Source organism: Amblyomma maculatum, chromosome 10, assembly GCF_055883805.1.
Source record: "Amblyomma maculatum isolate TAMU_Amacu chromosome 10, ASM5588380v1, whole genome shotgun sequence".
In the NCBI taxonomy this organism is placed as follows: Eukaryota; Metazoa; Arthropoda; class Arachnida; order Ixodida; family Ixodidae; genus Amblyomma; species Amblyomma maculatum.
In genome coordinates, this window is record NC_139353.1 from 55029441 (window position 1) to 55173619 (window position 144179).

The window sequence follows — 144179 nt, forward strand, 5'->3', positions numbered from 1 at the left end:
TCCAAGTTTTAGCAATACGGACAGCATTGAAATGACAGCGTAGTTAAATGAGACGATGGTAGAAAGCAATGATTGGCTGGACAGATGACGGCATATGTCTAGAAGCTGCGTGTCAGCCTCAATATTTCCAGGAACGTGAAAAAGTTTGTTTATATGCTAGAAGGCAACACCCAGCTGCTTTTTGATAGCCTTCCACATTTCTCTGAGGGATTCTTAACAATTCTTATATTTTTGAAGCAACTGAAATTTTAGTCCAGGAAATTTTATTAAGCTTTCAGCATGAGTGGCGATTACAATGCATAGCTGTCCCGCCCACTTGCGACGCGGCACACAAACATCTGCTTCTCGCAATCTTATGCACGCCTCCTTAAGGCTCTTTGTCCGGGCGCATTTGAAAACGAAAGCCTTCAACTCATAAGGGTATCTCGTAGTCATTGTTGGTTTGTAGGGCGAACCAAATAACGCGAACAGCAGCTGCCGCCAGATATGTTCGGTGTGTCATTTTATGCATCCATTGTGAACAAATTTTGGATATCAGAGCTATTAATGTTACAAGTGAATGCAAATTGCTAGCCGTATGTATCCCACCAAAAACATTTAAGGCCGAGTTGCAGATGTAAAGCTGTTGCGCACTCTAATTAAATGTCACATTTTCGTAAAGGTAAATAGGTGATATTTACCAAATTTCAATTCTTTCTTCACAAACTTCGCAAATTCGCTAGTGTGAGGGGCGGTTATGAAACACCTTTTAACCTACTTCATGCCCACAGACATTCGTGGGCAGAGAGACAGGCAATGTTGCTGCCTTGTAAAAGCTTATTCCGAATCACATTTCACTGAGACACGAAAAGGAATAGGGCGAATAACAGGAATAAATGTGACAAAAACCTCCATTAATGCAGTGTCCGTTTTTGACGGTACGTAACAATTCACAAATGAAAAGGGTGTAAATGCGAAAAAGATGCAATTCTCCAGTGCTGTGCTCGGATATCCACCTAGTGGAAGTTCGTTTCGTTGTTGAGCTTGTTTACTTTTTTAATTCGGAAAATTGGTCTACATTCGTGCCGTTCATTTTTGGGTATGACCAGTATTGGCGTAAACTATGTTTTATAGGCAACACTGATATGACTGCTACCACATGGTTGCTTATTTACCTCTGCACAATAATGCATTGGCTACCTATTTTGCCTAACCCGTGGTCAGAAATCGTAAGCATATGGTATGTAAAAGTGATTTTACTGCAGGGGCCGTTCTTAAAATGTGCGCCTTGAGTGCATAGAAGTTATCTGGCGGCTTACTGCACCGAGAAGGCAGGGATTAGAGATGGACTGTACGAAAGAAATGAAAAATATAATCCTAGTCAGTGGCTCCGTATTTCGGCCATAGTGTGTCCTGAACATGCAGTGACATCGTAAAGTACACAGACCTAATTATAATTTCCTTCCAATAAAATCGGAACTCCTGATACAGAAATTAGCCTTTTGCGTGGAATTCGGTTGGTTACGTACCTGGGTTTTGCGCCTAGCTTGCTGCTGGTGAGGAGTTTTCGTTAGCACTTGCAACTCGGAAGAGGCAATGACATTGTGAAAGTTACAAAAAGTGAGTAGTTCGGACCACTTTTAATAGAGAGTCCTGTGGCGGGGTACCTGGGTGTTCTACGGCCTCAGAAGTAATGCTTTGAATACAGAAATTTCACGGTTGAGTCATTTTGTCGAATCTAGAAAGGGTAGATAGGGCGGGTAATATGTGCGTAAGACGCAATCCGTTGAAACTTTGAGTGCTCTGGATAAACCAATTTCACAGTTGAGTCATGCAGCCCAACCAAGAATGGGCACACTGGATGGTTAATTCGTGCGTGAGACGCCATCTGTTGAAGCATGGTCCCTCTGTGCTGCCGTATCTGAAAATTTAAGAATTTTGATGCCCTCTGGATGCTGGGCACGATTTCTAGAGGTAATGGCAAATGTAGGAATGCCAAAAAAAAACGTACTCAACTAATCCTGTGTGGCCTACTCTGCGAGAGACTCTCTCTTGGTAAGAATCAGTTTTGTTATGTGAAGTATAGAGCATTTGTTAGGTAGTTTTGTTATGTAAAGTATAGAAAACAATAATTAACAGATTCCTAGTCTGTTTCAGAACCCCTATTTGTATGCCGGTCTGCATCAAACACTACCTAATGGTGGAAACAACTGGGATAGCTATACTTATTGCATCCGTTCTCTCTTGCTCTTCCAGTAAGAGAACTTGTCTGCACGGTTGGACCCTCGGCCACTCTGAAGAACTTGTACCCACCTGATGGATTATGCAACTACATTTATTACACGGACGTTTACATCATGATAAGTAAGGTTATACCCACAGTTTCTGATACAAGCTTTGATGTATTCAACGAAACCATGCATTCTTATCTAACTACGAAAGGAGGCCTTTCATTCGACATCAGGTGAGTGGTAAAAAAAAGAGAATTGGGATAAAAACTGGGGTCATTATTCTCTCTAATGAAGGGAAGCACACAGAGGCAAGAAAAGTGCACCTCTGGACCTTTTTCCGGGCACTTAAAGGGTACTTTGTGTTTGAGATGAGTTCGGGCTCTCTTAGGGAGCCTCTCTATGGCAAACGACTTGCAATATTTCACAAACATAGCGATTATAACGATAAGGTATAATTTATTTTCCATCACATTCACGCGTCCACACTGTGAACTTCGTACACTTGCACATCACCCTCTATTTTTGACGCTGTGAACTTTGTTAGCCCATTTGTCAGAATACGCGTACATTAACGTCATGGTTTAACACTTATCAATGATGCACCTACCATAGAGCGAATTTAATGACCACATTCTCTCTCCCTGCTTTTATGTTTTTTATTTGTACACCTCTGTCATTTCGTCTTTTTCTACTCAATTCCCTTTCCTTGTGTCAACAATTTCTAAATGCCAACTAAATTGTCTGGTTTTCATTTTTTGGTTTTCTCTCAACCTCTCGCTCACACAAACGATGGCAGTGACTCACTGCAGCCTTGTTCGCTGCTTTAAGGTCAACCGTTTTGAGGCGCTTATTGTTCTTGTGAACTAGACTGAGGTTAAGATATTGAGCCAAATCCACCCGATACGTCGGTGACCAGGATCATACAAATGGAGTCTTCAATGTTTGCTTGAACATATTCAAGGCAGGTGTCACCCCCAGCTGTTAAATTTAATAGAGGATTACAGTAGCATGAAGATATATTTTTGGTGCGCAAGAAAAATTGTGAATGCAATTTAATATCTAATGACAGGGCGCCGTTCGCGGTGCTTCGTGAATAGGACATCGCACGTGACACGTTTGGCTCCCTGTCTTGCGGCAACTAACTTTTTCGAAACCTAATCGCTTGTCTTCTAACTGAATAGAATAGTAGAGAAGTGCAAAAACAAAGGCCCGTAGTAGAATATCTTCTGTGCTTTGTAGAAATTATAAAACCCTAATCGGATTCCTCGTGAAAACAAATGAGTTGCCAATTTGTTGTTCAAATATAATTTATTGAAGTTTCTTTTCGATAAACAAGCCTTTGAACTACTTGAACGAAATATCACGCAGCAGGATGATAGGGGAGATACAAATGCTATTCTTCTTGTGTCAGAAATTCCATCCGCCAGGATGTGCTCGAATAATTTGCAATATGATGCTTTTTTTTTGCGTGTCAGTAAAGCAAGAAAAACCCAATTTTTCTCATTGTATTGCAAGCTCGCGTACCTAACTTTTCATGCTGAGCCTAAATATGAAATACATAACTTCCAATGCAAAATTGAAAAATAATTTGTAGCTAGCCGTGCGTATTTAAATCTTCAGAAATGAGCACTCACAAAGAAAATAGAGACTGAAATACTGAGACTGATACAGACCTCGTTGCTGGTCTATGCTTAAAATACTGGAAATGTCGGAATTCAGGAGTTTGTGTTAAACTGCTTCTTGGTTTTAGCACAAAATATTCCAGGGTGTCTCTCTTTCATTCATCGCTAGTCCCGATTTGCTTGTAAACTATTTTTGTCTTTATTTGTTAATCAGAGCAACACAATTACATCGCGATTCTATGATGCATGCATGCAGAGGGGTAGTTTTAAATAGTTTTCTTGCATTAGTCCTTTCGAAAATTGCTCCAAGAATGGCAAATGAAAGAGTGAGTATTCATCTGACTGCCATTCTACCTCTGCGAAACAGGCGCTACATGCTTAACAATTAGAAACATCCAAATGAGAGTTGTGTTCAGGCTGGTGATAATTCAAAGTTCATAAGTGCTTCAAGCTGTCTTGAAGATTTGCGATCTACTAGGTGCCGTTTATATAGTAGCCTTTCCGCAAATAATACAAATATTGTATTAACATGCACTCAAGAAGGTATACCAGAGACAGCAGATTTCTTGATTCCGATAATTATCTGCGGTATTTAAAAGTGAAATACAGCCCGCAGAATATGTTTTGTTGGGGCAGTTTTCAGTCTTAAAAAAATGTTACAGTTAAAACATTGCAAGTCCTGGACCTGCAGTGTTGATAATGACGCTCATTATAGACACATCGAGTCCAGAAATATTCCCTGAAAAGTTACTGAGAGTTTTCCTCAGTTTTTGTGACTCCACTATTATTCCCATATGATACCGCATAAACCTCTCTGTAACGCAGCGGCAGGAGTATTCATTCCAACATGAGGTAATAGTTCATAACCCTCAGGTCTCATTTGATGTGGCGTATTAGGACCTTGTGTGAACAATGCTACATGATTATTGCTCAAATTTCTCCTATATTGGGCTCTTTCCTATCCTCTCCTGCCGCGTAAAAACTATTGCTTGCTTTCCAATAAATTCGAGCTGTGGTCGATGCAGACTGATATCGCACCATATTCGGAAGAGAAAACAATGCGCGGAAGAAAGGCTTCCAGAAGAAGTTTTTAAATCCTTCAAAAAGGCAGCGCACAAATCTCGCCGCCCGGTGACAAAAACGAACACTTTCTTCTGTTGGTCTTCTGACGATACCCTTCGACGTGGAACCTTCGCTCAGACTACAGCGAGCTACCGACACTGACTTTTTCTTTCCTTACACAGGTATGTACAGAACGGCAGCATTCAATCTAACAGGGCTGGTTTACATATCCTGTTAGGCAGCAATATCCTCCACTACGGGTTCTTAACAATGCGTGGACCTATCGCACAACTCGAGCAGTGGGTTAACAAAGCTAAAGACATTTTCGCGGTAAGTGCACCGGTACATCTGGATATCTTATTAGCAGCGCTGTATACGCTGTGGCATTAAATGTGGAAGCCGCAATGCAAACTCCAATTCTCGCAGTCTAGATACAGCCCAATGTCTATTAATGCCGACCCACATGGAGCGATTTTTCTACTTAAAACTTGCGAACCGGTGCCAGGCCCGCCGGTCAAGCCGGGCCTGATATTTTCGCCGGGCGGTTGGGCAGTCGGCCCTCTAACAGAGCCGACCAATGCAAGGAGCCAGCGAAGACCAATCAAGGCGAGGTCCCCGTCCGATGGCCGCACTTGCTGCAACACCGCAGCTCCGCGCCGGCTGCACCATCCTCAAGTCGCGCGCGCCGGCGATACGAAAAACGTCAGAAAATTGGGCTAAATTTTGTTCTGAATAACAAGCCGAATGTCAAAACTTAATCCTCTTGAGGATCCCTGACCCGTACCGGGTTCCTGGTGGAAGCGATAGCTTTGATTCAAGAAAGTTTGTGCTCACGGAGAGCTGCGCGGTGTGGTTGCACCGGTCAGCTTCAACGCCACCTCCGCATGAAAGTGCAGTGGAAATTGTTTTGCTTTTGTTATGAGAAAATGGGATTGAGAGTTAGGCAGTTTCATGATTGGACCATTTACTATAGCACTGAGGAATATCATAGCGTCGTATCATATGTGCCATCGAAGGAAGCAATATAGGCCTACCGATGACTACGCAGCAGCGCAAGGCCTGAGCGATGCCACCCACCGCGCTTTCAGGTGGCACCGCTTTGGTAAGGTCGCGTCATCCGGTGCTGTAAACGTTGAAATTTTGCTTACTTTGATGATGCAGAGGAAGCGAGGCCTTTTTCGGTGTTCTCATTCGGGCGTCGACGTGCCAGCCGCCTGTGTTTAAATGTGTGCGGTACGGTACCTGACGGTGCGTCGGAGTACCGTCGCCCCACATAAGTTCGCGGAGAACGTTAGCTCCTTTTTGGTGGCCCTTTATCTGTAGCAATATATTGAGGCGAAAGCCTTTATTGCCACATCGTTTCCTTAGCAAAAGTGTCACGCTTTTGTGGCGGCTCTGATTCGTCGAGACGGGATGAGGGTCGAAGGTCTCTTAGTGGTCTGAGGACGGCGAAAGACTACCCTTTCTCTCTTATCATTTGCCTCTTATCAGCGTTCGTTGCAGTGCTACATGTAATTATAATTGGTTTAGAGAAAACGAAAGGCGCTGTACTATCTAATATAATAATAATAATTGGTTCATAGAAAGGGAAAGGCGCAGCATCTGTCACACTTACTCTGTGGACACCTGAACCACGCCGTAAGGGAAGTGATGAAGGTAGGAGTCAAAGTGGAAAGAGTGAAAGGGGAGCCGTAGTGGGGGGCTACGGAGCAATTTCGACGCACCTGGGGATCTAACGTGCGCTGACATCGCACAGCACATGGACGCCTCTTCACACTATCTCCGACAAGTGTGAGTTTGGACGGTAGACCATCGCTCCTGTTGCGTGCCGCTCTTTGGCGCGCGTTCAAGGGAGTTCCCGGGTTCGAACCCGACCGCGGCTGCTGCGTTTCGATGGAGGCGAAACGAAGCGGTGTCCGTGTGCTGTGCGATGTCAGCGCACGTTAAAGATCCCCAGGTGGTCGAAATTACTCCGTAGCCCTCCACTACGGCTCCTCTTTCTCTTTCCACTTTCATCACCACCTTCCTCCCTTCCCTTACGGCGCGGTTCGGGTGTCCACAGAGCAAGTGTGACAGTTACTGCGCCTTTCCCTTCTTATGAACCAATTTAAGCATTGAAGATGGCAGAAATGTTAGACAAGAACTAATCTCGTGGATTCTCGCGGAATATGAGAGATCTCGCGCACAGATCTCGCACACAACGCTCGCCGGCGGGATTTTGTTCCATGAGCCTAAAAAAGGATTTCACCTTAAAAGTAGTCAGAGTGTATTTGGTTCGAATCCAAAAATTCCTCGTGAGCAGCAGTGACTACGGGACGCTGTAGGTAGCGCCACAGTCCAGAGTTACACCTATAGACTCCGACACACTGTCACGCTCTGCATTGCACGGCATGTACTCTTTGAGCATAAATGTGTGCAAAAATTTTTTACACATTATGTTCAGTTTAGGTACGCTAGAAAGCAGCCTTTTATTTTTTGGCGAGAATGAGGTCCGCAGTAGTAGTCGGGGATGCCAGTGGCGAATGTTTTTTATGGGCGATGTGTTTAGAAATAGAGTGGATAAAGTATGCATTTTAACTCATGTGAAATTAACTTTCGTGCGTCGATGTTTACAAAACGGTTTCGTTATAATTTTAGGCCCATAGAAACTTCACGCGTCTCGTTTAAGACGTAGAGGATTTAACTTGATTTGAGCACTATACCTCAGCCAGTGACAGCATTTAATCATCCAGAAAGACACTCAGTTGAACTATCGAAAGTCAATTCATGACAGAAAGAAGAGGTCATTGCCAGTCTGGTGAGAGAACCGACAGTTCAATGCTGTCTTACGAAGTTTAATTTGAACTGAGGGTTAGCGGACGACAGTATCTTATATACCGGGTGTCCCAGCTATCTAGAACCAAGGTGTAAAAAATAAAAACTTCGATATAGGCCAGGAAAACGAGCTGCATACAATTGTCAGCCGCCTTGCGCACCACAGGTAATTTTTCGTTTTGCAGCTACTTAAGTAGCTATAGTTATGTTAATTTGTCTAATTTACTAAATACTGACTTTCGATCATAAATATGAATTGGAAAATTGGTGAACGCGCACCAGTGTTTCGGCTGCGTTTCTTTGACGTTCGCTGAAAGTCACTGAGGAGCTAATACAGAGCAAACCATATCTGACCACTCTTAATAGAGCTTTCAGTACGCAAATTAGTTTTAGGTATATGCGTGGCTAACATGGCTTATATATACATAATTGCCAAGAACAAAAAATATATTTAGATTGCATGGCCGAGTTTAGCTGAGCTAAGCCGCAGTCATTTTTATCCCGTTCAGTGAAAAGAGTTGAACTGTGTACACTACGATCAAGGACGATTATAACCACACTCTAAATCTTACAGGAATTCAAAAGTGTACAAGGCTCAGACCCATCAAGAAAAACGATACTCGCTATCGGCACCTTCGGATACTCCAATAATGCAACTTTAATGAGATACAGAGCACTCTTCGATAACGCCATTACAAGAAGGTAAGTTTGAAGTGGTTTGTGTCTACAAACTAATATACACAGGACGTGCCCTTCATCGTTTGTAATCAAGTTGCTTATAACTTTGTAAGTGGTTGATTTGGTTTGTGGGGTTTAACGTCCCAGAGCAACTCAAGTTATGAGGGACGCTGTAGTGGAGGGCTCCGGATAATTCGACCACCTGGGGCTCTCTAACGTACACTGATGACTAGATTAAAAGGAATATTCAACGGTTGGCACCCATTCTACATTTATGGCGATCAACCCTTTCGTAAGTAATTCTACGTCGTTGATCTAGGCTGTAGTACGTTCAGTGAATCAAAGTAAAGATTTCGGGCCGAGGAGCTTTTATATTCATCCATTCTGTCTCAGAGCCGCACTTCTATTACGTCTGTTTATGGAACCAGGACGAACTACTATATTAACCATAGATGTGCTCATGGGAATAAAAGGATGGGTGCAACCTATGCTACTCATTACAATGTCAGCATGATACCGGCTTTTCTGAACATCAAAGGGCGTTCTAAGTGAAGGTTTTCGCAGCTTTGGTGCCCCTGCGGGCAAAAGCCGTACAGAGAGAAACCAATTTGCTCTTCAGCAGCGCACAGGTGAAGATGAGCCGAATGCCATAGAAAAGGGAAAAGTACAAAATATATCGAAAGAAAGCGGCAACAAAAATAGCTAGAAGCTGGAACCAGCTGGATTTACTCCACAGTTAGCTGTGGTCAGCAATGCATGCAGAAGCCTACGAAGTGTTAAGCCTGCTCTGCCATGATGGTTACGAAAATACAGCCGTTGCAAAGCAGGGCACCGCCGGTGATCATTAACGACATGCGCACTTGTACCAAGAAGAGAAAAAGAATGAATGGGACACCATGCATATTTGTAATCTGGGGTGTGGCATATGCGCTCTTGCGCAAGTGGTAATGCACAGTAGACTATGAGTGGCACATCTTTGCTACGACATTAAAGCATTTTGCTTTTGTTGCTGTGTTGTTGGTAATAAGGCACACTTTATTGCGAACTGATGTCATGTATGCATATTTACTATTCACTGTTAAACATTAAAACTCATATAAATATATCTTCGGTAAAAGAACGTCGCAAAAAGAAATACGTGCTGTTATTAATAACGTTGATCCTAAAGAGTCGAGTATTCGTCACCAGATTTTGCAGGTCTCTTTAATTCGTGTCAAAAATTGTTCACTTATGACCCTTCATATCTTAGAGCTCAGATGTCAGCTCTATGGCTTACCACCGATGAGAAATAAAAATAAAAAATGTGGTCGAGAGAGACTACAGAGGGATAAGGAATACGCGTCTGACAATTGAGCGAGAATGATTAAAGGCGATGCGGACTACCCATGCGCATATATAATGAATACGAATATTTGTTGGACTGAACAATACTGAAGTAAACATTTTTCATAGATCGTGATACCGCACAAAAAGATGAATATATACACTGATAGTTGTTCAGGACGCTTCTATTGTCGAATTGCAGCTGTGCCTGATGTTTGTTCGAACAACTCGAACGTACTTTTTTCACAGAGATGTAAACTAGCTTCAGCCATTTTTATTGCTAAACTGAACAAATAAACGCCCCTAAAATTAATTCTTTACTTATTAAATTGCCGCAAACAATGCAGTGCCAAAAGTTCGGAACGAAGGAATAGACAAACAATTGATTGGTTTTTATTTGAATATCTTCTGCTGACGAACTTGTATTAGATTTGGAAAACGACACACGACGCGTGGATAAAACTGCGTGTAACTGTGTGTCCGCGCTTCACTTCAGCAGAGCTCTCAAACCCCAATTTATCAGTTTCCACGCTCGAAAGTGTCCCTAAGATATCTGAGTTAGGCAACAACAGCAGCAAATGCTGCGCCCCAATATATTAGCGGCAGCATCGTAAGCAGCATAATGCATCCGCTAATTTACTGCTTGAGAAAGCTCCCGTAGTAACGCCAATGGGCATGTCCACCTTGGATTTTACCATATTTTGCGCGCTTTAGTTTCGAAGCGAAACAAATACTCACATATTGTACACATGTAAATAAATACAGCTGATAAGTTTTTGGGTGGCTCTAAAAGCATTCTTAGACGCTTATCCGGAACGCATCTGCAAAAAAAGCACGTTTTTCAATGTTATAAAAAATTCATGGAAACACTTAACGCTTACCTATATGAAGGAAAAAGTTGGCTTGCGCGGTGCGCTGCCGCTATGACCGCTTCCTACGCTTGCTCCTGTGATGTGCTTCCATGTAACTGGGCAAAAGATGTTCTTTGCATTCTTTATGCTTGTCTAAAGGCTGCGCCCCCTCCAGAACTCTCTCTCTGACGACGCCTGCTGTGTTATCTGAGTTGATGTGATGAGGTGATCGATTCATGCTTTTGAAGGCATAATAGTGTGCGGAAGTCTTTTGAAGACCTACACCGCCGGGTTGGCGCAGGGGTTGCAGCGCTCGTTTACTGCGACCAAGGACTAGAGATTGAATGCCGGCCTCGGTGGCCGCTTTTCGATGGAGGCGAAAAGCAGAGCGTCCGTGTGCTGTGTTATGTCAGTGCACGTTAAAGATCCTAGATGGTCGAAATTTCCGGAGTTCTCCACTACGGCATGTCCATAGCGTGAGTCGCTTTGGGACGTTAAACCCCCAAAACCAAACCAACCAAACCTTTAAAGACCATGGAAATTGGCACAACTAAGTGACAGCGGTTTATTGCGATGCAGTGGCTATTTACGGATTATGCATATATGTCGTCTGCTCGCACTAGCAGATTTATTAGCATGCCTTTTTGTATATAACACTGTAACCGAGACGGTCCGCCTGGTTTTTCTACTTCAGAACTCGAAGTTCTACTAGAAATAAATGGAGTGCGAGAAGCTGAGCGCGCGGCAAAGGTCCAGTTCAGGCAATTTACTTATCGTTCGTCGTCAGAGGTAGCCGCGCTTTACTGGTTTGCGACTATTTTGCTTGTTTTTTTTTAGTTTTTCTTCGTACCAGCGACGGTGACTTGCGCAACGCAGTTTCACGGCCGGCAACAGCTGCAGCCCGCCTGGGTAAAGCGAGCGTGATGAAGGAAACAAAATCTGCTGTAGGCCAGCGAGCTAAAAGCACTCGCTTCACCCACGCAAGAGAAAACGAGCATTTATGAAAACCGATGCACTGCAGTCACAAACCGGAATAACGTTCCTCTCATAAGACATGCACGCTGCTTGAGCTGAACCTGTTTTCTCGAGTTCGCATTTGATTTAAGGCCGATGTTACATCTTTCGTCTGTTCGAATCCCTTTTGCAAAGCATGGCCTTGAAGTTGACAATCGGATGCGTGCTAATTGAAAATCGAAATGGTGTGACACCACCATCAACGTTGCACAGAGGACGGTTACGTCAAACATTTCATACGAAAGAGCAGAAAGGTGATGACATTTGGAGGGCTGTTACTGACAGTGCACGCCGATGCAGACTTTATGAACACCGGTTATACCAGCAACTACAAATCCAGCCAGACGTGCTCTTAATGAAAGTAGTGAAGCTTTCGCCTTAATATTCGACTAAACAAAAAACACCGAATAAGAAGAGAAAATTGTCATGAACAACCATGAATCTACCTATAAATGTAGTGTCTTTTTGCTACAGGTTGCTTTAGGTGAAGTTGGTTGTGAAGACTGGTTTTATTGCAATACATCCACCATTTAGATTCTTAAAGAAGCTTCAACAGCTCAGTGCAAGTGCACTACAGACAATAAAGTTGATAGGGACGCTGAACGTTAGCCTTAGGAGTAAGCTCGATTGCGCGTTTATCAAAATTTTTTATTCAGGAAACGTATTGCGCATTTTAGGGTCCTACTGGTTTAAAAAAGCCTCATATTTTACATCGTTCCTCGGGCTAGATATATGCACTTAACGTTTAAGGCTTACATTTTTAGGTACGCATGTTGTCAGGTGGAATTCTGTTTAGAAACTAAACTTTGACTTAACCAGGAGATGGATACTGTTGGGAAGCAAATTGACATGAAATTAACCTGAACGCTGCGCAAAAAACTTTTGTGTCACAATTTTACTGCTAAATATAGGGTGTATTTTTTTAAATACATTTTAAAACATACTTACATATTTCATTTGAAGTTTACGTAAAAAAGCCACGGCGTTTAAGACTAACGAGCCCAATAAGATATCCCTGAATGTGAAAAATTTGCTCATCCCACAGCTTAGCTGTTTTCACATTATGATGTAGCCAGAAGCACTGTAGAGGAGTTTGTATCAGATAGTAAACAGAAAATGTGCTTTCAAAAATATTCGATGTCGACGATCATGCTATTACGATGGCAAAATAGCAATGTGATATTGTGTTCTTTTTTTTTGTTACGGACGTATTTGAACCTGATTTCTTCTATAAGTAGTCGTCAGAATACCCGAGGTGTTGAAAAGCATGAACGTAATCTGTTTACATAATAGTCAATCACCTTGTACACCCGGGGAAGCTTCGTTTGGTGCCGATATTACACCAGACTCTGTGCCGTAAAACGCATTGTTGGCTTTGGCGTTACTGATTTACGCCGAGTTCCTGGGTTGTGCTTCTTTCGCAGCTACATGGCAGACGTAGTGGTGGTGATATCATCTAACACCATTTATGACGATGTCAGCAGGTGCAAGACGGTCCCTCCAGGCGCTCGATCAGGTCCACCCTTGGACTATCCACAGTTTGTGAGTGCCTTTCTCTATGTCTCGGTGAACTATAAATAGAGAAGGTGCAGTTAAGTGAACTCTGGAATTCAGCCTATTGAGATAGTGCATTTCCTAAGCGTTAGTTCAAGTGCTTCTATGTCAACAAACCGAGCGCTGTAACTCTGCTTTCTGTAACTAGGGCCAGCATTTGCTCTGTGCGCGTCTCTATCATATATATTACACTGATGTAGGTACTGTAATATGACCAATGACAGACGACGGTCATCTAAGACGCTTATATTTTCAAAACCCCATATGGAAGCGTCCCTCGTTTCACCTCAGGCAGCACAAACCATCGGCCAAGTATTGAAGTGTATTGGCAATGCATTGGTCTTATATAGGGCCGGGAATCTCCAACACAGCTCCAAATGCACCAATGCTTTGTACCGCCTGATAAACAAGTAAATCAGTTTTGAGCTGCTGAGTTCGTACAATCCCGAGTGTTCGATGTCGCAGTTGCGCCTTGTGTGCAAGGGCTCTGTGTTTCCAACTCCGGTTTGTTCTCCACTTTATTTAAACAGACCCTGATATTCATAGAAGTGAGTGCCAGATGATGCCGGCGACCTCAACCCATGAAACGGCACCGAACTGGTACCAAAGCAGCACAAGATTTTCTTTTTTTTTTTGTGCAGCATGATGCCACCAGATCTTACATACAATTAACCTGCCTGCTAGTGCTCAGCGCAGTTGCAGCGCGATTATACCAGGCAGTGATGACGGCTCGGATGCATAGATGGCACTATGACGCAGTGTATGCTAACAGGCCGCCACCGAAAAGTTAATCAGGCACCATTTATCGCTTCTGCGAATCAAATTAGGATGACGTACGGTGTTTGTTTTTGCATTTTGGAAGTGACAGATACAGCTTTATTATGGCTAGTAAATCAGGTATGCGGTTAATGGGTTATGCGACTAATAATGGCAATAAAAATTAGGTATGCAGGCCGGGGAATTTAACAGAATTACGCGGATGGCAGCTGTCCCAATTACCTCACCACAAGAAAACAAATTATATGTAAGGTTACGCGCACTTACACCCGTCTCCGTGTTACCATAATGTTCAGAAAGAAAAAAATCTGTTACCATTGAATGAAACAGGAAAGTGTGGGGGGACGTTTATATTTCTGCTTTTCAGTGGTAATCAACCGTCCATTCAATATATTGGGTTCCACTTACGATGCCCGAATGCGAGCCTTTACTTTCAGTTCTTTTATTTACAGCAAGATACGAAAGGCCTCATTTTACCTTAAGTAATCGAATGTTGCCAAATGACTCAAGAGCCACATATCTGACAATAAGACCCAATGCCCCTGGGTTCTATTAATGGTTCAAGATTTCTGACACCTGTGGGGTGTGGACAGGGCCCATAATTCAATGCTTGGGCGATTAATATAACGGCTGAATAATAACATATACAAATGGCGGGAATAAAAATTGCTCATTGAAACTTTGAAATGATTGTTTAATTATTTCAAGTGAACGAATGTAGCTCTACACGACAGCTGTGGATAGTCCGTGCCAGCAGGTTTACAACTGTGTGTCTGCACAAAAACTGAAACCTGCTTCTACTGCTATTTGCTCGCACGCGCAGCAGCTTCTGGTTGTACTGGTCGCCGCCGCGCCACCAAGTGTGAAAAAAAAATGCAGTTCCTGGTGTTTTTCCGACGTCAGGCCGCTAGTGGACGCAGTCGTGCTAAAATCGTTAGTTTGACACGATGAAACGCTTCATGTACCCCAGCGCAAGTCGCTTTCGGATGTTAGGCTGCAAAACCAAACCAAACCAAGCAGCCAGCCTCCGAGTAGCTTCATAAATAACTACTAGAAGTAGTCGCGAAGACGCCATGTGTTTTCATGACTGTTTAAAAAGATCCAAACTCCCCGCTGTTAAGTATTTTTCCATTCCTGAATAGAAGAATGTGATTGCCAAAAATGCATCTCTTATAGATGTCTTCTCGTATATTAACTACGGCTCTTGTAAACTATGGAAGGAGAATAATTGCATGAATCTCAGATTTCAACTACGTCAAATCGTTTCTTTGAAGCTACAGAGGGGACATAGAAAAATGATTATCTTTGCGAATTCCTCTTTCACTTTCTTAGAGTTAGATTATCTTCCTAAATACCATGTGTTGTGCTGAATGCTGTGGCTGCTTTAGAGATTTGTGTAACACTAGTTTTCTACGTTATTTCTAAATTTGTCTTTAGTGGCGATGTTTATTTGTCAAGTGTTTAGTTGCGTGGCCACCGCGTTCAATCTACGTCCTCTGATCACAGCTAGATCAACATTTCGACATCATACTTTTTATGTTGTTTGCTTTATCTTTGCCCACTGACATTTATTGTATTTCTGCCCTTTCTCTTACATTTCTTGGTTTGGAGGCTTTCAGTTCATTTTCAGGTAGTTCGCCACCTCAGACTAGTTATCAGTAGGCTGTACAGCTATCATGCCACCTCCTCCCACTGCGGACGCAATGGCGGTATTTCTAAAATTATGGGTAATCGCATCTAAACAAAGCTCGTCTTCTTCCTTTAAAGCAAAATATCAGTACGCAGCAATATCCCCAATTATTCTTCTTACCTCTATACCTTCCTCTTGTCCTGTTTAACGACCGTACCCCCTTCCAACACCATTGACTCTATGGCGTTATCTATGATGTTTTGTTCATCGCTTCTAAAGGAAGCTAATCTTTAGTTAAAGCCGAGTCTCTTTAGCATTGATATCCTGAATTCCTGTGCTTCTCATTTATCCTTTCTTACCACGTCTTTTGTGAAAAGCTTCATTGTTAGTTCGTGCTTTTCTATCCCCCTTCCAGAATACCATCCACCTGGCGCACGATGCTGCTAGGGCATGTGCAAAATATCAACTCTAGTTTTGCTCTTGGCTTTCAGATTAAGTATTCCTTCGTTACTTTTCAACATAGAACTTTTCTGCCTCGGTACCCGCTCGACTTAATTTTCAGCATTATATTTTAATTTGCTACTGTCTGAACTCTAAGTATGACCGCTGAGGGGGGGGATGAATGCCGAAGTTCCTCGCGATTAAAGACTTTATATGGAGGATCGTATACTTGCGACATATATCTCTATTATTGGTTTACACTATGGATATCATCTATTTCTAGTAACTTTCATAGAAGTCGTACTGGGCAGTTGGTTGACTAATATAAATTGTTTCGCCATTATTATTACCTTCTTTGAAGCAACGGATGTATAGTTTTTGGATGTGCCATTTTTTATGTATCGGAGGCCTCCTATAATATGCAACAAGCTGAATAATCTTATTTCTGCTGTAATATTGCAATGCTGTCTCCATCGCAATTCATTTAGTTCGGGAATTAACTACCGATGGACCTCAAAAAGATCGCGGCGGCAGCTTTTCGGTTGAGGCGAAAAGCAAGGCGTCCGTGTGCTGCGCGACATCAGTCCAGGTTAAAAACCCCAGGTGGTCGAAGTCCTCCAGTACGGCGTCTCTCATATCCTCAGTCTCTTTGCGACGTTGAACCCAACCAACCAACCAACACACAACCAACCAAACCAAACCAAACCAAACAAAACAAAACAAAACAAAACAAAGCAAAAAACAAAAACAAAAAACAAAAAAGAAACAAAAACGAAAAAACAAACAAAAACAAAAAACAAAAGAAAAACAAAACCAAACAAAAACAAAAGCAAACAAAAATAAAACCAAACAAAAACAAAACCAAACAAAACAAAACCAAAAAAAACCAAACAAAACAAAGCCAGCCAACCAGCCAACCAACCAACATGTCTGCAGTTACCTGATTACCACTAGTGGCTTTCCATGTTTCTTGTAGACGGCCTGTCGTTCAATTGCTCCCCACTGCTGCCTTCTTTCTTATAGTTTCGATCACAGAGGGCTATACACGTGAAAACGGCTTCGTAACTGCCATAATCATATTTTAATAACAACACCCTTGTCACTTTGCACACACGCCTGATAGTTATCTATCGCGTGCATTTTCTCAGTTACTTTTAATTGGACACGCTACGGTGGCCTCGTTCACAAAGGCCTGTGTCCATTCGTGTCTCAGAATTCTGATTTAGTAGGAATACTAACGTCATAAGGTCATACGACACAGCCGAGCACTCACTGGTTTCAGTGCGCCTGATGTCACGAGATAATTTGACGCCACAGCCTTTTGAACAACCCGATAATGAGGCAGGATTCCAAGAAGGGGCAGTTAACAGGTCAAGAACATATTCATCGCTGGCGTGCGCAGCGTTATTCGGATAGGTGACATGACAGAGTTTCCACAGTCACTGCCATATGGCATGCGCTTTAGTTACGTGACATGGCAAAGAACGATGACGGTAGCTGGCATCCAGAGCCTCATTTAGCTTGTAAATGAGACTGTAGCTGTATTGGACTGTGGTGTCATTAGTCAATTATTTAGGTAAATTATTTGGTTAATATAAAACTGCATAAAGAAACTAGCACTCAGCAACATATTCGGCAGCTATAAGAGAAATGGTTTAGCATTAATGCATTTAAGCAGAGTTAAGTGCGACCCTATACTTTTTTTACTCACCTTACTGCCCATTCGGCGTGCTACTACACGCTGTTAAATATCTGTACGTAATCTCTGCATATTAGCGCATATATATTTTTATGTCTTCTATTGCTACATTTCTTCAACTTAGTCGAGATGACTAGTATGCCTTCGTAGTGTCATACGTTAGATTATGTTGTGAGCTAATGGCAAGGAACCGCGAACTTAGTTATATCTTGCACGCTTAAGTAGGATAGAATACCACATGCCCGACCATTACCGCTGTAACTTGTCGACGGTTCATTCTATCCTGAATAGGTTCTGGCTTGTCTTAAAGTACCAACAGTTTGTTGAATAGTAGTGCCACTTCATATTGTTTTAACGCAATAACTTTGCGGCGTTCGAAATTATAGACGTTTTACTGCGTCTGCTTTTATATGCTGTTTGTTGCGGCCTTCGAGGAAGCGCTAAACGTAAGGCCCCAGCACGGACGGCTTGTTCACACAACCTGCGGGTTCAGCTTCGTAAATGCGTGAATCGCCTGGTGAAGTCATCGTTCATCACCGGTCACGGTCGATGACGTCACCAAGGGATGATATCACAATCTCATGCTATCCCGCAGAATCTCGCGAAGGAGTGTGACACATATCGCGGACACATGCCATCATCTGTGCATCGTTTGTGCATGTCATCGTCTATTATACTTTTTATGTAGTTGCAGGCAGCCCTATGTGCCGTTTTGTCTTTTGAGACTCCTGCCGTATAATAAAAAGATGAATAAAAGCTACTTATTCAATAAACACGCACGCATAGACGGACAGTCATCAGCCTACAAATACTTTCGCCTTTAAATGCGTGGTTTACTCATTTTCATTCCTACACGATAATTAAAGGACTATAGACAAATTTTCAAAGCGTTAAAAGGAATGCGATTTTTTTTTGGGTTAAACAGAGATGCTTCCCAAAACATTCGAACCTTTCACGTTGCTGCGAAGATGGCTTAATTTGATTTTAAATATAAGCCATGCAAGCAACCCTGATGCTAAAATCTCAAAGAGAGACGCCACTGTCACCAAAAAGTGTGCATATGTAAGTAACATGACGTCCTCAAACAACTATCACTGAGCAAAAAGCATTGACGACACAGGGTAGCTCATCGTCGACTGTCACTCATTCGCCTTTCACACAGTCTGCGTTGATGCATGTTGCTATCACTTTCGTCTGGTATCTATTGCGCGGTCAAGGGTCTTGAAGCTCAACATCAGACACCACTGTGTTTTACACTTCTGCCATCATTAGACAGGACACGTGATTGTGGCCTGTCATTTGAACAGCTTCGGAAAAGGCCGACATTGTAAAGAACGTTGGGGGTTCGTCACTGCTTTCCTGCTTTCACTGCTTTATTATGGAAGCACTTTCATAATAGACACGTTCTTGGATGGCCCGTTGCCTTCAGCAGGGGAGCTATCAGACATAAGGCGAGTCGCGTCGAGCAGCCGCCGAATAGTTGCTGTGCAAAAAAAAAAAGAAAAGCTCGCTTGTATCGCGGTAATGACTTCTACACGGAAATCAACAACGGCTAACGGTCCTCATAATTAGTTAGGTTTAGTTTCTATGTCTTAGCCTCCCAATGCGACTCAGACTATGAGACACATACACTGGCGTGTATCTTATAGTACACGGGCATGGTCGTCTTTTCTCCACATGTGCTCGCAAGCAGATTAAAAACGTTATCTGTATGCATCCTATCAGATGCTGCCTGCTCGTGATTATCAGTGTGTCCAGTAGGGGGGCACTTGTGTGGCAGTTTCGCATCTTTGACGTCATTGGAGAGATCGAACCCCAAACTGTTCTGTATAAATACCCGAATTTATTTTGTTTTCACCCTTGCTAGCTCTTTTTGTGTGCAGTCCTTCTGTTTTGCACCATCGTCGACCAAATAAAGCAAAAGTCGTGAAACAGTATTACGCACGCACGAAAGAATAATGCTAATAAAGAGGACAGAGGAATACACGCGAACACAGGACAGACGCTGCGCGGAGTTAGCATGTATTCCTTCGTCCTGTTTTTTTTTCACTGTTCTTTCGTCACTTAGTTATGAACCAACTAACTCACATAAAAATATTCATTCAAAGTATACGCGCGCTTATTCCTTTAAGCTAAACGCTTTAATGGCTCATGCGTGGCGTAGAAAATGGTGTTCATAGGAAATGGCACAAAATGCACGTGATCCTCTGACATTACCATAACAAACAACATAAAAATGTTTGGCACGATAACACTACTCGCGACCCAGGTGGCGGTAGGACAACGGCATTGGCATCAGATGACACTTTGAAAGAGCTCGGGCCCCTTGTCGCCGCCTCTGGTGAGCAAGTTGTTCCTCCAGATAGCGGCAGATTTTAGCTGTTTCAAAATTTTTATGCAACCGTTTTAGTGGACCCTTCAGGGTATCGTCACACTATTTCGCATCCAAGCAGGTATTTGCTGCTAGTTTAGGTTCTTATGGACGCTCGAACCTACATTATATCTACTTATAAGTAGATATAATGTAGGATAGCTCCATCTACATACCTCCACCACCTTGTAGCATTAAGGGAGCTAGCGCAGCGGGCATTGTAAGAGGAGTAGAAGTGGAGAGGCCGCCGTCAAGGAAATCTAAAAAGTACATAGGGCACCTGGCTACCTCCCGCGTGGTGGCATATGCTTCACGATGAACGTGGGTATCGTGCACTGCGGCAGTGCATCGTTCTATCGAGGTACTTTTATACACGTATGCTGCCCTAAGGGTCTCTGCTGAATTTTACTTCATCCCGCTGAGAACTGCGAGTTCGCGAAATTATATTCGCGGCTCAACAGCTCACCAGACGAAACTGCTCCTAAATTTGTTAGAAATATCACTTGCCTAATACGCACACTGTATTGCAAAAGATTCCTTCTCTAGCTACTACAGTTACCCTCTCCTGTCAAAGGAGCGTTTTCCTTATCCTCGCAAACTTATCATCCTCATCGGCCCGAACTGATTTTTAGCAGGCCAAGCTATGCGCTTACTTTCCTTCGACCATTCTAAATCACTCTAAAGGCGGCGATTAGCTATCTTGTCTTCCCGGCTTTCGCATGTCAATTTCTCTTTTACGATGATTTTCATATAACACGGTCAATAAACAAAAGCATCTGTGTTCCACTCCTTTCTACTCAAAGAAGTCGTGTTTGATGTAGCAACTTGGCCAAGAGCTGCCTATTAAAGCAATTAGACATGAGAAGACGTTCATAGGAGAGCGCTACGCGAATAAACGTTTACAAAAACACTATTGTTTTTTACAGAACCATTTAACACATTTTGTGCGGGTCGGAAGAGTATCTCCGGATGCTAACAAAACCTTAGGATTGACTTTTGAATTGGGGGCCCTGGCTTACAAATATTTTCAAAACGTAGCCAACATCGACAGTATCGAGCTCTACAGGGACTGCACTGAACAATCGCTTGTACCAGTCGATCAGGTAAGCTCCATTTGGTCCTTTTTTTTCTGCTCAATAATTACTGACTTGTGTAATACTTGTAGCATTACATTTTTATGCATCAGTGGTAATGTGCACATATGAGTGTGAAAATTATTAGATGCGAAATGTGACTTGCAGAATACCCGCAAGTGCTCTATGGGCTGAATTTTAGATGTGATGTCTTTCCTCAGTTCTTGAGGGATAAAGGGCGCAAATTAAGAATTTGTAACTGAGTATTCCGCGCACATATTTTCGGCGGCATGAAGCACCTTAAACATTTATTACTGACATTGGTGCACCTTCTACTGCCCGCTTACCTTAAGCTGTGCTGAGTTTAACTCTCACAAGCCATAGATGTGCGATTCCATGTTACTTCAGACGGCATTCTTAGCGCAAAAAATACACACGCACACGAAAGAAAAGGAAGGACATGGGACAGGCGCTACTACATCTGGTTTATATTGCACTGAAAAGACCTACAATATATAGCAATGACGACACATGCGTAGAACCACCAAACACGCCCCCTTTCTTGAAACAGTTCCTTGATTATATCTTCTTTTTGATTGTTGGCTTCCTTGATATGTTTCTTGTTTGTTAAATGCAGCACCTAATTATCCATTCTTGCTTCCCCAGTGAAAAAAGGGTACGGGCTCCGTTTTTAAATCTGTCCTATATGTAATGATTATTAGAAAATTCATGAAATCTCCAAAATCAAACGATATATTTAGTACAGGGTATTTTGTATCTGAATCACTAGCAGTTTTTCATTAGGCTATAAAAGCAAACTTCCTCCAGTGACCTGTCTGTGAGAAGCCCATACTCTGCACATATTTTGAGAGAACAAACTGTACATGTCAGCAAAAAACAAAATGGCGCTATTTGACGTACAATACATATTCAGCTGCCACAGCGTTACATCGGGATTGGCTTTATTTGGTGTGAGTTGGACGCGTGTCCACAAGACGTGACTCAACATTAGATTTAAACGGTTGTCTTGCCAACCCATAACCACTGGCTGGTTTTAACATATATCTGTCCACTCGTCGATGTCGTAACGCTGACCCTTTCGTTTACGGAGGTTATATCCAGTGTTAAAATCGACAGATGTATTTTACCACAGGAGTCGAAGTATTCCCATGCTGAAATATATTCGGCGTATAATCGGCAGCATCACGATCGCCAGCGTTGACAGTTTAGAGCCTCATTGTTTTGCAAAATCAAAAGGATGCCTCCGCCAATCTTTCAGTAAGAGAACGCTGTAACACTATGTCGGCGTATATTCTCCAGCTACATTGACGTCAACCGAATGTGGCATCGGAGCTCAGAAAATCTACCACCTTGCCTGTGGCAGCAGGTAGTTCGCAATCTATAAACACCCGAATCCTTATACACTCCATTTGTCATCCCTGTCTCGAGGGATGAAGAACAAAAATCTGACGGGTGATAGTTGACAGTTGACAAAGAGCGGGACCCTTGCGCCTCAATTTGCAACTTCGGAACGTAAAATAATTGTGAGCGTGTCTCTGGAATGTGGCTGGTGGCAGACAACTTGTCCGGCAGTGATATGTCGGAGGTGCAATGACATGACGGCGCTGATTTCTCTTTGGCTCTTAGAGATCCCGAGAAGTGTAATTCATTTCAACTTCGCCAGTGCGATGACATTACACCATGTTGTATGCTCGAATTAAAAGCTGATGACAACTCCGGCGGCTACTGCCATATAGAAGGGCGATACACCAGTCGAAAACACGGGGCCCTTGCACGCCTCATTTGAGGCTTCGTCATCTCCACGAACGAGTGCATATACCACAGGGAGGTGGCATGAGGGGTTCAAGTTCTCCTACGGTTAGGCGACTGTGATCACATTGAACTGAAGATAGTCACCTGTTGGAAAAATCCACTTCTGCGTGACATCCCAAGTAGCAAGCGGCTACAGCCGAATAAATGTTTCAGCAGCCAGCTGTAACGCCTGCGATTCCTTCACATAGACGATAACGTAATCACTTAGAGTGATGTTGAAGAGCAATACTCTGAACTATATGCTATACGAATCGCCTTGGTCTTCAATCTGTCATTTCGTTCATTATAACACCTACACTTGTCTTTTCCTATGCATCTTGGAACGAAGTTACTATTCCTGCTAACTAGATTAGCGATTTTGTGGCGAAGAGTATTCGTTTAGTAGTCAAGTTCCGAAGCGCTCATATGTGTAGCGTGGCACAGAATGTTATTACCATTGGCGACAAACTTGAACGAGAGTTACCTTAGCCCACATGGCCGTGCAGCAGATGCCTATCTGATGTAAGCCACTTTGGCGTTTTCGTTCCTCTTTCAGGCCTGCGAGGCAGAACCGAGCAAAAGAGGGCCCAGGCTTTACACGAACATGGCCATCATGAAAGACTCTACGGATTACGTGATTTTTTGGGAAAACAACGAGACTGTGAGCGAGAAGGTAAAAGAAAGCTTCAAGCATATGTTTTAAAGTTTTTATTTTCTTATGCGTTGTATCGCGAACTAACTAAACGCGGTACAGCATATTGTCGGAGGGTCGATATCTGCAGGTCTGACAATGTACTTCGCGCCATGTAATTCTCGAAGCGAACATAAGGCCAAGAGGCCTAGGCTGGAAGCGTACTAGCAAACAACACGGAGTAGAGACCCCGTTCAATCTAATGAAAATTGGGGTGTAGGTACCTCTGGAGAATCGCCTGACAAAGAAATCGAGATTGGTCGAGCTCGCAATGTTTACCAGCTTTGCGCGACCAGAAAAATCGCTCTGCACTGCAGCGTTGTAAGACCAGCTTTTAGCCGCACAATGTGTAAGCTGTATTCAAGATTAAAATTTAGGTAAGAAAGCTCTCGAAAGATCAGCACTGTAGTGCCCGTGGTAGTAATAAAAAGGAAGCAGTACACGGGGCTATGGCTATGGTATGGGTCTAGCATTGTTCGAAGCATGGAAACCTTAAATCAAAATTTGATGTATACTGCGAGGCGATGCTCGAACGGAAGACACGAGCAGGTAAAAATAAAGATGGTAAAAATTGGATACACATGGAAAAAAAGTAGAGTGTAGAAATATATCAAAACTAAAAAGGGCAGATCATGAAGGTGTTTTCCTTTGATAACTCAGCAGGCAGTGCCCTACGTTCTGAATGTAGACCAGGGTGCATTAGAACACGAAGCTACGAAAAGAAACTTAAGAATATGACACGTGTGGAGTGTGTGCTAAATCCGTAGAAAGAACTTTACGCCGTGTAGTTGAATACGATGGTAGTCATCTAGATCTCACTGCAGGCGCAGTTACTCTCCCAGAGGCCTTAGTGCTCAGAGGCACCAGCTAGCAAAACGCGTTTTGAAGACTGGTGGCTCAAAAGCAGAAAGACGACAAAAGTGTGGGTATCAAAATTTAATTACTAAAATGATGGAATAGTTGAAGGATTTATAACATTAAAGGTATATCGAACATGGTGGAAACAGCCGCCACCCGGTTTCCAAGGGAATGCTCTTATAATCCATCAATCCATCCATACATCGAGCTTTAATCTACAGTCATTAAAGTTGAAGGGTTGCCTAAATTAAGAATCGTGAAAAGAAAAGTAGAAAATACTGACCACTGTCACCACCACGTTTCAAAGGAGACGCTTTTAATGCCCATCCATCTGTTGATGTTGGTGGATGTGCACTCGCGGTAGGGGCCTTCAAGTGTGTTCACAGTAGTGCCCATATTCTGTCAGCACAGTTTCTGGTCGCCTACACAGTGGCAATGTGGTGAACGCGTGAGAAAACAATGGCGAAAAAGGACTCGGAAACTAACGAATAAATATGCACCACACAACGATGGAGATTTAATGGTTTAGACGACACGTAAAAACCACTGTATTGTGAATAACAACTATAATGTGAATCTAGTGGTTTTCATTTGGATGTTTGTGCAGGCACAGTCACTCTTATAATAGCCATATGCTTTAGTGATGATATGCATATGAGGTATCCTGCAGTATAAGCTAAAAGGTATTGCAACACTGCTGCAAAGAAGAAATGAGACGACTTTGGTTTTGAAGGGTAAGATTAAAATTGTGTATAGAGAAATTGGCGATACTAAGGACTGCTTGAAATCAGCAGAAAATTTGCTTCCACCCTGCTTCCAAGAAACCTTCCCATCTTCTATCGATCTAACCAACTGTCGATTCCTTTAAGTGCGAAGTGTCCTTGAGCAGCGATCAGCGCTACTGCCGCCTTGTGTGACAACAAAGCTGCGTTTCTGGGTCGCCCAAGGATGGGCATGGAATATATTTTTGCTTTGAAAGGCCCTAAACAAACAGCCATTATTGGATACACCGTTAAATTATGTAAAGCGTTGTTTGCCCCAGTGCGGAATCTGGACCACAAGGGATTCCCTATGTACGGTACGGCGATTGCTTCTTTCGACGATTCTTGGTATCGCGCACTGCCTACACTATAATTCGCTTCCTGCGTAGCCTTCAACGTTTATGAGCGAAAAGGACAAGTTCTCTACTGGCACACAATCTTCTTTTAATTCTGGTAGAAGAAGATGCTGTACTGCCACAAGCTGAATACTCTTCTATGGATATTTAGCTTTGCTTCTTTCACTAATTGCATGCCGAACAGGTTGTAGAAATGGTGCCACAGGAGATCAGTACCTGGAAGTAGATCTAAGAAGTCGGGTAAGCAGCTGTAGACACAGCAAGGTGATTACTGCAGCTGTTGTTAAGCAATGCAGATGAGATATCACGCAGGACTGCAAGATTAGTGGGGAAATCGATCGGCTGTGTCGAGATGACTCCAGTTGTCCGCACCCTTTCGCTGTGTACACTTCTTGCGCTTAGGGGTTTCTCAGCTTATTATTGGGAGGCAGTGGTTGATTAATTTTACACTAGCTTCAAGTTATTGGGATTTATCTGTCTGCGAAGAGGAGGAGAAAACATTTATTTACAATGCATTGATTTGGGAAGGGAGGTGCGTATGGTTGTGGAGCTGAGTGGAAGACCCTATTCCGGGACGCCATTGGCCGCCGCCGTTGCCCGAGCTCTCTGGACCAGGAGACGCTGGGCCTACAGGTCCGAGCTAGACAGGGCTGCCTCCCAGCGCTCCCTGGTTGGCTGTTTTATAACTTTTATTTTTGCATTTTGCTTGCAGGCCCACATTATGTGGTATAGGTCAGCATACTGCCCGCAGAATTTGCACCTACCCGTGAATATTGAGTCCACGTGTTTTAGTATGGCGGGATTTAGAAAACACATAGTTTGGAGCCATCTAAGATGGCACTCCTCAGATCTGCCGAGCCCTTTGGCGGGTCCCGAGAGTGCCCTCCTGCAGAGGCGTAAATAATTTGTAATGTCCGCATAAGTTGTGAGCGGGATTGGTATGGTTGCCTCGGTAGAAGCGGAGGATTGAGAGGAACCCTGGGCGAGGAACGCTCGGGCAGCCACGTGAGTGGTCTCGTTGCCCTCCACCCCCCTATGACCGGGCACTCATAACACCCGTTTTTTACTAGTAGACGAGTCTGAATTTTTTATATGTGACAATAATATTTTGCGGGCGAGAGGCGTTATCCTATCTCGCACGTAATTTCGGCAGGCCTGTTGAGAGTCCGAAATTATGTAGGCTGCGTTGCAGTGGGTGGCGGCTAGTGCAATCGCCACTTCCTCCAACATTAGGGCGGCGTTAGTTTTTGCTGAGAGCCCGTTCATCTGCCTTCCTTCGTGCACAGCAGCAATGGTGCAGATGCTAGTCTCACATGTTCACATGACACATGTTGCAGCTGCTGTGTAGTGCTTATAGAATAGCACTACATGCAGTGGCAAGCAAATCGCGCCATATCTAGTATGTGCGCAAGCTCAGATGGGCCCGCTTATCCCGCATCCAGTTGCGAAGAAGCTTGGACACGGAAAGTTCTCAAGTGTGTACTTCAGTAAAAGCAGAATGTCCTTACTGCTCAGCTCGGGCATGACATGCCTAAACTCGTCACTGGGTCGATAATAAAAACAGCCAAGGTAGAGTAGACTTCGGGCCGGCTGTTTAAAAGCGAAAGCCTTTCTTGGTTCACGGCTGGCGGAGAGAAACCATGTCCGCAAAAAGTGTCTGCACGAATTGATCTAAAAGAAATAACTCCTGATACCGCCATCAACCGAACAACCAGCCTTCCGCTCCTCAATCGATCGTGAAACCAATAGTCTATACCGACTGCATAAGAACGCGTTTATAATTTCCCTCGTCTTGCGTTACGACGCCGAAACGCGCTGACGGAAATAACAGTGGCAGTAAGGAAGAGTAAGGAAGAAAAACGGGTAGACAAACCTAAAACCCTAACCCAAAGTTTAGTTTACAGCGGGAAACGAATTGTTTTAGAAATCTTCGCATTCAGAATTCAGAAGAAAACAGAGAATGAAACTCGTTTGACAGACGCATTCCGCCATCTAGAGATGTTGAAACAAAACACCACTGCTCTGCGGACTCGTGCGGTACAGGGAGCAGCAAATCTGCCTTGAGCCTCAATTACCCTTGATTTGTAACTAAAAACGAGCGTCAGATACGGCAATGGCATAAAGAAACGAATATGCAGCAACGCAATCGGCGCCAAGAAGAGAAATACTTTCGCATTAGTGAGCCTAAGCAGACTTAAAAGTACCCAGGAATATTTACCCAACATTTCTTATTATGCGCTGCGCGCTTATAAAATACCCTGCGAATTGCGGAAGGTGGACGGAATATGCATTTACGCATCTTTGCAATTTTAATCATATTTAACGCAATTGCCGCTGGACGCGACAATTTATTTTCCATGCTCTCAGCTTTGATGAAGATAATTTCTGCTCATTGCGCTCAGACTTAGCCTATTGTGGCTCTTTAGTGTAATAGAAAAGGTTTTGAATATAAAAAGAAATGGCATATGTATTAAAATATACTATTATGATATGTTCAAAAATCGCAGTTTATCTATGTGTTAATCAATGAGCCCACTAATTACCGAGTAGCTTTTGTAGACGCTCAGGAGGCAGAAAATGGCGTTTTTTGAGTGTTATCACTAAAACGCCTTACCTCCCTCCCTTCCCCCCCCCCCCCTCCCCACACACACACAAAAGAGCAGCCTGAACTTATTGCGCAATCTGTACACACCTCATTTCCGGCTCGCATTGCTATTGCTTAAAGGAGGATTTCTTCTTCTATTCGCAGGTGAACCTTCTCAGGCAAATCAATGTGTGGGAGCGCTTCAACTGGGTGGTCTACGACGTTCATCTGCACGACTTTCGGAAGCTTTGCCAAAACGAAGAGCCATTTGACGTGCTTAACGAACTGAAAAAATTTCCCTTCTGATAGCAGTCCGTGCGCCAAAGTCGTCATCGCGCCGATGATAAAACAGCTCACGAATCTCAATGGGCTTGGCATCTTATTTTTTTTGCTATGGAATCAATAATCATTTTGGGACTGATAAGGCACGGAGTAACATAGACAGGAGCGCGGACTCTGCTGCTGTGAACAGCGAAAATGGGCGGTATCTAAGAATGCTCGGTTGCGGATATGATAGATGGCGCTTGGATATACTATCGACGCTGGCGAAGACTTCCGCCGCCGCACCGCTTTTCAGGCGTTTCCGTGCTACCTGCATAGAGTTTCTTAATATTAAGATAAAAGCCTTTATTGGCTGATGCTGTCGTGGACAAAATGCGTCCCGCTTTTGCGGCGGCTCTGATTGGCCGAAGCGGGATGACGTCATAGAGAAGTCGACCAATTACAGAACACCACCACAGTATGCGCAAATGCGTGCCTTATATGCCCATATGTCGATCAATGATCAAATACTAATTAATGACTGATTAAGTAATAATTGTTTCAGTGTCTAAATGATGACGCATTAGGTAATTACCTAATTTAAAAATAATTCATTCATTTTTATTTACCTAAACTGTGTATACCTAATTAACAAACACCTAATGACTAATAAATTATTACTAATTAGTGCCAGTGTGAGGGGGTAACATGTTCTTTAGCGCAATCCCTTGCACGGATTCCCTGTAGATTAAAGCTATGGGGTAGATTTTCATCGTTAGATGGTCGGCACGGGAGCGGATTTTCACTTTAACCCAATTTTTTTTGTCTTCCAACTGCTAATATCAAAATGCCTGCTGCTGCTTTTACAAATCAACTTGCCCCTATTGCAAATTGATAAAATTCGATTTCATACAGGATAGGCCCTCAGGTAAAAATAATATGACATTGCATACATTTACAGGTAAAAATCTGCCTTATGGCTTCCAGAGAATGCCGTTATACTACAGAAGAGTACGCTAGAATACATACTGCCTCTTGTTTACTCTCTCGCATGCTTATTCATGTTTAGAGTGTATGATTCGTGTCGCTGCGCGGTCATATCGCCTGCGTAATTGCTGGCATACATCGCTAGCAAGCGCTTTTGTCGTCTGCTTTATACAGCTCACCTAGAGAGAGAGAGAGAGAAAGCTTTATTTCAAAAAGAACAAGAAAATAGACGCTGGCGCTGCCGCCGACAAAGAACTGCCAGGAAAAACTTGACGGAAATAGCGTTCAGTGCTAAGAGTGTGGTTTGTAACACGTCGCCCGCTAGCACGCTCGTGCTGCGTCGCCTGCTTCACCTGCTGTGCCTTCATTGTGGGGCAAAGTTTTATTTCTTTATACAAAGCAGCTTCCGTGTAAAATTTTGATTGTGGCTGCGCTTCTGTGACAACGTTCATGAGGAAGAAACTTTCATTATTAATGTCATTCTCTCGATGCACTTTATTAAACAATTTACAATTAGTTAGAAACCGTAGTTATGTTACGCGAGTATATTCACTAGAAAGGGGAACCAATAATTTTGTTAATTCTTTTAGTATAATTTTTCTTAGTTGACAAATTGGACCAGCAGTTGCCCCACTGCCGCTCTCAAGCCCATAATCAACAATTGTCTTCACTTAATTGCCCAATATCTTACATGAGTGTTCTCTAATGGATGTCACTAGTTTTTCTAACTGGCTTGCTTGGTCACATAGTCACGCTCTTCAGGAGAATGCATTTCTGTTAGTACAGTGTCAGTAAACTGCCCCAAAATTGCCTAGTTCATACATATTCTTAGTGTTTATGAACACGAGGTGGAGTAGGTGTGAATGATCTGTTAAGCTCATCAAAGAAGCTGGAAATAGTGTTCGTGTTTCCTTTTGCCGTTAATTCTAAGCAAATTATAAAATTACAAATTTGAACATGCGAACAACCATCATTGAGCATTTGTAAGATATCTATGCTTGCTTATTCTACGAACGAGCGCATTACAATTCTATTTGATGGTGCAACAAGTAGCGGTGACGTTGCATGCAAGGAAACTCAACCGCACAAAGAGCACGGGGAAAGCGAACACGTGGTGAACTGCGAGCGCTAGTGTAATGCACAGAGACACTGGAACAGAAAATCATTTTATTTAAGAAGGAAAGGACAACAATGCACCAATAAGTGTCCGAAATGGTGTGCAGCCGAAGGTGCTGTTCCTGCAGACCGGTGACAAAACACAGACAACGAAACTGCGAGTTCTCCAACCATTGTCACGCCTGCTGCTGTGTGCATACCAGGGCCTTCAAGTTCTACGTTGTACACACAGGCTTTGGGAAGGGCTCTTAGATTTAAAAACTTGGAAGTATTTCAAAAAGGTACTGTAAGGCTGCCGGGGTCCGTGCATAAATGATTAGGCGCACCCGCCCGAGAAAGCGGCGCAAATGGAACCATCGAAAGCTCTTGACGGAAGTGGAGCCAATACGCGTTCTCAACAGCCCTGCAGCGGCTTCTCACCCCTGTATAGACGGGCGCTACGGGCGCCAGACCGTCCGCAAACTACTGTTACGACCAAGCATCCGCATTTGCGCGCTCTATTGTTCGCCTGTGGGCATGGAAAAGTATTGTGAAAATGTGGTGATGGTCCAATGGCTCTAAGTGAGCCTGTTTCCAGGAATCCTGTTTTGTAAGCCTGTTTTGCTTTGTGGACAACCTGCAAATGCCAAACTGACCCTGTCAAGAGAACGTCTGGAAAAACACAAAGAAACGTCCCCCTGCGGGAAATAGCAGGAAGTGCTTTCTTTCTTTTGTTCACCCTTCCAGTCGAGAAGTGCTATCCTCCAGTGATGAATGCCTCCTATCCAAAGGAGACGACAGAGTGACATGTCCGCTGACGTGCAGGACAAGAAAGGAGCATGACTCATACGGCCATTAAGTGATTTCCCGGGAATGCAGGAAAGATTTGCAATTGTCGAAACGGGACAATGTTGGGAGCCCTATGCGGCGCCACGTGCACTCGGGTTTCTGAGAAGTAAAACCACTTGTCAGAACCAGCCTGTGGTTTCTTTGCTGAAGAATAGAAATGTACCTCCTCTCCTCGCCGTTCCCAAGCTTTTCCCGCCAACAAGTGATCACGCCCAACGAATGAATGCCGGACCAGTCAGTGCTTCAGACCATCAGTGCAGTGATGTGTTCGATTGGATGCCGATACCTGAGGGGCGTGCCCTGGATTTGGTTGGTCAACATCTTCAGAGAGGGGCTGGACATAGGGGGGTTTTAAGGACGCTGCAGAGCACGAAATGTCGCTCTGGGCCCTGGGTAAACGGCTCATCCAGTCGCTTCTCGCTATGAACTCTTAACGCTTGTCATTTTGCTGATGTACCCTTCTTCTTCATGTAAATATTCTTGTAAATACGTTTTCTCAAAGTGCCAGTAAACCTGCTTGTACATATTTTACCAACTTCGAAGATTCAGTCCTTCTTCAACCCGGAGTCTCTGCACGCTACCAAGTGAAGGCCGGGTCGACGTAGCCCCAGCGTCACGACAACTGGTGGCAGCGGTGGGATCTGAATCTACAAGCACAACAACTGGTGACCAGCGTTGGGATCTGAATCTACAAGCCACAACATCTGGTGATTCGAGGTGGATCAGAATCTGCAAGCCACAACATCTGGTGATCGGAGGTGGCCTCTCAAGCAACAAGCAGGCGCAACAATCGGCCAACAAGAGGGCAGCTCGGAACATCGATCGCATGTGTGGGTGAGTGCTTGGCTTTTCTTCTGATGTGGACCAGGTTCTAGAACAGGGTTAGATTTTAGAACTGGTAAAGAGAGTGTGGAAACGCCTTTAGGTTGGTAGTTTGCACAGTTGTTTTGGAAGTAGCCGACACTCGGAGCGATCATGGACCTACAAAAGCTGCAGAAACCGGACCTGTTGCTATTGTGTGAGGAATTGGGAATTGATACAAGTGGTTTGGCACGAAAACCCTTGATTATAAAGGCAATCACTGATCTGGGAACCGATGATGAGGAGCTCAGTGAAGCATGGAACCTCATCGGTCAAAAAAAGGAACAGCTCAGACAGCAGAAAGAGCGTGAAATTGAAAGAGAAGCAAAAAAGCTGGAGCTAGAAATTGAGCTCCGGAAATTAGAACTAGAGTTGAGCAAGAGGTCGGGCGATTGTCCCCAGCTAGCGGTACCTCGTCTCAACAAGGAGGCAGATTTCAAGATGTCAAAGTACATGCAGCCATATGTGATATCAGGGGATATCGGTCTGTATCTGGCTAACTTTGAGCGAACTTGCGAAAAACTGTCCTTCCAGAGATTATTGACGGTTCTGCCCTGCGAGGCAGCGGAGGTTGTCGCGCGGCTAAGCAAGGAGGACGCGGACAACTACGAGAAGGTCAAAGCTTGCCTTCTGAGAAAGTATAGGCTTAGCGCCGAGGCGTTCAGACAACGTTTTCGGAACGCTACTAAGTCCAGGGACGAGAGTTACCCTGAATTCCTGTACAATTTAAGAGTAAATTTGGGCGAGTGGCTAAACAGCACAGATTCCTACAGTGATAGGGACGCTGTAGTCGAGCGAATTCTTTTGGAGCAGTTTTATAACTGCCTCCCAGAAAAAGAAAGAAATTGGTTACAGGACCGAGGCGAAATTAAGTCGGCAACTGAAGCTGCCGAACTTATTGAGGAGTATGCTTCGCGCCGACAATTCAGCAACCCAGCAGTGGATAGGCCCCGCAATCCCAAGTTCAGTGTGAAAAACCGTCAGGAAAGGCACTTTGCTAGAGTGGGAAACGAAGAAATGAAGGTTTCTTCAGGCAAATTCCCTAGAAAGGACGGCAGTGAGAAAAGTGGGGAAGTGACCAACGTGCAGAACACAAAGAATAAGCTTGAGGCTAGGAAGCCGCTCACATGCTTTAGGTGTAATGAGCAGGGTCACATTGCCGTCAACTGCCGGAAAGAAAAGATTGCTTTCTCGTATGTCAGGGACTGCGATGAAAATATGCAGCTTTTAGAACCCTACCTGCATGACCTAGTAGTCAACGGGAAGCCTTGCAAGGTACTGCGCGATTCGGCCGCAACGATGGATGTTGTCCATCCGGCGTATGTATCGCCTTCCGACTATACAGGACAGTGTGCATGGATCCGACAGGTAGTTGAGGAACAGAGTGTGTGCTTGCCGATCGCGAACGTGGTCATCGAGGGCCCTTTCGGAGAATTAACAACCGAGGCTGCCGTTTCAGGAAAGCTTCCTAAGTGCTATCCGTATTTGTTCTCCAACAAATCGGACATGCTGCTGCGAAAGAGGGGCATCCTTTTCGGAGACAGAGTTGTGCAAGCCTTAACACGTTCAAAGGCGCGAGAACTAGCTACACTGCTCATTCCAGAAAAATCCACAGCGGAGGAAACGGCAGTTAAAACAGTGGTAAATGCGGAAGATAGCAGGTCAGAAAACTTTGAGAGCGAGGCATCTCAGATATGTCAACTTGAAAGTGAGCTTGATGAGACGCGGAATGAGGACGTTCTTGAGAGTAACCTCTTGCCGCCAGTGTCTAGTAATCTCACGAGACATTTAAGTGGAACTCGAGAGGACTTAGCTATGGAGCAAGCCAATGATCCCAAGATACAGGAGATAAGAGAGCGCCACCGCGCCACTAAGACAGCAAATAACATTTCTTTTGAGATGAGAAAGGGAGTGCTGTATCGCTTATTCAAGGATAAGCGCGGAGTAGAGCGGGACCAATTAGTCGTTCCCCAAAAGTACCGCGGAGACTTACTGCGACTTTCCCATGGCAGCTCGTGGTCATGTCACCTTGGAATAAGGAAAACAAAGCAGAGGCTGTTGCAAGAATACTATTGGCCTGGATGTTTTAAGGACACGGAAAATTTTGTGCGATCATGCGACACGTGCCAGCGGGTTGGAAAGGCACAAGATAAGTGGAAAGCTCCGATGGTGTTAGTACCAATCATTACCGAGCCGTTTCACCGGTTAGTAATAGATGTAGTTGGGCCACTTCCTGTGACAGAGTCAGGGTACCGTTATATCCTCACTATGTTATGCCCAGCCACAAAGTTTCCAGAGGCTGTTCCGCTGCGCGAGGTGACGTCCGAGAGTGTAGTGGATTCGCTGCTGTCAGTGTTTGCACGAGTTGGATTCCCTTCCGAGGTCCAAAGTGATCAGGGTAGCGTTTTCACGAGTGTCCTCACCACCTCATTTCTCGAGCGATGCGGCATTAAGGTAGTGCATAGCTCGATCCATCATCCGCAGAGCAACAGCGTAGAAAGATGGCACTCTGTTCTCAAACGAGTCCTGAGGGGACTATGCTATGAAAACAAGCGCGAATGGGATACCTGCCTGCCTGCAGCGCTTTTCGCTTTGCGGTCAGTGCCGCACGAATCCACTGGATTTAGCCCAGCCGAATTGGTGTACGGAAGGTCACTGCGCTCACCTTTGCGAATGGTGCGCGAAGCCTGGGAGGGGCGCGGAGAAGACCCAACAGTAGTAGAATTCATTCTGAACCTCTTGAATCGCTTACATAACACTAAGGAACTCGTTGAGGCCAGCATGAAGTCAGCCCAGGCTCGTTCCAAGGTGTACTATGATAAGACAGCCCGTCAAAGGACGTTTTGTATCGGGGACCAGGTGATGTTGCTGAAAAGTTCAAGGCAGAATAAGCTCGAAGTACAGTGGGAAGGACCGGCTGAAGTCGTTGCAAAGCTTTCTAACACTAACTACGCAGTGAAAATTCCCGGTAGGCGTAAAGAAGTGCGCATTTATCATTGCAATCTTATGAAGCCTTATGTGCAGAGGGAAGCCGTGGTAAATCTAACGTTAAACCTTCCCGAGGAGATGGGGGACAACTTGATTTGCCTCAGCGGAAAAGGAAGCAACGCTCAGGAGCTTCTCAAAAAGACGGAGCAGAGAGGAGAACTAAAGAAATCCCAGCTGTCCGATCTGGGCGAGATAATAACAGAGTTTGAGGCCTGCTTCGTGGACAGGCCAGGCAGAACTGATTTGACTGAGCACGATATTGAGCTGACTTCAGACGTGCCAGTGCGATCAAGGTGCTACCGATTTTCTCCAAGGCAAAGAGAAATTCTGGATAGGGAAGTAACTCGCATGCTGGAATTGGGAGTAATAAAACCCTCGGAAAGCGATTATGCTTCGCCTATGATCTTAGTAGAAGCTCCAGGTAAAGACCCTAGGCCCGTGGTAGACTACCGAAAGCTAAATTCTCTCACCAGGGATCAAGTGTATCCTATTCCGAATATTGAGGAGAGAGTAGAACAGGTCAGTAGAGCGGCATATGTGACTACGCTGGACCTTACTCGAGGATACTGGCAAGTACCGCTCACTGAACGCGCCAGCAGATACGCGGCTTTCGTCACTCCGACGGGCTGCTACCAGCCAACAATGATGAGTTTCGGGCTCAAAAATGCTCCATTTTGTTTTTCCCGACTCATGGATAGGGTTTTAAAGGGGTGTGAAACATTCGCGGTGCCTTATTTGGACGACATTGCGGTTTTTTCCGACTCATGGGCGGACCATATGGTACATCTAAGAGCTGTACTGAGCCTTTTGCGTCAAGCTGGACTAACCGTAAAGGCCGAGAAATGTTGCCTGGCAAGGGCGACCGTGGACTACTTGGGTCACAATGTAGGTCAAGGTTTCAGGAAACCCAGCGAGATTAAGATTTCTGCGGTAGCAGACTACCCGCGGCCGAGCACGAAGACGGAAATTCGAGCATTCCTAGGTCTGACTGGGTACTACAATCACTACATCCCTAACTATTCAGCTTTGGCTAGCCCTCTGACCGACGCTCTCCGCAAGACAGAACCGACAAATGTAGTCTGGGACGAACAAAAGGAAGCCTCCTTCGTAAACCTGAAGGCTGTGCTGATTAGCCGTCCGGTATTGCGAGCTCCAGACTATGACCGAGAATTCACGGTCCAGTGTGATGCCAGTGATCGAGGGTTAGGTGCTGTTCTCTGCCAGAGAGATGACGACGGTAATGAGCACCCCGTGCTCTACTTGAGCAGAAAACTGAGTTCTAGAGAGAGGGCTTATTGCGCGTCAGAGAAAGAGTGCGCTTGCATTGTATGGGCCATTCAAAAATTGCAGTGCTATCTTGGAGGGGCCAAATTCACCGTAGAGACGGACCATTGTCCCCTGGCTTGGCTGCAAACTGCGACATCGAAGAACAGTCGCCTTCTTAGGTGGAGCTTGATTTTACAGCAGTACAATTTTGAAATAAGATACAAAAAGGGGAAGTTAAATGGGAATGCGGACGCGCTTAGCCGCTCTTTCTAAGCGGTCCGAGATGTTCCTCACCATGTATCCAAATTGATAATCAGGTTTTTTTTTTTTTTTTCGTGCGCTTGTATATGTGTGGCTATGTAAAGCAGCACGTTTGGTTTTCTAGGAATACGTGGGTCCTGAACGTCTTGAGAGTGGGCTTTTCTCGAACAACAATGGCAGTTTTCTTTTAACCTGGTCTCTTCAGACGGGAGCCGAGTGCTTGCTTCGACATGTGGTTGAGTTTCAGACAGCTCGAGCAATTTGGCCTACAACAATCGAGACAACGCGACAAGCAACAGCGAGCTTCAAGCGTTCACGTGCAGGCCATTAAGTCGTCTCTTCATGCAGCAGCTGGGACTGCTGCCCTCCGAGACTCTTCTGGCGGGGGAGGAGGCTGTTACGACCAAGCATCCGCATTTGCGCGCTCTATTGTTCGCCTGTGGGCATGGAAAAGTATTGTGAAAATGTGGTGATGGTCCAATGGCTCTAAGTGAGCCTGTTTCCAGGAATCCTGTTTTGTAAGCCTGTTTTGCTTTGTGGACAACCTGCAAATGCCAAACTGACCCTGTCAAGAGAACGTCTGGAAAAACACAAAGAAACGTCCCCCTGCGGGAAATAGCAGGAAGTGCTTTCTTTCTTTTGTTCACCCTTCCAGTCGAGAAGTGCTATCCTCCAGTGATGAATGCCTCCTATCCAAAGGAGACGACAGAGTGACATGTCCGCTGACGTGCAGGACAAGAAAGGAGCATGACTCATACGGCCATTAAGTGATTTCCCGGGAATGCAGGAAAGATTTGCAATTGTCGAAACGGGACAATGTTGGGAGCCCTATGCGGCGCCACGTGCACTCGGGTTTCTGAGAAGTAAAACCACTTGTCAGAACCAGCCTGTGGTTTCTTTGCTGAAGAATAGAAATGTACCTCCTCTCCTCGCCGTTCCCAAGCTTTTCCCGCCAACAAGTGATCACGCCCAACGAATGAATGCCGGACCAGTCAGTGCTTCAGACCATCAGTGCAGTGATGTGTTCGATTGGATGCCGATACCTGAGGGGCGTGCCCTGGATTTGGTTGGTCAACATCTTCAGAGAGGGGCTGGACATAGGGGGGTTTTAAGGACGCTGCAGAGCACGAAATGTCGCTCTGGGCCCTGGGTAAACGGCTCATCCAGTCGCTTCTCGCTATGAACTCTTAACGCTTGTCATTTTGCTGATGTACCCTTCTTCTTCATGTAAATATTCTTGTAAATACGTTTTCTCAAAGTGCCAGTAAACCTGCTTGTACATATTTTACCAACTTCGAAGATTCAGTCCTTCTTCAACCCGGAGTCTCTGCACGCTACCAAGTGAAGGCCGGGTCGACGTAGCCCCAGCGTCACGACAACTGGTGGCAGCGGTGGGATCTGAATCTACAAGCACAACACTACCTACATTGGAGCTGCGAGAACAGTTCGCAAAGAGCGAGATGGGATAGGGGCCAACGTGTTTTTCCCACTGCCTGTCCCTGCAGCCTCTCGTATTGACAACAAAACGAGGCGGTATACGCAAACCCCAATTTCTGGAGTGCACTGTGGTAGAGCGAAGGGGAGGAGCATAGCTTCGCGAATGCTGAGATGTTGGCGCGCCCTTTCTTCCCCCTTTTCCCCTTTCTGGAAAATTCGGACATTGTTGTTTAGGAGCGCAACGCGCTTTCACTGCTAGCTATAGGTGAGGCTCCATCAGCAGATGCGAGCAAGCTCCGGCTTCAGACCGAAATCGTGGTAGGAAAGATATGAGCTCGAGTGTCAGTTACTTAGCGAACCAGCTCGTGGATTTGCGCGTTTGTTCGAGCGTGTCTGTAAATGGAAGTGTATTAGCTGCCTCTCTTGTTTAAATGATTTTCTGTACTTTGTGTTGTTACTGCGTATAAATTTGCTTCTTCGATCAATACCAGAGGGGATAAGATATTTATTTCTTTCTAAAGGACACCCATGATTGAGAGACTGAAGCAAGACTTGTTGCTGGGCAGTTGGTTCATGATCGTACGGGAGATAAGTAAGCACAAAGCAGACGAACACAAGACAGGAGACAGTACAACGTGCTTAGCGCGTAGCCCTGTTTCCTGTCTTGTGTTCGTCTGCTTTGCGCTTATTTTCTCCCGAACAATGTTTGAGAGAGTTGACATAACGCTGGATCGAAACATTACCGCATTGACTGATGCTTTAGCTTTTCGTTTCGTTGGTTGATAGTCTGGCGCGTGTGGCAGACGACATGATAGCAGAGTTCCTTCCCTGTAGATTGCCATGCACGAACATTTTTGTTGAACTACCACTTCCATTTTTCCGCATCCTAGTACACATGTGCTGTCAAAAACACGGCCATGACGGCGCTTCGAAGCACCGCGGAAGTTATCACTTTTTTGAAAGCCCGCACCCCGCTGTAGTCATAAAAACCTGTCAAGTAAAAACCGCAGCGGAAATGCCTCAATTATCAGTGGTTAAATCAACATGAGTGAGGAGCCGCATTTATCTTCGTAGTACATGGTTTAGGACGACTCGATCACATTCGATGAAAGTTCATCTTGTTGATCGGCATTTGCGGCAGGGATCATTCCGGAGAGAACCTGAGAACCTCTAGAGAGAGAGAGAGAGAGAGAGAGAGGAGCAAAATCTCTCTCAGGACGAAGCTTCTATGAGCGTGTCTAAAACAGCAGCCTGTTAAGCAAAGGTGTGATTCCTGAGGCTCAGTGAGACAGTGATGACATCATTCTTGAAGCGAAGTACGAGGTATACATTTATGGGCTTGATCTATTACATACATGGCATCAAGCAACAAAACTGATGATGATTTCTTCGACCCATCTGTGCAATGTTTTATCGGTCACATTCTATGCTGTCATGCCACGCCTACTACATTCCTTCAGCACTTCGTTTATTCGAGAGGAGGTGTGTAATGTTTGGACCATAATAAGTTTCAATCGAGTTTACATAAAGTTTGAACGAGTTCAAGCAAGCGTGCGCGTATCTCCTAATTTAACCTTGCTTTAACCTTAACATTTAGGAAGCGCATAAACCACCGCCTACTTTCATGCTATGCTCTTGGCGGCGGGCTTCGTGGTGCCCCGTCTCCGAAATGTTGAATTCCGGCGGAGAAATAAGTGGCGCATGATGGTGATCAGAAGTGTTACCAACACTGACCTAGCTTCTGTGTCCAACTAAACTTGAGTGGTATTAGTGCGAATACGTAGTTTCAACTGGGTATTGTTCTAACTATTGAAACTTCATGCGGTGACATCTGGGCTCTAATGTAACTGAGAAACACGCCTACAGCGGGGCCTGGCCGTGCGATCAGAGGCGCGCAACGTCACATCAGGGCCTAATACATGGTCGTCGTGTGAAGTACGAATGCAGCAATATGAATGAAAATAATCAATTGGTATTTAGAATAAATAAGTTTAATTAGCAAGCAGACAAGGATGGGAGAGATTCTGCGCGGTGTATGAGGAACTTTGCGTCCACGCACGCCCGAGAGAAGGGTTAACCAGTGCAAAACGCAAGAGGTTTCCCTTTTAGTTTGAACGCTGTTAGGCAGATCATGGTTACGGCAATGAGTATTCAATAGCAATCTTTCGGAAAGTTTTTCTCGGGCTAGAAAATGCACTGATTTGATACGAAGTAAGCAGGAAACAAAAGGAAAGCGAAGGCAAAATTATTTTGGTCATTAAATGGTAAACAAACACAATTCAGTTTTATACTTTTTCGCATAATCAGTTCAGCTCAGGCGTTCAGTCGTGTCTGACTCTTCGTGTTCCTAAGCACCATATCACGCCAACCTGTCCGGTCGCCCACTACATTTCTAATATCACACAGATTCACCTATGGTGCCTGCAGGAGGCCATCTAACCATCGCGCTCACTGCCTGCCTCTTCTCCTGTGTCCCTCAATCTTTCCCAGCATCAAGGATTTCTCCAGTGACTCATCTCTTTACATGAGATGGCCATACTAGTTTAGCTTTAACTTTAATATTTCAATTCCTAATAAGCAGTCAGGGTTTGGGGTGGGAATATCGCTCGACTTGATATTCTATAAATCCAAGAAACACACGAGTCTCCGCCAGCACCAGTTCGGGCAGAACATTTTTATTTTGCTTCCAAAAAAAAAAAAAGCTTCAAAGCATTTTTTTATTAAAAATAAGTGAGAATCAATATTTTTCATTCTGAAATACAACCCGTTGTGGCTCCCAGCGGTTATACAGCGTGTTTTTCTTCAAGTGGACTCTTGAAAGACAGCACAAATCTGCAAATACAGCAAGTGCGTGGGTACAACGGTGGCAACACGATGAAACTATCTTGGGAAACCACCCAGACAATAAGGATGTATGTATTTTCTACTGATTACTTGAGAACATCGTCACCCTTCACAAGCACAATCAAACATATGTAAACAACCCCAGCTGTGAGCACGACGGGTCACTTCCTGCTTTATACAATGTGCTATTGTGCGGTCTGCTCCAGTGCAACCCCTATTTACATTCTGCTTTACGAATGCTCACATTTCAGACGAAGCTTACCATGTCCTTTTTGATAAACCTCGCATTGCCAAGGCGTATGTGCTTACAAGCTTAAGCTTGCTGCATTTGATAAGTGGCCTGTCTTTGAATACTTCATGTTGAAGTTGAGCCGGAAGAGCAAGTGGTGCTGCTCATGAAATCCCACGACTGCAAATGCTGCTTCCCTTTTGTACTCGGCTTGCTGAATACATCGGACTAACGTTCTTGGAGTCATTAGCATCCTGCGAGTAGTATCGCCTTAGCGGCTATGTTTTAAACACGCCAGTTTTGCCGCCCCTATGAAGCGGTCGAAGTAACTCTGTTCGCAGTTTTTGTATTGAGTCGCGAATAATTACGTGGATATGAAGTTGAAAATAATTGATCATCTCAGGCTTTTAGGACAACAACGAACTTGTTTGCGACACTCATTACCAGCAGCCGCTCAAACGTTCTTCTAAGCAGCTCGACGCTCAGTTCAGCATGTAGGGTTGAACTTATGAAAGCAAATTTGTCTATACGGAAGACAGCAACACAGCATTAGAAGTTTTCGGATTTTTCTACCAACTCTGGTTCTTTTGGTAACATGCACTGGGCACGCCATAATTAACGGACGTCTTGCTTTTTACCTCCGTTGAAAACCAACCGCCGCGGCCGGGAGCATAATTCAAGCCCCTAACCCACAGAGCCGCCAAGCCGGAACAGTAACTAGGCTGAGTATACACTAAGGCAACGCATGGGGTTACCCTGAGGAGGCGGGAGATGCGGAAAGGCGGCCCTATGTAGAAATAGAAAGATTTGTATGTATAGTTTAGTGTTATTGCTTCTGTCTGTCTTAAAAGTTTTCTAACACGAGTGACAGGCGAGCTTAGGTCTCAACGCTTATGGTACATTTTGGATCCGCGGACCCTAATATCCTGTGTAACACATTATTCCTGCAGTACAGAGGTCCTAGTTAAGCAGTTGAGTAGAGAAGCTTAACAAAATGAGAGGCAGCTATACAGCGTATCGTCTTTCCATGCCTAATGCATCAAACCGGCTTCACCTGTGGCCTGAGTGGGCTCAATCCCAAGCAGCGGCACGGCAGTTTCCGGTGAAGGCCGCCGCTGGCTGCTATGAGCGTAAACACGCGCTTGTGAGCATCAACTATCCCGTACTGTTACAGAGCTTCGCAGGCGCAAAATTGCGCACTTCACATGATACCACGATATTTACCCCTCATCCATTTTAGGAGAAGAATTAAGGGACAGGCTTAGGTCCGGCAGTTTAGGTTGTAAACTTATTATAGGTTTGTTATACCAACGCAGTCGCGGCATAGCATTTCGAGCCAAGCAGTAGCAGGAATTACTAGATCATGTTACAGCCTTTCGAGAGTTTGCGAAGTGCACACGCCTTTTTGGAGGGCAGCTCTTCCGCTAATAGAAATCTACCCTTTTCCGGCACCGGCCCTGCCTAGGTTCAGCGTCCGGCGACCGGCAGCGGAAACGCAGTAGTTGCAGCATGTTGCACAAGTAGCAGAAAACACCGGAAAGTGTTTTGGCTGTTATTATCTCACAATTGTTTTCATGACGAATACTCGTCGTTGTATTAGGTCAGTGCAATACTTCCTTATGCGATTGTATGGCGGAATACTCACCCGTACGTGATCTTTCTTGGCAAATCCACGAGCGTCCTCAGTATAAAGAGAGGTGTGAGAACCTCGGATAGGATTAATGTAGCCTACACGGTGACTGAGGACAGACACGTTCAGTGAAGAACAATTTTTCATCGGCATCAAAAGGTAAATATTTCAGTTACATGCTTTTCTCACGACATATATGTCAGTGTAGTTGTGGAGATACCTAAAGCTTGTGACTAGGTTGAAGCTTTCTTCTAATTTCCGAAAAAGTCTGACGATAAACAATATTTTTGACATTTTTTTATGATATGTAAAGAGATGCAGTAAGGATCGACACGTAGCCATTCGACGTAGTCGCTGCATAAAGTACGAACTTCGCGCACTCTGATAAACCATTATTTAGGTCAGTGCAGCTAATATGAGGAATAGCGTAGTTTGTCTTCTGTTAGCAGAAAAATGTTAGCGCTAGCAGAAGAAAATAGACGTTGGTGCTATTTTGTTTTCTTTGAGTATACTGGTTTTCTCGGTAACACAACCTAGCACAAATAACACTGCTATAAAGCATCTGGTATTACAATTATGTGGAATGGTGCCTTTTGCGATGACAATAGTGGAGAAAAAAGAGAACACCAGTGTGTACAACATAAAAATAATTATAAAGAGTGCCAGTGGAACTAAGGTATTGCAAAAGCCCAGGAAAGCACTGCGACCTGCGTCAGACCACCAATATTGGTGCTGTTTTCAGAAAGGATTGGATATCTGGAGAAGCGAAGGTAAAACTTTGAAACCCATATAATAATAATGATACGAAAAAAAACTGATAAACATGACCTCTTAGAGCAGGGAACGTGAACATACTTAAAACTTCTAATATGACAAAACCTTCGCCTGTGACGCAGTCTCGTCTACAATCCTTCGCAACAAAATTGATCAGAGAATTTAAATATGCGCATGCTCACCTTTAAAGAAATTTCATATACATTCACGTGAGAAAAACGGCACAGTGAAGTATTTTAGAAAAAAAAATTATAACCAACGTGTTTCACACGAGAAGTCATTCTGTAACCTTTACTGATGAAATCTAAACCACGATCTTCCTGCTGACATAGTCGCCATGAATCACGGAGGACTTCAAACTTCGTTCTGCCTGTGCCTTGGATTTGTCTCTGCTCTCGCACAGCTAGGGTATGGTGGCCCTCAGCAGACACCGGCGTCAAACGGTACGTATTAAACAATGAAAAACAGCCTTAAACGGGGCGACTAGCTCTATACGTGCTTCACATATCCTCTTAGACCCCACTAGCACTGATGCCGTTTATTCTGAGGCATTATAACTTTTCTTTGCATTTTTGAAAACAATGCTGCTGCCACTGAGCATTTGCTATCGCCGCGTCATCTGTCGTTTAATAACGATTCTACACAATGTAGAAAGCATTAGCACTAAAGTATACACTGCAGCACCGCTTACGTGTTCGTGCGCACTGCAAATAATTCAGCTTTGAAGCGGAAATATCTTGACTTTCATATGGAATAATTTACGCTCGGTGCATGAGTGTTTGGTGACAGAAAACATGCAAGCTTGTTCTCAGGACTCGTATAACAGTCCAGGATTTGGAACAAGAAAGGAATATTAGCGTCTCGGTTACATTGTGGTGAGTTACAACCTGGCCTTCCCATCCACGTATCCAACTCGTGTCGAACTTGCCTACAAAGCGCAAAAGGCACGAGAACATTATTTTGGTTACTTTGTTAGTGTCACAGTCATCATAGTCCTATAAATCAGCTCCTATAAGTAGTCCTATAAATATATCCGCAGACACGTAATTTGGCCATAAAGTTTGTTTGAGCACAGCTTTTTACAGGCTTCACAAACAATGTCAGATGGGTGGGTAGACATTAAATTTAGCAGTGTTTGCTTTTAATATGAATTTACAGTTAGGTAATAACAATCATGGTTCTGCCAAACCTTTAGAAAAAGTTGCTTTTTTACATTGGCGATTTTCGTATCCTCTTTAATATGTTAGGTGTTTGGTTACTACACTGATATTTCACGATAACTAAAAGGTGTTTGTAAAATTACTGACGCACAAAAAAATAAGATATACTTTGTAAGCAAGGAAGCTTGTGTATTTTATTTCCTGCCATATGCCGCGAACTCCAAAGAATAAGTTGGTTATTTTTGCACCATTAAAATCAATCTTTATCGCCAAAGCAGATTAAGCTCACTAACAACCTCGAAAACGTTTAACTATTCCAAAGTGGCGTAAAGTTATGTCACGTGGCATAACTTCTTATTTATTTTATAATGTTGTTGCTGATCAGAAATACATATTACCTATCTTTACTCTGTCTTTATCTGCAAATGCATGTCTTCTCATATATTTATCAGCTTGCGTGTTAACCAGGAAGCTTTCCCGATTTCTTCGTTACCAGGACCGTGCGACTTCTCTGGTCTACACCTCGAGGCCATGATTGATACTTTCATCAATCAGCTACCCCCAGAACACACTGACACGGAGTTCGACCGCTACGAAGTATTTCCAGGAGTATATATTGGAGACTTTGCCCTCTACTCGGGTTTCCATAAACTTCGCCCATTCGGTCCTGTGCTGACCTACTGTCGGGGTGGCTCCCGTTTCGTCCAGATCGACCTCGCCATGAGTGAGGGCAATTTCAGGGTAACTCTACCATGGACCAGCGGCGGAGAAGCCCGAGGAGCCATTGGAACTATCGCCAGAGTGAAAATAACGACCACATTTGAGGTAATCGGACTGATATCCATGCGCGCTGTCCTAATGAAGTGTCAGGATGGTTGGTGATGTTTATCAGTATCAAAGGCAACACTTTCTAGAGGATGACTCCTCCAGCCATGGTCTCATTTGACGTCTGACACAGCCACAGTTATTACAAAATATCATCTCTTTGTTCCGGACCAACCAACCTAACTGAAGTTTGGGACACATAAAATGTAGCATAGGAGGAGGGAATGCCATAAAATAATAGAGTCAGTGCAATGCTAAAAAAACAGCAGAATGGGCATTTGAACTATGCAATCAAGCGCCCGGGACGGGAATAGTCTTATGCGAACAAAAAATGGATAGTAGTGGTACGAAACATCAGTGATGCCATCATGGCACCCACCCACGGCAAAGTTTATTATAACTTAAGGGGTGTAGCTTCCGCCATATGTCTTCATCCTGGCAAGGTGCCGCTAAGTTTCCCGTGAACGTCACGATGCTTGAGTTTGCCGCGAACAGTCAGGCCGCTCCTTACCGGGTTCCCACCGGATTAGCTACATGTGCGGCGCCTTCGCCAACTTCGATGCGTTCGCCGCCCTCCCTTAGCGATCACATGCCGCGCAGTGCGATCGTTCATGCGCAATGGGGATGCAATATCACCACCAATAACTTTAACAAGGCTGGTGCATCATTCACTTCGCCATCAGCCAACGGCATTGTGACGGGATGGGCGATGAAGTGTCACCCACTAAAACTTCGCGCGCTGTTTTGACTCACCTGGCGAGCGAGCACAGCTAGAAACAATATGAGAGGGAACACGGAAGCGTGTGGCCTCCACGATTTGCAATGCGCTGCCATAGACAGGTGATAAGAGTAAGCGGTAAATGCACATACAAATTAAGATTAGCCGGCTGCTCTTTCAGAACACGGCCTTGGTGCCACCTATCCTCGTCTACTGTTGGCGTTAGCGCTTTGTGAACTGCAAAGGCCACGCGGTTTTATGTTTCGTCTTTATATTATTTCTTGCTGAGTGAATCGACTGCGATCAGCGCTCATAGCATCGTTTTCGGTCCATTCTCGGCGCGTCTCTTTGTCACGACGTTTGCTGCTGGCGTCCGCAAGCCTTGTCACGTTCTGTATGGTGGTAGCTACACCCACAATCGAAGAGCGGAGTATACCCGTAGTTTTAAAGCGTTTTAAAGCGTAAAGGTGGGCTGTAGAAGACGCTCATGTATGACGTTTAATGAAACAATGTGGCAAAATTTTCACCACTTATAGTGAATATCTAGAGAGCCAAATTATTGCCATCCAGACTCGCAGCTTAACTCGACTTGTCTTAATTTTGGCCTTGTTTCCCGTGAGTGATGCATTACACCGTGACCACCCCGCACGCAAACTGGCACGGCTCGTTCTAAAGAAAGCTGTGCAGTAAGTTGACTTCACATTTTAAATGCAGCGTTAAAGTTGGCACGAAAAAAAAAGCCATCGCTTCAGTTTTTTTTTTAAGTGTTCTCATGAGCTGGCAGTTAGCCCTAGAAAACGCTTCTCATTTTGACATCGCTTTGATAATCTGGGGCCGTTTGCGGAGTCAGAATATCTATAGACGTATATTCCATCAAACACGTGCGTAAACAAACGCACATATTCCATTAGCAGGTCTGAATTTATTCTGGGTGGCCTCATCCAACCTTTCATTGTACGAATGTCATCGAACGTGTAACACACATTTAAAGATGACACATGCGAACTTTATTCATACAGCATAAACATCCTGTCAACAAATACTATTATACAGTCATTGGCGCACATCTATTGGAAGTTTTTTTTTTTTTTGAAAATTGCGAGGGCAAATTTTTCCCGTCTTCAATGATTAATTGAACAGCTAGCTCTAGGAAGAACAAATACATGTTTATATTGAGTGGAGCCCGCTCTCGACCAATATGAATGTTGTAGTGACCAATGAACGATCACACATGTTTTGCTGAACAGATTCTTCTGAAGGATGTGAATGATTGTATTAGCGGCTTTTATTTGGGTTCTACATGGTGAAAAAATTACAAGATTCAACGCTTCTGAACGAAATATTGAGCGAAAGCATTAGCTGCGGGTGACCAAGCGTTCTTCTCCTCTTTTTCTACTTCCTCAGCCCACATATAAAGCCCCACTTTAACCAAGCCGTATGAACGTGCCATAGTGGCCTATAGGGGTAACGTGAATACCAGGGTCCTAGCAGGCGGATTCTGACATAACCGTCCCATGTGAAACGAGAAACCCAAGTTTACAGCTCCTGCCAACTGAGCCGCGCCTCCGACCATGCCACGCCGACTGCTTCTTCTCTCGCTTTTTTTTTTCACGTGGGATGTGACGTCACAGCATCACGTGGGTAAGGCGTGGCTACCGCCGCGCTACCCTGAAGGCTCGAAACCTAGAGTAGTATTGCTTTCGCAATAAAACTACGTTTGTATAAGCAGCCAGATATGAAATGCTAGTGGTGCACACGTGTTGTCGTATGAATCGAACAAAAACATGTAAACTGGTACCTCATATAATTGCTACTTGAATCCGAGCACGTGCCTTCAAAACGAGGACTAACAGAGCAAACAAGGGCATGGAGCTAAGCCGCCAAATAGATTGTTTGTCAATAAATCCAGACAGGCTATATAGAAACGAAAAGTGAAGACCACTATTGAAAATTCGTAGGCTTCTTATGAATATTTTTGTTTTTTTCCAACTATTGCTAGCTGCCTACTTCAAACCCTGATATTATCAGGAGTGTATTCTGCCTGAAGAACTTTGATATTGCAGAAAGAGGCAAACAGTATACTTTCACTACGAAAAATTCTTCGACACAGTTCTATAATCGCTCCTTCATAACGGAGCTCTGTACTTTGTAACATTGTTTACTGTCCTCTATTCTTAACATTTCAATTCTAACACATGGTTCGTAACTAAGAAAGAATATTTCACTGAATCATTACATTGTCCTGCAGGTACGAAACATCAGCCACAAGAATGAATCCGGAACCCTTCAACCGAAGCTCATTCTACACGACGGCCCTCTGCCTATATTGGTGGAGAATGCGTACGCCTTCGTCGAAAGAACGGGAACCTTTTTGGACAGCGCGCTGCCGATAATTGGGATGCTGTTTTCAGGGCTAACAAAGGACGCATGGCTCTACTTGGCGAAACCAGCAATCCAGGAGATATTTCGGAATATAACACTCTCTTAACCCATTAGTGACCTGTTTCTGCTCTGCTTTCTTTTCTTTGCGTAAATGGCACTTTTTACTTTACATTCACTCACACTATTTATTTGCACTGATAGGTTTCGAGGTACAGCCCGTGACAATATGGTTACGCTTGGCCCTTAGACTACTGGAAAGTGAGGACGTGAGATACTTTGATTGAAGTCATTGAGGCATAATGAAATACATAATAAGTTAGAGAGAGAGAGAGAAAGAGAGAGAAGGCAGAGAGGTTAACCAGGAAAGCTTCCGGTTTGCTACCCTGCACTGGGGAAGGGGAATGAGGAGTTTAAAGGAGAAAGATAGAAGAGAATGATAGGAAAGGTAAGGCGGCGAGGAGCACAGTCACAGTTTCTCAATCAAGTTTGTGTCTCTCATAAAACACATAAGTGCTTTGAAGGCTTTGCCGTTAGACGCCTTCTGTGGCCATGGGCCGAGGATTTTCTCCTCTGTGAAAGGACGGCTGTCAAGATGGTCCAGAGCCGAACGCAGCGCATATCTTTCGCTTGAAAAAGCAGGGCACTCGCAAAGGAGATGCTGTGTGGTTTTTTCGCAGCCGCATCTTTCACAGTTAGGGCTATCCGCCATTCTCATCACATAAGAGTATTTTTTGGGGAATGCAACACCGAGCCACATAACATAATAAGTGAAGAGTCTGGAGCTCCTTTGGAGTGGCAAGGCATGAGACCTGAAATGCACATGACGACGTCACTTTGTTCAATCTATGCGCACATTGCTGCTGCAATTGTCTTCACCGCAAATTATTGATTTTTTTTTTAAATGAGCGCATGGTCATACCGTGCCACACTACATTCAGGACTTCACCAGTATTCGTGGTCCTTCATCGACGACGTCTATTTTCTTCGGATAGCTGTTGTGCATTTTTCTGCTAAATAAACCTGAGCGATGCTGCATAATGTGAAACGAGAAAGCGTCTACGGTGCTTATGAATACATCACAAAGGCGTGTCAACATTGGCCAGCACCATGTGCGTGTGGCACTATGCTTGAGCATGAATATAGTGTAAACGTAACAAGAATAGAAAAGCACTGACTTTTGCTGGTAGTTTCTCCATCGTTTCAAATGGCATCGCAACTTGGCAAAGTTGTTTTCAGTAGTCAATGACTGTTCCTCGGTCTCCTTCTTGCCTTGAGAAACATCAAAGTTTGCAGAGCATTGATTGTGGATATTTAAGCACAATACACTACACCCGTGTAGAAATAACGCAGATAATAAATGAGCGCAACGGGACCATCGAAGCAGCAGTCTGAGGCAAAAGAACACTTATGCGAAAAAAGGACCCCTGAGGCAAAGCGTAACCATGTGGCAACGCAGAAAATATTGCGCTCGATCAAAAATTAAATATACATCAATCTCTTACAAAAGCTCCCACGGGGTCGCATTTCCAAATAGCTGCACATTGGTAAATTTATCCTGTTAATGTTTAAATGAATCCGTCAAAAGACACTTTTTGCCGCGCGGTCGTAGCATGCAAAGCACCTTATATATTACCACGAATTCTTAGAAAATATCTAACTGCTCCTGTCACGTGGTTTTAATAGGACAAACATATATGCTACCACGCAGGCAGTAGATAGCGCCTTCAGTGAGGATTTTGAATTCTTCATTACTCGAAACACTACCTGACAACTGAATGAACCATTCAGGGGCTACCGCTGCCCAGTTACAAGATAGTTTTCATTGCAAGTAACAGTACCATGCTGTCTCGTACAAATCTACTGGTATCTGTTTCGGCTTCATCAATGCATCTACTGCACTGTGCAGTGCGTTCAATTGTCACTGGTTGATTTCCCGTCAGTCTACTCGATTTTCTACCAAGTAAACTGTTTTCAACTGTGTTCGTTTACAATCCATTAATTTCTCTGACTTCAATCAGATTAGTAGAAACCTTCTTTCTAGGTGAATTGGTGCCTTGCTGTTTCTAAAGACGAGTTGCGCATGTATAAAACAGAATACAAAAAAAAAATACTGTGACGGAAAGAACAGCAACTGTCGTCTCGTTTTATCGTTTCGTTGCTGCTGATATAGGCTATGTACACACGTGCGTAGTAAGCGAGGGGAGAGATGCCAAATCAAGCTTCTGCAGCATTTATAAAGCGTCAGTGATATGTAACAGATGTCCCACGGATTGTATCATCATCCTTTACCTTGATGTGTTGTGCTTCTAAAATCTCCTGGCATAGATATTGCGCTCTTGTATAGCTTCCATAAAAAAAATGGCTGTGGCTTACCTCAGCTTAGCCAGGATATACAAAGCGAGAACAGTAGTAGTCGTGAATGAGACCGAGTCGTTTCTTGTTCGTGTCGCACTTCCTTCACCGCCGCTTTGAGTCGTTGCTTTCCAAGTCCAACTTTTTGCTCTTCGAGAGTTTATTCGCTCCTTTAGCTCTCTCAGCTTCATTTTTCCTACGTGCCGGTTCTTCACGGCGAGTGATGTCGGCAAGATGAGTAGATTGGGCCTGTAGGGGAGCATAGCGATCGAGCGCTCGCACTAAGGAATGTTGCCTCATCCGTGGTATAGCAGGACACACTCGCCGTAATTATCAGCCTTTATATACGCCGTCGCAAACGAACAGCTGCTGAATACCACAGCGCATGCACAGGGATGCGCATAGCTAAGTGATGACGTAACGCGCGGCGCTCCGCGGAGACCGGCGATATGTACCAGTGCAAATGAAGTCTGCCAGGTGTCTCATGAAACAGAAGCAGGTGTGCAATGTAGAAGTGAAGCAGCGGCCGAAGAATGGAGCGTCGTCCTCTCTGTACACCACACGTGCGAAGAAGAACCTGGCGGCGGGCAAGACGCGCCGCTAGGCACGCGGCTCAAGATCGGCTGAAGGGTGTACGTAAAATGGGCCGAAAATGCTTCCCTGCAATTCATATCGGCAGGTTGAAAACGGATGTCTAAAAATTAGTTTTGGTTCAACACAGGTTAACCATAGTTGAATTGCGATAGAAACGGGGGAAGCTTCTTTTGCCTGCTACATTATTCCCCTATCACGCCCTATCAGTGCAAGGTGCTACATTATTGAGGACACTTAAGCTCATCCTTTAACAGTATAACGCGAGAGCGTAAGCTACCAGCCCTCATATAAACGAGAAGGGTTCAATGCTGCTGAACCGAATGTGGAGCGAAAGCATTAGCTGCCGGTGACCGCGGCTGTTCAAGGTCAATCGTGGCCCTCCCCGTAACGACGCGATGGGCCGAAACCTGGCGCAGTATTGCTATCGCAATGAAACGCAAACACTCTTTCTCGTTGAGCTGTACTGTAGTTCTCAGATATTTCTTTGTCTCCCTGCTCATAAGCTCCGCGCCATTGATGCAGTTTCTAAGCCAACCAGTCCAAGCATAAAAAGTATATGACGAAGAACACAAAATGGGGGAAAGAAGGTGGTACGCAATCTCGTTTCTCTACTGCTAGCAAGCGTTATTTAGCCATTTTTAGGATCAAGCATTATGTGGCGTTTGAATTGAATGATTGATAAGATAGACCGCTGTGGAAACAGGAATGATTTGATGATGATGATGATAATGGTGATGATAATGATGATGATGATGATGATGATAAAAACAACGCTGTGGAAACAGGAAACCAGAAATTTACTTCACATGAGGTTCTTCAGCGCGCACTGACAGAGCATAGTACACTGTTGACCTTCTTCTCGCCTCCACCAAACAATAGCTTGCTCGGCAGGAACTGAACTCGCATACTTAGGATCAGAAGTCGGGTGCACTAACCACTCGGCTACCATGGCGGACGAAAAGCAAATATTTTTTTTCCAAAGTATCGTACGTGTTTACTTCGCCCATGAGGAGTCAAAGGGCCGAGACTACAATTCTCAGCTTCGATGGTAGGTTAAACGAATCCTGTGAGCGGCCTTTAAGCGGTAATCGCATGAGGCGACAACCACTAGCGATCCGTCGGGCGACGCCGCCGCCAACGCTTGTCATTGTCGCTGGTGAATACCGCAGGGAGCGACGGGGCTCAGCGACAGAGGCGCGTTTTCAGCGTTGCTCTGTTGCCGCCGCCTCGTCATTCGGTCAAGGGAAGTGCAATTACGTTATATCCTGTTTCTAACACTAAACAGCATGAAGTACGATAAAACTGATGAAATTTCTTGTAACGCATCGCATTTTAAAGGGTCACAGCGAAGCGGTGTGCTACTACACTGCAATGCCGACTTGCATTGCAAGCGGCGACTTTCTCCTACTCCTTTCGAAAATTAACAATATCTAGCCACACTAGCCTTTTTGTTTTACTACCTTTCCAAGCTTTTACTGAATTGTCTCGATGTTTTCATATATACACGGATCAGACGAAGTGAACGCGTGCAGGCACAGGTTCTTCGCCCAAACCGCACTAGGAAAACAAACTTCACACGCAAAAGCAAAAAAAAAGCCAGAGCGGAAGTTGAGCAACCCCAAAACCTTCTGCGATTGGCTGCCTCGCGAGCACGTTGTAAGAATAATTTAGGTGATGACACTGCAGCCGGCGTGCCGTCCTGGTTGTGTTCGCCGCCGGCGCTGTTTCCGTTTTCCGGCGACAGGTGGCGCTAGTAGGTGGAGGCTCTTAAAGTCCCTCGATAATTTGAAAGTAGCGACACTCTCCTCCACTCCGGCACTTTCCTCCTCGAATATCCTCGCCCGCCGCCTGCGCGCGCTGCACACGGCACGCTTTTTTGGGCAGCGCTCCTTCGCCGTCCGGGAAATTGGCTGGCACGCGCGCGCGCTCTTAAGTTTGCGCTTTTTCCACGCTCTGTTATCGAATAAAGACACGAATAAGACATGCGACTTGCTTGACTGTACCGCGAGCCACATAAATTAGCGTCTCGTACGCGCAATGAAAGTGCAAATTACGAGCGCTTGCCGCATGAACAAAAACCGCTTGCTGCATACACCTCACATTCCTTTTGACTTTTCATTACCGTGTGTCTCAACCCGTCATAATATATTAAGCATAATATTTACTATATATTTGAACATTCCTGAGTATTCTCAGCATACCGATGCTGAGTTAAATGTATTTTCACCTCAAACTAATTTTAGCGGAAGTAAAGTTTATGCAGTTGTTAACGAGCGGAGTTTCATTAATGCGATAGTTGCTAGCAAGAGGCTGGAACAAATGCTTTGATGGTCGTGCTAAAATTTTTCAATAAGGTTTAGACTGAGGTTGGTACCACGCAGTGCACATGCAGCTGCTTAGTTGTTTTCGTAGTTAAAAATTTTCGCGGCTGCTTGAAAACGATCGAATATCAACTTTTTTCTGTTAAGAATGAAACGGATCTAGCTCCTGCTGTCGGCAGCCTTGAAGTGACGTCGAGCCGAAACCGAGAGCCAAGATCAGGGCCCCGATTTCCCGTCATCCGTACCCCAAAATTTGGCCCTGTCGACCACCGATACTCCACCTTGTCGGAAGTTCATCCAGATTGGTGTCAACTCTAATTTTAGTATGACCAATATTTTCTTTTTCTTTTGCTTTGACTAGACTAAATAAAAGTGACCCACAACGCTTTCAACTCTTTAGTGGCAAAATGTGGAAGAAGTACCGGCCTTATGTCGATAACTGCGACAGGGTGCGCACCTACAAAATACTGCTATGTCAACTGAAGACCAAACAGCATTGTTTTCTTTGTACACACTAGACCTCTCGGGTCCAAGGCCGACGGCTACTCTACGCTACGAAAATGGACATGACGCCCGTTAACTAGGCAAATAATTAAGGAGGCCCACCTAAATTTGGAAGTCAAGACTGAGTTGGCCATATGCAAATTAGGTTATAGACACCAATTTCCGGTCAGACACGGACCAGGTCAAATTTTGGGGATTCAGAGGGCCACATTTCGGGGTGGCCCTCCTAGATTGGTAGATTACCACTGAATTTCCCATACTCAAATAGGTCGGACACCAATTTTGGTCCAATTCAGGCGAGGACAAATTTCGGGGGTCCAGAGAGCTAACTTCTGGGAATAGGCCACCTAGGTTTGGAGGCCACCACTCAATTCGTCATAAGCAAATTAGGTTGGGCACCAATTTTGGTAAAATCGGACGAGGTCAAACTTCGGGGGTCAAGAGAGCAAAATTTTGGCGATGGCCCACCTAAGTTTGGATGGTTTGGTTTGGTTTGTGGGGTTTAACGTCCCAAAGCGACTAAGGCTATGAGAGACGCCGTAGTGGAGGGACTCCGGAAATTTCGACCACCTGGGTTCTTTAACGTGCACTGACATCGTACAGCACACGGACGCCGCTCCGTTTCGCCTCCATCGAAACGCAGGGTAATTCCTGAATTCGCACTATGCAAATGAGGTTGGTCATTAATTTTGCCACCTTTTGAAGTGGTCAGATTTAAGGGGTTTCTGGGGCTATATTCTGAGGGAGGCCCACCGAAATTTGGACGTAACCAGTAAATATTCAAATTAGGTAGGACACCAATTTTCGCCAAATTAGGACGAGGTCTAATTTCGAGGGTCTAAAGAGACAAAATTTTGATGTGCGGATATATATACACTATGTGGACAAGTTCTGCGAAAGAGTCCTCTACACTCTCCTGCGACATAAACCTATTAATGAATTAACAATCTCCTTCATTGCACGCGTTAGCGCTGAAAAGCGAGACCTTTAGTTCAGACATTAAAGCGGCTATTGTATGCGCATAGTATGCATCAGATTTCGCTATTATAAAGCACGTTGAGCGGAACCATGAAGTCAAAACAATAACGCGCATAACGTCGCAAAATGATCATTGAATTAAGTGAGATTATCAGCTTTGTGATGCGCTTGCAAGCAGTTTCATGTCGCTTGGAACAAATGCACAGTACGTCGCAGAAGCAGCAGAGGTGACTAGTCTTCGTCGGGGTGAAGTGCTTGCGGCCGATTTTGTTGAACCACTTTTTTATTCGAATGGTGGCCTTCTTTCTGCTCGGAATTGCGAAAAAAATTAAGCCTTTTTCGCGACAGCTTGTTCAAATAAATATGTCGCAGCTCGGCATAGCGCTGCATTAAAACAGCGCGAATTGCGCGAAGTGCGAGCGCGGAATGCTAGGGAGCTCGCTCCTACAAACAGCGGCTACCTAAAAAATGGCACCGGCTAAAAATGAAAACACAAAAAGAGCGAACTTTTCGCGCGCTTTTCCCGGCGACGGCCCGCAGAGCCAATCACCGTTGAGAAGAGCGCCGATGGGAGAGCTGAGAGAGGAGGATCTGCGAGGGGGCGCGGAGCGGCGGCAAAGTTCACAGAAAGTCGCTACTTTCGTTTTATCAAGGGACTTTAGAGGCTCTCTGATTCGCGCTGCGTAGGTTATCGATGCTAAGCGTTGCTCGTTTGTCGCGCTCGATATCGGGGTATATAGAAAAGTATGCACAGGCATAAATACACCGGGATTCTGCAGTAACGAGTCTGATTATCTAAATGAATGTGCAACTGATTTCTCGACGGTGTTTTTGTAATAGCTCTGATAGCTAGCATACGTTGAAGCCAGTATATCAATCGTATTTTCTAGTTGCGCCCGCCAATGTTAGCTAATTAAAGCAAAAGTAAATAAATTGTAGCAGGAATTTCGGGGAAATAGCCTAAGGACAGCTAGCCAAAATGCCATTCCGAGCTTCGGTCGTCAACCCAGTGATCTCGCGCTGTGCGCTGGCGGTGCGGCTGCCGCCGCTGCTCATCTTCCTCTTTGCAAAATAAACGTCCTCAAAGCACCTTGAACCATTGCACCTCTAGCTTACACATGTACTCGGTTACAAACTTTAAAGGCTATGAAGAACTTAACTATCAAAGCCTGTTTTAAAGCCCACCAATGAGATGTAGCGGTGTATTGTTCGTACTGAAGGCAAGGCGAGAATTTCACTCTCCATCAAGAATCTGTATCCTTCCTACAGGTGACCTAATATGGAGGAAAATGCAGAGCAAAATCCATTCATCTGAGTATCTTCTACCGTTTTTTTGAGCGAGCTTTGCCTGCAGCTACACACTCTTTCAACACCGGCTTTTGCGCTTCAGGATGGTTTGCTTCTCTGGAAAGGCGTTCGAGTGTTTCATTACTGATTTCTAGTAGTTTTGATTTGCAGTTAGCCAATTCTTCTTCAAGATTATGTTTTTGTTTTTGAAGCCGCACTTTTGACTTGTAGCAGGCAATACTGGCGCGCCGCAACATTTCAATGCGTGTTTTTTTCGATGGACTGGCCAGAATGCGAATGTGTTTCAGTTGAGAATTCTTTTTCTTTCGTGCAGCATGAATACGAAGTACATCTATTAACTTAGCACATGCATTGCAACTTGTACTCTCTGTCACTAGTAGGCAACTGTTGTGCCGCCAGGTTCCACATTTGTCAATATATGCGCACTCGGGGCGTATATTATTGTACATTTCACCACTGGGACCACCTGCACACACATGCATTTCATGAAAGACCCGCACTTCACACTCTATAGCAGCTAGGGAATTCATGGGCAAACCAGAACTTATGGTCTGTACGTTAACAATACGGCCATAAACAAAACATTTCACTGACAAGTAGTAATTATGTGATGTGGTTACTTCTAGTACTTTTCTATGAAAAGGCGCCTGGTTACTTTCGGCAATTCTAGCTCACTGAAAACAACAGATTTAACTCCGAATCTGTCAGAAACTTGGACTGCCCAGGCTTCACTTGGGAGTTTAAGGCTGGATGCACAGCATGACAGAGCGGAAATTGTCATTTGCTGTCCTCCGTCCTGGAGGAACAGGGACTCGGTGGGTCGCTGCTCTTGCGTTGGTTCATGACTTCTCTCTTGCTGCGTAGTTTTTTCAGACGAGGAAGAAACTTGTTGCTGAATGAAAAGATATGATAGCATCAGGAATGTTTATGCCGTTCCAACTAAGCCAAAGTTTCGTTTACGTCACCTATATTATGTCATTACTTCTCTTAAACAAGTCGGTGTTATATGTTTCTTGCTATTTTATTATTTCTTATTAATCTAAAATTTTCCTGTTACCAACCTCTTCTTTAACGCCTGAACGGCGCTGAAATTAAATAAATAAATGTTCACTTTCCGGATGCCACCTAATAGTGAGCAAAGCTTATGCGATTACTAGCACACTGTGCTATTAGATGTCCAATGAGATGCTGGCTAATTAATTATAATCAAATAAATAAACTGAAGGGAAGAATCGTATCGTATTTACGATAATTCCCGCTCAGTAGTTATTGTAGAACAATATCATGATTTGTTGCGCCTAGTGAGCTTAGATGAGGTTGCTGGAAGAATGCCACCTGAATTTAAAACAGGAAATTACCTTTTCAGCTGTATGACTGCGTGCGTCGGCAGTGCATGTGCCACTCAATGTGTCAGTATCGTATTCAAAAGTATCCTCTTCTTCACGTGGAGGGGGCGCGACGCTGTTGAAATCCAAGCGTGGCTCTTACAAGGCGCGTCTGTTGATTCGGCATCAATGTTTTGAACTCGTTGTGTCAACCAGCAATAAACTTGGTGTATTTTCAACGGCCAGGTGTAGCTCTTCAGAAGCATTCGACGCTTCTGGCTGTCCTTGCTTCTTAGGCTTGTGAGAAGTCGGCGGCAGAGCCTGCCGTTTCCGCGGAGGTTTTCTCGTTTTTTGCTGCACAGTCAAGTATCCTGGGCAGTTCGGGAAAGTGCTAGGCACAGCGTCGGGTGAGAGCACCGTTTTTTTTTTTTTTTTTTTGCATGTAGAAGGACGTTCTCCTTGTATTCCGCGTGACATGTTGCAGAGATCACTTCATTCCCGAAGTGCTTTGCGCACACGTGGTCGGTAGGCTGCAAAACTCTATCTGCTCTCGGAATCGCCTGTCTGCACTTTTCTAAACGTTCGGGTCCGCGCGGAGCCTTGAAAAGCGACACACGCACCGTACCAGTCCGATACCCCGACTTGCAATTCGGTACAAAGCACTTCTTGCCCATTTTGAAGCGCAACAAGGCTGAGCGCAACTAATTGCACTCGGCGTCACATGCCGCGGCGTGGTATACGTTGAGTGAATCCCAGCAGAATACCAATCAGCCCAACAATGCACTCACTGGACTCACAGGCACAACCAAATACTTTTCGAGAACCCGGAGAAGCCTTCACACACACACACACACACACACGCACACACACACACACACACACACACACACACACACACACACACACACACACACACACACACACACACACACACACACACACACACACACACACACACACACACACACACGCACACGCGCACGCACACGCACACACACACACGCGCGCGCGACACCCCGCGCGTGGCGTGAAAATTCCCGAACGCGAGCGGGCAGCGCGGGCCCCTGGGCTCCTAAAGCCCCTTGATACTTTGAAAGTTACGCCAACGATTGAACTTTGCCGCCGCCGCGCTACCTCCTCGCCTCCTCCTCGCCCCTTGCGCGCCCCTTCGCTGAAGGCCGGCTCTCCGCCCGATTTCCTGAGCGACGATTGGTCTCCCCTGCCGTTGCCATTGGAAACCGACGCGCGTCCGGCGTTTTCCTTGTGCTTTCTTTTTCCTTCGCGCCATTTTTCCCCCAGTCTCGGCGAGCGAATATTGCGCGCTGTGCTTTTATTGCAGCGTGCAAGCTCTATGCCGTGCTGTTGCGCGTACAACTGCAGCAAGCGACCTGAAGATGGTTATGCGGTATTCATAATATCTCAAGGCAAGCGTGACGGCTCGCGCACGAGTCAATGGATTCACAAGATTAGTCGAAAGACGTTTATTCCTAGAAACAACAGAGTTGTTTGCGACGTCGAGTGCCTTTCTCACTCCCCGTAATAACGCGTCACCTGACGCTGCGTTTTTTATTCCTGCTTGCTGCTCAATATTTTTGCGGCGGCAGCATGTTCATTGCATAAAAATAAGGTTGTCCTCTGCAGCATGCTGAATATTCTGCGAGGCTCCAAGGCTCCATCATTTAACACGCTTCGACTTCTGTACAGTGAGAAACAGGGCGCTATAATCTGCTTTTTGCTGTCAGAAATAACTGGAAAATTACAGTCTCTCGATTGCATTTGTCGCGATTATGCTAGGATCCCTGGCCTCCTTCACTAAAAATCAAAATTCGGGCTTGTAGAGGAGCTAGCCTTTCCAGCTTTTACTTGTAGTGTGCGTCGGTTACTCGGGAGCATTGAATGCTGGCCCTGAAAAACTGTTTGGCAAGTAAACCCGAGGTATTGCGGGTAATCTGCGCTAGTTAGGTCGTATGGCATTTTTTTTTTTCAATTCTTGAATGTGTCTTGCCATGCTTCGACGCACGCGTGGGTTAAAAAATATGCGTTCGTTTTATCAGGGATACGGCCAATGTGCAGGAGGTGTTCATATGATCACACACGCTTCACTTTGACCATGACTACTAGGCGTTGGCAGGTTACGTTCGCTGAAAGTGGAGTAAAGCGAGATACGCGTATTCATTTACTATCGCGAGCCTAGTCTATCACTATATCTACTAATGCCAGAGATCCTATCGTAACTTTCTCTATCTCTACGAACACTATCACAATCACTGATCCGGCCTATTACTATAATTGACTATTTTTAGCCGTAACAGTCACCATCATTACCTATCACTATTCATAACCATCACTATTTAATCTGATGCCGTCCCATGACCCATTGATATACTTCAATTTTCATTGACTTACGTTGTCAGTCATATCTCTATTATCTCATAATATCTGACGAGACAACTATACATTGACTTTAATTCTTAGACTTTCTTGTTTTCTCAGAAATGGAGGTGAGAAAAGAGCAAGCCACAGAAATAACTGACCTCGACAGAGACATGAACCTCGCGCTGATAGTAGTCAGTTATTTCTGTGGCTTGCTCTTTTCTCACCTCCATTTATGAGAAAACAAGAAAGTATAAGAATTAAAAGTCAATGTATAGTTGTCTCGTCAGATATTATGAGATAATAGAGATATGACTGACAACGTAAGTCAATGAAAATTGAAGTATATCAATGGGTCATGGGACGGCATCAGATTAAATAGTGATGGTTATGAATAGTGATAGGTAATGATGGTGACTGTTACGGATAATAATAGTAAATTATAGTAATAGGCCCGGATAGTGACGTGATAGTGTTCGTTGCGGATAGTGACAGTTACGATAGGTCTCTGGCATTAGTAGATATAGTGATAGATAGGATAGCGATAGTTAATGAATTGGCAGTTATATGCTTTCTCATTTCCGCACGTTGAAGACCTATGTGCACCTTGTAATTTTTTTTATTTGATTGTTGCGTTCAATGAAATCAAGCTCTTTTACACAGCGCATGAGACCACAGCATGCTTGCCCCAGAACTTCAGTGTATCGGCAATAGGGCCCACCACTTCTCCCAGTGTACCCTGCTGTCTTGTTAACCACACGCGAAGTCAGTGAGGGGCCACGTACTCATAAAATTATTTAATTCCTCCATCAGCATCATATCAAGACTGCCGTGGCAAAACTGTTCCTTGCCTCGAAGCAGCAAGGAACAGCTCAAAATTTGATTTTATACAAAATTAACTAATGAACGCAGATTATCGCGGATCGCTAACTAGCACAGTGCCATTACACTTGGCCTAAGCTTTCCAACGGTATACGGTTCGGTGTTGCAGCTAAAATTTAGATTTTAATTGCAATTTACTAACTATCAATTAATTTGGCCCAGTAATTGATTGAAATACATGTACAATTAACCAATAATTCAATCTCATGGTTCATCACGTGACATATACTATGCTTAGAGAGATAGCTTGACAGTAGCGAAATAGACTAAGTCCTGCTTTAACCTTCTCTAATCTTGAAGCTCAAAGCAGCAGCCCGGATCGTTTTCTGAAGTTTTACCGCGGTGACAGATTTCACGCTCTAAAAAAAACAAACACAAAGTCAGAGGCAGTACTAGATTAAGTGCACAAAGTAAAACCTTATCATGAGACTTAAAAAGTGTCTGTAGCACAGAACTCGCCTGAAAGCTTTGTTTATCAGCATTCCCCATTCAAACAGTTCTAAGAAGAAAGCAATCAATTCATGAACTTTACTATAGGCATTCTCAATGCTTTCCTCGCAATTTTTCAAAAATTTTGTGCACTCCTGGAGCGCAGACCTGGCCCAAAAGCTCGCGCTTCACTCACTGCTGCGGCCGGCCGGCGGGCGTCAGGGGGAAAAAGCGTGTCGTGCGCAGCGCTCGCCGCCGCCGCGCGAGGAGAATCGAGGAGGAAAGCGCGGCGCGGAGGAGAGTGTCGCTACTTTCAAATTATCAAGGGACTTTATGGGCTCCCATACTACAGCGCCATCTGTACCCTTGCGGCGAAAACTACCGCTGATTCAAGGTCATCTGCGAACACAATCTGCCCGCGCCTTCTCTCTACGTGGAGCGGCGAGTGTCAGCACCTAAATTATTCTTACACCGTGCTCGCGAGTCACTTCTGGGCGATACGCGAAGTTTTCTAAAAAACCAGAAACTGAGCGATAGCGACGAGCGGCAATGCTTTGGCGGCCATCAGCCCGTCGCGCGACTGCGTCGCGCGGCATGTCGCCGCGAATTGTCGCCTCATGCGGTTAGCGCTTTAGAGGCCTTTTTTATTAGATTATTTAAAATTCTATTTATTCACATAGCGCATGAGAGCAAGAAAAAAAGTGCACGTAGTAAGTTCTTATAGGCAGCTCAGGCTGAAGCTTCCTCCGCAATGTTGACGCTCGGTTTCTGAATATGTGGAGGGAAGGGGTACTGCCTACACGTAAACCAAGGCTGCCTCTCTGAGCGCGGCATGGAGTGAGTGAGTGAGTTAACTTTATTAATTGCTCGGAGATCTTTTTCTTCGCCTCTTCAACCGAGGCTGACGAGCGGTTGGCGCCCCCAGTCCAGGGCACCACTGGCTTTCGCCAGTTTGCGAGCTCTTGTGACCAGGTATAGCTGAGCCTCCGGGTCAGACGCGCGTATCAGCCGGCGCAGCACGTGCACAGGAAGGAGGAGGAGACGAAGGAGAGCTGGCCGAGGAGAGACGCTTGCAAAGATGGAGCTTTTTTTCTCCAGGAGAAGGAGAAACTATCAATTTTGTATTTTTCCGTTTCTCTACTTGCAAAGCACCAAGAGCAAGTTGGAAATCCGTTTTTCGTATGTGCTCTCGCAAGCGAGAAAATATGACAAACTGACATAGTTCGACCACTCTGCGCCACTTCACGTACTGAAAAACGCGCAGCGGACATTATTTTCAAGGAGGGCGTGTCGACAGGCACTGAGATATTAAAAAGACGCATCAACGCGGAATCGCTACTCGCATTCAAGCGAAAGGCAAGCGACAGGCTGTTGAGGAATGCAAGGCGGCCCCTCTTCCGCTGTCAAGGTGTAGGAGAGTCGAAAATAATGAGGAAGCCCCTCTGTCTCTCTTTCTGCTGCTCAGAGATATGAAGGGTGCAGTATCCTCGTGAAGCCCCGCTGACGCCCCTGTACATTTAGCGATGACTGCTCCTGCTTCCGGCTGGGGAGCGAATGACGACCAGACGGCTGATTCCCTTTGAAGCCATTCACTTCGACGGCGCCGGCCCATTCAACTCTGACGACAGATGGTTTCGGCACCACGCCCAAGAAGGTCAGCGGAAATAACCATTGCCATGCGCAACTAACTACTTCCTTCAGTGCCCCGCCGGGGTGAAGCAGTGGTTACGGCGCTCGACTACTGTGCCCAAGAAAGCGGGATCGAATCCCGACCTCGGCGGCTGCGTTTCGATGGAGGCGAAACGGAGTGGCGTCCGTGTGCTGTACGGTGTCAGTGCACGTTAGAGAACGCCAGGTGGTCGAAATTTCCGGAGTCCTCCACTACGGCGTCTCTCATAGCCTGAGTCGCTTTGGGACGTTAAACCCTACGAACTAAACCAAACCAACTTCCTTCAGTAGGGTGACTATTACACACGATGCTACCGGCGCCTCATACCTGTCTTCGGAGCGATTTAGGACGTATTCCAAGGCAGTAGCACAAGACGTAATACTTTCCCCTTTGATTCATACCGACGGTGGACTGGGGAAGTTAATTCGTTGTTGCGGCCCTGCTGTCCGAAATCAAAAACCTCTCTGCCTTTAAAACGATGTGTGTTTTAACTACTTCTGTATTGAGGTTTTTTCTCTATGCGAGACGATCACAGAGTAATGCCTGACGGCGTTTGATACAGGTGGAGACGGATCCCTACGAATTGGTCATAATGCCACATGAACTGTACAAAGTGTTTCTGTGGAATACACTGGACTGTTCAAAAATTCAAAATGCAATTTCGAAAAAAATCGCAGTTTTGTTTTGTTTTTGTTTCTACATTCACAGCCATTATTCAGCTGGAATCAGGTGAATACTAATAATATGTCGCTCCCTTGGGATCTTCAGGAAACCACAAACTAAGAACTCACTTTTTTTTTCTCAAACGTTTCTTGATGAATGAAGTGCTGTGTAGTTCAGTGTTCCCTACAGAATTCTTTTCGATGTGGGTCATAGAACATTTTCCACAATGCACTTATTGTGGAGTCTTGTGTGTAGTGATCCGAAAGATTATCAGAAGATCGTCTAACCTTCATTGTGACAGTTAACTAAATCACATCAGGCCACGTACAACTCAAGATAAGGAGATGATGCTGTCCCTAACGTTTCGCCAAGCCCGGCCTGCTGTAGTTCAGTTTCATATTACTACATCCGAACCAGAGATGCGATTGCCAGATCAATCAAATACAGACTGGCGGCTTGTTGTCAACACCCAGATCACGTAAAAATATTTTTCTTTTTAACAATTTATGAATGATTGCATAATTATGGCCAAAAGACAATTTTACACCTCATCATAATGTTTCAGCCAAAATCAAGAAGAACGTCGCCTGATTAAACATTTTCGAAAAGAAACCTGTACAGCCTACTCACGTTTAACGGCTTAAAAAGTTTCAGAAATACTTCTGCTCACGAACGATATTTTTTGGTTAAACTAACTTTCAGCCATAGCGTGTCCTGTCTGTATTTATAGTGCACTCCTAATGCATCCAAAATGCGGCTTAGAAGTTATCTCATACCCCACTTGTAACCTATCGGCATCACACATGCAGATACACCGCATATATTTAGAGTACACATTTTTTCCGGTGCTTGTAACCAAGGCAGTATGCCTAAATACCAAGATTTATTCTTATTTTTGTAGGGGGGAGTACGGGGGGTTACATATATCCGCTCATTGAAAGCTTACAAGCGCTTACAGCTTGGCTTCGGCTCTGCTGTCAACCACAGAGCTGACTGGGCGCTTAACTATCTGCCTCCTCCAACGCGATGACGCCTATTCTCGTTGGCACAGCTAGTATCTCTTTTCTTGCAATCCAACCGGCCTGGGAGACGTTTTTTCGCATTCAGCACTCTCCCACGATACGCCGGCCGCGTATAGTATTTCGTTGAAAGGGCAAGGCGCACACAGGGCAGGCTTACTACATCGATTCACTACTTGAGTTCACACACCGTGCCTTCGTGAAAACCGGAAGGCTCTAATGGTAGAACCAAGACGCCTTTGGACATTTGCCTCGATTATCTGAAATTACCTGTATCTGGAGACTGACGTATAACGGTAAGACCACGCTTATTTTCTGTTTTGTTTCTAACCTACAAATAAGGCATATGCTTCAAACGCGTTTCAATGGGCTTTGTAGAGGTAAAGATTGGTCAGGCAGGATTTTATGCGTTGTGCTTTGGGTTTTTCGAATACGACACACGTACACAACGTATTTGCTGTACGCCGCGCTGATAAGATGAACAAAAAAGAAATTAACTGTAGGTTTCAGAACCATAAATCCACTGCATTGCCAGCACAGCGCAGAAAATTGGCACGAAGTAAATTTCTTGATTCGGATATCTTGACCTCGAAACTGGATCGCTTTTCGGTCTAGCTCTATTCACTTAGCGCCTAATAGAGCCATGATAATGAGCGACATTTTTTAGAAGTGGTGCATGCAGCTTCCGTCGACTCGGATTACTAATCCATTTCTGGGCAATAATATTACAGATCACAGTAGCCTTTCGTTCGCATTTCTACTCATTTTAAGCACGAATTAATGATGAACAATTTATGAGGAAATGAGAAGCGCTGGAAGATCGATGCTTACTACTACTACTAATAATAATAAGAAGAATACAAATTCCGAAACAATGCCCGAAATAGACTTCTTAGCTCTTCAACGTTGTGCAGGAATTTTGTGCTGCTGAAAGCTTCCTTCTCAAGTAAAGGCGTGGAGCAATACCGACTTAACGTCACTGTCCTTGCCTCTACAGTGTGTCCATTTCATCTTGTCTTTGTTGGCGAAAAAAAGCGTCGATACATAATTATTGCCAGACAGGCCCGCAATCTTTATCAACATATTTTATTAGGCAACTTACGTGTTAAATTGTCATCCTTTAAATGGGCATGCTTCAGTAGTAAGAGTCGATAATAATTTTGTAACTATTACAGTCGAAGCTTATTTGTAGGCTGACGGTAAGAACTGTTACTATGACACACACGATAACTTAATTGCAAATGAGTTTAGCAAAAATGCAGTATACGAACTCCTGTGTGGTTCGAGTTAGGTTCTGCACTTGCGCTAGCCTTCCGAAACGATAGAATAAAATATTAACATGTAATTATAGGGGCACACGTTTGTGGACCTTAAGAATCCATCTGGCAATTAACTAGCGGTGGGTTGTTGAACAGACAAAGCGTCAAAAATAACAAACGGAACTTCACATGAATGTGTATTCATCGAATAAATCAATCCTCAAATATGTCCGTGATAATTAGATTAACAACAAGCAGACAAAAAACGTCGGATATTTTACATATCCGACGTTTTTTGTCTGCTTGTTGTTATGGTTGGAATGTGCAGTGTAGAAAATACAATTTCAGTTTTTGATTATTTAAGAGTAGTATATGCAAAAAAAATAATTCTCTCCTTTCGACTTTCTGCAGATCTCATAAACAAAATCATCACCCAGTCACCCATGGCTTCAATGAAGGCTCTAGCCCTCTTTTTATGCTTTTTAGTAGGTGAAAAGTTTTGTCATGGCGACGAAGGTAAGACTAAGCTCGGATCATCCCACACTACGCTTCCTCATTATTTTTTGTTCCTTCCAACATCTTACCTACAAACCATCACTCTGATTGCCACCCTCTCATTTTAACCGGTAGCCTGTGTCCAGTACCCTCCTCATTTACTCTGAGGGGCCTACTAGGAACTGCCATAGTTATAATGCCTCGTTAATAAATAGAGAACCGCATAGTTAGGTGATGAACTGTTAAAAAGAAAATAGCCGTAATAGCAGTTGTATATAAGGTTAGTTGGTTGGTTTGTGGGTTTTAACGTCCCAAAGCGAATCAGGCTATGAGAGACGCCGTAGTGGAGAACTCCGGAAATTTCGACCACCTGGGTTATTTAACGTCCACTGACATCACACAGCTCATGGGCGCCTTGCCTTTCGCCTCCTTCAAAAAGCAGCTACCGAGACCGGGATTCGATCTCACATCTTTGGGCACAGTAGTCGAGCTTATTAACCACTGCACCACATCGGACTGCTGGTTGTCTACAAAGTAAGCATTTGACGCAGCAGAATCTCAATTAACCGCATCATCAGTCTTACTAAAGTAAGGCATTGAAAAGACCTTACTTATACCTCTCATATAATTGAATTCTTATATCAGCTGCGGCCATTTAGTCCATGCAAACTTTCCAAACTCATCTTCCCACCTGTCATTCTGTCACCAGCTAATACGCACCTCCCATCCTGTGCCCCATAACGGCCATCTGTCTCCTTGTATTTATTTCCATTACATGTTCTGCTTGTGCTCCTTTCTGCTCCTCGATTCCACTAGATGGCCAATAACTCGCGTATATTTTCTGACCCGCGTTGCGTGCTTCCTTTCTCTTAATGCTACACCTCTCATCTTCCTGTCCATATACCGTATACACGCATGTAATGGCCGCACCCCGAACTTTAGAAAGAAAATTGGGAAAAAAAACTTTTAAAAAATTTCCCGAGTAAAAGCCGCACCATGAGTTTCAGGAAGTTGGGCAGTGCCGTCTACTGTGTGGTGGTTACTGCCGCCAGGTGGGGCCCAAAAATCAAGTGAAAGCCAAAATGAAGCGTAAGGTTAGAAGAATTAAGAATTAATAATAATAAGAAGAATTAATAAGAATTAAGAACAAAATATTTGAGGAAAAAAAAAGTCGAGCACGGGGGCAGCGGCCACCACCTCCGTTACATAGGGGGCGCTCCTAGCCGCAGCGATGCCCGTCCGTTACAAAGGGTGCGGCCAGCAAATCCAATCCAATTCAATCCAATCCAATTCTGTTCGCTCCTCCGTTTTACAGCCATTTCCTCGATCGCCCGAAGCATATCACGTGCGATCTCGCAATCGGAACGCATCGCTGCCCTGATTTGTTCTGCGCTCGTGAGCTGAAGATTTTCTTTTTCCTCGATGGGAAAATACGTTAGTTCTGCCGCTCACTTTAAGCTGAAAGTGATTCACTACGCGAAAGAAGAAGGAAAAAGAGCGGCTGGACGAAAGTTCGGCGTTGACGAAAAATGTGTACGGCGATGGTGCTCCCAAGAAGATGCCCTCAGGAAAACAAAAGTTCAGAGGCGCGCTTTTCGAGGGAAGCAGATATGACATCATCTGGGACAAGGACGAGCCTGAAGTCCCGATGAGTTCGGAGGAGGAGGAGGACGACGACGAGGAGTGATGTTTTGGACACGGGACGAGCCTGAAATCCCGACGAGTTTAGCGGAGGAGGACGAGGAGTTTTTTGACAATAATAAAGACAGGTACCACCGCAAATAATTTTTTTCGCCGTCTTTTTTCTCATGTAATCGCCGCACCCCCTTATTTTCACTTCAATCTCGGAAAAAAAAGTACGGTCATTACACGCGTGTGCACGGTATATGAGTGAGTTGACCTCCTGTGAACATCAGCCCTCTTCGTTAGTCTGTATGTTTTATTTCATAGGCAGAGCAATCAAGCCTCTGTAATAAACAGCCTTCAAGCATTGCAAGGCATGAAAGGCTTTACACGACTACACTGGGTATATCTGGGCTTCATTTCACCTCATTTCAGCTTCTCCCCCAAGTCTTCTCATAATCTATGCACAGCGCTAATTGGGGAAATAAAACCTTTCCCTACTCCGCAATTTTGCTAGTTCTCTCCACCTGTGCTCTGGCCAGACTTAATGATAAAGGAGCAATTTTAGACTGCTATCCGCTCATAGGTACTCATACTGCGACAAAAAAAAAAAAAAAAAACGAAAATACTTTCTCTGTAATTGCAAAACTTCTCTGAAAGCTGAATAACTTTGCTTTGTAGCCTGACTGCTATTCTGGTGTAGACGCTGAGGAGTTTCTCTCTTCTTGCATATTCACTACGCCTTGTGAGATTCCCCAGAGGTAGATTGGACGTACACACAGCTTCAAGGGGATCAGCTCCACAAAGGTGTTGCAACAACGTAGCTGGGAGGTCTGCTAGACCCCACATGTTTAAGACGACCGTGAAAGCATATGAACACTCATCTACAGCCTTCCGGAATTGTATGTAAAATACGAGAGTCAATTTTTAGGTGCTGTGGATCAAGGCGAGGCAAATCGTAAATAAGGAGAGTCATTACATAAATGTTATTCTCTCTCTGGTTTGTCGGGCTGCGTGCTTCATTGATCTGCTTCTCGCGAAGCTATCCTTCGAGGGAAGCATGACGGCAAAGGCCTGTGAGTGTTTCTAACGTATGTTTTTTATGCTGCTTGCTTATGGGTTTAAAATGATGAGAAAGCTACCCGTTCAAGGACGATGGTGCACCTTTTTATAGAGCGAATATTTAACAATAGTTCGTGATTTCTACCCTATTTTAAACCTACCAACCCCACCGTGGTGTCCCTGTGAATGGGCCGCTAAAATGCTAAACAACAGAACAGCGGCAGCTATTCTGCTGAGATGAAAAGGATTTGACCAGTGCAGTACGCGATATCAGAGCGAGGTTTACAGCCCCAAGTGATCAGAATTGTCGGAGCCCATCACTGCGGTGTCTCTCATAGTCTGTCCCTTTCGGATGTAATCCCTAGGAACGAAACGAATTTATTCCACTTGGTGAATTCTTCTATGCTCTACGACAACGCTCTTCGCACTTCCAATTCTTAGCCAATTCGCGCTCGCTACGTCATCTGATATGCTAGCCTTAATGGTTAGCTTATTTAATAGAGCCACTGCCTCGGACAGGCGGCTGTCCCGGGTCCGAACCCTGGCCAAGAAAAATCTTTTCATCAACAAAACTTCTGTGAAAGCTTTGCTCTGTAGCCACATGACTTCGATTCTGTAGACACTAATTATTAATAATTCTCTAATAACATTAGTCATACGCTGATAGTTACTATCTTCTATGACTATTTTTCTACCAGTTGCATAATAAAGTGATTTCCCAGGCTTCCTGGGCTTTTTATTGCACAAATATGCCAGTTTAGGTGTATTTCGTAATATATGCAGCTTATGAGTGGTATTAGTCCTATCTTCTTCAGAATACAATGCATGAATCTTTGCATGAAAATGCATGAAAATCAGATGTTTATTGCTGTTAATCAATACAACCTACCTTATGAAGCTCACTTAATGAGCAGTGACTGATGGGAAGCCCTTGCCCACACAATACTTTTTCTTCCCTGTCGTCTTCCGCCGCAACAGAACCGGTCTCCAGACGCTCGCGCGATGTTAAATGTCTGAACGGCTGTAGAAGCGTCGCTCACAGTAAGGTTTCTGAGTGAGCTGCACTAAGAGAAGACTGACGTCGTGTAATCGCATTCATGATGGAATATTCCAATGCAAGAGACACTGAAGTTAAGTGAAACTTGCACGTTAACTCATATATTGGTCAACGCGCTGGCATAGATTTTTGGGTAAAGCTTTTGAAGAAGTTGTTTCCTTGTAGCTGAGATGCAAGGCGTGTGTTTCTGCTCGCTATTCTTTCCAAAATTTCACAGTGGGCAGAATACGTACTGGTAAATTGTCTAAAAAAAAAAAAAACAAAGAGCCAGGATCACTTTCCAGATCGTTTTAGTTCAGAATAAATTGTTAGGCTCACGTTAAGTCAGTGCCCGAGTATTACAAAAGAACGCTTGTTTTCACGTCACTGCTCTGTAAAGTCACCTCCGATAGAGAAAGTGCTGTAATGAATGACGGAAAACCAGCCACAGAAATTCTAGCAAAGCACCTGCAACAAAAGAAACCGAGATTGCCTATAACTAGCGTAGTGAAAAAATATTTACGGCAAACAATCCGGCTCCAAAATGATTTTGACATCCTTAAGGTCTATTCACACTTGCGACTAGATGAGGTCGCGCGACTGGTAGTCGCGCGACAGAGGAGAGGAGCTCGCCACTACCGATGTTCACACTTGCGACTGTCGCCTTCTCGTTCTGTTCTGGTTCCGAACGAGTTGGGAGTAGGAGAGCTGCTGGGCGATGACAGCGAACGTCGGTATACAGCCGCTTGCCAGACACTTCAGCTTTTTTAGGCGAGCCCGTGCGGATGCCGCGCTCTCGTGTTTCCAGGAGAACGCCGACGTGTCAATGTAAAATGTTGCGCCTGCGTGAAAAACCCATTTCTCAAACTCCTCCCAGGCCATATCCTGCTCCCTGCCTTTGAATTCCGGGTGCCGTTTATTGAAAAGGTAGGGGTATTCTTTAATTGCATTGAGAAGGTGCTCGATCGAGTACTCCGGGACCTCGCTGATTGGTGAAATGGTTTGCGACTAGTAGTCACCCGACCGCGGCAGTCGCTTTTCGACAGATGCGACCATTTGCGACTGTCGCTTTTCGACCAAAACGGTCGCGCGACCGCTGCTAGTCGCAAGTGTGAACGGGCCTTTAATGTGCAGAGCTCAAAAGTGGATGCTGAAAAATCTGCATTGATTTCGTCCGCAGCATTGTGTGACCGCAATCACCCATGGCTCGTGAAAAAAGCTGTGATGTCTGCCATAAAAAAAATACCTGTAGATGTGACCGGTAATATGAAAGAGGGTGGGAATTTCACCATGACTGGCATCAACACATTCCGTTATATACCCGGAGCACGGGTCTCTTGCTCTGAAGGAATACAGGTAAGCGAGGAAGCATTTAATCAATTACTTATAAGCAAGCGCAACTGCATAAACGGTCTCCCAAATTTTAACCCACTTTTGACAACCTAGGTTCCGAAGAGAGCAGTACGTTTTCAGAGAACAGTCTCGTCAGCGAGTTAATAATTCGGCATGGAACCTTAAAAAAATTCCTGGATAAAAAATGCGTGCGCTTAAATTGATATAGCCTATGAGTTCAATCCAGGTGTGTAAAGTTATGTTTATAGTTAGGCACGCAGAGAGAGTTGCCAACTTGTGTCTTATCACTAAGTCAAGAACATTCATTCCCTCTAAGGCTAGACGTGTCTTGTATTGATCAAATATTTATTGCCTGCCTGTTGCTTTAATAAGATTGATACAGCAGTATTTAGACTAGCTCACAAGAGCTTAGCAATTGCCCGCACTCAAAATATCGTACAGTTGTACTACATAATCGGCTATACGCAAAGTTTTTCAAATTTATCTCGAATACTCACATAGACCTCCGCTATGGATTTGTTGCAGTAGAATTTTACCGCAAGTAGCTTTTCAGGAACCCTTAAGCAGGTGCACTTGAAATCAACCACAGTCAATGGGTTTTGAAAATCAACTCCTTGTCTATAAGATCTGCCCTCGGTACAAAAATTTCGTCTATGGTCCACCGTATAATGCCATCATATCCTGCGCAGCGCATCGATGCCTACCTCTACACCGAAGAAGCGGTTCACATCGACTATGCACGAGAAAGCAAGCCGGACTGCAAAATTTCTTTTTATACCCCCGTGGCGATCCTGGAGGTCCAATTTCCTAAGTCTGTCAGAAGTGAAGAGGAATTTTTCGAGAATAACGTCCAAAGAGAGCTAACTCGAGCCCGAGTGTTTGGTGGTAAAATGGCATTAGACTGTCCATCGAATGAAGGTCCGAAGAATCATTCTGACACCGACATATTCTCAGTATTCAAACATGTATATTGGCAGAAGAATATCGAGCTCATATTAAAAGCAAAAATTCAAAATGAGTTGGCCACAGCACTAGGTGGTAAGTTTTCGTTTTTCATCCAATACTTCCGGTACATAATTTTAGCACATTTTACAGCATAAAAACATTGCGATTATTTCGCTATGGGGTCAGGCACAGGAATGTGTTAAAAGGACTCAGGATTGGGATAAAGCCTCAGGAATGTGTATTCCCGCTAGTAAGCTGTGCTCGGAGTTTAGATGGTGACGATGAAAACTATTCATTTCTTGATTTCTGTTTAAAAATGTGTAGTTTTTCTTTTTAATAAGAAGGAATTAAATGAGGCTGTTTGTGACCAGGTTCAATGACTGAGCCGCTCTGCGGTGATATGCATACCTTCAAAAAAAAAAAAAAACAAACAAACAAAACAATCAGGCGGCTTAACTCTGCTAATCCCGGAATATCGTGCAGTAGCACCTCCCGCCAACTGCGCTACGTTCACGCCGCCGATATCGCCATGTCCAATGTTCCAGTGTGGTCACGCTTCCCGATACCTTCGGTTAGGTAACTTGGTTGGCCCTGGGTAAGATTACACGCTTATCTGCGAAGCACAGCCGCGGCAGATCGTGTTCAAATGCGTCTAGGCGTGAATATGAACCCAGATAAGGTTTCAATTCAATCCCAAAGTGTCATTCTGCGGTGGAGTAGCCTATGACGCCACTTGTGGGAGTAGCGTCCTCCGAGTGTCTGCGCCGCCTAGGAAGTCATGCCCTCCCCCGTCGGCTCTCTCAAAACTAAAATGTCAAATCGCCTTCAAATATTGGGTTTTGAAAGAATTTGGCTTGTAGTGCTGCAAAAAAAAAAACGATCTCGTCTTACTAAGCCAGAGTAATCCCACTGCAGAAATGCGTTTATAATATGCGTGTTTTACTTTCGTGCATGTTCCGCTACCGCTTTAAGTTAACATATTTTCCGCCCCTTTGACTGTGACAGTTCGTGAGCGCTTGCGTAGCAACAATGATGACGTACCGCCTAATGAGTGTACGGGCTTACTTAAAAGACGAAGAAATGACTGTCCACTCAGGTTTCAGAAAATGGCGCTGTAGGCGCGCATCTTTACAAACGTGTGGTTGGTCTCAGGCTTTCAGCCTTTCGGCTCACCCATAATAGATCGTAAAATAGCTTTTCTGTAACTATATAATGAAAGGTAATCGCCTTTCCAAATTCATAAGATCGAAGCGCGAGTCTGTCCGAGCGTACCCGAACTGGTTCTGAATTGGGAAGTCATGCTTAGGCCGGTACAGACCCAAAGGCACACCGCGTCTTGCTGAAGGAGAAAGGCTAGGAGTACTTTGGCCCCTGTAGCATTCTTTATTTGCTACGAAGCAGGGTCTCAAAGTAAGTACATATACGGAGCCTATCCTCCCAGGGGAATTGGCAAATTTCAGCGGATCCGTCCTGATTGCTCTATGATTCGCTAACTGCTCGGCAACTTCCATAAATGAAATGAAATCAAATTAGATTTTTTTACAAGGAAGTAAATAGAACCAAGAACAAAAATTGAAAACCATTTAATATGTCAAATGTTAAGACCCGTTTGCACGACAGGAAGTTCTGGTTGCAAGGAGAAAAATTATCCGCATAGAAAAACATTTCGTTTTAAATTAGTTTGATACAATTGTATATGTGCATACCCAAATATATTCCCACGTTTCCGAGGTAATGTTTTCATCTATTTTAAACGTTCTTGATTACTACCAATATATAAGCCGTTCTACCTCTGAATTCTTGTAGTGTTTTTGAAACAATTAGGAAAACCTGCCCCATTCCTTTCCTATGGATGTCTGCAGTTGCATATTTGTTACCTATCCGGATATTATAAATTTCTAACAATGTATTGATAAACGTATTTACAATAATCTAAACTGCCTCAAAAATTCTTTCAAACGGAGCTCTTTGCTCTTCAATGAAAACCTTAATGAATTCTTCGTTTTTTTTGTGTGTGTTCTTTTGTGTCCTATGCGACGCGTTCTTTTCTGTCGTGTCCTCTTCTTTATTTGAGTCGCAAAAAAACAAGCAACAGATCATATATAGCGCGATTCATTTTATCCAGTCAGTTATCTTCTGCAAAGGATGAATGCTGTGACATTAAAATGAATGTATTGTTCAATATTGATTCTAATTTCTAGTTAATAAACCAGCCCTCATTATACCCAAACCCACCCAAATTTGCTTATCGGAAAAGTCCGTCCGTCAGTCCTGGCTGCACATTTCATGGACGGGAAGATTTTCTAAACATTATTACATTCAATATATTTAATCTCAGAACGATACAACAAGCAGGTTAAAAACGAAACCGCTGATACGCATTACGTACAGGAAATTCCGAATGTTCAGAACAGAAGTCTGAGGCACCTTGATTCTTACCTTAAAAAAATGCCGACTAAACAAATCAGTATTAACAGAGAAATAAAATCGGAAGCATGTTCTAACGCAACAGCACACCACACAACTTCCTGTCGTAAATAAGATTCCGTCATAAGCTCTGAGATATGGCAATTAGAAGCAACAATTTCATACCCCGACTGTTGTAGCAGTAGCAGCATTAGCGGGGCATGTTCCTAGAGAATGTGAACCTGTTCTGTTATGACTACGCCCGCAAACGCGCCCATCTTATTCAGTTATATATTCTGAAATTTCTAATGAGCTCGATCGTCGCCGAGATCGCTCCTAGTTATAAGGATACATGTAACTTTTTATTTCATAAAAACAATGTATTTCTGGGACAGCCTTATTATTTGTCGGCAATTACACTGCGCTGTGTTCCTTACCTAATGAATAAAATTATGTTAATTCATCATTGCCTAACAATAAAATAAAGAAGGTATTGTTTTCTCTCAATTAGTGAAAAGGTCTTAAATTATTTTTATGAGTATTTCAAGACGACGTGTGCGCTTATGCACTACTTTGTACAGTACTAACTGAAATCATAACCATCTGTAATGCTACATTACAACAATATCCTCCGTGTGAGCCTTACATACCTTGGGAAACAAGTGAACAAGAAGGTAGCCTCGACGAACGCAGGGCCTACCGTGGCTGGCTTTGAAACTGATTTTTGTTCTCCAAAATTCATGTAATCTTAGTTCGCGCGTTCATCGTGAATGTGTTTTTGGGGCTTTGATCTTACCGTATTTCTCCATGTGGCTCAATGTAGATTGGTACCGAACCGAGTTGCGACGAACACCTGAGTGGTGCGATGCCTCCCACGATGCTACCGTGAAAAAAATGATCAGGGATGTGCTCAACAAAATGCCTCCAGCCTACACCTCTCGAGCCGCAGAAGGATACACCTTTTTGGAACCACTCAGGAATTATGATCTCACAGGCTTGGATAAGCTATATCGTGATGGACCGCTTGATTCCAAATGCGCTAATGGAACCCAGGTGAGCACTGTGCAATAAAACCAAGAAATTAGGTTCATGCTTATAAGTGTTCACGTTCAGATTTCATACACGTTAGGTAATAGCGTATAATTGCATGGGGTCACGTGTTGACGCTGACAACGTACGAGGGAATTTTTTTTTTATATAAGGGACTAATAGCAAATACTTTCTTTGGTCCACGTTCGAAGGTCAGTTTGATCAGAAGGTTGAAAGTTAGTTGCTGCCTGTCGGTACACCTCTGATCCATAATTTACATTATATTGAAGTTGCTCATATCGACATAGTTGATAATCGCCGTGGAACCGGCTTCCTAAAACCGTCCGATAGGTACTATAGCAAATGTTACAAATATATTGGTTCCATGCACAAGATTACCTTCAAATATTCAGCATATAAAAGCATTTATCTGCGCTTCATGATAGCGAAAATCGATTGTGTCTTTTTGTGTATCTTAGCTAACACATATAAAAAAATCACGATGAGCCCCGCTGACAATCGATGCACTTTCAATGGAGCTTCAGTAATATTATGAGTAAAGAACTATCATGCTATACCGGCATTGACTTACCAACTAGGAATTTGGGGCCTAAACAAGATGTGATGTGTTTGCCCGAGGGTAAAATGGTCTTGACTGAGTCGGAGCTTCGACTTGGTAATAGAGCCGAATTAGGAGCTTATGCTGCTTTCTCGAATCTGCGACTTAATTCTATAACCTATGGAGATTTAATTATTCATTTTCTTTCTTGTGAGAAATATCGATTTCGCCAATGAAGCGATGCTTTACTATTTGGCGAATTTGAAGTAACCTTATGGTCTCCAGTGTCACAAAGCCCCGCTTATTTCTTTCGGCTTATGCTGCTCATATCAGCTAAGGCTTAAGAGAATATGTATGCTCATATCAGCTAAGGCTTAAGAGAATAGGCAGAGTTAAGTTGAGTGACGGCAGGCTTTGCTCTTTTTACCTCTCCTCTTTCCCACAGCAACGACGTATTGTACTATGAAAAGTCATTATCGTCTGTGCCGCGGCCCGATAGCCAAATGGATCGAGTTACGAGTGTTACATGAGCCAACCTTTAGTCGTCGTGTAACTGGAGAATGTTGTGGTCATTTTTTTTTTTTTCATTTCAATATGTTTGCCTTGCCTTGATGATCAACTATTCAGCGCCAAAGAAAGGCAAAAAAACCTGAGAAAGACGCCACAGAGGGGAGAGCAAATATGAAGGAAAAGATTAGAGTAGAGAAACATGACAAAATGTAGGTGGAATTCAAGTACACTGTTTCGAAATTTAGTTCAGCCGTTCTCTAGGCACTGTTTAGTGATGCGCTGTAGAAAGCCTGCGGCATGCAAACAGCCGTGTGAAATAACTGGTGTTTTAGCTCGTTGTCGACTGGACTTCGTCACTGTTTTAGTAATGCAGTCTTTAACCGGGGCGGGCAGTTAGTAGCGAAGGGCACCTGCAACATTGAGATCCGCTAGTTTATTATTTCGTTATGCTGTGGCTTTCGCATCATGCTGCTGTCACATTTGTTTAAACCAAATGAAATGATGAACAGATATTCATTTGAAATAGATCTTAAAATTTGTATCTTTGTTGGTCTGAATCATCGTTCCTTCGAAAGGCTGCTCTGCCCATGCGCGCCCTTGTTTTCGTTGAAGTGCGCCCAGCGCTTGCGCGATTCTTGGCCTCCGTGATCGGCGCAGCTGGAGCCGACCGCGAAGGCCATGCGCAATTCATACCCCTAAAAAACATATGCGACCTATGGCGGTAGCTGTCTCAAGTACACATATTGCCCCTTCGCAGGCAGCTGCGTCCCCAAAAGGGGCTTTCAACCAGTAGTGGACGAATTTTTAACCACTCTTCAGAGGGAGCTACATCTTGCGAAAAAGGCGGATTCAACTACTTTGCTTTTAACACGCAATTAGCATCCCTACAAAATGTAAAGACGATATGGCCCAGGGAGAACGCCATACACTACATGACTGTAGTCCTATTCGCCTGTCAACCAAAGCGGCAAAGGACTGCAGGAGCAGTCATGTAGTGCACGTCATACTGAACGGCAGAGATCCTCCTTACATTTTGTAGTGCTGCATGGAGCTTGACAAATAGGGTACGAATGTGTAAGAGGTTCTTTCATGTTTTTAGCTAATTTGTTTTAACCCGAACTTGCATAGAACAGCGCCTGGTACGTTCTGGCTATCTCCTCCGTCGAAACGCGACCGCTACCACAGCCGTTCGATTCTGCGCCTTTGTAATTGGGACTGAGCAAGTTACCTATAAGGACAATGGAGTGGGTGTCAATGTTTCTTCTTGCTTGCAAACATCGTTACCTATATGCTAAGCGCCAGTGCTCGTAGCTTCGTTAACATTGACCTACCTATCCAAACAGTTTAATAAATTGTGCGCAATCCATTTTCCAGGTGACAAAATTCGACCTTTTCTGCAAGGAGCCACTTGTCTTGTCCTTTCACAGCATAGGAGAATCGTTGGAAGTGATCGCTCATGACGTGACCATTACCGTGGGCCTGATATTCTCAAAGGACCCCTACGAAAATAGCGCCATCAAAGGACGTAGAGCTTTGGACAGCTTTAATGATCCTGTTAAATTCTCAGTACAAATGAAAAAAATCAACGTTACCATCATCGATGGGAACGGAAGCAGAACTAAGACGGACTGCTATATTTGCACTACGGCATGGTTCTTGAGCACTGTACGGAAAGCCATTGGTGCAGGACTCCAAAGTCAGCTAAAGCCGAAGCTGGAGGCGTCAGTAAGCGGTATGTTGTTGGAAGGAAAAGTCGTTTGAACGGCATTTTTACCTATCTATTTTTTCCTTTTGCCGATTTTTGGCGCTGCGTAATACACAGCTGTAGTAAAGACATGTTGCGGAGGTCTTGCCTCCTATGTCTAAAACCCTCAGAAATAAGGACCATTGACAAAACTGGCCTGTTTAAGACTGTTCTGTCCTCTCTTGAAGGTGTTTATTGCAGCAGCATCGAAAATTCAAATCCTGGTGGCCATATACATCTAACAATTATTTCTGTAACTACCTTTTTGGTTCAAAAAACCGGCCCTTGATTTAGAAGTTGTATTAATCAAACGAGGCTGGAATCAGTACAAACATTCGGGTTTTGAAGGCTAAATACATACGAAAAGAAGTTTCTTTCAGGAAGGCACATTGAACCAATCCATTTTACGAAACTCTGATATATCTAAGTATATGTATGGCAATTTTACTAGAGAAATTATTTGTGCCTCGAAATAAAATTATGCTAATGTTGATATGATTTTAAGATCGTATTGAGCTTTCTTAAAACCGAAACTAGACCTAAGGCTAGCAATCATAGGAAGCAAAAGCCATGGCAGTATCTCCAGCACCTGTAAGAATGGAAGGCTCTCTAATTGAGCGTTTGCGTTTGGAATAAAAAGAGGGCGTGGCGTAATCGAATTGCATTACTCATTACAGGATGTTATGAATGAGCACTGAACAAGGGTAAATGGGGTACGCCTCAGCTCGCACGTCGAGCCAACGTTTCGACAAGTGGACTTGTCTTCGTCTGGACAAGTCCACTTGTCGAAACGTTGGCTCGACCAACGAAATGAGGCGTACCCCATTTACCTTTGTTCAGTGCTCATTCATACCATGTAAACCATCTTCTTCCTCTCGTTTCTACCTGGATCTATAACAGAATGGTGCGATGCCGCACATGATCATCGAATACAGAACGCCATTAACATCACGCTGAACCAAACAGAAAACAGTGCAAGAAGAGAATTGAAACCTGGCATGATGTTGTACTTGGATGAATTTCATGGATACAAAATCACCAATGTAAATTATCTGCGTCGTACGGGCCCTATCCGCACATCCTGCGGTAATGGAACACTGGTGAGCATACTTTATGCCTTCGCATTTCAAGATGCTGTCATGCCCTTCAATATCGAACTAATTTCTTCAATCACAATCCACGGAGAGTTCAGATAGCTACAACAGATTGCAAAAGTTTCTAAATGAATGTTTCTGAGAGAAAAAAATGAATAGTTCGAATTAACTGTAGATATGTGATGCGAAAATACTTCAAGCATCTGAGAAAAAAATGATTACTTCGAAGGAATGGTAGATATGAGATGCGAAAATATCTTCAAGCATCTTTCTGTTCATGCGTGCTATTTTTTTTATTTTATTTCTTGAATCCTGAAGACCCTAGGGATAGGTCGAAGCAGGGGGGGGGGGGGGGGATATAAAGAAAATAAACGTGGCCAATTAGATCGCAGAAAGCATATGAGTAATAGGATAAAAGTAAAAAACCATGAAACGCAACTCAGCAACCATCAATAAATAATTTTGACAATGGCATCGATATTGTTCACAACCTCAGGCGGGAGTTCATTCCGCTGAGTTACTGTGTGAAGAAAAAGAGTATTTTGAAGGCATTGATACTAGCGCTGTACAATGTTAGTGATACCGTGTCACAATTTCTTGTTAGTCGCGTTGTTCGGCTTAAGAAATAAATCAAGGCTTATGAAGAGTTTGGTATTTTTGAGCCAGAAAAGAAGTTTGAAGCTTTCAAGTTTTCTTCGTGTTTGCAATGTATGTATGTTGTGTTCTGTCATAATAATTGTTGAAGAGTCAGTAAAACAACATTTATCAAAAGGTGAATTGTGCAGATTTTCGCTGGTTCATTTCCAGTGCCTCGTATTTATGTTTTGTGTAAGAGTCGCAGACGGTCCATGCGTGTTCAAGTTTGGGTCTGATGATAGATGTGTAGGCAAAACGTTTATTATTATTAGATTAGTGGCCATGATAACACCTAAAAATTTGTATTCGCTAACTTCCTCAAGCGGATGATCCGGAAGGGCACACCGAAATTATATTTTATTTTGTATATTCATAATCATCATCATCCTCAACCTGACTATGCCCACTGCAGGGAGAAGGCCTCTTCCGTATTCCTCCAATTAATCCGGTCCTGTGCGAGCTGCATCCACTTGACCCCTGCGAACGTCTTGATCTCATTCGCCCACCTAATTTTCTGCCGCCCCCTGCTACGCTTTCCTTCCCTTGCAATCCAGTTTGTTGCCCTAAGCGACCATCGGTTACATGTCCTACCCATGTCCATTTCTTCTTCTTGATTTCCATTAGAATGACAGTGACGAGTTATTTCTCTGACCCACTCTGCACGTTTTCTATCCCTTAACGTTATCCCTACCATTTTTCTTTCCATAGCCCTCTGCGTTGTCCTCAACTTAAGCAGAACCCTCTTTGTTATCTTCCACGTTTCAGCCCCATAGGAAAGTACAGGTAGGATGCAAGTGTTGTATACTTTCCTTTTGAGCGATACCGGTAAGCTGCTAGTCATAATCTGGGAGTGCTTGCTAAATGTGCCCCAACCCAGTCTTATTCTCCTTGTTATTTCCCTTTCATGGTCTGGATCTGCGGTTACTACCTGTACCAAATTGGCCTACTACTTCCAGTGCTACTCTACCTAACGTAAACTGCTGTTCCTTCGCTAGGCTATTGAACATTACCTTAGTCTTCTGCATATGTTTTTCAAGCCTACTGTTTTACTTTTTCTATCTAGGTCTTCAATCATTCTTTGCAATTCCTCCCCTGAGTTACTTAGCAAGGCAATGCCACCAGCAAATTGCAGACTACTGAGATATTCTTCATCTACTCTTATCCCTAACTGCTCCCATTCCAAGTCTCTGAATACTTTAGCAAAGTAGAGTTCTGGGCTAGTTGGTAATACATGATAAGTGGGAGGATTACCACGCAACAGACAAGGACAAGAGAGGCACACAGGACGAGCGCTCGTCCTGTGTGCCTCTCTTGTCCTTGTCTGTTCCGCGCTAAGCCTCCCACTTATCACTCTGAATACTTTCTCTAAGTGAGCTGTGAATAGTACTGGGTAGATCGTGTCTCTTGACAAACACCTTTCTTTACAGGAATTTTGCTACTTTCTTTGTGCAGAACTATGGCTGCTGTGCACCCTCTGTATATATCTTCCTTTGTGTATTGGTGTATATTGTGTATTGGTCACTGTCATAAAGACTCTTTTGTCATCGTTAAATATCATCTCCCATCGACTGCACCAATGCTCTGAAAGATAGAGTTAAGAATGACTTCGTCGTCGTAGGATGTGATATTTATGAAACAAAACACAATCATCGGCTGCAAGCATTATTTGCACTGGTGCACTAATTACATCCACAATAACTTTGATGTAGACCAAAAGCCATAATTGTCAAAGTACACCTCCTTGCGCCACGTCAGAAGTGTCCGGAAGGCAGTTTAAGCAATGGTCATCAATAATGACGAACTGGACACGGTTATAAGGTAGGTGAAAACCAACGTAATTATGAAAGGTTTGGTTTAATTTGTCGGGTTAACGTCCCAAAGCGAATTAGGCTATGAAGACGCTGTAGTGGAGGGCTCCGGGATTTTTGACCACCTTGGGTTTTTTAACTTGCACTGACATCGCACAGCACATGAGCGCCTTGCTTTTCCCCGGCATCGAAAATCGGCCGCCGCAGTCGGGAATCGATCCCGAATCCTTGGGCACAGTAGTCGAGCGCCGTAACCACTGCACTACTACGGCGGGTTCTTTTTCGAAGAGAGAGCAGATCTTCTGGTTTCGATCGACTTTTAAATTTCGGCATAGTTTTCTATTTGATGATACTGTGTAATTTGAGGCAATTCTTCAACTTTCAAAATAATGCCATTTCGGTGGTTTGAATGCGATGCTGATGAAATAAAAAGTATAAAAGTGCGTGACAAATATATTGCATGCATGTGCCCTAGAGATAACGTGTGTAACGTTTTCGATTGCCTTTTATATCAAACTTGTCATCTACAGAATTGGTTTCCACGGTTACGCTTATTAACCAGGCATGCGCATTATTATCAAATGATTTTAAGTAACACTGTTTACAGGGCGCGCACACTAAATAATTGCCCATAGTAGCTTTGCTGTCTGTAGTTGTGGTAGCTGTTTTTAGTGCATGTAGTCTTTATCAGCGCTTGCTCGTGCCTATCTGAGTCCCACTCTGTTCTCTGTGTTGGTCCACGGAAGGGTGCCATGATTACAGAGCGCTAACCATTTTTAGAAACCATTCAAAAGAAATAAATCGAAGATGTCTTTCTGGAATACCTTGAAAAAAAAAAAAACGCGATGAGACTCACCTCAAAGACAGCTCCTCCCCTCTCTCTCTCTAACTGAGGCACGGTTGCGGAGAGATAACAGGAACTTTAAGCACGAAATAGAAAACCATCTACAGAGGCAGAGCATTTTCTCCGATCAGTGTTGAGCAGGTCAAATGTCCCTCTGTAAATAGTTATCTGCCATTGTTTTCTTCGGTTGCCGTGATTTTGGTGGCGCGTGTGAATGGAAGAAAATAGCGAAGAGGCAATGGGAAAAGAAAGTAATGGCGCATTCTGTGGCATGCTGCAATAGCGGTGGCCGCTCAAAGAAGGAAACACGATCTTCAATTGGCCTTCCACTGGCAGCCCTTTGAGGTGAAGTTTATTTATAGCACGTCCAAAAGAAAAAAAAATATGTGGGCGCTTTAGCTTTGCCTTTAAGATATGACGGGACAGTGTAGGCTATCATCCGACATATAAAGTATTAGCCCAGCTGTAAGAATGTGCCTACTTGGCTTATGGGTAACGTGTCTATAGCAGAATGTCCTGGCTGCCTGACTGTGATGTTAAAGGAGAATCCACTTGGCGACCCCTGCCAACCGTAACGACAGGGAACGCAACGACCAGTTAGGACTCGGTCATATTAACCACCAGGGTACCTCCACCAAGCATCATGCTCGTCATTTTGTGCTTACGAAGTCGACGCTGATGCCAAATTTTCTAGCCAACAGGGCCTTTAATGGTATCCAGTATCCAGTGTTTCCTCCTGCTGCTGTACCCAGGCGAGGACAAGACCCAGTCAGGAGGTTTAGCACCTCCTTTTGTCTTGCCTCGTGGGCAATACCTGTATGTTGCCCGAAGGAGAAATAAACAAAAAAAAACAAACAAACAAAAAAAAAGAAGACTGGCTGTTTTGTTCTACATTGTGACACAATTTACTGGTAATAAAGAGGATTTGCTAAATCAATGCAGTTGTTTGTGACCAGAAGTGTTAGGGCAGTATTTTATAACATTGCACAGCCCAGCAAAGAGGGCGACTGATAGCAAGCGTACAATTCAATACGGGCGAACAAGCGTCCGCTTAAACGACAAATGCCATTGAAGATTAGAAGAACCCTTTAATGAAGAGCAAAGATTTTAGCCGGTGTTTAAATTTGGAAACTAATAAAAACATTTATTAGGCTACAATGGGGTTATATGTTCTAGTGTAAATCTCTCTTTAAGCTAATATATTAAAAACTGCATATGTCGCATTGGAATTTGGTTAAAGTTTGATTTCTTTGATTAAATTGGTAAGTATAAAAACGCTTGGTTTTGAAATGTGATCTTCTTAAACTCGTACCTGTAAAACAAAATTATTGGTAAAATATTTAGTGAGCATTTCGGTACAAAATTTTTGCCATTGCTTTGCAGTTTCGATGCTTTATGAAGTAGTTGAAGTTCGCAGATATATCTCGCATGCTGACCACCATTCGTTATGCACCGCTTCAAAATATGAAGAAGAAAAACTTACCTGTCGACTATTCCTCACTATCACTCACGGAACCCCTTTTACAGGTGACGCGGTGGTAATGAGCAGGTCGCAGTCATTGCTGTCTCAGGCATTAAAATGTGCGAAATATCAAGACACTTTTCTACCCTGCCTGGAACTCCGGAATAAAATGGCATGTAGATTTCCAAAACCTGAGTCTGCCTCCGTGCATGAACTTATTCGCGACGATCACCCAGACATATAAAGACTATGATCATAAGGCGAGAATCACGCAGTTCAATAGTTCCAATAATTTATTCGAAGTATATGGCATCTATGCAGCGAAATTTTAAAAATTCGCCTTTTCACAACTGCGCAAAATCTTCGCTGTGATGAAAACTGAAACAAGTTGTGGCGACAATCCCAGCTCGCTATGGTTCCTGCTCCATGCTCATATCACTCCTCAAACACGCAACGCCTTCACTTACCGCCCGGAGTCTTCATCGCTGAAACGACCCGTTCTGATCGAGGACGGTACAGTATCAGCAGTTTGGTAAAATGTAAGGTAACGTACACTTGTTGCAAGAAAATGATTGTCTACAAGGTGCCGCTTTTATGAGGCAAACACAATTTTGGACAGACGGAAAGGCCTCCTAATGTACGCCATAGAGAAAACTTGTGATGCCGGTAGGAAACTCCACGCCATCACCAGCTCTCTCTCTCTTTGAACTACAGGGATCGGGAAAGCTGAGCTCCGTTGCTTGGTCAAGCAAATGTCATCCTAAGGTACAGCAATTAAGTGTGCCGTGAATTGGTAGAAGCGTCTCTGGTGTGCAAAACCCAAGTTTTAAAGGCTTTCCTCTCCACTGCAAGCGACCGAAAATGCATATTTAAACATGCATCGCTGATATTCTTGACTGTTTTCGCATATCGTGTTCAACTGTGGGTGTTCTTTTTGTAGCGAAAGCTACATTGGCCACGAACAAGGAGTTTCGCGAAGCGGGACGCACGTATCCGTTGCCTAGCAACCGCCATAACTGGCGGACGCCGTGCGCTCGGCGCGCCACATGGCAATCAAGAAGAAACCAGAAGATGTCTCGTTTTCATTGCAACAACCACATAACTAAACATATTGAGTAGCCCATCCTAATTGTCTTTCTCCAGCGTGAGTATGATAGTAGTGCTGGTGATAGGCTAGTCAGCAGCGCATTTCAGACGAGCGTGTGCTCTACATTGGAAAGGATTGGATTGAACTACATTACATTGTATTGGACTCGACTGTAATGGCTTGAATTGTACAGGTTTGAATTGAATTGGACAGGATTGGTTGCATTGTGTGTCACTTGAATGGACTGTATTTGATTGGACTGGATTGGTTAGACTGAATTGGTTTGGATAGGGTTAGATGAGACTATTTGATCGGATTATTCTGGATTGGGCAGTATTAGATTAAATTGGATTGGAGACAAGTAGACATCCCTGCGCCAGACACGCATGCTTTCGCTGCGTAAATCCTGGACTAGCTGAGCTAAGCGACAACCAATTTTGTTTTATTCGTATTTTATTCAGACCGCGCCATTCATGACCGTATTTGCACGCCTTGTAACTTACACTGCATTCCAATGGAATTGTTTTTATTCAAATCATTACGTAAAGGAAGAGTATTTCAATGTTTTTCGATGAATACAATGTGCGCAACCACATGTAACTCTCTACAAAGCGACACTAAGGAAGGGAAAGTTCTCCGAAAGCTCGCACTTCAGCTCTCGCCTTCTTTGCAATTAGATTCTTGTGCAAGCCCACTTCCCTCGAATATGGGAGGCTGCTCATCGTTTCCTCCAAGCCTCCGCACGAGGCGGCTTTTCTTAGTAAGTACTCGAACTGCGCAATGCCTTCGCCAGCCACACGGCAAGGTCTCGTGTCAGTCGGGATGCAGGTAATAATGATAGGGACAGATCTCTATGCGTTTTCTTTTTCTTACCCATTATCTTCTCAGAACCGGCTGCTCCAAACACGAAGAAAGTACAAGACGACCTCGGCGGTCGAAATTGCTGCTGTCTAGCATCTGACCCGGCAGAACGAGCGGGTACAAAAGAGGAAGGTTTCCACACAGAAGACGAAAGTAAGTAAAAAGAAGTCAGTGAAAGAAGGACCGTCACCTGCTTCTATAATGATGTTTGCCTCCGATTTTTCTCTTGACGCCCATCGCGACTATGTACTTCGTGAGCTTCGATCACGATTTTTCTCTTAACGGAAATGGCTACGACGGGTATAAAAACCGCTGCCAATTTAAAGCTTGTTTTATATCCAAGCGAGAAAAGGTTTCGAGGAGACGGCTCACAGGTACCTCGACTTTATAGAGATTTATTTCAGGCAAGCACTTCGGGCGAAGATTTCTAAATAAGGTGAGTAATAATGAGCTCTCATTGGCAAGAAAGCTGCCGGTATATAGTTTTTAATTCTGCTGTTTTAATGACGACCCAAAATCGCAATATAGAGGTTCTGTGAATGTCATCCTCAAAAGCAAGAATTATGGCTATTGGGAGTAGACTTAGTAGGGTATTGTTTGTATTGGAGATAATAAACGCTACGAAGAAAAATAATCACCAGCTTAAGGAAATATGTTTGTATCTGGTTGCGGAAAGTTCTTTCTGGCACAGATCAAGTCAACTGAACCTCCGGTCGCTGTCCAGCAGCTTCTAATCAAACACCGAAAACGGTCGGTCTATTCTTACAAAAGCGCATATTTAGGCAGAGGATATAGAAGCCTTTATATATTTTACGAAACAAGCCTTTACCACTATCTGTCCAGTGTAATTAGGAGCAAAAAAAGGCTATGATATGGGTAACGCATTCTCTTCTTCATACGGCTGAAAACGAGTTATTTTATTCTAAATTTTAGATCTAGATTAATATCTTCCGTGTAATATTCATAGCTGAATGATGTGTGTTAATAATATAATTACTTTTCATATGAGCTTTATAGATAAATACAGCTAGGAATTGATAATACGGCACTCTACACAGAAGTGGGACCCCTTCCCAAGCACTGCCCGTATGGATGGATGTTAGAGCGTCCCCTTTGAAACGGAGTAGCCATAGTCCTGCTCAAAATTTTATTTCTATGACATTTGACTTAGAAAGTCTGCAAAATTAACTTTACTCTTAGATACGGGTTATCTTTAAATACCCTCGTTTATTTTCGATTTAGCTTCAATGCGTCCCCTTCCTGTTATTTATCCACCAATCTACCAAACGTCCCTTACTAACCCCTACCGCCGATTCATTCCCGCTGCCTTCGTTACCTCGAAACCCCAAGGCCTTGGCTAGAGGGACAATGTCGGCATCGACATCTGGATGGATACTGGCGCACTGCGATATAAGATGTTCAACTGTTTCCGGGTATTTGCCGCACACATAGAAGTTTCATCTTCATTAAACTTCTTTCTGTGACTTTGGGTTCCGAGATATCCTGACCGAGCTTCAAAAAGAAGGCCGCTGTCTCTTTAACTTTCACAGAAGGTTTCCTGCATAATTCGAGTTTTCCATTTTCTATATATTGTTACGAAGCGGCAAGACGATGAAGACAGGAGACAGAACATGACAGATGACGATGGTAGATGACGTTTAATGAATGTTCGCGGGCCTAGCCCGAGCGCTCCTGCACGCGCCACTTCCCGCTTCTTCTTCTTGTCGTCCGTAACAATATGGTTAGGGTCATCTTCTTTTCCACTGAAACATTCAAGTTTTTAGCCTTTGTGTTATTTGCCTGTCATTTCAAGTTTATTTCTCCGTCCTGCCTTCCTAAATACTTAATGGTTAGTTTCTTTTGTCCTCTTCCGTTTCTGTGACTCAGTGAGCTAATCGCTAATAGAACAATGTCATCCGTGCTCATTAATACTGAAAACGTTTGTTGTACATCCCTTCCGCCTAGCTTATACGAGAGATTAAAACCAAGGTAGGTCTCTTGCAGACTCTTTCCCATTCTCTTGATATAAATCATGAACAACAGCGGTGATAGCGGACATCCTTGCCTTAGATGTTTGGGCTTAGAGCAGCAGTTGCTTGTCAAAAAAGATTTTTGCGAAGTCATTTTCAGGAAAACACTGTGCCTAATGGAAACAAAATGTGTCCCTTTTTACAGCATTGGAGTGTATAGGTGTTTGCCTCTTGAGAAATAGTTCAGGCTCGTACCGAAATAAGGAAAATAAATAGAACAACAGAGCTTCGACAACAGAGTTTTCAGTGGTCAGTTAGAATTGCAAGTGGAAGATTGTGGTAAGCACCTGCAAGGAGCTTTAGAAGTTATCGTGGCGCCCGGCCTACGGTGACTTAATCGGACTTTGCGCTATCAAACGCTGCGACGACATAATAAAATGGCAGAGTTTCATAGAGTGCGCTGAATCCAGCTGCCGCTAGTGTGCCGTAAACTGGGGCCGTCCAGATAACAGTGAAAACACGATGTTTATTATCGCTTTTATGACTTCATTTGAAAGACTACGTCCCTACATTCTCGCTAAGCACTATAACGACAAGTTCTGCTCCTAGACCCTCAGCCATGAAACCGTAATGGATCATGATGTGGTGGCAGCGTCGCTATGGCTTGAAAGCCGTAGTGCCGCTGTAGCTGCGCCGCCATTCGACTTTCATTGCTTTACATATATAAATATAAGGAGTCCTTGGGCTACGGTGTCAATACGCAGAATTAGGACGTGATAACGCGAGAATAAGCTTGCCGTTTGCAGACCCATGGTCGTCAGAAAATCTGAACTAAGTCCTACATCTGTAATCTGAAATTAAAGGTTTGCGCCAATGAAGGTGACCACACAGTAACGATTGACAAAGGTCAAGTAAGAAGAAACGACTCAATCTCAGATAGTCGAAAGGTCTGACGATAGGCGATCTCCCGGCTGAAGCGGGAAACCTATTGTCCCTTGACCTCATCTTACTCTTTTGTGAGAATATATATAGTTACTGTCACTGTGGGGGTTTGCTAAATAGCTCGTGACACTGCGTGTCACTGTAATGCAGGGCGACGGCTGCCACCTATTGGAAGGTGTTAGGATAATATGAGAGAATAACGTTCGTTGTTAGAGGATGCGCGATTTTTAGTGTGAGAATTTTGAGTTATGCTTTCTTGTAGTTGACAATGTTTAAACCCTTAGAAACTCAGAAATACTCATTTATACCAACTTGAAACGTCTGAAGTTAAAAATGAAGAATTACTCGCGTTGTTCGTATTCACGTGTGTTTATGGGACTGTTTCACTAGGATTGTGGCATTTAGTCTCGATGCTCTTTTTTGAACACACCTTCGTCAAATAAACACCTGCAATGACAGAACTGTAAAAGCAGCATTGTAGTTTTGCGGCCAATGCAGCCGCATCAGTCTTTATGCTTAATTCAGCAGTAAACGAAGCATGCGAATCTTTAGAATTTGTCAATCCTACTACTAGAGAGTGCCACGGTAAAGCTAAACAAAGGCCAGCCACAGCTGATCATATGTTCCCATACGGCACGCTGACTAGAGAATCTACCCTTATCCGTGTTGCATGCATGAAAAATACATAATTATTTTATATTCAAATGCAGGTAATAAAGGCAATGATATATTCGTATGCACCCTCGATGATATAATATTTTAAACATTTACCACGCCAACAGAAAGAGAAGGGAGAAAATGTCACAAACGTTTATTTCTCTTTGCTGATGGTTACCATCACGTTCATTCAATAATATTTAAAGTTATTCTCCCTCTTATTCGAAATATTATAATACTCTGGTGAAAAGTGAAGGCTGCTGCTTGTAGAAATAGTGAACCATGATTAACAGCCGTTAGCCAAACAATGGTCAACTTTTGTCCTATATAATGTTTAAAAGCGCTGCGCGTAATGATTTTTTTAGAGTAGTGATGTTCCATAAACATTCTCAATAAACCGCAGTTTATTACATGGGCCGAAACGTTTTCTTGAAGACCTGAACGACATTGTGCATGGAAGGAACAGCAGTTGTGTTTTTCGTGGTCAATTGTCTTACTTGTGATGTCATGTTGATTAAAAATAATGATAAAGAAATAAGATAAGGCTGTAAAATATTATGTCTTTCGTATCGGTGTAAAATGCACTTTCCATCTTTTTTAGGCCTCCAAGATGAATGCGAAAAGGACAGTGATTGTATTTGCAGCCGTGCTCCTCATGTGCAGTGTTGCATCATCAGATGAAGGCAAGCGTCTTTCTTCGTGACTCTCAAATTATTCTCGAATGCTGGCTTATGCTCACACGAGCACATGGTCATGGTCAAGGCAACCTGGAACGAGGATCCGCTCCCTAGCAAATAACAGCGACTACTCAAAACAAAAATGAGCAACAAAATAAATCTATATCCAGAAGAGCAATTAAGAAAGAATTACGTTGCTGAGGGAACAACTTGATGCAAGCAATTAGGTCGGCGGTTCTACTCGGGCCTGCTGGTATCTCCGGCTCTCCTCGTTCTAATATGTTACGCCAGATGGCGCGGCGAGCTGTTTTTCTCCCTGACGTCATGCCAGATGGTGAGACAGCGGTTGCTAGGCAACGGCGCGAGGAGCGGTGCAACCATGGCACGAAAATGCGACTTTTCGGCCAACGTAGCTTTCGCTACAAGCATCCTCTAGACTAGACTAGATCACGCAACTCTTGCAGCCCTCTGTTGCTTTCATGAGCAAGGATATTCAACATTTTTAGAATATTACTCTAGATTTGCCGCGACACATGTTATGTTGAAAATACTATGCTAATGACTTTGCTCTCGAGAACACGAGAGGAGACAAATAATAAGGGAATAATGACCGCCACTACGAATTGTTCCATTGCGTAAAAAAGGGATAAATTTATACCTATGTGGTCATTTCCTATTCTAGATTTCACTAACTTCGATAATTATATCGAAGTTAGTGAAATTAAGAATAGGATATGACCACATTATATTTTTTAAATGCATAAGAAATACTAACCAGTCTTGCCTTATATAGGGAACAGAAACTGTGAACATAGGAAACAGAAGTACTGCAAGGTAGACTTTTGTAAACCCGACATCAACAGCTGCTTACTGATGACAACTTCACCGGCATTAAGAAACACATGATTTTTTACAAGAAGCTTCTTAGCAAGAGGAGCGACGGCGCTAGATATCTGAGAATACAAGAAGCGAGACACACACCAAAACACTAGCTCTAGCTTTAGCGTCACTGAGGCCGAGCCCAGCGCCCAAGACAATATCGCCATCTCTCTACTATAAGCTGTAGCAATATAGGTTATGGTGAAGTATTAGAACTCTTTGGCACAAGATAAAGAGATATGGTTCAAACATTCCACAACCCTGATGCGCTGTTCCATCTTCTAAAAACTGTAAAACCACGTTCAATCTTCTGGTGTAAATTATGTTTGTAGACTAGCGAAAATTTTCAAGAACCGCCGAAAGCATTTAGGCATGCCGATAAAAGCAGAAGCATTACCAGTTTTTTGGGGGCCCGTAGGTGCTTCAATTTAAAGTGTTTTCAATAATGTTTGGCTTTTTTGTCTAAGCTCGTGAACACGGCTTGGAGAATTTCACCAAGAGAAAGCATAACGCAATCAACACGAAAAAATTCTGAGGAATGATTTGCAGGTCTGAAACAGCAACCACCCTCGTCTAAAGATATGTCGCTTATTATTTCGATCCTAGAAACGTGGGTTTCAGTTCAGTACCGATGCTTCTGTCATCTGTTCATTTCCTGTCACACGACATACTAGAGGTCGTTTTAGGTCATCGCTACACCATTTCAGGCTCTCTAGTTTAGGATAATAAGCGCTGTAAAGCACAGCTCAGTGCATATTAGGATTTAGATAAATGTAGGTTGTAATTATTTCTCCGTAGAAATTTGCTTGCCAAGTACCTTGACCACTGACGAGAGAGTTTGATTGAACATTGTTTCCAAGAGACGTTGACTGCATGTGCTGAGTGTGTGAGAGCTGTGACAAAGGTTTGCGAAGTTTTGTTAAGATTAAAATTATGTAGCGTTGAACATGAGGCCTACTACACATTTTTGGTTCACTATGTCTCCGTTTTTAAAATTAAAATACATACGTAGTGTTAGTACATGTTAATAATTGAAGTAGCAGTAAAAGCTTGTTTATTTTTCATCGGTGCAGTACAGGAGTATATCTTATCTCCGGAATGGAATTATCCTTGTTGAAGAACGCAAAATGCGGGTCACACTATAAGGAAACGCATGAAACAAAGCAGCTTGGTTTGATAGATATTTAAGTTTTATTATCTGGTTTACCTGCAACTTAATGCTCTATAGAACATATTTTCTAGGCAGGAATATCCAGATAGAAGTACAAAATTTTTTCATTTTTGAACAGCCGGAGAATGTACAGTGACAGTTCTCGGTCATTTCTCACAATGGTGCCCATTTTCGCGCCAAAAGTACCAAGTGATTAGGGAGCGCGCCTCGCTTATACAATAAGGACACAACTTGGCATCTATCACGAACATTACGTTACCAAACACGAAATCTAAGTGTGACGCTGCGGTCTTGGTAGTTGTGCTCAGCAAGGATTAAAATATATCATTGCTATGCAAACACGTGGTGAGATCTTGTTGTGCACAAAATATATTCAAAATGCAATGCTGTAATAAAACAGGGGAAACGAAATTTACCTCTCACTTTCTGTTCAACATTAGAATGTAGTCCCAGCATTTATGTGTAGGCCAATGTGTAGTAAGCCACTGAAAAACTAAAATAATTTGTTTTCTTGTGCTTCGTTATGTGCGTTTTATTTTCCGACTGCTGTGTATTTTTGTTTCGCTCTAATAAACATGGCGCTGATATCTCTCGGTATCTATTCACCCAAACTTTCTAGTTTACTAAATTTCTTACCAGACTTTTTTTTTGTTACACAAGTTAACATGGGCCTTGCGCCGCTATTGTTTTTCCCTTCTCTCGTCACAGAGTCCTGCTCATTCCATGACAAACATCTGGAACGTGCAATACACAATTTCATTGACAAGATTCCTGCTGAGCGCGCTGAAACCGCAGACAGCGATGGGGAAACACCGGCGGATGCATCGCCTGCCCCTAATGTGTCGAAGTTCCGATTCACCGGCCTCAACACACTTCGTCCATTCGGTCCTTTCTTTACATTCTGCCCTAATGGAAGCCGTGTAGTACATTTTGACCTAGCCAACGAAAAACCCCTTGGCTTGATTGGATCCTTCGCTGGAGACAGTGGCAAGGTGCACGAAGTCGAAAGCCGTGCTTTCCTTGTACGATTCACGACGCAATTTACTGTCGATGGCTCCGGCGAGGACGTCAAGCTTCATCATCTAGTGAACATGCCTGTTTCCATGACTGGACTGTCATTAAGACTGAAAGGCGACGACAAAGAGACCGATGAAGCTCTGGGATCGTTCACACGCACCCTGCCTCCTCACTTCCTTTATGACCTGTGGCACGGAATGCTGTATTCGGAGCTTGAAGTGCTGTTCTCCGAACTGTCGCCTAAGTCTTAATCCCTGTTAGCCTTGTGATCTATCGTTTGTACCAAAAGTGTATTAACAATGTCTATATTTCATTACACCAAAAGCAACGACGTTGAGATATAGCGCTACGCATCGTGACTGCTGATGCTAACCAAATTGAAGACTGCAATTTTGGTGAATCCTGTTACCTTGGAATAAGGTGTTTGAAGGGTCATGAAGCGTAGCTTTTATGCAATCGTTCATTTCTTGTGCTACATTTTCACTCTGTTTTCTTCCTTTAACACCAGTGGCTGATAGGCGTTGCCTGAGCGCTGACCCAAACAAAGCACTATAGCACGGCAACTATGGCATTAAACAGGTGTAGCCACCGATATTCAAAATGCTAATAATTCCAAAAAAAACATATCGCTTAGTAATCATGCTCCCGAATCACCATAATGATTTTCTTGCTGTCAAAACGCTACAGAAGCGTTTTTATTGATTCAGTGAACACATGATGAAGGCGACGACAATGCAGAAATGAAAATAAAAAATACATGCATGCTAAACTTGCCTCCTGCTATGTGGCATCTGATGGTTTTATATTTTGATACACCTGTCTTCTTAATAGAATATGCGCCGCTGCTTGTATTGATGGGCACACGTAAGCACAATAATAATAAAAAGGGAACGCTCGTGAACTTCGACACTCATTTCATTACCGAATAGCAGCCACGGAATAACAGTCAATTATTATGACTGGGTGTTCAGTGAGGACAGGAAAACAATCTAGTCTGGTTGCTCACAACTAGCAGTACCCCTTGGCATGGGGAGATAAGTGATGGGTCAAAATCTGCAAATAAATCGACAGCAATAAAGGACACCCCCTCTATTTTGCTGATAAACGGTATCCAAATGCAAAATAATTAGTTGGTTTTTATGAGAGGTGCAGAACTGAAGGGCTGAACAATATACATACGTAAGGATGGATGCTCCTTATATCCTACTTTTTATGCGTTGTCATATGCATTTTTATTTATTGCATGTGTATGCTATGCAAAAGCGTTTAGAGAAAAACCAAGAAATGTCAGTGCGGAAGCCGGGGCTGCGGTCTTTTTGTTATCGATAACAACAGACAACGTGTTTTCACACATTCTCTTGAAAGACGTCTCGAATCTCGAAACATGAATATTGTATAGTTTTCCAACATATTTCAAGTCCGTGAATCCGCAGAGATATGAATAATCGGCGCGATCCCAAAATCAGCTTCACGATTTCCCGACACCGACAATGCTAGTGCGGCTTTGGAGCAGCTAAGGCTCATTGAGCAACATGTGTCGTAAAGTAAATACGCTTGTGTGAAATTTTATGCGTGATTTATTAGCCTCGTTATTTTGACCAAAGCACGCGTATTTCGTCTGACATAAATGCATTCTTTCTTTGTATGTGGAGCAAGGGTGACGTCACAGACTCGTTGTTTCTCGTATCACAATAGGGAGAAGAATAAGAAGAGAAATATTATTAGGCAGGCATAGGGAGTCATAGTGGTATGGGAAAAGCTCAGTCTGCCAGATAAACAATCAACTTCAGTGCGTACAGGTGGCTAGTTAGAATTCTCTCGCTTTGCTTTGAATTTTCTGCTAATTGGTAGTAAAAACATGCGGCTGGTTGTTATACTCCATTATGCATTCCAAATCAAATAGGACTTTGAGCGAGACTTCTGAGTCCACCGAAGGTACTCAGCCACCCCAATTCTGTATTTGCCTCAACATTTTTTAAACGACTGGGTGATGTCCACCTTACGAATCCTTCAAAAAGAGTACTGTGAAGTGTTGTGAAGCCGATTCCTATGTGAAAGTAGCGAAAGGTAACTTCTAGCCTCCCCAAGTTAGATGAAAGGCAAAAACGATACAGTTGGCAAGACAAACCAACATGGACGACAAAGTCGAATTATATAAATCTGAAATAACATCATTGCTTTTTATTTGAAGAGGACGACATTGAAATTAATGGCAATTTTCGCCTATACGCTAATGCACTCCAAGAAAGTTGAAAACACTTCTTTTAGGCTGCGTTCGCATGACATGTGCTCAAATAGCGCACAACAGCAGAATATTGACAAGAATGAAAGCAGGTACTCTATGCAACAAAGCTCTCCGGAAAATAATAAAAACAACACGACAGAAGTTTTCGGAGTACAATTTAAAATTCGCAATCCGTTTTAAGTAAAAAATTAGCTTTTTTTGTAATTATTGGCTTGAGAGAAAAAGTGTCAAACCAAAAGTTGTAGAACTCGAAAAACAGGTATACACGCTTCGTACGTGTATGTGTCCGGTGAAATAAGCAAGACAATAGAGTCTGGCTCTAAGCTAAACCCCTCAGTATGCGTAAAGATTTCCAATGTAGCCATAAATATTACCTGCGTTGCAGTGCGTACACAGTGAACTTCAGTTTGTTGGGACGCCTAATTGTAGCGTGAAGATAGGACCGTGCACTGTGCCAACAAGTCGTGGAGCAAACGATCAAAATGCAGTTCGGCGGACACATTTATTACAATGACAGCCGCGGAATATTAACATTATCTCTGTCATACGAAAGACGAATATGATAACTATGTACGCCAGCTTTTTATGACTCTCTGAAGAAATCCTTGTCTATGAAATGACGCCGCTTGTGTTTTCAATGTGCAATATATAGACTATCATTGTGCATTTTAGGATGAAGGAACAGTTAGGATAAATTTTGTGATGATATAATATTATGGTGCTCCATACTTTAGACCACAATAACAACGTGCTGCCCGACTGCATTAGTGATCCGCGGCTTGGGAAAGACCGCATTACAAATCACTATCTGAATTATGAAACAAAAATTGAAATATTCTTTGAAAAAAAAACATCAAATATTTTGTGCAATTTTCTCTGTTAAATAAAAAAGGTAGAGCCGGAAAATGCGAACAAAATACAAGAAATACGAATGCAAGAAATAAATATACGAAAATTTTTAAACAACGCACAACAATAAAATAAATAAATCAGATGAACCTCACGTAGCAGACTATAGCTTCTCATTCTTCGTCGCAAGCAAAAAGCAATGCGTGTTTGATTCTGCGTAAACGCTTGCGAGCTCCCCTTCAGGATAACCTGGAGGAAGTTATTGAAAGGCTAAAACGGCTAATAAATCTTTCAGACACTTCTACTAAAAAAAAAGATGTCTTAGAAGTGAAAAGGAGGGCAGGTTGTCGGCTGGCTCTTAAAAACGGCTCACGTCTGTGCGAAGTTCCCGCAGATTAAGCGAACATTGCCGCTTTTTATTTCCATAATGAACGTGTACCGTATAGGGACGAGACATTTTATTCGAGCATAGTAGAAGAACGAATCGATGACGTAAAGGTAACACATAATGCTGACACGTGCTTTATAAATAATGGTTTAATTTTTTTGAGCCGGTGGACACAGGGCTCCGTGGGGCGCAATTCGGCTTGAGAGTAGCACTTTTGAGACCCTTCCTCTCTATAATGCATGTTTCAGGCATGCTGTATATTTTGCTCCCATTGATATATCGACTTGTCCCTTGCAGTTTTTATAATGAAAATAGGGAAACTGTAGAAGGATGGCTAGAGACAATTAAGAATAATTACTTGAGATTTTGAGCAAACAATACAACTTCATGTAGGCTCCGCCGGAGTGGCGCAGTGGTTACGGCGCTCGACTACTGTTCTCAAATATGCGGGATCGAATCCCGGTCTCGGCGGCCGCTTGTCGATGCAGGCGAAAAAGCAAGGCGTCCATGTACTGTGTGATTGTCAGTGCACGTTAAGGAAACCCATGTCGTCGAAATTTCCGGAAGTCGCTTTGGAACGTTAAACCCCACAAACCAACAAACCAACGAACAAGTTCATGTAGCATGCACTCGTGCATTACGCGTAATGCTTGTATAACATTTGCTTATTAGTGTACATTACTCAGTAAACTATTGTCATGCTATGATTATGACTGTGTATACGTTCCTACAACGTGCTTTTTTACCGTACGTGAATTGTGAAGTGCTCAATTATTTTTCACCCACCTGTTTTTCATTTTCTCACCCACGGCTACGCTTTATTTTCGTGAAATACAGTCCACCACCTTGAATACTTCACTCATAACTCACTTTATAATTAATGATTGCTGTTTATTGTAGGGAAACTCCGAGATTCTTTCTAAACTTCTGATACCGTAATTATATCGCTTTCCTTGGTGGTCTAGAAGATTGACATCGAAGATTGACATAGAAGATTGACATTATACAGATTGACATCGACTGTGGGGTAAGTAATACTGAGATGGGCCACGGGGTATCGCTTTATCGGATTAAACAGCCTCATTGCATGTACCAGTAAGCGCTCTGTCGATACAAGAAGCGTGCGTCAACAGTGAAAGAAGTTTGTTTCTATGGCCGCGAGCAGATGGAGCAAGCTACACTGTAACGAAACTGTGAATCAGCGGGGTGCTGTTCCTAGCAACCAGCAGTGACGGAAAAATAGCAAGAACCAAGTCCAAAACATCATAACCCAAAGCAGTTTAACGCATTAACAGAATAGGAGCCCCATGTAGCGAATTCTCAGGTCGTCTACTTGTGGGATGTAACGAAATGGCATGATAGCCCGAGTTTTCAGATGTTGCCTACTCTGCCTTCCATTTTTGAGCTAGGAGGAGGATATCGGAAGTAATGGTTCCAGTAGCCTTGTATCCAGATTCACATCCTGGTCCTGCACCACGCAAATACATTCGTATGTCTTGAAAAAAGAGGGGATCTATATCCATGTGGGGGATTCTTAGATAAAATATGCTTTAATAGGACACTATCCTGAGTAGGCGTGAGATAAGAGGAAATCATATAGGTCACTGGCTAAGTCACTAGGGAAGGAAATGGACGTGAATGGTAATCGTCAAAAAGGCCCTCAAACGGGAGGCGTTAATGATTTTGTCTATAACCTTAAAGCTGCCCAAATAATTTAGAGAAGCTAGTAAAATTTATAGGAAGCCAGTCCACTCAAGTGCAGAAATCAGGTCAGCACCAATACGCAAGGTCTTATTTGCATGTTTCGCAAGCGATCACTGCTGCTTTCGGCCATAACAAGACCTTCAATATCACGCTCCCTATTGAACTATTGTCAAAAAGAGAGAAGCAATAAGCGCTTTGTAATAACATTACAAAATTTTAGGGCAATCCTCAAAGCAAACCAATATAGCTTTTTATGGCAGAACAAAGTATGTTATGAATCAAGCTTGTTTTTTGGAGCGAAAGAGTAGGATTTACAGTATAACAAATTGTATCACAATTTCTTATTGCCACAGCCACTTTAAATCATGTTTGGTCCTGTCTTTCTCTACAATACAGACTCCATAGCACAACACTTCTCCAGAAAATCCGGTGCAGCTGGTGTTGTCAGAAAGCAATTACGGGTATGTAGCAATTACGGGGCAGCTGACATGACCGGTCAATGCTCGGCGAGATATCTGCCGTCACAATAACGGATGACATGGCAGAGCTGTTAACTCAGGCTTCTCCTTTGAGTCGAGAGCTAGCCACTGGAATCAGTCATTACAGGCCTCAGGGATCACACAGGAATCAGGCCTTGGATCTTGGGTAAGGGATGCTGTACCTAGCATGCTCCACCTCGTGGTAGCTAGTAGCTCCTCCACCCAAACACTTTCGGATGACCTGGTTCAAGGGGGGGGGGGGGGGGGGGCACAAACGTCATGGGGCCTTTCCCATAATATGATAGTTTACGCCCATATACTACCGAGTAGGTGTTTATAGTGTTATAGGCAGAAAGGGAAGTGGAACTGAAGAAACTTCGGATGCGCGTACAAGAAGAGAGTGAGAAGTTTGGGCTTAAACTGAACATTAAAAAGATAAAGATCATGGCGTCTTGCCCTATCAAGTCCTGAAGCATCAAGGGACAAGAAGTGGAAGCTGTGACAGATTTTCTCTTCTTGGGCTCCAAGATTACCCCGGAGGGGACTGCAGCCAGGACATTAGGAGACGCCTGTTTCTGGGAAAGAGAGCCATGGCTAGCCTTGAGCGCCTAGTAAAGAGAAGAGACATTAGACTGCCAACCAAGATCCGTATAACTCGTGCTATGGTCTTTCTAGTTGTGATGTATGGATGCGAGAGTTGGACTGTGAAGAAGGCTGACCACCGAAGAATTGATGCGTTTGAATTGTGGTGCTGGCGGAGACTCTTGAGAGTTCCTTGGACGGCCAGAAGATCAAATCAGTCGATATTGTCGACCATAAACCCTGACTGCTCATTGGAGGGTCAAATTCTAAAGTTAAAGCTCAGCTACTTTGGTCATCTGATGAGAAGAGAGGAGTCACTGGAGAAAGATTTGATGTTGGGGAAGGTTGAGGGTCACCGGAGAAGGGGTAGGCAGCGAACACGATGGTTGGATGGCATCCTCGAGGCGCTGCAGATGAAGTTATGTGATGTTAGGAAGAAAGTGGGAGACCGGAAAGTGGGGCGTGATATGTTCCATAGGGTCACGAAGAGTCGGACACGACTGAACGACTGAACTGAACTGAGGTGTTATATTACGAGGCACGTGATCTGAAATTACAGAGTAAAACATTAGCAAAGAGTCGTGCACACGCGAAGTAAAATACCCATGGTAAGCCGTTGGTAGCATCCTGCACTACATCACTCGTAGCCGCAAATCGGTAGCCTAAATGTCCATCCCCCCCCCCCCCCCTTTTATAGTCCGCCTTCAGTGTTTTCAAGCTCACAAAACAAAGGTCAGCGCAACCGTCACCTCTTCGGTTGCTTCGAGATCTTTAAGCAGCCTCAGCGTTTTCCCTTTTCCGCATATCGCATCGCGGAGCACAAGCGGTGCAACAAGCTTCGTGGGACTGACAGCTTGCCGCTCGGTCGATATTTAAAGTTTTGTATGTCATTTTGTTGAAACATTGTGCAAAAAAAAGCGCTTTTAATTGTTTTCGGACGTTCCCCTCAGAAATCATAAACCATAACCAGTTCTTTTTACATTTTGCGCCAGTGATAATCTTTTTCGAACATGAAAACATAATAACGACATCAAGATTGTCGTGGTTGGATCGTTGAATGCTGACCCATTTACTACATGCTATCTCTCCCGTTCTCTTCTGACTTGGGTGACTGGTATGACAAGCAACGTGATAAGAGAAGAAATTAAATGGCTTCGCGCTGCTTTCGGAAAGCTCTCGCAGACGACAGTCTACCAGGCCGATGCTCCGTGTGCGGGTACCTAATCTTTACATATCTGCTGCTCCGCTCCGTAACAGAGCTCTCACCAAGCTAAAAATGGACGCTTGAGTGATAGTATTACAAGCATATAAGTGTGCACGTACAGCCAGCGTGGTCTGTGGATTGTCAGGATTTCTTGCTGCCAGAAGAAAGCTGCCAATTACTCAAAGAAGGTACGAGTTTTTTCTCCGAAGCATGTTAGTAGCGCCTACTTTGTAAATTTAATTTGCAGCTCAGCCTCAAATTCTTGATTTGTATAAGGCACAGCTGTTGGTAGACCAGTGTTTATAGATGTCTGTATTGCGCTGAAGTCTTTTCGGTGCCGTCCACGATCCTGGAGTGCCTATAAGTGGGAGGATTCAGAATTGCTCTTACACAGGTCGATCAAAGACAGGGTTCATGTCGTCGGAAATTTCAAAGTGACCATCCTGCGGAAGTAGAAATCATCAGAGCTGAATTTGTACGGGTTTTCAAAATTGTCCTCTATTCTACTTGGGCTTTCAGTCGAGAGGCACCTGGGGGGATGATAAAATGAGTGCCAGTTTGACAGGGTGAATGGAGACACCTTATTCACGATTCTTCAATGGCCACGGTTGTCACCGTCGGAGAGCACAGCACAGCAAGGGAGCAGAAATATTTTTTTCGCGATTCTTCCTGTGTCTTGTATTCCTGTACCTAAACGAGTTGGACAGCATTTCTAATAAATGAGATGAAAATGTGTGAGATTGTTTAGGGAAGTTCATAAACCTGGACAATACTGCGTAAGCATATTTCTTTTTGAATCCGTTTAGTATGTGACAAATACTGTGCCCTTTCTATCTTATTAACCAGTTATCATATTATTATTACAAACTTTGAACTTGTGTCGGTCTAATTTAGGTAAACAGATGTTTCCCTTACCGTGTTGTGCTACTTCCAGTGTCTAAGCCACTTTTCACTCTCTTAATGATGCAACTGTGGTCTCTACAAGCAATGCCAATTATCAGTTTAAGCTTCCTTCTATAAATGAAGCCTTGAATAGCTGCATTAGCCCTTTTGAAAGCTTTTTAAGAACCTTCAGTTTCACATTGCAACAATTATTCGCAATTATTCTACACTAATAGAAAGCATTCCCGCTTTCTGTTAGAGAAAATACACACTGGACTGCTGAGAAATTGGATATCTGTAATAGGTACCAATATATTTCCCTGGAAAACAAGTCTAATTTGTTCAGTTTCCAGATTGTGCCAGAAATGGAGGATAGAATGCACTGCGCTTGAGGGACGAGTGATTTAAGTAAAAAAAAAGGAAAAAAGAGACTTCTATATTTTGTTTCGGACTCATTTGAAAAGCGTGCCTTGCTCTGAGGACAATCCGTGGCTTTTACGCCTGTACCTAGAAAGCTATATATACCGAATCATTGGCGTTTTAGAAACTGGACCCAAGTGTGGGCTGCGTTACAACTCCGGGATTTCATAGAGTGTGGCATGTGACGCTCATTATAGCCGGCGGCTGCAACAAAACCTGTCTCCCGATTTTTGTTACTGACAGCTCGCTGCTTTCGGCTAATGACGCCGTCGTGCTGATGTGCGGCAAAGTGAAATGGAAAATGGAAGGTTATTAAATACGGCCCCACGAGAAATTGTAACGTCTAAAAATGCTGCTCTCTTATTTCTCCTTTTTCGTACAATGGAAACATCGCTAGTTTCGTGAAAAGCTGGAGTTTCGCTTCGCTTGACCCTCAAGTCCAAACAATGTAAAACAACGCACCACCTGCGACTATGATTCATATGACCGTGTGTTGAGGGTTCGAATGATAGAATATATCAAGCGTTCGATTCGGAGAGAAGGTCGTCCGTTCGAGCATTTCGCTCCCCTGAGGGCAGCCTTTAAGTCTAGCGTTCGAGTTCCAGAGTAGGTGAAGCGTCCAAGTCCAGATAAGGTGGAGTGTTCTTCACGTTCCTCACTCGCATCTGTTAGCGGCGAATCTGACGTCAGCCGTTGGGTCACCTAAGCGGCGAGCGGGAAGTCAGAATGTACAATAGACATTCCTCGGCCAGGGCTCTTGCCCGCTTATCATCTCTGGGGCGCCCTTCGCCCTGAAAGGGGTTTTCACACGTTGGAGCCTCTTGGGGAGAAGGTGTAGGGGCACCGCCGGTTGGCGGAACCCCCTCCCATGCTACTGCGTTCACACGGGCGGCGGCGGAGAACGAGAGAGGTGTCACCGTTGCCAGACCAAACAGGCTCGGAGCGCGCCGAGGAGAGCTCGTCCGAGCTGCCTGCTTCGCCGCTTTGCCGCAGCCGGGTTCAATCAGTCGGCCTGGTAGGTAGCGTGGTGGCTCCGAATAACGAATGAGGAAAGCAAATGAAGTTGGTAGAAAACTTTGATACAAAAATTTGCATGATTGTCATGTTCAGCTAAAACATAGGGGCGTAAATACATTTCAAGCAGCACAGCCATAAAATAAACAGAGTAGCACACACATCGACACTTTCAGAAAATACGACATCCTGTTCAGTGTTGGAAATATGTCTGTCCCGTTATTTCCCAGCATCTACTGATGTTACCACAAATAGCTATATATTTTAAGTGAAGGTTAATACAGCCGAATTTATTTTCCGTCCACTGACTCAAGCATGCGCGTACAAAACGAGAGTGAGAAGTTTGGGCTTAAACTGAACATTAAAAAGACAAAGATCATGGCGTCTTGCCCTATCAAGTCCTGGAGCATCAACGGACAAGAAGTGGAAGCTGTGACAGATTTTCTGTTCTTGGGCTCCAAGATTACCTCGGAAGGAGACTGCAGCCATGAAATTAGGAGACGCCTGCTTCTGGGAAAGAGAGCAATGGTTAGCCTTGACCGCCTAGTAAAGAGCAGAGACATTAGTCTGCAAACCAAGATCCGTATAACTCGTGCTATGGTCTTTCCAGTGGTGATGTATGGATGGGAGAGTTGGTCTGTGAAAAAGGCTGACCGCCGAAGAATTGACGCGTTTGAATTGTGGTGTTGGCGAAGACTCTTGAGAGTTCCTTGGACTGCTAGAAGATCACATCAGTCGATATTGTCGACCATAAACCCTGACTGCTCATTGGAGGGTCAAATTCTAAAGTTAAAGCTCAGCTACTTTGGTCATCTGATGAGAAGAGAGGAGTCGCTGGAGAAAGATTTGATGTTGGGAAAGGTTGAGGGTCGCCGGAGAAGGGGTAGGCAGAGAACGCGATGGTTAGATGGCATCCTCGAGGTACTGCAGATGAAGTTATGTGATATTAGGAAGATAGTGAGAGACCGGAAAGCGTGGCGTGACATGGTCCATAGGGTCACGAAGAGTCGGACACGACTGAACGACTGAACTGAACTGAACTGACTCAAGCGTTCTAAAAACTAATCCTGTTGTAACGTTTATTTTTTACTGCGCCTCTTGATATGAGCGCAGGAAGATCTTCAGCAAGATCACGCTAAAAGGAGTGTATAATATAAATCATTAATATACACAAAAAAAAGGAGAGGGCATAAAACGCATCCATACGACACGCCGGACAAAGTGTTTCTTCACCCGACAAGCAACAGTCGTAGCCCTCACTTCGATATCTTAGCGATGCATTAAGTCTGAGCATAATGATAGCCTGACGCCTCTGATGCCAAAGCAGCCAAGCTTCTGCATTAAAAAGCCATGGCTGAACAATAGAAACGCGCTCGAAAAATCTCTAACTTGCAATGGACATCTGTTTGTCGTCGAATGCATTTGTTAATTTTTTATTTTGTCAAAGTAATGCTTTATCACCTGATCTTTTTGTCTCGAGCCAAAATTGCATTCGAAGAGGACCGAATACTTTGACAACAGATGATTGATGCTTGGGAAGATAATTTTTTAGCTGTCTTCTCGGCCTCCACAAGATTGTATCTCGCAACTCTGCCCCACCGTAGGGTGTCCTTGTCATTCTGTCCATCTCGGGCCCTATCTGTGCGCCTGTGCAGCCGTCGTCATAATGTCGCCTCCGCATTCCAGCGCGTCGTTCGTCGACCCTTCTTCGCCATCGGGTTTCGGAGAAAAGGAATGAATTTTCAACATTGGTTAGAAGTCGCTGGCTCCCAACTTCTCACGCAACCAAGACCGGCACAGGCCGCTAGCCGTTAGAGTGTCACCTGTAGTATTTCCTATCTGGCTGTTTTTCCTGTTTCAGCTAAAGAACTATAGGCACGAAAATTTGTTGATATTTTTCTTTTTTTAATAAGGCTGAAGACATTCCTGTATGTGACCACCACGTCGTTTTAGCCTACGACCGCTAAGTATTGTTAATTGAATTTGCTTTCCTCGCTAGTTTCAGTTTCGGTTTCAGCCGTCGAGAGATGGCTGGGGCGTCACAACCAAATCTAGGCCACGGATGGCATGAAAACACTGCGATGTAATCGCTGACTCTTCACCTTTTGTAATTTATTTCCTTGAGGCAGGGTGGCTTTAATGTTCCGGTGAATTAAAACGACACAGAAAAAATTATATCGCTGTTTTATTTATTCCTCACGTGACCTAGACATGACTGTGACGTCACAGCCATCGCTCGACTGTTGAAACCGAAAGTGAAACCGGTGAAAAAAGGTATTTGATCATAAATTATTCAGCGGCTATAGGCGAACCTCATTTGGTGTTTCACGTACAGTACGTCTTGCGCATCATTACAAAAGATAAAACTCGAACTAAAACATGAAGTGTCTATACTCCTTTAAAGCGAAATAAAAATTAGTAGTCAGAGTTGACCCTGTACAGGGTCGTGTCTTCGGTCCTATCATGCTAACTCTCATACCAACAGTAATCACCAAATACCAACTACGACCACGCGCTTCCCGCAGCGCGCGTCCCGCGAAGTTGCCAGCTGAGTGATAAAGGCCGCCGACACCCTTTCTCCCGGGAAAGCTTTTGTGCCAGCAGACAAAAATCCCCCCACCCACGAGTGGCCGCCGGGAAGCCGGCTCCTGATGCCCAAAAGCGGCTCGTTTTCAAAATATCCAGCTTGAGAGGGGTGAAATTCTCCTTTGTCTGAATTCGCCTTAAATGGACAGCCTGCATAATCTGTAAACAACTCTCTTCTTTGGAAAGCTACATCCCCATTTCATGAATAACCGGTCGTGGAGCCGAGAAACATGACAGAATCATTTAAGTCTTAATTATTACAAATGGTAGTTCCATTTTCTGACTGGTGGCCTGCGTCTGCGCACTAACATCGTAAATAGGACATACAGTTGTTATAGTAAGTGTATGCAGCTCTAGGAACACAGTGACTGCCGTGCCGCTTAAGCCGCATGTGAGCCTGTCATTAACAAGGATGCACACAGATTTTGTGAAACCTATAACTGTGAGCACAAATACAGCTTTAAACATACTGAAATGAATAGATCAACTAAATATACTCTGTGACATCTACTTTTCGCGGCAGTGCCGCAACAAGTAGTCCGGCTTTTATGGTCGAGTGTTCTTCGGTTTTGAACGCACGTTAAAATCGAATCAAGCTATATTGCAGAACAAAAGTAGCGGTAATTTAATGAACGAGAAAACGTTGGCTGCCTAAAGTTGCAATAAACACAAATGTCTGCTTGTATGACGTTGTGGCATTGTCACAAAACGTAGTATATTCGCTTCGGGCGCTCCAAACAGATGAAATGTCAGTAACAACAAAAGGACACAGATGACGGCACCGTCAGCAAAAATGGGACATTGCAGTGATGAATTTAATATATAAATACCTGGTTAAGCCGCGAGTTCTCCCCTCGAAAGGGCTCCAAAATAGTAGGATCTACCAGAATAGACAAATATCTTTATACTAGTCTCGATCAGTCGGATGGATGGATGGAATATGGGAGCGTCCGCTTTGAAACGGGGTGGTAGCAGCAGCTATGATGCTCATTTTTCTCCCTATATCTTAATTATTGATTTATATTGGTTAACTAAACCTTCATTCTATTTATTAAAATTTTTGTTCCTACATTACTAACATTATGTCACTTCTCTGCTCTTAAGCCACCAATCTTCCAGTCGCTCCTTTAAGGCGTCACTAACCGGCCTATAAGTAGCGCCACACTTTTTCTCACTTTTAGCAGGAATTTGATGCAACTGTTATTCCGGATCATTACTAATGGTGTCGTACTGTTTTGCTGGCTAATTGGCATGCATCGGCGCAAAAGCAGCAGGAATTGGAAACGACATATGTACCGTCAATTGCATGCCGTAATAATCCTACTGCACCAACGTGACCTAACTCAGCGAGCCTTTTCGAACGGGCGACACTGTGTGTTAGATATTTTGCCTTCATACACGTAGGTGATCCTGAGTGTCTTGAAACTTTGAAATGAAAGTATGAGAATTTTTCAATACCCCCTAATGATAGAGAAATGCAAATACTTGGCTAAAGTAAATGACTCGACTCCGATGTGGCGACGAATATCTAAGTTTGTTCATTGAGAGCTGTCCTTTGATGGCACTAATACCTGCATATCACAATGATATAACCCCATCGCGGTGGCTTAGAGGTTAGGACGCCCAGCTACTGAACCAGAGTACCTGCGTTCGAACCCGACCGCTGTTGGGTGCCTTTCGATAAAGGCGAAATAATGCGGCGTTTTTGTGCTGTGCGAGGTCAGTGAATGGGAAGATACCCGGGGGGTCGAAAGTTCTCCGTATCTCTTCACTGCGGCACCTCTTTCTATCTTTCCACTCTCATTACTACCTTCCTTCCTTCCTTGCTTCTCTCATGGTTGCGGGTCAGTTGTCCACGTGTAGCACGCGCTGTTGCTATTCAATGTATACAACATTCATCATCATCAGCCGAACTATACCCACTCCAAGGTTAAGGCCTCTCTCGTAATCTTCCAATTAACTCGGCCCTGTGCTAGCTGCATCCACTTGCCCCTTGTGAATTTCTTGCTACACTTTCATTCCCTCGGAATCCACTTTGTTATCTTCAGCGACAGTTCGTTATCTACGTGCCTTAAGCTTCTACTACACGCCCTGCACTTGCCCATATTTTCTTCTTGATTTCTAAGATAATGTAATTAATTAACTCTAGTTATTTAACTGGCCCACACTGCCCCCTACTTATCTCATGACTATACACTTACCAATTTCCGTTCGATAGCAATCTTCGCCAGGTGAAATTGCGAACTAACGTTACCTTGAAGAATGCTAGCAGTAGAGCTGACGCTCTGGAAAGTGCCCATATATGTGAGTACGGACTTAAGTCGAAATATTTGCAGGCCCTTCGCTGAATGTGCATTCCTGTTCCTTGCGTGCAGTATTTTTAACTATTCACACAAGCATTGCATGTAATCAAGAAAAATAGAGACTGCAATTCGCAAATTCGTAAGGCGTACACAATCCCTAACTATACTTGTCCGCTCTATCAATATGAAGGTGGCGTATTCAGTGCGAGGATAAAGAGAGAGACATCGCAGAGCGTACTGCCTCCGCAAAGCATGCGTTCCAGCTCATTATGTGCGCATACCCGCTACCGACCACAGGGCAAAAGTGCGAAACGTTTTTATGTGGTCCAGATATACCCAAAAATATTATCAGAGTCTGTACGATAGACACCAAAACTAAGAGCAGGCTTATGTCAAACTAGTTTATTGGTTCCCTGATTCTGAATGATATTTAATTCATGGTTATATGTACCGTGGTTCCTTTTGTCGCTTTCTTCGTCGTTATTTTATGCATTGGAGATCAGCTGTTAACAATTACCAACCTACATGAAGGCTCATTCTGCCAAATATTCGTATATGGATATGATTGCAAGTACAGGATGACTTCTGATTTGGGTCTTACGCACGATTTGAATGATATCGTGTTAATTATCGGCATATTCTGCCCAGGATAATATTTGCAATATAACTTTTTTTGTTGCAATGAAGTGCACCGCACCTTTATGCTTGTATTCACTTAACACCTAATAGTATAATATTGAGAGTACAGGACGACTTCTAATTTGAGTCTTACGCTCGATTTGAATGTTATCGTATTAATTATGCGATAGCCTGCCCTGAATATTATTTGCAATATAATTTCTTTTCTGTTGAACTGAAGTGCATCGCACCTTTATTCTTATATTCACTTAGCATCTAATAGTTTGTGTAACAGAGAAATGCAATAATGGTCCTGCTGCCCTAACATTTTGTACTTCTGGATTTTTTAGCCAACAGGCGAGCTTACTCTATATGCCCACATTATCGTTTTTATCTTTCCTTTTTACGAAACATACTTTTTCTTAGTTCATGAATGAAACATGTAAGCTTGCCACCTTAGACGGGTTGCCCTGAACTTCAGGTGGTGCTTGAGTAAAGCCTAGCATGAGTGCTGAAATCAGCGACCGGTATTCCGCTGTGCCTACCAGAGACGAGCCATATTTCTGCCACATTCATCTTCCCAATCTTCATCTATTTCAGGAGGAAGGAGGAATAACCACAATGGATGAATCTTCATATCGCAACGTGGAGGGCTTGTGGATGCACGAGATGTTCCACGAGGAGGCCGTGCGGTCGGCCATGAAATACAGACCACGTGACGGAGATATTTTTATCGTCTCTTACCCAAAGTGTGGCACCTACTGGACGCAGTTCATCGTATTCAACATACTGAGGTGGGCGGAACCAGTTTCCAATGTTAGCGAATATGGTGTCATGTGCCCATTTATTGACATGGCTGGAGGCGCTGCCGCTGAAAATCCATCAAGAAGTGGCCCCATCATGACCCACCTTCCAGTTCACGTCCTTCGCCCCGAGAGTCGAGCGAAGTACATCTACGTGGCCAGAAACCCTTATGACTGTGTTGTCTCCTACTACAACTTCTTCAAGGGATTCACGCCGAAGACAGTCGGCGATGTCTCCTTTCAAAAGTTCCTCGACATGTTCCTCTCAGGAAAGGTAATTATTATTCGCCTCGGTGTATGTGCGGTGGGAGTTATCACACGTTCTGTCGCAGGATCGCTTAAGCCTACAGCGCCTATAAATATAATTTGGGAGGAGCTGTACATTGAAATGGGGACACATGACGGGCTCTCCCTGCTCCCTCCTGAGGGCGTCCCTCTTTTCGTAGTCCAAATCCAAATCCAAATCCTTTATTCAGTATTTTTTATACAAATATTAGGGCAGGAACAAAAAGCTACTGTACTAGTAGCTTGACGGGGTTCCTGCCCCTATCTTGACATGAGTATAAGAGAAAGACAAGCAGGCACTTTTGTACAAAACAGAATTCACAATGCTGTCAGATCACACACACTCGAACACAACATCGCGTATTTATGCGCTTGTTAGAAAAATCAGAATAACAACAGCAATACAAAACAGAAAAATACAGCATATTGAAAGGCACTCTTTGTACGAAATGATTGTTTGTTATTCAGTGTTAAAAAAAAAGAGGTCAAATTGGCAGGTTTGCGTGCATGCTTTCTAATATGAGGTGTTCTTTCCATTTTTTCTTTGAGATGTTATGTATATCGACACTGCTTTCTTCTAATAGATTAAGGTATTTCGGCATGTGTTTGGTAGTCATTCTGACCAGCCTGCAAAAAGGGCAGATCCTTTACAATTGCGTTCCGCTCCCGGTCTACAGTGACAGTTAAGCCTCTTGCTGCAAGCATATTACCTTGCGCCTATGATGGATGGCACTTGCCATTTTGCATACAGCAGTGTAAGCCAAGCTATGTCGGCTTTTAATTCGTTCATTAGCACGAACTACAGCCTGCCTCTGTTACTTACCAAGATACTTCGTTGGGCGAGTTGGTACTTATTCATTATTAATTTAAACAGCGCGAACACGAAGACTAAGGACAAGATAAAAGAGAGCCACAGTACAAGCGCTGACTCACAACGATGCTTAAGCCCTTTACTCCAAGTCCCAGAAAAAACAAACATGAAGGAAACGAAATAATCACGTGAAACAACCCCATGGGTTCACCTGCTGCTCAAAAAGTCACTTAAAAAAGACACCTCTTTTCTTTTGTATCGCCACAAAGAGACGATGACGAGAGAGATAGTGGAATCATATTTTATTTCAACGGACAATAAGTGTGTCAGCAAGACTTCTCTTGCTCTTTCAAGCAAAGAGGTGTCTTTTTTAAGTGACGTTTTGTGCATCAGGTGAACCCATGGGGTTCTTTCACGTGATTGTTTCGTTTTCTTCCTGTTTGTTTTTTCTGGGCCTTGGAGTAAAGGGCTTAGGCATAGTTCTGAGTCAGCGCTTGTACTGTGACTTTCTTTTATCTTGTCCTTTGTCTTCGTGTTCGCGCTTTTTAAATTAATACTGCCTCTGTGAGTGTCGCATTTTCTACGGGCCAAAGCGGGTGAGCTCAGGCATAGGCGAAGACAAGACAGAATGATTAGTTCTTCTAGGGAGGCGTGGGATCGTAACGAAATTCTTAGCAGGCGTGAAATATGGCGCGCAAGCATTTTCTCTAAAGAACTGACAGCATGGTGTCAGGATGCACGCAACTGGGTTTGGCAGCGCTTTTCGTGCTGGAAGTTAAAAATGGCTCTAGCAGAAAGAGTAGGAATTAGTTTATTTCTTTTTGAGAAATTTGCCTCGACGCCTCATCTAAAGGCATGCGGTTCGGCAAATAGATCATCTGGTAGGGCAGAGGCTGCTTGACAGCCAGCCTTCCTGACAGCAAGCTTGACAGCCAGCCAGCCATGAGATAGCATAGCATTATCTTTCCGGTGATAACTACCAGGAGAAAAGGATTATTACAACAGTCGTAGTCATCACTGAAGCTGCGTAGCATATTCTTAATTCGCCCCACACAAGTTTATCAGAACACGGGTATCCCATATTAGAGCTTCCGCAAACGAATGCCTAACTTGACACGTTTCTGTCACGTTCCTCTGCCATGACACAACGAGCAAAATATTTTCTTGTGCGCGCAAAAGTTTCACGAAATCCAGACGCAAAGCTTCTCTCGATATATGCAGGTTCAATTCAACAGCAAACCCAAAATAAGCAGGGAAGGGGCCAAAACTTTGTCATGATCATCGCGCAAAAAGTTTGAATAACGTTTGAAAACCTACTCGTAAAACCTACTCGTAAAGCTAGTTCCAATACGCTTGTCATGCATAAAGTATTGATGTTGAGTCAAAGTAAATTTACTTTCACGTTCTAGTAGGAATTCAAACCCAAGTCTAATAATTAAATTGGCACCCATATGTACGGCACCGTAAAAATAATATATGTATGGGCGTATAAAAAGTTTGCTATCGTGCAATTATAACAGGTGGAGCTGCAACACCACAGAGTTGAAGTTCTGCGACGTCACCTTTGTCGGCTGCTCTAGATACAGTCCAACAAGCGAGATGGGGAATGAGCACGCAACGATCGAAGGCTACACATAAATGTTGACGGTTATGGTTTCCTCGGGCAGGATTTTCAGAAAAATAAGTGTCGGATTAGGATGAGTCTCGGAGTTTGATGGGCATTAGCGGAAAATAGTAGCAGGACGACGAGGTGCGACTGAAGTAGAGGAAAAGATGACCTGGAGACTACGCAGGATTAGCACACCAGATGGGACCAATAGAAAGTATAATCTTTAAGAATCTTGAGCTGGGCAGGTTGCGATGATTGAGTATATAATGCATTTCTGCTGCCCTAAGTGACACACACTCATCTTAGTGTTATGCGGTTGCTCTATAGAGGACAGCCTTTCCGCTAAAGGCACAGAAAATTTGAGAAAAGTGGCTCTGGTTCCGGAGGCTGCTTTTTAGGGTTTAGCGTCAATCGTATTTAATGACATTGACAAAATTAGTCTAGGACGATGAAGTCATGGAAGCGCAGGAGCTTGAGTAGGGTAGGTGAAGCCAATACGCTCTGGGCCACCTTCCCACTTTGAAAGAGCTGATCTTGAATAACTGCACGGATAGTAAACAAGCGAGCCGCAGATGGGATTGCGTCACCGCAGTTTACGTTGGTAACAATCGGCCAGCCGTTCAATGTCCGGTGTCACACGGCTGGTCTTGGTCAAATCGAATGTCAGGCATAAGCTCACACAAGCCAACAGTAGGCATGCAATATTACTTTTATACCAGTACTGACTTAACATTGCAAACAGTTCCAAATGTACAGGGTGATCCACTTCTAGCTATAACACGGTCGCTGCTTTCAAAGCAGCATAGCGTCGGATGCAGGCGCTTATCAAAGCAAAGCGATACATGCACAGTGAGACGAGGAGGTGATGCTTCGCATGGCCTGCCGCCTAGCTTTATGGGATGGCCGGGTCGGACGCAATGATGCTTTAAAAGCAGTGGCCGTGTTATAGCTAGAAGTGGTTCACCCTGTACACGTGGAGTGGAATTAACAAAATATATTCACTGCTTAGATAACTGCATCGTGAAACCAAACAAAGAAATGAAGGAGTAACATTCTCGGTAAATAACTTGACGTGCAAAAAATCAGAAGTAATCGAAACTGCACTCGACTTAGAACATGGAGGAAATGACACAACTAATATTTGAAATATTTTAGTAATAACCACTTGTGTGGTACGACCTACCCACCCCTGAGGTCATATCCGGCCCCTCGAGCCTGTGGCGCCTGCACACCGCGTCAAAAAACATTAAAAAGTGACAAGAAAACCTTACTTAGCAGTAAACAGAAGAGAACAATCAAGAAACAATGAAGCGAACAGAAGACGCTGAAAAAATTCAAGGTTGAATAGACGCCGCTTAAGGCCGGGCTTATTCGCTTGGCTGTGGAGGCTGTATGGTAGATTAAACTTTCTCTATTGCTCTTCATTTGTTCTTTTTTTATATTCGCCCTAGGCCAATTTATTTTATCGGCGCTTATTTCTTTCTTTTATCTCGTGGTTTTTTTTGGAGTGGTGAGGCCTCGTCATCGGACTCAACTATTGGCTTCGGTTATTATGATCTGAACTCAGCCTTTAGCATTCTAAGAAAACAATAGATGGCTTGGTTATCCTCTTCACTCGTCCCGTTGTAGACAATCTTGTACAGCTTTAGGACAGCTTCGCTGCTATTGCTACCCCTTTCTGGAGGACTTTGTTTTTAACTACGACAGCTCCGCAGTCCTTCTGCGTTAGAAAGCAAATCACGTAATGCGTCAACAAGTCTGCAATAATGTGCTGAGTGTCTGAAATATAACTTGGATGTATGTCGTCATCACCTCTTGCTATAGAGTTTGGTCCACATGTTTTCACGAGTGTCATGCTAGAACAGGGTGGTTTTATTCAAGAAAAATATGACAATGCTATGACTATCGACGAAATCGTAGCACTTGTCGAAACTTGCGTGTTTGTGGTGGATGGGCTGGTCGCAATTTTTTTTTTTTGAGGCTTTACAGTTCTTCAACGTTTGGTCCGCGGACCAAGAGCGCAATAATTTTCAGCGGTAGTCCGGCGCGATACTTTAGAGCCGCGTGTACTACCCCCTCTTCCAGTGAAGCTAGCAGTAACTGCACAATACAAGGGACACAAATGACATTCAAGAGATAAGAAGAAAATGACTGCAATGCCGTACACTTTGTTCAGACCTTTATGTTTAGCGTTAGAGAATAGTGACAATGAAACGTTTCTCTCAAAAAACAAAGGAACTGCTTCTGGCTGTATTATAATATAAATTCCTACAGAATATAATTTTTTGCACCACATGAGCTCCACATTCTCAGGTTTTTGTAACGATTTGCTGGCTTAGCATCTGGAAACTAAGACTGCAAAACATGGAGAACGGCGGAACTTATGGGCAAATTGGCTAAAAATGCAATGTCCCCGCCGGGGTGGCGCAGTAGTAAGACGCCCGACTACTGTGCCGGAGTTCCCGGGTTCGAACCCGACCTCGGCGGCTGCGTTCCGATGGAGGCGAAACGAAGTGGCGTCCGTGTGCTGTGCGATGTCAGCGCACGTTAAAGATCCCCAGGTGGTCGAAATTACTCCGTAGCCCTTCACTACGGCTCCCCTTTCTCTCTTTCCACTTTCACTCCCACCTTCCTCCCTTCCCTTCCGGCGCGGTTCAGGTGTCCACAGAGCAAGTGTGACAAATACTGCGCCTTTCCCTTCCTGTGAAACAACCAACCAACCAATGCAATGTAAGAAGCTCTTCCAGAAATGGTTGACTGTGCTGCATAGCGGATAAAACATTATCATTACCATAGAACTTACAGAGCACAGAACGGCAGCTATGACTTCAAAATCTGCGGCAGGAATTGTTGTATCGAACCTGTTTCTATACTCCCGCTTTACCAAGTTAGTTGTCGGATAGTGACATGTAAAACCGTTACCAACGAGCACATGAGGCAAAGCTCTTGAATGACACCCATTTTTCAGATGGTACTGCATCCCAGAACTTAACTAGCCGCACCATGGAGCAAGATGCCTATGAGCTGCCATGTCAGCTAGACTAGCGTTCTTCAACTTTTGGTCCTGTTTCTCTCCTTTTCCTGTCCTGTTAAGTATTGTTCAGTGTATTTTATTGTTTTCCATATTGTTATTCCTTGTTCTAAATCATAGTGGTATGTTTTGCGAGTCATAACGTTTCATCGGTGATATCACGTACAGCCCCGTCATAAATATACAACCTCTTGCATAGCGACGCGGAGCGGATGCGGGGCCGGAAGGTGGTGCCCCTGTTTTCTGGTTTTGCCTGTAGCGAGGGTAAAGAGGGTGGGGGTGAACAGCTGCCTAGCTTTTGGGAGAGAGAGGGAGGTGGGGTCGCGCTAGTAAGTGAGCCGTTCGCGTCATTCCTGTCGCCTGTTCGGAGGCGCTTGCATCGACAAGAAACAATAAAAAATGCGAAGAGAGCTTAGTGCCCGGCCCTAAGCAATGCGATCCTTGATATTTTTTTCTGGCCCCATTTCTGTGATTTGCGACTCTTATAAGACGTTGGATGAAATTTTCATTTAAGGTAAAACGAATCCTGCAGCAGCGGATAAAACAAGCTGCAGTCGGTGTGTAAAATTTCATCTCGAAATATCGCTTTGGCGCCAAAACTGTCAAGTGGTCACAATTGTTCCTTAGAATGTTAAAGAATCTTAGTGGTGTATTGCTAAATGAATGCGCTAAATTACGATAATTTATGGGGTGAAAAGATTAGGATTGAGGATGGGTTATGAATGAATGCCATTGGATTACAGAAGGATCTCATTTGGATTAAATCGGTTTGGTTCACAGGGTTTAACGTTCAAATGTGATTTGGCGTTCTTTAACGCTCTAATGTGAGCGCTTGGGGTTCTTTAACCAGCATTGACATCAAACAGTACTATTCCGCTTTTCTTTTCGCCTCCGTCGTATAAACTGAGGATATATTTGTAGAGTGGAATAGGTGCGGATTCTAATAGATTTCTTGAATTATGATAGCTGCGCTTTTATTAGGGGTTAATATTTTAGATATCCGGATGATACCACTTTTTTGGCAGAAAGTGAAGTGGAACTCAAGAGACTTCTTATGCGCGTACAAGAAGAGAGTGAGAAGTTTGGGATTAAACTGAACATTAAAAAGAGAAAGATCGGGGTGTGTTACCCTATCAAGTCCTGGAGCATCAAGGGACAAGGACTGCAAGCTGTGACAGATTTTCTCTTCTTGGGCTCCAAGATTACCCCGGAAAGAGACAGCAGCCATAAAATTAGGAGACGCCTGCTTCTGGGAAAGAGAGCAATGACCGCGTAGTAAAGAGCAGAGACATTAGTCTGCCAACCAAGATCCGTATAACTCGTGCTATGGTCTTTCCAGTTGTGATGTATGGATGCGGGAGTTGGACTGTGAAAAAGGCTGACCGCCGAAGAATTGACGCGTTTGAACTGTGGTGCTGGCGAAGACTCTTGAGAGTTCCTTGGACTGCCAGAAGATCAAATCAGTCGATATTGTCGACCATAAACCCTGACTGCTCATTGGAGGGTCAAATTCTAAAGTTAAAGCTCAGCTACTTTGGTCATCTGATGAGAAGAGAGGAGTCGCTGAAGAAAGATTTCATGTTAGGAAAGGTTGAGGGTCACCAGGGAAGGAGTAGGCAGCGAACGCGGTGGTTAGATAACATCCTCGAGGTGCTGCAGATGAAATTATTGTGATGTTAGAAAGATAGTGAGAGACCGGAAAGCGTGGCGTGATATGGTTCATAGCATCACGAAGAATCGGACATGACTGAACGACTGAACTGAATTGAACTGAATATTTTATTTGCATGTATTAATGCAGATTGCAGTAAATCAAGGAGAGATTCAAGTCGATTTAGAGTGCAATCACTATCACAAAGACTGCGCCTCTCTTCCTCATGCGAGAGCAAAAGACATTTTCTCCGTCACCCTTTATACCCTTGCAAGAGGCGCGCATGATAGTCACTTTAGCGCAGAGAGACAGGCACGTCACCCCTCGGCCCCGCACTCGCTCAGCATCCCTTTGCGGTGGGCTGTATATTTATGACGGGAGCTGTACCTAATACATATTTTCGATCCTGCTTTTAGTATACTACGTCAAATATTCCGTAATTTCGTCAGTGTCTAAATTGCTTTTGGACATACATCAATAATTGTTCCCTAAAGAGTTTGTCCTTTAACTGATCACAGCCTAACAGTAAGTTGAAAGTAAGGAATGATGCGGCAGTCTGCTAGCCTTCAAACTGGTCCCCACCGGAGAGGCCGATTCTATTCATTATAATTTAAATGCACCAAAACAGCACGCACTCACACAAGAAAAGAAGAACGGGACAGAGCGCCACTCACAACTGATTTATTATGCAGGAAAAAGTACACGTATATCACTGCCGGCACATGCGCAAGAAACATATTCAGCATCATGTCATATAAGATAAGCTATGCTGAAGAAACGCTTTCTCTGCATTGTACAAATTGATCGACGTGTCACTGACGCACAAATTACCTTTCTTTCCTTATAGTGAATAGACTTATAATGAATAGACACCAACTAGCCAAACAAGAAGTTCGCTTAAGGCTGGTTCTAGTCCAAGAGTTTATGAAAAAGTTTCATAACCTGTCACGTATACGCCAACGCCCAATATACTAGCCGCTCAGCTTAGTATTTAGTAAAGTGTTTATCCTGGGGCACATTTTTAAAATTGCACTTATTTTTTAAGTACAAGAAAACCTGGTTGCATAATCTCTCCAAAGTTCCAAATGCGCGAAGAGTAGACGGTGACTACTAGAAATCATGAGCGCGAAAAATTTATTATAAAATAAAACCACGTTATTCTAATACCTTTAGCTTAGCCGTATAATATCTACTTTTTGTAATATAAAATTTTTTGTTTACTTTCAGGTCAGTTACGGTGACTACTTCGACCAGCTACTGCCATGGTACAATCGCCGTGATGACTCAAATGTGCTCTTCGTTACCTACGAAGACATCAAAACAGACACCAGGGCTCAAATTCTCAAGATAGCCGACTTCCTCGGCGAAGATCATGGTAGTGCTATGCGCGAAGACGCTGCTCTCCTCGAAAATGTGATGAGAGCATGCAGCATTCAAAATATGAAGGCTTTGTTCACTGAGACTCCGTTGCAAATGGTAAAACGAGTAGCAAAGGCCTGGGACCAGGGGCCGTCAACGTCCTCAAAATGGCTGAGCGACATTGCAGGAGGGAAGACAGAAATGCACGGTGGTTCCGCATTTCTTCGAAAGGGAATTGTGGGTGACTGGAAAAACTGCTTCGAGCCTAATCAGATAGCACAAATGAAGACATGGATTGCTAAGAAGACTCAAGGAAGTGACGTAATGGAACTCTGGAAATCGTTTGAGCTGCCATAGTCAAGACCATCGTGGCTATGTTATAGTTTCTTGAGAGTGATTCAATACATTCATTGGTCATGACCCTTCGCTGTTACTCTATAGGAGAGAATTGTGTGTTGCCAGTGGCGACCGCAGTGCGGCGCTGCGTATAGTCTTCTACAGGAGTGTGGCAGTATCTATCCAGACGTCGATGCGAACATAGTCACTCTAGCCAAGGCTCTGGGATTTACACGTAACAAAGAAAGCGTGTATGAATCGGCGGTAGAAGTTAGCAAGAGACGTTTGGAAGCTTGGTGGACCAATAATAGGCAGGGAACGCATAGAATCTAAATCAAAATTAAGCAAGGGTCTAGAATTAAATTAGTTAACGTTGACGGATATTCGAAGATAACATAAAAAAGAAAGGTTGAGTATGGTGACGGCTATCACCACCTCGCATCAAAGGGGATGCTTGTAATATCAATTCTTCCATCCATCCACCAATCCATCCGGGCATCTGTGGCTGTGCTGTGCAAGCAGGTCTCAAGATGTGCATTGCTAATTTAAACATCGCGAGCAGGAAGACGCAGGACAAGCTTTGTAAACGAAGCAGCGTGATTGCTTCGTTTTCGTTATGTTTATTTTTATCTGGGCCTTGGAGTAAAGGCTTAGGCTGACTTGTGAGTCAGCGCTCGTACTGTGGCTTCCTTTTATTTTGTCCTGCATCTTCCTGTTCGCGCTGTTTAATTAACAATGGATGTTTACCAACTCGCCCAACAAAGTATCTTGGTAACTCACAATGTGATTGAGGACGGGAATGCAAAAAAAAAAAAAACAGGTGTCTTTTCCACATGCTACTTTGACCCCACACGGAATAATATTTTGTCCAGACAACTTGACCTGCCTAGATATGAAAACAAAATGAACGAAATAATTTCGTGCATTGGGATAGGTGCTGCTTATTGGCGTCGGTGCATAATAGGCTTCCGCTAACAGCTCGCTTGTGTCTATGTCAGCCACACTGTCTGAATACGCCGATGTTGTATTTTTACCTCGAAACTGATGGTAAATAACTCGACTTTTGCTGCTCTGAGTTGGACTACATTATGTTTGCCGCTAACAAAAATCATTATGACTGCTGTTTCAACTTGATATCTGTAAAGTTGTTGACTGGATGACTGGAGAGTAAAATAAAACTTTTTTACTGATATTACTTGGAACTGCGAATGTTTAGAGCACGGGTTGAAGATTCAAGATGTCTAAGAAACGGACCGCTCAAATGACCTGGACACGAGCAGTGCATCCCGCCTTCTCTGGTTTGATTAAATCATTGGGTTTACCTTGTATGCCGAAGATGTCTGATTGCAGGTTGTCACCCGTTCCACCTAAAGTTTGAGTCACAGATCGCTGTTTGTCGGTCTTCAGCGGATCAAGGATCACCCCGGATGCCATAGATGGCAACACAACTTACATATTTTTACAACTTCAAATTGCCATCGTGCACCCTTAATTTCTGCGCGTGGATCAAAACTTTTATGATTGTGAAAAGAGGCTAGGCATTAAATACAGAGCGGAATGTGTCATAGTTCAAGCCAAAAGGTTATTCCAAGTAGTGAATCATCAGCGACACTACAACTTCTTGGTAAGCTGCGCCCATATGCTTTGGGTACCTTGTTTATAGATAAGTAAGAGCGTCATTATTTTTGGTCTTGGTCAATGTCAGTGCAGATGGATCCTGCAGTGAGCAAAATAAATTAAATCGGAACTTGAGCTGAAAGCTTTGGTTTTCAGATATTGGACATAAACTCAGCTTTCCTCACTGGTCTTTTCTGGCCCTGTGAGGTCTGGTATGATGTAACGCCGGTGTGACCTATCTTGTATAAATTCTAAACCGGTTTATATTGGACCAGTATAACACTCGAACCGGATAGACAATCCGGTATGACCCGCCGGGGTGGCGCAGTGGTTAAGGCGCTCGACTACTGTTCACAAGGAAGCGGGATCGAATCCCGGAGGAGAAAAACAAGACGCCCGAGTGCTGTGCGATGTCAGTGCACGTTAAAGAACACCAGGTGGTCGAAATTTCCGGTGTCCTCGACTACGGTGTCTCTCATAGCCTGAGTCGCTTTGGGACGTTAAACCCTTGAGACCAAACTAAAGCCAAACCAATCCGGTATGATGCTTATACGAGCTGGCCATGTTCGGTACGCAGGTGGAAGCGAACAGATCATGCTCGGTACAGATCTCCATTCGGACGGACCCTTCCACTAATGCGCTAAAACCGGACAAATAATTTCCAGCGTGCCTCTCAAACCGCACATACCAGACCGGTTTGGAAATGAAACCGAACGGACCGGTTCCACATGGAGCTTATATAAAGGGCAGTCCATGTCCGTTTAACGCAAACCGGACATCCCGTCCTTTATAGAACTTAGACCGCACAAATTATTTCCGTTTCTTAATCAATCCGGACCAATAGATGAAATTCAGCCAGAATGACAATGACGGAGCATGCTGTTAGAGCGGTAAATCATCGTGAAAAGCTATACAATACACGTTAAAAATCTTATGTATATGTGGGCGTACGCGTTGTTTCACAAATAAGTCGAAAATATAAACCCATCGAAGGGTACGCTAACAAGTCCATAAGCACATCGCATCTTTTTTGCTCGTTTTTCCTGGCGAGGGCATGCGCTCATTACAAATAACAGCCACTGCACCTCGTCCGACCTTGCGGTCTATTTCGTTCATATCGGCGACTGAAGAAGATGCTTCAACGCTAAAGTGCAAGGAAGAACGCAGCGCTTCGTTACGGAATATGCTCGAGTGTAACTGAAACAAATCTCTGACCGTCTAAGTATGCACAGACAGCCGCATATCGTACGACGCTTCCTTTTATATTTATATATGCTAAACGATTAGTCTGAAGGACATTCATTCGGATTATGTTGCGCTGGAAGCGTATGAAGCTAAAACATCACAATAGGGAAAGCATTATTGCTCCGGATACCTATTTGTGCAGCAAAGATTAGATGCGCTTTAACACGATTACAAAACATCTAGCAAATAAATGCAGATATTTTTATATTTGCCTACAAACAACCGATGGCCTATAATGGTGTGGGATATTGGCGACCCCTAGTGATAGCCAAGAAAAATATCTAGCGTGTTTAAATGGCTATCGGGCGTCCACTATTTCTACATCTCAGAGAAAAATACAAAGTGCGAAATTGCAAAGTTGGGCTTGATAAAGTGAATATCTGACTGCTGTAAGCGGAACTCGTTATTGTGTTGTGGTTAGATGTCCGGGCTCTCGTTCGAACCCCTCCTTGCCTCTGCACAAGCATAATTGCGTGTCAGTTTTTCATTTTTTTTTCATTTTCTTCAGATTTCATTCACGTTAATGTGTAACTCGGCACATTTTTTTCGGCGCAAGGGCGATTTTTTCACCCTAAATGAGAGATAATGAGTATAGAAAAAATTCGGGAAAGACATCTCCACCCGGTTCCCTGCCGGTTCGGCCTGCACAATAATCCGGTGTACCGAATCCTACATAAAATTGATGTCGGATGGTCTAATGCGGTTGTGCATCTTGGCAGCTTTTACTTCCGTCCAGACAAGCCAACAAAAAAAAATTGAAATGAGGGTAAGTTACTGTTTTGTTGTCTAATTTTTCGGGCATTACGCTCCGTGTGCGTTCGGCACAAAGATGATGTATACTGTTCAATTTGGAGCGCGCAATTTTTACCCCAGTCAAAAGCTGCCGTCCCGAAAAAAAACGAATCCTTTGTCTGCTACTGCTCAGTGAGTCACGTGCAAGACTGGAATTTTATTGGCGGATAACACAGAGCGCTAATTTTATTCTAAACCCTACAGGTAGCGATTTAACAAAGTTCATGCAGAGAACTTTAAACATCATGCCAGATAGCGCTTTGGGCGCGGAAATCGCTGCGATCGGACAATAGAGCGGTAAATGCATCCTATGAAAGTCTTGTCTTCTACTTCACATGCTTAGGAAGTTCTTTCTTCCTCAATTCTACGGTGACTCCAATGACAAATTTCAAGTTGAAATGGACGCAGGCAGAGACATGTCAGCACAAAGTGCTTACCGGAGGCTAGCCCATTTATCTCGTACTTGCTATTTCCAACTGACAGGAACTGACAACTTAAAGCGACCGTGTAACGCATTCTGTCCCTTCTTCCTTTAATCTGTACTGCGCGCGCCAGCCCAGCGAATTCCCTCAAACTACGCAACACCGAAGTGAGGCACCACGTGATCTTCTCGCTCCAGCCACTGCAGGAGAAGTTCGTAACAGCGATGAGGGCAACGCACGTAGCGTGGACAGCGAACAAGTGACATAACACTGGTGAGTCGAAGTGACGTTGTTTAGTTAACCATGCTCTACATTTACAACTGGATGATGTTTTCGAAGAACCTGAGAAATTATCGAAATTTTAATGCGACAGCGCCAATCATAACCGCATTTCTGAAAAAAAAAAGTCATTTATTTGTACGTTGAGCAAAATTGTATTGTAAAGCGTATTTCGCTCATCATTTAACAGTTGGCTTCATCAATAAAATGTCAGTTGAAAATTTGTACATCAAATTCAAAAAGAGTTGACCCTTTCATTGGGAGAATGTTGTTAATGGCGACAAAGCATTTTTTTACAATTGCAAAAAGCTAAATTGTGCAATAATAATTTTGCTCTACACTCATATTACGCCTTTAAGGCCATGGGCGAACAGTTTCAAGAGCTACAGCCTGGGGATCATGTTGCGGATGCCGATTCGCCTACATGCGCATTGGAGTTCACTTCATTATTATTCACTTAATTTAACCCTCTATTACCGCACTTTAAATCAGTAACATAAATTCTATAGCTACCACATGAAGCTAGCTCCGCTCATCAGTATACGTTTCGCCTTGAGCAAACCGAAGGAGAATATCACGTCCATACCTCAATGAAGTGCCCTGCAGTATCTAAGGTACAGAGGTACCCGTCTTCGCTTTCCGCCTAGCATGAGTCACCTGAGTTCGCAGCTACTGTTGTGATCGGGACGACTCCCTTGGCTTTCAACAAGGCGCTCGGCGCCGCAGCGACGGATCAGGAGGAACCGCGGAGCGGCCCGCGATGCGCACGGACAAGACGCCGGGGATCCGCACCGCGCTGGAGGAAAAGATGGAGCACGAAGAAGTATGTTTCCGGTGGCCGAGCAGGGATGCCCACCTGCAGGGCTGCAAGTTCTCCGCCGCCCTTTCGAGCCCTTCGGCGGGGCCGCTTTGTTTCCTGTGAACTGCTGTGTGCTTGTGTCGGTGTTACAGGGACAGTTCGCCGAAAGACAAACGGCGACTACGTCGGACCTTTGGAAGCAGCCGTGCCTATGTGTTTTGTACTTTTTTGTTACCGTACATTTTCTCTCTCTCTCTCTGCACGGGCTACGCGTCTTCATTATTGTACAGTTGTTTAGAGCAGTTCCTCTCCAGAAATAAACGGGGATGGTTGGACATTGATACCGGTTTCCATTGGGCGAACAGGAGCACTTTTAGCTGCACTAAAAATTCTCTCGCGAGTTTCGGCGCCTACCAGTGGTCGAACAGGAGCAGTAGCGTTGTGTTCTGTTGGCAGAGGAGGCGCGCTATTGGGGTCCAGAGAGCAGCCGGGAGTAGTCCTCAGTGCTCCGTCGCCAGCGGCGGAGTACAGGGAGAACGGAGGACGTCACGTGACCTTTTTGACATCTCTTCTGGTTATTCGCCCGGAGCCCGGGCAGGACGGTCGAGAAAAATGGCGGACGACGGCAGCGGTGGCGTTCGGCTAGTTCGGCCGGCGGATACGGGCAACGCGAACGCGGGAAAAGTTTGATCCCATGACGCCTGACGTCACGTGCTCCCCCTCGCTACACTGCTCTCCGAGCAGCGCGAATATTCCGTTGGGGAGTCGAGAACGCGCGTCCCCAGTGTTCTCGTGCGCTACTCTGGCTGCTCGTTGCTCTTGCTCCTGTTCGCCCAAAGGAAACCAGCTTGAGCCTCTGTCTCGAGGCCCTGGGAAGCACACGGAAGGCCCAGCTTCTGGCAGCTTCGATCCCGAACCACCGCACAGGCACGACACTACTTCCAGCACGGCGTTGTAGTGTAGTCAAGTTAAGTTACAGAACTCCTAACCAAATAATAGCCAGTCATGCGTATTGCTATCTACGTCGTTCCAGAGACAGCCTCTTGAAACTGCAGCGTTGTTGCACTTGCACTTGCAGTAGGTTTAAGAAAGTTCTCCATGCAAATCAATTGTTACTGAGCCAATTATTAGGCAATAACATTCACTGGTTCAGGACCTTGTGGCGTGCAGATGCGCGACGGAAGAGTATAGGCGCATCAAGTTGTGATTCTCGCACTGAAGGTCGTCCAAAATTTTGCCTGGAAATATTATATGAATGCCAAATATAACGGAGGAATGAAAAATGGGAATTTTACTGTATTCTTATGCGCAGGAGCAAGTATTCTCGTCTAATAGAACATGCGGAGATGGAAAGAAGGCACACCGGCGAGGGCCTTGTAGAAATCACTGGGGCAAAGAAGCCTGCCTGCTGTCGTCACAATGTGACGTGCTGTATTGTTTTATAGGCACATATTTGAAGCCATTGAAGTAGACCTTACATCAACTTCCGTTTGTGCACAAGACAGTGCGAAACAAGAATAAATAAGCACATGAACGTTCAAGCCACGCCGCATGCACTAATGGCTTTTATAACTTCTTTTGAGCGGTTGCTATGGGAAAGAGCAGGGAAAAAAAAAAAAAATAAAAGCCTTCCACCGTGTTCCCAACCAAGATGAAGAGTTTTCTATCATTTTACATTCCACATGCCAATCTGATCGCTAATGTTCATATGCTAAACTATAGAAAGCTTAGCTACAGATTTGTTTTCCTCTCGTAACAGAGGTAAAAACAACACTGAATTTTCTGAAGAAAGGCCCCATTAACTCTCGCCGTAATTTAAAGCTTTTATGCGAGAGCGGAGATAGTTCTGTGCCCAAAGAAAGGCATTATTGAACGAAATCCTCTTTTGCGCGGAGTGCTGTAGCCTACGACACTTTCGGTACGCACTTAGGGACAACTCTGCTGCCGCCGCCGCTGGACAGCTGAATTTGAAGGCCAAGTTAATACAGCTGCGCATGTGGTAGCTTGGCTGAAACACAGCGGCCAGCTGGTTCTTATTGTTGTCTGACAAGTAAGGAATCAATGTGTTATGATTGTATGACTGAGTAGGTGATTAAGCGGACTTTACGCCCCAGTTCGAATGTAGATTTTAAAATATATATAAAAGTTTGCAGAAAATTTCAACAATAAATTTTACATTTATTTTGTGTTTTTTTTTTCTGGCGAGGGAGTGGGGGGGGGGGGGGATGAGGATAGGCTATTGCGCAAATATAAAAACAGAATAAAATACAGACCAAAGACGGATGTCTTCATTAACAGTTGTTATTTCCACAAATGTCGCATTTTACCTCAACGCATACTTAAATAGTTATGTTGAATACAAACGTTTTCTGTGATCGAGTACGCTAACTTGAAGGACAAATACACCACAACGTAAGAATAATGTACGCCATCGTATTATGGTTCACACATTTTGGCTATGGCTCGACAAAAACGAAAACCTCCATTGCTGTCATTATTTAAAAATGCTAGTGCGATTGTTGAAGATATATTTGCAAGTGAGGCGCAATATGGTCTCGTATAACTGACTGTGCGATTGCTTTTGTTGCCCAGCTCTCTCCAAGAATTCGATGCATGCTCTCATCAGGCTCGTTCTCTTTGCCCCCGCGTTGTTCTGTGACGGTAACAAAAGGAGAGTAGATTGAGAAAAACAAGGGGTCAGAGGAAACGTAAACTTCCAGTTTGCACAATGATGAAAGCATTTTTTCTAATACGATTTCCACTGCAACTCTCATTGCATGATGCGTAACGTTGACGGAACTGCCAAACCCCATGTCCCATTATAAAGCAGTTGCCACTGGTTGGAAAGTGCGAAGATGGAAAGCCAGAACCTGCGAAACATGGCGTGAGATAATCTTTTAATGGTTTATGAATTTACACCGAAAACCAGATAAGATCGAGCTGCTTAGCGGACTTTTATTTATTTTTCCAGTGATAGTTTCGTCACTCAAGCAATTGGCGTGGGAAGTATCACAAGCAATAAATATTCAAGTTAAGGATTTAAAATAAAGGCCTATGTCTGTTTTTGGGGAGGACTCATACAAACAACCACGTCCTTTATTTGTAGAAGGTCATGCGTAAATTATCATAAGCAATAAATAATCGAGTTAAAGACATCGACTAATGCTTAAAAGTATAACTTGGGGCTAACTCATAAAAACAACCGCGTAGTCTATTTGTAGGAAGACGTGTAAAAATGAAAGCATGCTTCCGAGAAAACAACGATTCAGAAAAAAAAAATGTAAAACCTTTTAGCAGAAAACGTGGGAATGCGTGGAGCGAACGCTAAGACAATATTTATTAACTTTAAGACCTGTTCAAAATGTCACCAGAGCGAAATAACAAGGATTTAATTGAATAGAATAATCTTTCTCGAACGCTAAGCGCTATTAGGCGTCATGTCACACTAACGAGCGAACAAATATGCTCCAGAGGCGCAGTTTCTAAGTCTCATTCATTCCTAATATAAACATTGCATGATTAGTAAGTGTTAATACTTATTCTGCAAATAGCTTTAAATGTTAATTTTCTTATGTTCCGATGATATCATGATGGCCCCGCATTCAAAAAGGTTTTTATTGGCTGAGTTGTAATTTTTCTAATAATGTCACCCGCGGGAATAGCTTTGGGACTAGAGTTCCGAGGCCCCATGACAGTTATCAGGTGAATTAGTCTGGAAACATGGCTTCATCATGACGGAGACTTTATGCAAACAAGCCCTTGCTCAATGTAACGGTTTTGAAGATCATATGGACAATAGTATTTGAAGTTTTCATAGTTATCTCACTACGCGTTTGTCAGGTCCATTGTGTCGCAGTATATAAACCCTGACTTTGTCTTTTAAAACTCTAAATAATCTATGCCAAAAATAAACAAAAATGATCAGTAACGGGAACCATATTTGTCAATAGCTCCACTTAAACACTCAATAACATTTACCTGACTCATAGGTTTGTGCACCGAATATTCACTGAGTTTTTGTGAACAGGCACAAATCAGCACCTTAATACAGCTGCAATACTGACAGCTTTATTCGTGCACACGTGGCACGCACTCTGAGAACAAAAAAAGGTTTCGTTATTCTTTTAAAAACATTATCGCGGGGAGATATGCAATTATGCATGCGTGGAATCTCTTGTATATTAGATTGAGCACGCCACTTTTCCTAATACTTCAATTTCCTTGCACGTTTTCTTGTTTTAGAAATACATTTTCCTACTTGTATATATCAGCAACACCAAAACTTGTGGTACTGCAGGATCAATCTTTTAAATGGCTTAGTTGGCTGCAGCATGAATACTCGCCTTACAATGTCCTGGCTGGTTACCAGGCAGGTAATTATAAGTCGAATGTTAATTCTTGTTTTGCAAAAGTGTAAACTAGTTTCGTAGCGTATTACTTCGTTCAATATCTGAACAATTGTCAGATAAGAATCATCTACAAGTGCCACAGCCTATTCCTGCAATAAATAAATCACAAACTTCTATAAAAATCTGGTCTATACCAGCTTTCCGTCCTCGCAATCTGTGTGAAGTGGTCCCCAGCGTCGTAGCGTGTTTAGACCTTTAACGGCGAAAGCTTTCAAGTACCGAAAGCCAGGCTCATTCGCTATTTGTGAAGAGTGCACAGCTGGCATTGGGAGAGCACTGTCAAGAGCCTTCCGCAAACGCCTCCTGGAATAGGATGCGCAGATATCTGGCATACCCCTCGATGGTTCTGGAAGCATTACTGTAATTCAAAAAGGTAGAAGAAAAACTGTATTTCTTTTTAAAACAACTTCGGCAACTGCAGAAGGATGAATCGAATACATTGCCCCAGCTAATCTGGCGTTAAAAACAGAGCGTCGTCATCCTAAAGTAATTTATTTATTTCACCAAATGTCTTGCGTGCTGTAATAGACGAATATGTTGGGGCTTGGGGTTCACTACTGAAGTAGATGAGATTAGAACTTCTGCCCCTTCTGAGAGAAATTTGATTTTGTGACCAGATGCTATTATTATAGAAAAATTATCAAATTCAGCACAATTTTTGAAGGCATTGTCTCGCTCTCAGTAAATTCATGCTTACAGACCAAGGACATTCAATCAAATAGGGACGCGCAACGGCAGTAGACTACACTTGCGGTTAATTACTATATTTATTGGCTATCCTGTAGGCTTAAAGATATTGCACCTGTGAAGCTGACATTTATGTAGACGTATGTATTGCTAGAATAGTATTTATGGAAATAATTTAACAGAATAAAAATGCTCAAAACCTATCGAGCTGACACACAATATTTATTAAGCTATTTCAAAATTCACGTAACCTGCCTTTTTCTCCGTTCGAATCACGGAGCTTATAAGCTACGAGAGCGGAGGAGTACAATGGGTACAATCAGAACACAACCGTAATATTTGTAATGGAAATTTTCAGTGACTTCATGAGGAAAAGGCATACCAGCAACAACAAAAAAACAAAACAAGTATTATATAAGCAAGCATTCTTTAGGCGCTTAATGTATAACATCTATAAGAAAGTAGGCAGTCATTTATGTTTTGAGATCAGCATTGAGACGCGACAGATTAGTATTGGAAGCGAAATACTTGTTCAACGCAACACACATATGTCCTTACGAATAAGCGTGACGGATTATCTGCGGCACCGGCTCCCAGTCAGACAAAACTACAGAAAAGTTTCTGTTGTCACAACCAAATTTCTGTGCGGTTTTTTACAGTGAAGCTGCTGTGACAACAGAAATTTCTGTAGTAACATTAGAATTGACAAGTCGTCTTTGTTGCGCTTACGTACCTACGAGATTGCGCAAAATATATTTTCTTTGACTCATTGCTCTCATTTTTAGTCTTCAGTTAGAGCCCGCTTCAATAAATAACGAAGCATGATGTGAATGACAAATATTTGGAATTTTTTAACGTCAGTCGTATTATTAACCCTTTCTTACAGGCGTCTAATGCAGATTAGAATGCGAGTCAACTGTAGCGGCATTGAAACTTGCCGAACACACGATGAATCCATTGCGATATGTTAGCGATGTAGCCGCTGCTATTCCATTTACAGTTGCTCTCTTAAGGATGTTGGGCAACGGGTTCAGGCCGCCATGCTTCACTTCAATTTTTATCCGCGTCATAAACTAACTGTTCATTTCAGCCACCTTCTTGATGTATGCATTTTCTAGTACTAGCGGTATGGAACAAGATATGACACTTAACGCGACACAGCTGAGACGAAGAAAGAAACAGGGGGACACTTAAGTTCCGTCATGAAGGTTATGATGCAACAACGTTGACGGTCCCCCATCCATGGCTATCCTTAGGCGAATCATCGTCTGAGTAGGTACACTTTCCCACTCGTCTAAACACCAATAATTTCATTTGTTGTATTTTTGCTTTTATTTCTGCACTAAGCAGATTGTTTGGTCTAGGAAGGAGAGAGTGGTAGCCGCAAGAACTATTTAGTTGATGAATTTGGCACACTCTAAAACTGAGATAACAAAAATGTTTTCTTTCCATATTTTAACAGAGTAAACAAAATTATTTATCAAGTCGTAAAGCTGAATAATGCTCAATGCATTTAGACTGGGATGATCATAAATATGTTATCTGCTTCGTTAACTGCCCATGTCTGCGTATGATTTGTCGACAAGATTTCATTCGACGAACACCTATTTCGTCTTGATGACATGCAAGGACTCATTCTCTGTTTTGGCTTCACCGCCTTAAAATGCGAGATCGAATCTTGGCCGCGGCGGCGGCTTATCGACGGAGGCGAAAGTCAAGGTGCGTGTGTGCTGTGCAATATATGTGCCTGCTAAACGACACCAGGTGGTCGAAGTCTTCACAGTCCTCCACTACGACGCCTGTACAGCTTGAGTGAATCTTCAACGTTACAGCCTCAAACAACACAAAACCAGTACCCTACTTTTATTTATAGTATAATAATCATGGCGATAGTTCTGGAGGAACAGCAACACAGTTGAAGGACGTTTTTTATCTATATCACATCAAAAGCTCGAAAATAACAAAACAATTAGACTAATTGGTTACAAAATAATGGTACGTGATGATAGTGAATTATAAATGTTTTTACCATTCCTAGAAGGAATTCATAGGATGTTACTAATTCCTGAGGCAAAAGTTGGACGAGCTGCTTACTGGTGCAGGAGTAGGCGAAGTCAAATCCAAGAATCCAACAGAGCCACGCTGCCTTTGTCTCCATCCTGCCTATGAGTGACTTCATGAATTACAGCTGGGCATAAAAAAGGAAGACGTTTATTGACTCTTTCGCAATAACTACGCGAATCTTACCACCAGTAACATGTATAAATCATTATTATGAAAAAATAATTATGCATTGCAACGAAACGTTCTAGTAAAAATAAAGGTGTAGTAAAGTGTTATGTATATCTCACAACTCTGAGCAGTACGGTGGAGAAAATTATTAGCGCCACTTACCCCAAAATAAAATACCTGTGAGAAAAAGTTGGAACATGGTTAGGCGGTCAGAAATATCCATAGTTCAGTGAAAGAGCAGAATTATTCACAGCCTCTACAAGACACGCATGATGAGTCTGCATGATTAATATTTTCTTTCTACAAAAAGATCACTTCAATGGGATGCGTTTACAATTAAGGTAACTGTATGCGCTGATAGATTCAGGCCAGACCCACAGTAGCAATCCTCAGAGTGCTGCTCTGCTTTGATTGTTTTCTAGCACTGTGTGGAAAAGAAGCAACACTGTTATGCACGTTATGATTTGACATTCTTGCATAAGAGTGCGTACGCAGAAAATTATATATATATATATATATATATATATATATATATATATATATATATATATATATATATATATATATATATATATATATATATATATATATATATATATATATATATGGTTGGTTGGTTTGTGGGGTTTAACGTCCCAAAGCAACTAAGGCTATGAGAGACGCCGTAGTAGAGGACTCCGGAAATTTCGACTGCCTGGGGTTCTTTAACGTGCGCTGACATCGCACAGCACACGGACGCCTTGCTGTTCGCCTCCACCGAAAAGCTGAAACATTCTTTGGAACAGTTCACTGATATTATGCCTGATTTTATTCAAGTTATTTGGAGTGTGTTCATTTGTGTATGTTGTCTCAGCGGGTGGTATTCACGCCGGTGTCTAAAGCGCATGGGTGTTTAGGTTCCCTCATCTCAGCAAAAAAAAACTTTTTGTCACTCTTTCGTACTTCTTCAACCAGCCATTATAACTTATTAAATAATGTAAAAGCATTTTGTGGCTGGTTGCGCACATTTTAGCAACGTTTTAGAATCAGGTCATATTTGTAAAAAACAAAACATAACTCACTTTTGTCGGCCGTCTAATTTCTTCCTCAATAAGTTTTCGAAGAAAGCCGGGCAAATTTAGACGGCGAAACTCATGAGAAGGGGTGATAGAGAACAGTGTTCCGATCGTGAGATAAGCAAAAGCCCTTTTCGGTGCAGTGCAGGCAACCCACACTTTTGGGCACCTTTTAAAGGTATCCTTTTATCTTATCCTATGAAAGTGCTTGCTCCTCTAGTTACGTACGCTGAGCTGGTCTGCAGAAAAGCGAGGCAAGGAATCGTACAGATACGAAAACGGAACTAACAGTGTGCGGTTGTTCTGCAGACGGTGTAGATCCTTAGTTTCTTTCAATGATCTGCCGCAATCCCTTTTTTATCATATAACGCAGGAACAGAGCTGCAGGAAAAGAGCACTGATAATGATTGTTCTACTAGTGTATATTTTTTTTTGAAGTATGATCACAAACTATACTAGCCCGGAAGATAAAGAAAGGCTTCATCACTTAACTAAACATTCATGAATCTTAGCACATCAAATCTTCAGAACGATAAGTTTAAATGAACATTATTTCTAGAATTACATATACAATTACTTTATTTATACGGTTAGGCAAAAATCTCTATAGGCTGTTCCTTAGGGTAAGGTGAGACAACTCATGGTTTCAATTTTGAACATTAAAAAAATTTATTTCTTGAATATTGAAAAATGTATTACATTCCAGTATTCGAAACGTCTGGAATGCTTTTCTAATCAACTGTTGTGATCACGATAAACATGAATGTATGGGATATCGTAAGCTGAAGCAAAACTGACAATTGAGCTAGTTGCTACAGTATCTTGGAAAATAAATAACGCACACGACACGGGACACTCTGCTCCGGGAATGTGGTGGGGTGAGGTGTGTTTAACTTCCTTGTCCAGTGCCGTATGCGCTAATTATTTTCCAAGATTTCGTATGCTTTTTATTTTTCCTGACAAGTTATATTTGGAAACTGTTGCATCTTATTAACATGATAACTTTTAAATTTCCACCAGCGAAAACCTCTGCGCCTGAATCCACCGGTCTTTTTTGCCGTAAAATTAGCTGATATTTTTATCGGTGTGTGACGTAATGAAACAGCTAAACAAGCTCAAGTTGGCGGTGGCACTGACAACGGCGCATGCGAAGCGCAGCAGTAGGTTTTGCGACAGTGGCTGACTGCTCATGGCTGTGCGTAGACATGTCGAGTCAAGCGCCTGGATCTGGATGGAAAAAAGCGAGAACGAAAGCCCCGTCACAATCTTTACGAACCTTAAGTTTTAATACCAAGAAGTTGTCAACACGTATTGAAAATGATTTTTCCTTCATCTTTCTCAGGAGCTACTAAAACCTAGCAAATTCATTTCTCCAGAATTCTCAATCAATGCTTTTTAGGTGGAAAAAAACTAATAGTTATCTTCTTGGGTTAATGATTCGTTGGTCCATAAGCAGCAGCTAGGAATAATGTAAGCTAAGCGCTAGGTTTCTTGTTCCCTCATTCGAGAGAGGCAGTTAAAGGGTTGTATTAAAATATTGTAGCTGGTTTCAATTCTTTCCTCTCTTCGAAAATGCTAAAAAATTGAATTTATTTGAGGTTTATGCTATTTCACGTCCCAAAGAGACTAAGCTATATGAGAGGCCGAAGTGGAGTGCTTTAGGAACTTGGCAGCGCATTGAATTCACGCAGCATACGGGTGCCTTGTTTTTCGCCTTTATCAAAAAGCTACCGCTGCTGCCAGCATTCGATTCTGCATCCTCGGGAACCGCAGTCGAGTGCTGTATCCATTGCGCCACCGCGGCGGGTTGAAAATGCGTGCCAAGTGCGGGCCGTTTTGCCGTTTTTGTATTCTCATTTTTTGCTTTTTCTAGTGCTTTTTCTACTGCTTTTTCTACGTATTGCTCGCCAGTAAAAATTACTGCACAATGTTTCGACCTTATCGCTTTCTCCGACTTCTTTTGATTCATTGCGCTCATGTCCGGAGCTACATTGTACCCATTGCTGTGAGCTATAAAGTTCAGAAAAATGTTCTCTTACCATTTGTGCCTTTGTACACATGGTAAGAGAAGAATTCAATGTTAAGCACCATGAGGGAGGGGCAACAGTTTACATAAGCTTTGCGGACATTCTCTTTTGAGTCCTGGTTTTGCATTGCCCCTTTGCGTTCGGAGCCATTTCGGCATCGTGTCTAAAAGCTCCTTTAATGCCTCGACTAATATTCAAACAAATAAAGGTCAAGTTGTAAGAACTATGCACAGAACTTCAATTTAAGACTTTATAAAATCATGTCTCTTTCAGAACCCTCTCATTAGAAGAGTGTACCCTCAATCCCCCTTTAAATGGCAACAGACAGTCATGCAGATATCTAATCTATAAAGCAAAAATGAGTCTTTATATTTAACCCTGTAGCACCCTTTCTTCAGGAAGAAAATCAAACAACCACCTTTTGAATTAGATATAGCAAAAAGTGGTACTTACATTAGCACTGTTCTCGACTCTGCATGTTCCCTTTAGTTAGTTCCAGAAGTCTAGCTGTTTCTAAAAAGTATAACTGCTGCAAGGGTGAATTAGCGGTGGGAACAGGTTGGAAAAAAAAAAAAAAAAAACACGTTGCGTTATGAAAAGCGCTGCTGCCGAACAGAACACGTCGGCCTTTTTACACTGGCCGGCTTTTTATATTGTGAGACAGAACTTTTGACAACTGTCAAAACGTGGTACCCTGATATGCAAACGTTTCGACGAAAGATTTGGAGTAACGAAAAGAGAATTAAGCATCGTCTTGCTGCGTGTCGTGCTGACAACAATTACAGGTTGCCATATTTTTTGAGAACCTCCTTATTCCATTCGAGGGTCGCAAAAACACCAGATTAGTCAGGGCCTATTTCTTGTGCTTCTGTTGGATTGCACTGTGACCATATTTCGGCAGTTCATATACGTTCGCTCCGCACGATGTCTGAAAGGTTTTGTGGCAGTCCGATACCATGGTCCAGGCTTCTAATCCTGCAGTGGTGGCCGCCTTTTAGTAGGGGTGAAATGCAGAAACGCGCGCGTTACATGCTATGGCACTCGACTCGCGGCCAGTTAGCTTTACTAAGCTGTGGAAAGTCCGGAAGCGCACTAAACAGTTTTACACATATCCCTAGCCACTGCGATGGGTTACAAATCTACAAGTATCAATATCGTCTCAGAATGCAGAGGAAAAAGTTTATTTCGCCTCTATGAGGAGACACGTTTGAATTGCAAATAATTGATTAGCAAAGCACGCAGGCTGGAAAGCTTCGCAGAAGTACTGTCGAAAAAGCAGATTTCTTCTTTACAAGAAATTCAAAGAATGGCGTATTTATATATTCAGACCTTTATTGTGCATTATTCCCGCCGTTAGAGATGTCAAACTTTTGCAAAGTGCCATCGCAGCCCTGCTTTAAAATTTCTTCAAATAGGTTCTTTACTGCAGCGATAGCCAATGTAACACCACCTTTCAAACCACGGTTGTTTTATATTTCTTTATGAAGGCTTTTGGGGAAGCGATTGGGCAGTATACTTTTAGGCGGACATCCCAGAATTGTGGACACCTTGACTTAATCAGGTCAAGTTTTCATATTGCCGCAATGTTATCGTACTGGCGCCGCCATGTGGCGAGCTCGGGAGACTGGCACGGGCTCGTCTTCTTCGCTCTCGGTGCTCGCCCGCCAGTCGGTTCCGTGCCTTATCTTGCCGTTGCTTTTACTTAGCTCTGAGTAAACCTGCTGAACCAGTTTCACTGGCTTCTGTGACAATATTTTTTCTTTATGTTAGGTTTTGGGGGTGGAAGGCGTAGTGTACTTTTGGATTAAGTTCCCAGAATTGCGGAATTTACACTTTATTAGGTCAAGGCCACAATTCAAGGTCAACCGTGCAGCCAGAGTTACTTTGGCTTTACCTGCTGTGGTGAAGCTTCCGATTTAAAAATAACTCGAATGACATTAGTATGAATGAGCACTGTAAAGGGGTAAAGGGGGACGCTTCAGTTCGCAGGTCGAGCCAACGTTTCCACAAGTGGACTTGTCTTCTTCTGGGCAAAGCGATCGCAAATTGATGGCTTTGCCCAGAAGAAGACAAGCCCACTTGTCGAAACGTTGGCTCGACCTGCGAACTGAGGCGTACCCCCTTTACCCTTGTTCTGTGCCCCTCCATACTGTCTAAACTACCTTCTTCCTCTCGTTCTACCTGAATAACATTGGGGTTTGTAGGTTAAGTATATGGCTCATAATGTTTTAGTGAAAACCGTATCGTCAGATAAAGAATAAGCTCCTTTAAAATGCTAATTGCTAGAAAATCGGAAGGCTGCTTTGTAATCAAGCTTAGTGTCAGCATGTTTTCCTTTTTTGAAAAATTCTAACTAGCCATAATGTGCAAAATATGCCTGATCGCAAAGATATACCATGACAAGTATTGCCTCAGCAGAAAACTACACAAAGATGAACATTGACAGCTTTATATAACATAATGCATAAGCTAGTGGTGTTCCCCGCATTTCTTGAAAGGCGAACAAACCACGCAACTAAGCCACACAACCTTCAAATTCAATGGTACAAACAAAAGTGCAAAAATCGTTTTGTTTCGTTTTATAACATCAAAGTTTTGCATGCCCTTTTTATTATCAAGCCAGTTTCACTTTATGCAAGCGCATACAAAAATATAGCACACTATAATAATAAATAATCAAGATCATACTAAACGAAGTGACACAAAATGCATTTAGAACATCAGGTTCAATGCAGTGGACATAATATTTTTTTGTTATACTTACGTTTAATAAACAAAGCGTTCCCGTAGCCTGAAGTGTTCAGAGTGGATGAAAATTATTTGCCTTGAAAAACTGATATATATATATATATCGATACGAAGAACTGAGGTCGTGAAAACTACTCCGCTATTACCGGCTCATCGGTGGATTTTCATTCTACCACAGCTAGGTAATTTTTATTGGCCCTATTCCAACTGTAATGTTGTCTGCATACACTATTTTGTAATCTTAACACAAGGCCTGTTCTTCATCCCCGGTTAGTGATTATTCCATTAGCATTTGATTGCCAGCAACCATAGTTCTGCATAAAGAAAGTAACAAAATTCCCATAAAGAAATGTGTTAGGCAAGGAGACACAATCTCCCCAGTACTATTCACAGCTTGTTTAGAGGAAGTATTGAGAGACTTGTAATGGGAGCAGTTAGGGATAAGGGTAGATGGAGAATACCTCAGTAATCTGCGATTTGCTGATGACATTGCCTTGCTAAGCAACTCGGGAGATGAACTGCAAATAATGATTGATGACTTAGACATGAAAAGTAGAAAGGTAGGCTTGAAAATCAATATGCAGAAGAGTTCGACAGCCTCGGGAAGGAACAGCAGTTTACATTAGGTAGCGAAGTACTGGAAGTAGTAGGCGAATATGTCTACTTAGGACAGGTAGTAACCGCAGATCCGGACCATGAAAAGGAAATAACAAGAAGAATAAGATTGGGATGGAGCGCATTTGGCAAGCACTCGCAAATTATGACTAGCAGCTTACCGATATCGCTCAAGAGGAAAGTATACAACATTTGCATCTTGCCTGTACTCACCTATGAGGCTGAAACGTGGAGGCTAACCAAGAGAGTTCTACTTAAGTTGAGGACAACCCAGAGGGCTATGGAACGAAAAATGGTAGTGGTAACATTGAGAGATAGAAAGCGTGCAGAGTGGGTCAGAGAAATAACTCAAGTTACCGACATTATAGTGGAAATTAAGAAGACGAAATGGACATGGGCAGGACATGTAGTGCGAAGAGAGGATAACCGATGGTCGCTTAGGGCAACAAACTGGATTCCAAGGGAAGGAAGCGTAGCAGGGGGCGGCAGAAAGTTAGGTGGGCGGATGAGATTCGCCCACCTAACTTTCACTCGCAGGGGTCAAGTGGATGCAGCTAGCACAGAACCGGGTTAAGTGGAGAAATATGGGAGAGGCCTTCGTCCTGCAGTGGGTATAATCAGGCTGATGATGATGATGCAGTAAGTAACTATGGTTCATTGCTGGTAATTGTTTCACCAATGTTCGCGCCCACTGTTTTATAGCGCAGCAGTTGTGGCCGCGCTTTTGTATTCGGTGTTGACAATGTCAAGTTCGTAACTCTATGAGTGTAAGGAAGATAAATGAAAAATTGTTGTACGTCAAACATACGCGAGAAAAATTAGCGCTAGGAGGGCGCCCTAATTAGAGTAGCGTTCACTCGTGTGATCACACCTTACTCATACAAAAGCTCACTGCGATAGTGCCAGATACTCTTCAATACTGGCGCATCGGCAATGCGTACCTGCAGATTTAAGTCAAAGAACACTGTTACGAATGCAGACACCGCAATTTGACACCCGGAAATAGTCAGTTACATGACATTTAATGATCAATAAATGAAGCATTCCCGAACCGTAATCCCCGACTATGCTTTCGTGTACTGCAGCAGATATTAAAAGGTCATTTGAGTAAATTTTCCAGTCTCAGTATTGAGCGCTGCTATTATGACTACCTCTGTTAACAGCAGGCGCTTTGATGTTTCAAAGATGGGACGGATTTGTAAAAATCTAACCGCCATGTGCAATCTGCTCTGGAACATGCGTCGTCAGGTACTGATGATGATGATAAACTTTTTTATTTACTCCCAAAGAAGGGGAACCAGCCGAAAGACTGGTTGCACTGCTCAGAGAAGGTCAGCAGGGATCCCTTGGGACTCTGCGGCCTCCAATGCGCGCAAAATGAGCTGGCGCTGTTGGGCGAGCTCGGTGGTACGCAGGAGGGACTACCACGCATCCCTTGTAGCTGTATTGTCTGCGTTGTGTCGTATACATGTCCACACTATGTGAATGAATGTGGCCGGTTGTGAGCAGTGTTTGCAGCTAGGTGCAATAAGATTTGGGAAAATTTTGCTTTATAGCCTTAGGTTGGGAAAGGTTCCTGTTTGTACTTTGCGCCAATGGACGGCCTCGCGCCGGGATAGTTCCCGGTATGCAGGGGGTATAGACGTCAAGTTTTCTGGCACGCAGTGAGCAAATCAGGTAACATGCTGCAAACTTTGTTAAAAAAAATGCTAATTTTCAGCAATATTCTGAAGTGATGCGACGCGTACGTTTCAAGTGAAAAGAAAACATTGAAGATTCGTGTAAATATGGCACCAAGTATTCAGTTTATGAAGTCTAACTCTCTTTAACCTAAATCTCTTTAACTTCCTCGTCCTCCCTCCCCCAGTGTGTAGTAGCAGGCCAGGATCTCTTTATTGCCGGCCGACCTCTTCATCTCTCTTCTCATTACATTATTATCTTTCTCTTCCTCTCTATTGCAATTCATTAGTCCATTTGCAGTGATACTATTGCACATTGTTCTGATCAACGTGTCAGTATGCGTATTATTGAACGTATCTAGTATCCTCCTGAAAATGCACAGCCACTTGATGCATTTGTGTATGAAGCAGCGCTATCTGTTACTGAAAGCTAGCTGCTCCTGTGACCGAGGCCACTATTCTTATTATTGATCTATGGCCGGTGTCGCATATATCCGTCACCCTTCTGAATACAGGCCACCTCTGTTGACGCACATTGTTCGTAGATAAAACACGCTCAGAGAAATTTCTGCTCGACATGATTCGTGACGAGGGCTTGAGTTTACAAAATAAAATTGCACAATGAGATTATTGACAACGAAGAAAGCGGAAGCGCCCTATTTGTTTACTAATACTTTGAATGTTGGTAAATTTCGACATGTCCCACCAATCAACTCAAAGTGTCACTGAACAAAAGGGAGAGAGGAATCAGTAACGAGAGTATGACATAGCAAACAGAATTTGTTTTCTAAGCAGCGCAGGGCTGATGGTATCGAACAATTGGAACAGGTAAAGAAGTTCCCGTTTAATAACAGATACTATCTAAGCGAAGCAGATACTAAAAGGTGTTTTTGTTTTTTTGGAACTCTGAGTGGATTTCTCTCCACATGAATTTTACATCCATCGGTTGGCGAAAGAAACCACTCTGATGAGATTGTTCGTACAGACGCGCTTCTTGGAGGATTTAATCAAACCCTCGATGATTTTGCTGATAACAGCTCTTCCTACCTCATCAATGAGGGTATGGGTCGTCAGGAGATGCGCGGAGCTTCAGACAGAGCAGCTGAAGCTTTGATAGCAAAGGGGACGAACTACGAAACATATTGCTGTCACGCTTTGCATAGATTACAGAACTTCAAACTATTACCTTTTTCTTTTACATTTCCCCGATTATCTGCTTACACACACTGAATTTGCGGATTGGGGCTTATTGGTGGCAGCACAAATTGGGACAAACGAGGAGGCTGGGGTAAATAAACAGTTTATTGAGCCCAGCTAAATAATTAAGAAATCCTACGGGCATGCAATTAGAATATTCGCCGCATTCAGGAGCGCTGAATTTAGACCCAGCGAAGGCACAGCATGATAAACTGACCAAAAGGAACTAGATAAGACTGAAACTTTGTGATAGCTTGCGGCCTTGGATGTAATCATACTAGACAAATCCCGATGCTTCTTCCGCTGCAAAGTAGCAGACATATGTCAGAGTTGGTAGCACCAATAAACAAAAATTGCAATGTTTTCCGGCTTTGCTTTTAACCTAAAAACATCGCCTCGGTGCTTCTTATGAAGAAACAGAGAAGCTTAAGCCATGAGCTCTCGAGAATTTAATATCAAGGGCATTTAAAAGGCGTCACTTCAGCCGCAAAAGGTGCATGATCTTGGGCGTGATCGGCGCTGCTTAGCTGCTGTCATGCACTTGGCATACAAGGCCTAGTTCTGTGTTCCGAGGCGGCGTTTTTGTATTTGCAGATATATCGACGCAACAGTTTTTTCTTAAACCTGTGACTACGAATCGATGCCCAAACCAAGACTTCGTATCCAGTGTTGTAGCTTGCGTCGCGTCGGCGTAGGTCGTAGCTCCGGGAGTTGGTGCGTGGCTGGCCTTTTATGCACATACGGGCGAGTAGTCGGCGTTGTGCGTACAGAAGAAATGCGGCGATATCGAAGCCTCCCTCCTCTGTGATGCGCGGCAGCATTCCGTGGAGAGTTGGGCTCTCTCTGTCATTCACAAAAAACAGCGGTGTCGATCTTGTTGTCTCCTGGACATCTGTGACATGGGCGGAGATCACGTAGGGCATAGCGGTGAACCAATTTTTTGCGTTCGTACTTTCTTAAAGTATATGAAAAGCATGTCTGCTACAATTTCGTTGAGATGCTCTGTGATTCTGTTAGCCGGCTTATGTTAGGCAATTGACCTCTGATGGCTTCTCTGGATCTATTCTATGCCTCAGATCGACTTGCGCCCGGTCTGCAGGAGCTCGTTGCCTGTCAGTGATTAGCTCGAGCTCTTCTCGGGCGCCGTGTCACATGAAAGTGTTTTCTAAGAAAAACATTTTCAGCTCCTACTGCAGCACCGTCAAGCTTGGTTTTTTGCTCCCGCGCTTCGGTTGAGATAGTCAGTGGCCACGATGGTCTACGTTTTACTCGTTAGTGAAGTTCGGAAAGGAATTAAGAGATCACACAAACTGCTGAAAAAGTTTGATCGGTGAGGTAGGTGGTTCTGATCTGTTGTGTATGTGTCGTATGGGGCTCTGATCTGTTGTGTTTGTGTCGTTGACAAACACCGTGTCTTCCCGCGTAATATGCAACATGAGCGTCTAACCACGGCCGATAATGCTTCGGGATTCTGAGGAACGCCTTTGCAAACTCCAGAGGCCCTACTCTCGCCTAATCGTAAGAAGCCTACAGAATTTCCTTTAGGACACTTTTGGGCCCAACAAATTGTGCGCTACTGTTGGCTGCGAAGTTCCTGTTCACGAGGTCTTGGTTTCGCGCTTCTAAAATCAAATGGCACCTCTGAGAAACATGCAATGTGTTCATGCGTCCTTCACGAAAGTCCTTGAATCAACCTGAACTCTAACTTAAACCTCTTTATTTTCTATGTATCGAATTATTGACTGAACGCTAGTAGCCTCTTGGTTTTAGATAACCGGGTTCAGTAGATTTTAAATATCAAAGACTACTATTCAGAAACTATTGACGAAGGTGAATGCTACAGCCTGAAGAAAAGTTGCTCAATTTACACCAGAGTTTGAAATTTATGATTATGAATAGCGGAAATGAGGCGCTGAAATGATTGCTGGAGGGTTTCAAGCCCCTACGCAAGACCACGGTCAACGTTATCGGGTGCTTCGAAGGTTCTGCTGTCTACGCTATCTTTCGAACCCGAGACCGTCCACTGCTATCGCGTTGATGGCCATGTTGATGCTTGCTTGCAGCGGTTGCCTAAGGCTTCTGGGCCTAAGATTACGACAGTTGCTTGCCAAAAGCAGGAACACTCCAACCACATGCGCGCGCTCTCATCTCTAGTTCCAGCCCATATAGTTTCGGATTGCGCTCAGGAAGGATGCAATGGAACATTTTTCAGAAACAATATTGGTTGTTAATAAAATGGGACCTTTCCAATGGGCTGCGTATAACAAAAACAATTTTGGGCTATCTCTACGACACAACGACACTCCTTTCTAAAGATTGCTAATCATTTTTAAAACAAATATGGGCGTACAAGGCGTTTATTTTTCAGAGACCAGCCTTCCTCATATTCGAAACCTAAAGAAGCAGTGCTTCCTAAAGAATCTGGCTGGGAAGAATTTGTTTAACCCTTACTGCCAAAACATAAACCGTGAAGATTTTACTGAAGCTCTATTTTCGTTTCGATTTCGTCTATATGCGCCTACCACTTCGATTTATTCGTGATTAAGGCCCTTTAGTGAAAAGGTGCAGATTCATGAATAAGATGTAGTTCAATAACTGGGTTACATGCTGGGATATTCAATTATAAACCACGCTCGAAATCTGCGGCGAAAAAGGAAGAAAGGCCGAGGAAGCAAAACGAAACAGTGACTTTCGTTTTATTTGCCCCTTCCGCTAGCTGGCTCTATAGGAAAGCTCTGGTAATGTTTAATAATTGCGGTGAATTTTTGACTAATTGCGTGTTCACCTAAGTAGGTGTTCTGACTAGCTGCCGACCTTCATACTTAAAGCAAAAGATAATTCGCAAACAAATATTCCTATTTACTAATACAGCACCACAAACAATTAGTAAAGCTAGTACGCTATACCAAATCGGTGTTTAAATCAT

The 144179-nt window shown here is 43.6% G+C and overlaps 3 protein-coding genes across 3 annotated transcripts; all 3 read left to right on the plus strand.

Annotated features, from left to right (window-relative positions):
- Positions 1 to 42941: 42941 nt before the first annotated feature.
- LOC146176517 (uncharacterized) lies at positions 42942 to 48858 on the plus strand. The gene is made up of 4 exons (XM_084580992.1): positions 42942 to 43048; positions 43996 to 44106; positions 45320 to 45648; positions 48615 to 48858. The coding sequence occupies exons 2-4, from the start codon at positions 44001 to 44003 to the stop codon at positions 48852 to 48854; spliced, it is 675 nt and encodes a 224-aa protein (XP_084437118.1). The 5' UTR covers positions 42942 to 43048; positions 43996 to 44000; the 3' UTR covers positions 48855 to 48858.
- Positions 48859 to 65288: 16430 nt separating this feature from the next.
- Positions 65289 to 95150, plus strand: LOC146176518 (uncharacterized). The gene is made up of 9 exons (XM_084581311.1): positions 65289 to 65461; positions 66836 to 66940; positions 71821 to 71996; positions 72683 to 73031; positions 76168 to 76397; positions 78817 to 79174; positions 80087 to 80286; positions 91149 to 91230; positions 93983 to 95150. Exons 2-9 carry the CDS (start codon positions 66868 to 66870, stop codon positions 94540 to 94542), a joined length of 2028 nt encoding a protein of 675 aa, XP_084437437.1. The 5' UTR covers positions 65289 to 65461; positions 66836 to 66867; the 3' UTR covers positions 94543 to 95150.
- A 6653-nt stretch (positions 95151 to 101803) lies between these two features.
- LOC146176519 (sulfotransferase ssu-1-like) lies at positions 101804 to 119944 on the plus strand. Its single transcript, XM_084580993.1, has 3 exons — positions 101804 to 101930; positions 110166 to 110642; positions 118983 to 119944. The coding sequence occupies exons 2-3, from the start codon at positions 110187 to 110189 to the stop codon at positions 119469 to 119471; spliced, it is 945 nt and encodes a 314-aa protein (XP_084437119.1). The 5' UTR covers positions 101804 to 101930; positions 110166 to 110186; the 3' UTR covers positions 119472 to 119944.
- Positions 119945 to 144179: the final 24235 nt, after the last annotated feature.

What these genes read in the sequence shown, in the direction of transcription:
- LOC146176517 (XM_084580992.1), top strand. Translation starts at nt 44,001, where the DNA reads ATGAATCACGGAGGACTTCAAACTTCGTTCTGCCTGTGCCTTGGATTT. An exon ending in GCAGACACCGGCGTCAAACG is followed by an intron (nt 44,107 to 45,319) that starts GTACGTATTAAA and finishes CTTCGTTACCAG; the next exon opens with GACCGTGCGACTTCTCTGGT. An exon ending in AAATAACGACCACATTTGAG is followed by an intron (nt 45,649 to 48,614) that starts GTAATCGGACTG and finishes ATTGTCCTGCAG; the next exon opens with GTACGAAACATCAGCCACAA.
- LOC146176518 (XM_084581311.1), top strand. Translation starts at nt 66,868, where the DNA reads ATGGCTTCAATGAAGGCTCTAGCCCTCTTTTTATGCTTTTTAGTAGGT. An exon ending in CTTGCTCTGAAGGAATACAG is followed by an intron (nt 71,997 to 72,682) that starts GTAAGCGAGGAA and finishes TATCCTGCGCAG; the next exon opens with CGCATCGATGCCTACCTCTA. An exon ending in GTTGGCCACAGCACTAGGTG is followed by an intron (nt 73,032 to 76,167) that starts GTAAGTTTTCGT and finishes GGCTCAATGTAG; the next exon opens with ATTGGTACCGAACCGAGTTG.
- LOC146176519 (XM_084580993.1), top strand. Translation starts at nt 110,187, where the DNA reads ATGGATGAATCTTCATATCGCAACGTGGAGGGCTTGTGGATGCACGAG. An exon ending in ACATGTTCCTCTCAGGAAAG is followed by an intron (nt 110,643 to 118,982) that starts GTAATTATTATT and finishes GTTTACTTTCAG; the next exon opens with GTCAGTTACGGTGACTACTT.